The sequence below is a fragment of the Falco rusticolus genome, chromosome 1 (genome assembly GCF_015220075.1).
Source record: "Falco rusticolus isolate bFalRus1 chromosome 1, bFalRus1.pri, whole genome shotgun sequence".
NCBI lineage: Eukaryota > Metazoa > Chordata > Aves > Falconiformes > Falconidae > Falco > Falco rusticolus.
The window spans coordinates 115,902,061-116,046,239 of NC_051187.1; the positions used below are offsets into that span (position 1 = coordinate 115,902,061).

The 144,179-nt window shown below is 39.7% G+C and overlaps 1 protein-coding gene and 2 long non-coding RNA genes across 4 annotated transcripts; all 3 read left to right on the forward strand.

The window, feature by feature from the left end:
- Window positions 1-51,660: 51,660 nt before the first annotated feature.
- Window positions 51,661-58,440, forward strand: LOC119157058. Its single transcript, XR_005107361.1, has 3 exons — window positions 51,661-51,848; window positions 53,378-53,428; window positions 58,357-58,440. It is a non-coding gene; the product is annotated as an uncharacterized LOC119157058 (long non-coding RNA).
- Window positions 58,441-66,994: 8,554 nt separating this feature from the next.
- On the forward strand, window positions 66,995-89,103 carry LOC119152437. The gene is made up of 3 exons (XR_005105778.1): window positions 66,995-67,531; window positions 76,023-76,148; window positions 88,398-89,103. It is a non-coding gene; the product is annotated as an uncharacterized LOC119152437 (long non-coding RNA).
- Window positions 89,104-91,286: 2,183 nt separating this feature from the next.
- On the forward strand, window positions 91,287-100,832 carry PCDH18 (protocadherin 18). Of its 2 annotated transcripts, none has more exons than XM_037397736.1 (4): window positions 91,287-94,110; window positions 95,004-95,089; window positions 95,225-95,388; window positions 99,663-100,339. In XM_037397736.1, exons 1-4 carry the CDS (start codon window positions 91,606-91,608, stop codon window positions 100,337-100,339), a joined length of 3,432 nt encoding a protein of 1,143 aa, XP_037253633.1. In that variant the 5' UTR covers window positions 91,287-91,605. The 2 variants fall into 2 exon arrangements, with proteins under 2 accessions (XP_037253633.1, XP_037253623.1); XM_037397726.1 differs by having other exon boundaries at window positions 91,606-94,110; window positions 95,001-95,089; window positions 99,663-100,832.
- The last annotated feature ends 43,347 nt before the right edge of the window (window positions 100,833-144,179 follow it).

The window sequence follows — 144,179 nt, forward strand, 5'->3', positions numbered from 1 at the left end:
GTGGTTTATATTCTGAGAAGCTTTAGTATAGAAAAGGCTTCTGAGGCAGGACTGAGCTGTATGACTTTGGCTCGATTTTGGCAGAATTAACTTAAGTAAGGGTGAAAGCAAGTCTAGCTGTTTTATCTAAAAACCCACTCCCATAGGATCCTCCTGCATTGGTTCAGATGAGGATGTGGATTATTTTTCTAAATATCTCCAGGATTGAAACAGCCTGAGAGGTTAACCAGAAAGCTGTTGGTAGATGTAGAACAGAATCCAGGTCTCCTATCTGTCTTGTGTCTTAGCTCCCAAATCATCCTTTTAAGGAGAATTCCCAGGACCAGTCATGTTTTGTCATTTCTAAGCATTAAATTCACTGGTATTTTAATTTTTAAAGTTTCATAAAGCTGAAGAACCCTTTTCTTAAGCTCTCTAGATGCTCAGAGGCAAATTTCCTTTCTTTCTTTTTTTTCTTCTAACTAAGCCTCCCTTTAACTGGTGGTGGTGGTGGTGGGGGGGAATCACAAGAGAGGCTTTATGCTACTTTCCTGTTTTCCGACATGACAGATGCATTAGAAAGTGTAATGCACTCTAACAAACAAGGAAACTTTGCATATTGAATATAGCACATGAAATAATAAAAGAAGAACAGCTGCTGAGAAACAGAAAGGAAAAAAAAAAGAGATAAAAGTTAACTTGAGTTGTGTTTTATATGAAGAGCTTTGAATTCAGTGAGATTTAAAATTCAATGCCAAGTACATTTACAGACATCTGGGAAATCAGGTCACATACTCTTTGTTAAGTCTGCTACTACTGGTATAAAACAGGGCACACGGAAATGTAAGTCTGTCACAAGGGCACCCTTTTTCTTTCATAAAATGACAATTTTACAATTGCATTCATACAATGATTAATGTGACCTGTGATATCTGGAAGCAGGATAAAACCAGAAAGAGGTTATAATGGGATGCAAACTTTTCCAAAGTTTAAGGCTGTCTGGATCTACAAGTTCATGGAATATCATTTGTGCCAAATCTGTATTTGTTAATGAGTGGTAATGAAATTTTGTGCATCAGGACAGTAACTTATCACTGAAGGCATTAAGAAAGTACGTATATATCAATGCAGACTAAGTAACTGTTAATAATGATATGACTTAATGGGATATTGTTGTGCAATTGCAACTCATCTCAACTGTCAATGTATAGCTAAAGGAGAGAATGTATACAGCAAGTTGCCTTACATTCCCAGGTGTTTGTTTTATCTACTTTGTATTCGATGTTAGATTAGACTGACCTTGACCAGCAAAGTATCTGTTATTTGTCCATCCCCAAAAGCTTTGGGGGTAAGTTAATAGTGGGTTTGATCTCTTGCGTTGGGTGAAGCTTGGAGAATAAGGCAGTCAGTGCTCAGGAAAAGCGGGTGAAGCTGTATGCAGTGACCCTGATGCTGAGTGAGCTTTAATAGTTACATCTGCATACAAGGAGATGTCTGTTCCTAGTAGGTTAATGGGTAGCAGTTTAATCAAGATGATGTCTGCTGTGTCCTAAGCACAAATATACTAGGAGTAGTCTTATGGTTACAGCAGTAGTACTTGCGCTAGCTTGACACATGAGAAATAGGAAGAAAATAAAAATAGCACAATATACTTTATGCCTTTTTATTGCATTTTAGCTTTCCATCAACCACTCCTTTAAATATTTTCCTAGCTGCAAGTCCTCACATAGGCTTTAAGTTCCAGAATTGGAGATAAGTCCCCCCACCCTTCCATGGAGGAAGGCTGAGGGAAGTTGTTTTGATTTTAAATAACATTGATTTCAGCTCGTGTGAGATAGCAAAGTAATGCAAAATGAGACATGTTCTGTCAAAGTCTATGCTGAATTTTCAGAAATGTATGTAGTGCTCAGCAGGGCATGCTCCTCAGTAATATTTTCAATGCAACTGAGAAATGAAGCACACTGGTCATGCATGTCGCATTGCTTTCTTTGCTTGAAGTACACAGCAAAATTAATAAACCCCAAAGAAGATATCTGTTAAAAACCTAACATTCCTTGTAGGCTCTGGATGCTCCTCGAATGCTAATAAGCAGTTCCTCCCCTACATATTCCATTAATCCTTTCAGCCTCTCAGTAATTCTGCTGAAGGGGCCCAGCAGGTCTGGCCGCTTGCCTTTTTGTTTCAGACCCAGTACTGCAAATATCAGAGTACAGATTGCACAAATTTCAGCATATGTGCCTGGAGCCTGACAGAAGCAATTGGACTGAGGCAACAGCGGGCACTACACATCATGCAACATGTGTTGTTGAGGAAATCACATGTTGTGATTTCTTCCAAACCTAAAATGTTTAGCCCTGTTGGCTGTGAGGAAAAGCAAAAATACCTGTGTGTTGCCTGCCTGAGTCAACATGCACCCTGAAGCAGTAGTTCCAAGAAGGCATAAAGGCTGACCAAAGGTTGAAGGGCAGCAGTAGGGTAATTGCAATAATCTCTTTATTTTCTTTCTTTGAGTTGACTGACAGGGTGCGAGCAAGTGGGACTTCTCCTGAGGGTGACCTATTGGACATACTTGTAAGAATTCTGTGCAAAGTTAAGCTAAGCAGCCTTCGTTGCCTGGTGACATCAATAACTGGCATTTGCACTGATGTGGATAAGGATTGAAATGATATTTTCTTAACAGCGCTGGTATGAGACCACTAGCCATCTGTAGGAAGGTAGCAGTAACCAACTGGGGGGCTGATATAGTGGGAAATCGTCACAGAGTAATGTTGGGACACAAAATTACTTGTGTCACAGAGTAATGATGGGATCGAGGCGTATTATTGAATTTCCCTGCTAGTTTTTTCTCATCGAGTTGGTCTTTAATGGATTTCCCTGTTGCCCAACTTTTGGATATTAGACTGCTGCTGGTTCTAGCATTTGCCCTTTTAGCATGGGGATTTGTGCTCCCCAGCTGCCCTGACGAGCAAGGCAGAAGAGTAGGGCGGTTTCACTGCACCCGCAGACTCTTCTGCAGAGAGAAAATGCTCACCTGGCTGCGTGAAGTCTCCTCTCTCGACACCTCTGCCTTGCTGAAGTGGTGTAAAGAGGGTTGTACAGAAATGAGAATCTGCCTTTCCCTCTTTTCTTATTGAGGATGACTGATCTCTCTGCTGACTGCTCAAAGCATTTAATGTGGTGATGATGGGAAGGTGCACTCAATGCTATCAGAGAAATGTAGCTTGATAGCCTTCTAGCTGCGACAGGGCCTGATATCCTTTATTCATTTGCAGTGTGTGGTGTTTCAATCTCCCTGCTTTTTTCTTCCTATACTCATCTGGGCTAAGATTTTACATTCCCTCAAACAAAAGCTTAGGAGATGTTATTTGGGGTTGCTCTCTAGGCTGTACTGGATGCATACCAGTTTGTAGCACCTGATGAGACAGACCCCTATTTTAAAATAAACATCATACTACTTTCAGAGAGAGAGAGAGGAAAAGAAAAAGGAAAGAAACAGAAATCCTATCTAAGCTTCCAGTAATTTTAAGTGTTGAATTTCCCATCACATTTTCCTGGTGAAGATGAAAAGCCTTAAAAGAAAATCAGACTTTGTAATCAGATGATGATGCATGAAAGGATGTGTCTGGATAATGTGACAGATGATCCTAACCTTCATTAATGTGCTTTAATTGGATTAAGCTCTATGAAAGGCCTTTTCTTCTTTTTCAACACCTTCAGGGCTCTTGGCTACACAATGTGAATGTACAGAACATCCTGAAAAAGGGCACTCATCCAGCTTCATAGACATATGCTGTACATCCTGACACTAAGTTAACATAAACAGAGCTTATCTTCAATGACATGGCCCCTAGGGTGCCGGAGAGTGGTGGCCATCAAGTGATAATTGGGCAGTTACGAGATTTGTTGCAGCATTTGGAGCACTAAATCCCTTTACAACCGAATGGGTTGCTGCACCAGGGCTGGAAACTGTCAGCACAGATATCAGCTCTTCAAACTATTTTTAATAAAAGCACAGATTATAGATGATTGACAAAGGGACAGCCTTGCTGCTGCTGTTAATACTGAGAATGCTGTTCCCCATGTTGTCTCACAGTTTTCAATAGGACTACCTGGGGAGTAAGGTATTACTGAGCATAAGCCAAAGTGGCAGCCACGCTCGCGAAATGATGGACAGCAGCAGAAGGAACATATGTTTTGCCTTGCTGGACTGGGAACGTATTCTGCATCATTTTAGACTATTTTTGTGAATACAGTTTACTCGCGCAACTATTTCTCTGACCTCTGGCTCCAGGCTTACTCATTTTCCCTGCTTTAAAAGATTTAACACTGGCAAACTCATCATGTGGATTTGGATGCTGCATATGGGCAGTTAGTGGGGGGGCGGTGTGTGTGTGTGTGTGTGAAGATTAGAGAGAAATAACTAAAAGCAGCCATAAAAATAGGGGTGGAGTAGGAGATATGAGCACTGTGCTGGAAGAAAAGTCAAGGAGAGAAGCTTTCTAAACCAAGAAGTGTATTTCATGTCATATAAAATACAGCATCTCATGTTAGCCCGGTTTGCTGGTCATAGAATCTTTCTCTTAAATGGCACTTAGCCTCCAAAAGCACTAAATTACATGGCTAATTATAAGTCAGGGTGTATGGTGCTGGCTGTGGCGGTTGTACATTCAAGTTAGAGGTGCCATTGTATATGTGTATTTCTGAACGTCTGGTCTTTTAAACCTCAAAAAAGCAGGGGCAGCTGGTTTTGGGTATTCTTACAGTATATTGTCTTTATTTTCTAGAAAGATTTTTTTTCCCTAAATTTGTTTAACATACTGTATTTACAGTAATATTGAAACTACTACTTCATGGGAAGCTACCAACTGTATCACGGCTAGAATACTTTGTGCAAAGAATGTTCCCACAATATGTCTTTAGGGATGCATCTGGGGGAAAGCCAACAAATCTGAAATATTTCATATTGATTCATGACTCTCCAAATGTTATTTTAGTCTTCTAGATCACAGAATGTGGCACACTCAAGATTTATTTATTTTCCATATTTTAACAGTTGCTTGTCAAAGGTCTTTGTCCTATTTTTAAGACTACGTTTGCTGCTTCCTTTTTTGCCTTTTATTTATTCACATGATTCCAGAATACTTGATTTTTTACTTTGGGCATATTTTGACTCTTGATCTTTCCCTTAGTATTAACACATTATTTCTGTAACTTAAATGGGATTACAATCTTTGTGCTACTTTTGAAAGCTAGGTTTGGGTTTTATTTGTTGCTTGAAGTCCTTAGTGTGGATGGCAGTGAAGCCAAGCTAGGAACAGGTTTGTTCATCTTCATTCTTTAATGTGATTAAGTCTTCTGCGTTGTTCCCGGGTGTTCTGCAGCCTGTACAAGTTCGGGTTTTTACTGAAGGGGAGGGATATAGTGCTTAAAAGTAACAATCTGTTGGCGCCTAAACAACTCCCAATGCATAGCGTTTTGTCAAAGCACAGCATCATACCTCAGCCCCACTGAACGCTATGCCAGGCAGAAAGCCTAATACCGATTCAGGAGATAGTGCACAGAGTGAAATTACAGACACACAAGTAAACCTAAATTGAATATTTTATGTTTACTACCAAATCCCTTTCAAACAGTCACAGCTGCTTGACTGAGAAGAGGCTGTGTTCTGTTGCCACATTGTCTAAACTGGTATCTTTGTGTAGCCTTAATAATTCTGTGTAGTCTGCATGGTAGTATAGCTTTAGAACTGGAACTTTACACATAGTTGTTAAAAACCAAAAATAAAACCGTAAGCTGTCAACTCTGAGGTCCAGATGCCTGTTAGTCTAACTGTATAAATTGCTTAAAATTATTTAGGTGAGCATATTTATGTAGAGAATGTTCTGGCCACCCACATCCTATACCTAGATATGTAGTATGAGTAATTGCACAGAAAAAACACCCCTTTGAAACCAGAAGCTTTCATAAAGTGCTTGTATGCCATAACAAAGCTATAAAGAGCACAAATCCCATGGTTTTTTCTCTTCCTTTCTAGGTCACCTTTAGCTAACTTCATGTTGCTTTACTCGCTGACCTCTGAAATGGAGCAGTCATCCAATGACAGCCTGCTTCAGGCTAAAACCCTTTTCCTCTGCAAACTGCAATGTTTTCCATTAATAAACTCACTAAGGTCACACGTTAGTAACAAAAATACATGCATGTTTGTAGCAACCAGCAGTAGTGAAGAAGAGCTTTAGAAGAGCACACGCTATCAGCACATCAGAGCAGTGGCAGCACTGGTACATGCAACTACACCCTGCCAGAAATAGCAGGGGATGACAACTTGTTGGTGAATATTGGCTTATGTGCATCTAGTTTAGGTGAGCACTCTTCTCTGGGAGCACGGCCTGACCTTGCTCTGAGCACCCACATTCAGTATATCAGTGGCTTGGCTGAGTGCACTGATGTTGTTCCAAGGAAGCCCAAGCTCAGCTTGCCTACAAATCCCACCTGCCTTTGCAGCAGATACTGGAAGGTCACAGGTCACCTGCAACCCAATTTTCTCTCTTCTCCTCCTTCCTCAGTTTGTCTTTGCACATGCAAAATTTTTTGCCTTGCCATTTAGGTCTGTGTCCACCCAGTCTGGAAGATGAGGGTGGGTGTGCAAAGTGGTGTAGGAACCAAAGAAAAAATCTGACCAAGCATTTGTAATGGTGGCTGACCAGTTTGTAGGTTTATATAATGTGATGTCTGTTGTGGCACAGGCATAAAATTGGTAACCTAGCAGATCTTTAATTTGCATAGCTTAAGCTGCTTTATTGTTGGAGACTCCCCCGACTGTCTCCAACACCCAACACAGGAGGACAGTGGAGGCATGAAGACGTCCCCATTATCCCTGTTTGCAAACCAGTTCAAGCCTGATACAGTGTGAATGTTTAACCTGGTGCTGAATACAGTTGGTTTTTGGTGCTTTCGGATCCTGCGTTTTTTCATACTGATCACTTTGTTGCACTGTAGAGATTTGCTGAGTCTAAATTAGATGGAGGATCTCTGTAGTGTACTCCATTACAAAAACTGTAAAAAAGAAGTTGTATGTGTACAGTTAGGAAATGCCTTGCCTCTATTTTTCTTTAACTGAGCAGGTTAAAAGTCTTCATCTCCTTAAAACAAACAGGAGCAAATTCAAAGAGTGGCAATATATCTGAAGACGCCCTAGAATAAAGGCCCTTTTGGAAACCGTTGCATTTGTCCAGCAAAAACCTTTAAGAGCATTTAAGAGGAAGATTCCTGGTGCTGGTCCTCTGACGTACTGCTTTGGAAAGGAAAGGCAGGGAATGCAGGTGATACTTGCAAGCTTCAAAGCTCCCCGTCTCCCTTGAGAGACAGATAACAAATCATCCGAATTCTCTGCATCATTTTGGCCTCTCTGCTCCCTAGTTTGGAGCCAAACATATGGTGACTGGCTGCGGGCAACATCCTTCAAGCTGGCAGGACAGGAATGCTGGCTGTCAGCTCATCTGCCCCTTTCTTTCTGCTGCTTCTAAGGCGTGCCTATGTATCGCTCTTGTCCTGATATTTGAGTGGGCCCGGGTTTTTTTTTTTTTTATAGCTCCAACCAGGAAAGCCGTCGGGCACTCCAAAAAAAGCTATGAACCTGAGCCAAATGCGGACAAATTAAGGAGTGAGAGCAGAAGAGTTACATCTGCCAGGTCAAGCTGGGTGCAAAACGGCTTTGGAGCTGCTGAAATGGAAGAGGAATTTCACCATGTTGAACTTCTCATGAGAAAAAAGCCCGCTCTTCCATGTCCTCCTCCCGCGGCCTGTGTGAGTCAGCCCAAGTGGTATGCAGTTTACAGTATGCCTCTGGAGGGGAAAAAAAACCCCCAACAACCGGCCTGAGAATCCCAAGGAGATAAAGTTGCTTATTATAGACCCCTTGTACCACTAAGCTGTATTTTCTCCCCAGGGCAAAATGTTAACCAGTAGCAGTGGTCAGCATGAATAGCGATTTAAAAGCATTATTCTCTTTTCTGGAGAAAGACTTTGAAAAACTGACTTCATCAAAAATCCATTTCCTTTCAAGTATTTTACTACTACATTATTGATACCCTTTCTTTTTTAGAGTATCATTTACACATAAATATAATCCTTCCCTTTCTTCTTAATTAGTCTGTGCCAGCTCAGAGTCTCTTCTGAATGCTGGATACAATCTGTGGGAAGAGCAGGGCATGTAGATTATTTTTTTTTATTATTTTATTGGGGAAAATCAGAATGTGTACTTTAACTTGATGTGTGCTTCAACTCAATGCATGCTTAGGTTTGCAGACATGCCTGGTGCACGGCACATGTCCTTGCAGGATTTGGTCCGCTCACTTTATTAGCCTGGCACTGACTGAGCTTATTATCTTACCTTGAAGTTGCACTGGTGCAGGCTCATTTAAATAGGTTTATTGCTCACAGGAAGGTCAAGAGAGATCATTTGATAGTTACTGCTAATGGAATAGTCAACAACCAGCCAAATGTCATGCGTTTGATGCACTGTTAAGCCAGTGACAAGGTACCGAGTAGCCATGTAACAACTCTGTTAACCACTCAAACTGGGTAACATGGGCTTAGTTTGCAGCACTTTTTCCCTAAGGGCTGCTGTTCCTCAAGGCTGAAGAGAACTGAGAATCAGTGAATCGAAGCCATAAAATGAGATTGACTTTGTCTTCTCTTTTGTGTGACCTGTTTTGCTTCCCATGTGTCATGCATTTCTGCTAACATAAAGCTGGAAGCCAGATGCAAAATGGGATGCTATTTTTGCTGTTCCCCTGGGACAGTAATAATAGTTCTATGGAGCAAACGACAAGGGTTTTTGCTTTGCTGTTGTGGGAGTAGGCGTGGGCTGTATGTTCAATAGCGCGCATCCATGCAGGATCTTCCACAGGCTGTTACTTTCTCAGCTCCTGAGTACTTCTCTTCCCCCTTCTAACGCCATGCCAGCTACTGGAAGGATTATATAAAGCACATAGTGTTTTTTAAATCTTCTAAGAACTTTTTGAAAGTGTATCTCTGTTTCCCTGAAGAATCACAGAGAACCAAAATGAAGCAATGTGATGGGTGTAAGGGTTGGTGGAGTCAGGAGAGCAAAGCCAATGTAGAGTTTGAATTTATCTCTAGATAGAAAGGACCAGAATGTCGAGAGCCTCATGGAAAGATGCAGATGAAGATGACTGCAGAGGTGAATGTGCCCAAGTTTTTCTGGCAGAAGAAGAAGAAAAAATTCCATTCCATGTATTTCTTCTAAGCATATCTAATGCAATACACATTCTTCAGGTCAAAACTATAACCTTCACATAATTAATATAAGTATAGTCATATAAGGCTATTTTTGTTAAGCAAAAAGACCTCAGTTAAAAGCATTCTTTTTAAACATGCTATTTCTGGAGCAGACCATAGTTTTATACGCAGTAGTTCAGAAGTTTATGCTTGGTAGAATTATGGATTCATCTCACATGAAGCAGGATACAAGATGGCTGAAGGTACCTGAACCTCAGAATTAACTGAATCTTTGATTCTTTGTCCAAAAATGAACTTGCCTAATTAGACTCTTCTCTTCACAGAGATCATGTTTTTTCCTGGAAATTGCCATAATTCCATTAGTAGAGCTGAAACAATCTTCTAAGCAACTGCTGTCAGGTCAGTCTCTAAGGTATTTTATCTAAAGGTGTATAAAATAATCATTTAATGGATTTAAGATTACTAATAAAGACTGTTTAGCAGGTTCCCCTTTACTTGAACCAGCTTGAATTGCCCAGAATCTCTTAAGAAAAACAGATCTGTGTTTTCAAACTACTCTGAAATTACGTCCATATGCCTTGGGTAGGAAATTTCTGCAGACTGTTCCGATTTTTGTCCTAGGGTATACTGCAGCCTAAAAAAATTGAAGGCCAAATTACTTATTATCATTAGCGCTGGTAGACCTGTGCAGCTACCTTCAGGCTAGTTCACTGTCTCTACTAGCGGCTCTTTCAAGCCATGACGGCAGAATAAAGATCGTAGTAGTAGTAGGAATATTTCTGTTTGTGACTGGAGTGGGATGGCATCAAAGGAGGTCAATGAAGCAAATATCCCTAAAGGTAGATATAAAATAAACAAAGATTTGTTTTGGTATGTATATTTTTTAATAGAGGGAAGGATCCTTTAATATCACACATTTTGTGGTTGACTGTAAAACTTCTGCAGATCTTCTAAAGTAAGTCACTGTGGGCTACCTTAACTGATATCAGTCTTTGGACACTGTCTATGACCCAAGAAGTCAGGAACAGGCTGCAGCAGAGATACAGTCTACACCCTGTTTCCTGCTTTCTCCTCTACCAATAACACGATTTTGCTGTAAGTTGGCAGTGCTGTCCTGCCTGATAGCCACGGCTCACCTGCTTCTCCTCTTTGCTTTAACCACCCTTGCAAGGGAAAACTGACCCCTTTACGTTATCATCTCCCCTTTTTGCCACAGCTTTCTGTAAGGATGAGATAGGGATAGAAGAGGCAGTCTGAATCCTTTTACTTACCTTTACTCAGTCGCAACAGACAGTGGATGCAGTCTGTCTCCAAATCAGTGTTTCTCCCATGGCACAGCAACTTGTGTAAGCAAAACTCCTTGTCAAGTTACTCTTGAGATGAGTTTTGAAGGGAAGAATGTGCAAAACCAGTCAGTTCTAGAAAAAAAATGGTTTCCAGACAGGATTTTCCTCTGCAGACAATGAAGTAAACTGTGTCTCTGCCCCTTATGTATGTAATTGATTCAAGGTGGCCTGTCTTGGGTAAACACTGAGGGGGTGTATGAGGAATTAAAAATGGTGGTTAAGTGTGTGGAATTTACACGGTGAAAAGGAAAATCTGAACGTAAGCTTGAAAATACAGCATTCACAGCCAAAATGAGATTTTTTTTTTTTTTAAGAACAACATTGGAAATTATTGAGGCTTCAAGTAAATGCTTCAGCATCTTCCTTGTGTCTGTCGTCTTGCTGCACTAGCTTTGTGCAATGTTACATTCTTCCAGAAAAAGAAGAGCATAACAGCTGGTCCCAATTATCTTAACTACAGTGTGACTACACACATAATTGTCCCCCATTTCCATTTAATTCTATTGCTTAATGAATGAGTTATTAAAAAAAAAAAAAGGAAAAGAGAAAAGAAAGAAAAAACCAAAACTGTGGCGTTTGTACTGTGCTCAACCATTTGTTTCTGTTTACTCGCATCAGTGGAGTTCAGTTCACATGATCTCCTTGGTCAGAGGCCAGCGTATTTGATCAGAGGAGAGAGCTTTGCAGAATTAAACAGGCACAGCAGAAAAGACTTTATTTGATGCAGCATAACATAAAAAGTTCCTCCTGGAACTAAATGGCTTTTTTTTTTTTAGTAGTGCTACAAATGAAGACAACTGTACTAATAAGAATGCCTTTTTTATTTCAGAGAAGGGTAACTGAAAATGACCCAACGTTTTGGACCCAACTGACCTTTATCAAAGTCAAAGACTCCTGGCTACAGCGAGTTATTACAGCAAAACCTGTATGCTTTGTACTGTCCTTGATAAAGGTCACGTGAGACTAAATGCCAGACCTTTTCCATCTCTTCACCTTAAGTAAAAACACTACTTTATGTACTAAAGCTGTCTGGATTCATTTAGTGTTTTAAGGAATTATTTGAGTCTGGCATGCCCAGAGGAGTTTTGTACTAGTTTATAACAAATGAGATGCGGAGTTTGGAACAGGCAGCACCCTGGAGCACCTGCTTCGTGCATTAGAGAGTAACGTCAAGCTGTTTGTCTGCTGCTGTTTGGGACTCACCCTGCCCTTTTAGAAGTCAGGTGAGAACAAAGACGAAAGCTTGAGGAGAAAGTCAGGCACTCAGAAACTACAGGGAGTAGTGTGTCATTAACATATAGCCCGAGCTTTTTCAGGCTGTCCTCTGTTTTTACCAGAGGCCAGTTTCCTTTCACACGTGATGCTCACAGCGGCCCTGTGCAGGAGCCATTCCTCTCACCAGATGTGGTCTTCTCTGCCCAGTTGTCCTCGCTGTTTTTTTCTGAACTAAACTACAGGTTTCTTTGCAACAGAGCAGGAATAGACCATGCTTGGTTCTCTAGCCACTGTTTGTCAATAGCTGGGTTGGAGATTTTGGGGAAAAGCATGCATTGGAGTCAGTGAACATATTCCTGTGGCCTATTCTTTAACCCAATGCTCAAAATATTTTTTTTTGTTAATTTCTTATTGTTTACCTAAGTACAGATAGTGCACGTTATTTAGCATTATTGGTGGCTTTGGCCAGGCCACCTCAGCTCGTAAAGATGAATTGGTCACAGCCTCAGAAACTGCCAGGATCAGGGTAGTCTCTGTGAAGAACTGTGGAGATGGGACCTTGTCAGTGCGGGTACTGTAGCAGTCAAAGACTTCAAGCTTCACAATTTGGAAAAGCCTAGAAAATCTTTTGGGATAGCTCTTTGATGTACGAGTGCTTGGACCATAGCAGGGCCTTGAGGACCACATGAGGTTTGAGAAGGTAACAGAAGTATATGGTAAGGCTGGCCACCCCCAGGCAGGTAGATGAGAGGTGATGGTTTCCTGTGTGAGGTAAGACTTTCAGCTTCAGCTGAATGGCAGGGCAGGAAAACTGCAGCTATGGAAAGAACAGAGGAAAGACAAGAAAGGGTAAGTTCTTGTCTGGTTCCACGTTACAAATTTCTTGCAGCATTTTGCAGCCAGCATGAGGAAGGGAGAGAAGGCTTCATTTTGCTCTGGCCAGGCAAGTTCGTGGTAACAGCTATATTCATGCCAAAGGAAACTGATTTTTCTTGATGGCATCCCCAGTCAGCCCATCATTTCCTCCCTTTCCCTCTTTTCCCACTTGTTCCCTGACTAAGTCTGTTCTCAGGAGAGTTTCTGTTCAGGCTCGATTTGGCATGTAAGGTTAATGTGGTAATTATTTTGACCAAATGAGCATACTTAATCTAGATTTGCAAGATGTCAGGGTGTCTGTCTTATGCACTTCATTTCATCCGAGCCTGAACTTGGGATCATTTGCTACATGAGTTTAGGAATGCATCTGGCAGTTCTCTTATTCTGATGTGTGAAGTGAGTTCTCTGTTAAAATCTGTAACATAATTGTGAAATCTCCATGAATAAAATCTCTATGAACATAGTAATCTAGGAATATTAGTATTGATTTTGAATGTTGGTAGTAACTTGCTTTGAGAAATCATTTATTTTTGCCATCGTGTTTCATAGTTTCTTTTTTTTTCTAATGTGTCTATTTCTATCGTTCTCGATTACTGCCTAATTTTAAAAAACAGAATTAGTTCCTACATTGATAATTCTGCCTTCATTATTAAGTATTTTATAACTGAATTATCAAAGTTGGTTGTTACTAGTCTAATTCTGTTCCCATTTAATCAATGCTACTGACTGTTTTTGGCTACAGTCAGATTAGCATTAGATTGGTGCAAGCTGCATTTGATAATGCTATCCTGAAAGAATATTATATAGATTTATTATAGGGAATAAACAGAACTCCTGTTTGCTTCAAAGAAAGAAAGGGAGGATCACAGCACAGCGCAAGCCATTTGCTCAGATCCATCCCTTCTGTTGCTAAATAAGGCAAGCATTTAGCATAGGCTAATAGTACTCTCATGGCTTTACACTTTATTTGCATTCACCTCCCTTTAAGATACTGGTATATAGAATTGTTTAACGTCACAATATCTGATAAATCTCATGACTGTACAATACAACGGAAGAAACAAAGGTTACAGGAGCCTGGAATACCCATATTCTAGTATTTTGAGACAAGATAATCTGCAAGTAAACGGACTATTATTTAAACAGTATTTATGCTTGAAGAATATTCTGCTGTTTCTTGTAGAGGAACAACTGACCTATGTCTAGTTTGGCTATGTCAGCTAAGACAAGACGCTGATGTACTATCTCAGCAGATTATGTTAGCCAGATTGTGGGAAGCTTTTTTTTTTTTTTTTTTGTTAGAAAAAGCCCACCATACTATACAGGCTTCCTTTTTCCTCTTGGAACAGGATGTGCCTTCCTTCTTTTGCTCTCCATTTAATTCAGCCAGTCTGAGGAAAGCAGTGAGCTTTGTCACTCATCGGGGTGGAAATGTTGTTTGGGAATTGGGTGGAGATCCTCTAACCCGAGGCAGAGGCTGGCTGAACCGCTGTGAAAACATGTGTTAGGCTTTGTGAATATAGGAGGGTATCTTGTTGCATAAAACAGGTACATGGAAGCATTTTTTATGATATCAAAGGAAGCTACTATTTGACAAGTAACTTGCTCAAAAAAAACCCAACCAAAGCCCATTAAAAAAATGCCAAGAAAACCCAGAAAAGGTTATACAAAAGACCTTTGTGTGTCTCCCAGGGCAGCTCTGCATCAGAATGCTTCTGCTACTGAAAGTTCTTCTGTAATAACACAAGACAGTGGACATTGATTCTCCTTTAACTATGTGGTTACAAATGTTTTTAAGGCAATTAAAAAATGCCCAGCATTTTACTGTTTGCTTGCACTACTTCTGGCTGGCTGCCTAAAGTTCACAGGAACGTCTCAAATCCATGTTTAATAATCTCCTGGGTTGTCTGTTCCATATTTCAAAACACTAAAGCAGAAAGACTTCCAGAATTGTAAAGAACACAATCGGGTATCACTGTTTGCTTCCTACTTTAGAAATAGATCACTAATATAAACAATAGATTTTCAATTTACTGGTTTCAGATACGATATCAAAGATAGCTTTTCACTGTCATCAAGAAGCATATTCACAGAGCAGTTATATTTAATAATGATAAGAAAGCTAGTTTTTTCCGGGCATATGGTCTGCATTTTAAGGCAAAATGACAAACTTAGTTACACTTCTGGCTTTTTCAGAAGAACTTATTGGTGACCAGCTTTATTTCTACCAAACGTGCTATATTTTTGTTATTGATTTAAGTCAGTGCCATCAAGTAGTGCTGGATGCTTTTGGAAATTCCGCCTATCCTCCAGTGTAATCAAGAGTGTGACTTAAATTATATATTCATTTACTGTCTCATACTTTTGCAATAAGCTAATTGAGTAACTATTGTTGCACACCTATGCAGCTTGGTGTATTTTGATTCCCATAAGTATGGGCAACAACTTCAGAAGTCTGTCTTTTACTGTCTTTGTCCCATTCAAAAAATGAGACTTTTTCTCCTAATTCACTTGGGTATGTAATGAATCACCATTTCCCACGCCTCACTGCTCCCTATTTCAAGAATGCGATCCATTTGCTGAATCCATTTTGGATCCAACTATTTCTATTTTTCGGAAGCATTTTCATCTTGAACCTCAGTTCTTCACATAAATAAAACTAAATGACAAAATACTTCAAATGTTAAACTCAGGGAGGACAAGCCCTATTTGTGCTGTCTTAAAGTATAAAAGAATGGTTCATTAGCATCTGAAATCTTCAGTCATTTCTGAAGGTGATACCTTATTCAGCAAGTCTTTAAGACTGTCTGACTGGTGTTTTTATGCTGTGATCCAAAGTGCACTCAGCTACCCGGAGAGGCTCCTCTGTCCATCAGTGGGGTTTGGATGAGGACCAAAGAAGAACGTGTGGTCAGGTAGGAGGCTCTGCCAGAGTGGAACAAGGCTATAGTCTCCAGAACAGGATGAATTGGCCAGTCAGGTCTATAAAGATTTCTTTAACAATATTACTTTTGGCTGAGTTTCAGTCACTTCTTTCTTCCTTTTTTCATAATACTCATTTTGGCAGAGCTCAGAAAATTCTTGGCTCTCACAAAGATTTTTAAAGTGTCGCATTTAAAAAAGTTTTGAAACAATGAGCTGCCCCAGAAAAGATTAAGATCCTCCATTTTTCTTCAGACACATTTTCAAATTCTGAAATAATTAAACAGGGTGGAGGTCAGGAAATAAATAGCACTGCCAATAACAAGGAAAAGTATCTTCAGATAATAACGTGATCCTGTTCTAAAGAATGCTTGATATGATTTCTGCATTAAAGGGCATTTATTTCACTGCATTTTATTGCATTTCATCTCTTAAAAATATTTAGAAAAGAGTATGATTGAGAAGGTTAAAGCGGAGGGAATTTTTTGTAATTCAAACAACTTAAATTTCTGAAATATGTACAGGTGTAACATCATACCAAAAAGAAGAAAACCAATTTTTTTTTTAGATGTGCTTTAATATGTAGGGAACAGTGACAGTTTACGGCAAAGGAGGTCAGTGTAAGCATAGATCCTATTAGATTTTTACTGTGCTATTTTGTGTAGAAAACTTGCAGTCAGGTAATCCAGTGGAATATGGGGGAGAAAGAAATTCAGACTTTTCCAAAAATAGTGGATTTTTCGTTTTCTGCTGAAAACAACTGAAAAAAAGAATCTTCTTGAGATATTGACAGTACGGTTTGTCAAAGTAATAGCACATAAATGGACTCCACTTCTAGGCTGGGATTCAGTGTTTTTAAGCATGTGCTTAACTACATGCACATCAACAGCTTCTGCTAGACTTGTTAGTGCCATTCATATAATAATACTTAACAGCACACTAAGTTTTTGACTTTTGGAAGACAAAAACATTCATTCACATTTAATTTTTGGAAGTCCTTCTGCGCTTTTAAACCTCACAGAATCTTTAGACTTCAAAGATTGAGATTGTTATGAGCTGGTTCTCATTAATGAAGACTCAAATGCCTGTTCCTGAAAGTGTTATCTGCCGCTGTTATTAGGCACAGCGGTAATAGTTCTGTTGGTACTTTCAGCCAGTATCTAAGCCGGAGAAATATACTAAAAAAAAATCTGACATTAAAAAGGAAAGTTCATTATTAACTACCTATTTTTAATACTGGGCTGTGAGACAGACAGTGATTTTTATAAAAATGTACCTGTTATTTAAATGTATGGTCTGTGTATGAATAGGCCTTGACATACTAATAGGCTTTTAAAATGTATTATTCTACCATTCTTTACAAATGGAGTGACCAATTTCAAATGGTCCCTAAAGTGCTGTTCATTTGAATAGGTGCAAGAAATTAATTAAAAGTGCAAGGTAATAGATGGCTCAGATTTAATATGTTTCATTGGGTTTAAATTATCTAGAATGCCAAGAACCACAGAACTATCCTAGGAGTGTCAGTGCAACTTATTAATTTTTCTGAGCTACAGATAGGTGGGAAAACATATCTGTAAGATTACAGGCACTGTAGAAGATTTTTGTTTGGTTTCTTAAAAACTGTGATTCTTATCACCCTGTGGAGAAATAATAAGTTCCACAAAAATTATTTTCCTTCAGCACTCTAGTACTATCCAGTTATTGCTCCATAGCTTAGCAATAACTGCATTCAGGGATGTCAAAACATAAACCTCTGTTGCTCTTCAGAATCAAAGTTGCTCTATAAACATTGTCTTTGTGGTTTATTCAGATGATTCTCCTAATGAAAGGAAGAAATAAGAATGTTTTATTTCCCTTTGTAACCTTAAATTAGAATGAATAAATACCAAATCAGGGGGAAAATTAGGAAGTAGTATGTGTTTCTGAGTAAAAAGAACTGTGTGTCGTGTAACAGTATGGAATACAGAAGTACACTGGACATTTATTTGCAGGTGTAATTCCCAGTTTCTGTAATTGCAAGCTAATTTGTCCTAAGACTTTTTTCCCTACGTTCATCAAACTCCATCTTCAAGCAGGAGGATTATCTTCTGCAGCTGATAAAGGAATGTTGCTTCAGTACCATGCTGTTCTGTTCTAAGAAAACTTGTCTTATTCCTAACCTTACGTGTATCCATGGTCAGCAAATACCAGTTTTGGTGATCTGCTAACAGTGTGTCATACAGTAACTGTCTCTTTGTGATGTTTACCTGCATAGGGAATTTCCTGATGCCAAATGGCTATTCCTGAGCCTAGTACCTATGAATAAGCAAGATAAGAGCTTTTATTTAGTACTCACAGGTAGGTTCACCACCCAAACTGTCCTGTGGCCCTTACCTTTGTTAGATGGTAAGACATCTTACTGAAAAAGGTCTCTGTTTCAGTAAGTTCATCTTCAACATTTGTGACAAGAAATAGAGAGCATTGCAGGCAGGGTTGCGCCAATGTTTCATACATGATGTAAACACTTACCTGTTTTTGTAGAAATACCTTTCTTGAGGCAGCAGAACTACGTTTGGCTTTTTCTTAGCTTCCCTGAATTGGTGACTTGTTGATAGACATCTGTGTCTTTCTGTTATTTCTAACTGAAATATTCACAACATAAGCCAGGAACTATTACTAGTCCCTAACTGCACAACCTTATGGGTTTTACTATAGTATTTCATCCCTGTCCTATAACTTCACATCTCCTTTTGTCTTGTGTAATACTCCTCCTTGAACTTGCAGTGCATCATCTGTTTGCATCATCAGGAAGTTTGTTAACACACTTCTACTTTTTCTGTCAAGATGATTAGTGAAAATAATGCATAAGATTGTTCACAAGAGTGATGCTTGAAGAACCATATCAGAAACGTGCCTCTAGCCCCAGCTTTCAACACAACCTTTGTTATATCCACTTCACCCAGTTCCCTACTTATCTTACAATTCTTCTAACTATTCTGTATATTCTAAATCTGTACTTTCTCAGGTGCCATAGCGCTTAATTCTGCACTGAGATTCAATATTATCTCCTTTTTCTAGAAAATAAGTTCTATAAAAACTTCATCTGGCCAGTCAGTCTGTAATTTTGTAAAAAAATTTTTATACAATGCCCACATTTGATCATTGTCAGAACACATATTTTTGTAGTTGCATAATAAAATCATATTGGAATAAATCCACAAGATGAGTCAGCTGAAGGTCTGGCCAGAGTGGTAGGACAACTGTTTCTTAAAACTATGCAGGAGTATTTAATGCTTTCCAGAATTACATATTCCCAGTTGCATATAGATTAGTTTAAGAATAACAAGAAACTCATGGCATAGGTCAGAATACCTACAGCATGTTAAGTCAGTGAATTACAGGTGTCTTGTCTCTTTGATGGCAGTTTCTTTTCAACAGTGAAAAGTGACTTACACTGAGGTCCTCAAATTGACCAGCCAGTGGTCCAAAACATGTAATTTCTGAATGGGTTTCAGGCAGGAAAGTACGTATTTGCAACATTTCTGCTACTGAATGAAGAAGAAAGACAGGCCTGTGTCACTTGCTTGGAAATTGCTTGGTCCTGCTTCCAATGACAAAACTCCAATTGTCTTCAGCTGGGAGCAAGATTGAATTGTGTGATATTTTCAGTAGCAAATTTCTTTATGGTTTTCACAATTTCCTTCAGTTATAAATCTAAATCTTCCTCTGTTAGAAATACAGCTGTTCCTTTGCAAAGTCCAAACCAAAAAGAAAGTCTCCCATTTCTTGAATGAATTCTTCCATTTTATGAGCTGGTTCTCCTTCTTCAAAATCTGGGTATCTTTTGTTGGTCTTGGTATTCTGTAGAGGTGGGAAAGAAAGCTCCAAGAACAGTTAGTTACTACCCCCATGAAAAGCAAAACCCAGAGTGTGCCCTTTCTTTCTCAGTTTCCTGTTATTTCTCTGACAAGTTGCTGGAATGCAAGGAATTTGGCATTGTAGGAGGTCATACTGGAAGTTATCATCATATTCTTCAGGACAGCTCAAATCATTCCAGCTCTTCACAGTCTCTTTCTAGTCTACTAATGCTTCCTCAAAATCTGTGTGAAAAACAGTATCTGATCTGAAAGTGTCCTTCTGGGGACTGGAAAAACACTGCATGGAAGGTGAAGGCAAAGAAGGATCAAACCACATTTTTTATAAGTTCTATGTTTTATTCTCAGAGTCACATCATAAATAATAGCTTAACATCACATTGGGTGTAGATGTGAGATACAGTACACATTTGAGTTTTGTTCTTCAGGAAAGGTCTGGAATCAGGAACCAAATGTACAACAATTTTCAGGGATAATCATATACATTGGTAACGAAAACTATTGAGATGCCACTGGTTTGCTACATGTTGCTTACTGTTCATCTTTCTAAAGTAATTTGGTGGAAAAAAGATGGAGCATGACAGCCAGAGAGGTTGTGGAGTCTTTGTAAAGGTATTCAAAACCTGGACCAGGCCCAGGTCCAGCAGGTCCTGGTGACCTGCTCTAGCTGACCCTGCTTGAGCAGAAGTGTTGGACTAGAGGACCTGAGGAGCTCCCGTCCAGCTTCTATGACACGTTATTGGTAATGAGTAAGCATGACCCTTTCTTGCAAGAAGGCTGAATTTAAAAAAGCTATAGAACTGCTAAGCTTGTAACTTCTTTATCTGACCAATATCTAAGCTGTCACACCAGTGCATGTTGATTTCCAAAATCCGAATCTAAATCTGAGCTTGGTACTTTTTCCCAGTCTCTGTTGCATTGTTGGTATTTGAAAAATACTGTCATTTCTGATATTCCACAAGGTCAGAAAGCACACACTATTTAACGAGCCACCCAGGTTGGTGTGGACTTGAAAAAGCGCAGATTTGGATGCATGGGCTAACAGGTCCAGGTGCTGTTCTCTGCTCACCATGTGGTTAAGGGTGTGCTGTTATTAAATTGAGAGTTTTGGCAGGTCATTTGTCTCTCCTGAGAATGAAAGGTAGAAAAGAAGACACGGTGATTTGAGGCCTAACTGAAGCGGTGTCTAGTAAACATCACAGTTTTGGGGCTCAGGAACTGGACCAGAGGATAGGAAAGAATTGCAGGGTTAGTGAGCTGTAGATGAGGAAAAAATGAGATGGCATTTAAATTTACCAATCATTTCTGGAAAAAAACCAAACCTACAAACCAACGTGCAAAAGAAACCCAGAACAAAACCTTCATGTCTTGGTTCTGTTTGTTGGCATTTTTTTGCTTTCACTGTTTTTGTTTCAATACTTTTCTGAGAGCGCTTTATTTAGAATCACACCATTACAACGCAGTTCAGTATTTCTTTTTCTACTTAACCCACGTCTCCTTTTGCTCCAGCTATTTATTTCCTCGGTGGTATTTAGCTATCTTGGGGTGTAGTCAGGTACTGTGTGTTGAATGTTATCTGTCTCAACCTTAGTAAGAAAGAGTGGAATTTTGATCTGGAGGGAGAAGGGGGTTTTGGAACCAAGTCCTGTGGAATCAATCTCATAAGTGCTTTTGAATCCCAGCATGTCTGTCTTAAATAAAACTTCTACTGACTTCGACAGGAGTTTTCCTTTCATATGCACTGAGAAATGCCTTATACAATTCAGATCTGGTAAGTTAACTGCAGCCAAATACTATAATCTGATGTTAGAGGAAGCACTTGTATGCATCATATTCTTTTATACATGTTTATTGAATGTTTAATTTCATAAAAGAAGCAGAGACGACTACTGGGCTTTTTGATATACAATTTAAGCTCCAGGAGAGACTTCCACTTCTCTGAATCAGCTTCCGAAGAGAGACAGAAATATATTGAAGTGAGCAGGAGTGCAATAGGTAAAGCTTAATCAGATATTCAATCTCAGTTCCAGTTGCCCTGAGGATTCTAAGGGTTAAGATAGCTTCGAGAGATCATGTGAATGCATATGTTACGTGTCTATTTTACATTTGTGACATAGAGCCTACTGTATGGCTCAAGGAAATCAATTCACAGCTTTTAGTAAAGCGTCAATGGGACTGACAGGACTATGTGCAAATTAAGAGCGTGTAAGGTGTCTTCCCCTCTGTCCAGCAGTTGTTTACCTGGGACTCTGCCAGTGCTGACATGAAGCCTTGTTACTAAACGTGGTTTAAGCCTTGCATATTTACAGCAGAGAAAAATAGTGTGTTAGGACATTTCAATTTTCTGACAAGACACATTTTAATTAAGGGGATGAGATACATGAGTAAGTGACGATCGTATAGATTGCATGTTGAAAACTCAGCTATTTTTCCCTTAGCAGAGCTGTAGCACAGCTGTAAACAGTCTCAGTGGAAACACAAGTGGAAACCAGGGCACTTCTCAAGTAAGGTATCTCAGTTCAGCTTTTTTCCCCCTTCCCTGTGCCCAGCCTGTACTTTGACAGGTAACTAACTCTGACAAGCACGCTCCTGTGGTGTGGAAGTGCAGGTCTGAGATTTTGTGAGGGATTATACTTCACCATCTAAGTATTCAAGTCATTAAGGGAGGGAAATTGACTTTTGTTATCATTACCATTTTCCTTGCATTAATTCCTGTGAGTTTGCAGTAACACTGGCAATTCTTACATCATGCTGTGCTGAGAACAGGCAGCCTCCATGAACTAATCTCTCACTACCCACATGCGGCTCAGGAACTGCTCAACACTTCCCAGTTCAAAGCACCTTCAGGCTTCATTTCCACACTTCTTGAGTTCGGCTTGCTCTATAAGTGCCTAAGCGTGCTTTGACAGTAAGGCAGAATTTGCACTAATTGTCCTCTGGAGTGGTTTGAGGCTACGACATGAGAGGGTGAAAGCTGCAAGACAGACAGAAAACCTAGAAATAGCATTGGCTCTTGAGAAAAAGCAAGACGTGAAAGAAAAAAACACGAGTAGTGGCTCAAAGTGCATAGCAGGGCCCCACTGGCTGTATCTCTAAGTGAAACGGTGCGGAGTTTTACCTCAGCTTCCAGAAAAAGTGCACACCTGACCATAAGCTGCAAAGGTTTACAGAGGGGTGCAAATTAATTCTGAGCAAGTGAGCACCAGAATCAGGGAGGAGAATGAAATTAGCAAGCTGAGAAAAGCAGGTATGTCAGCATGGTAAGATGTCTGTCTTGCTCCCAGCATTCTGGCTCCTACTTTTCCATTTTTGATACGCACCTTGCTCCTTAGGTTTTAATTGAATTGCCAGTTACTGATGTATAGGAAAGCTTGCCTGGCCGTGATAGACTCACAGGGAGAAATTTTTTTTTTCCTTTGTTCTAGGGTCAATACATTTCCATAAGGAGGATTGGGCAGGCATCTGGTATTCACAGAAGTATTCCTCTTTAAATCTGGACTACTGTCATCTGAGAAACCTGCATGTTAGGAGAGGTTGGTTTAATAGTAAATTCTTTGTTTAATTAATAACAAGAACAAATAACACAATCTTCTTAGTCACTTGATAGACTTTACAGACCAGGCCTGTCCTTATCCCTGGAGTAAAATAATCTACTCCATTTGTAGTTCTGAGCTTTCTCCACAGGAAATTCATACATCAGGTTTCTTTGTAGAAGCCTTGTTAATAGACCTAACCAAGAATGCATTTCCCTTTACAATGTTTCAAGTCTGTCAAAAGGCCTTTCAGACTGTCAAGAGCTGTTTCTATTGTAAGTCTGTGTATGCTTTTCTTCAGTGAGGAATTCACATTTCAAACATATTTCTGAGAGGAACTAGGGGCTGTCTTATCCCAAGAGGTCAATGGGCAGATGTATCTATCTAGACCAAATTGCTTCTAAAGCTTACTTGGTGACAGAAAAGGAATGCCTTACTATTGAAAAGCTTTGAATGTCTTCACAACTGCCTCTTCAATAACCAGTCAGAATTGATGACTCTTTCAGACATTTGACTTTCCAGGAAAACGTCAGTATCTAAAATAAAATTATGGTACTTAGCCCTCAGCCCTATTCTTTCAGGAGAACACTGTATTTCCATTTCTTTAGTGTGGAAGAATTTGACATTTGCTGTATGGGTCTGATGACCCTTGCTTACTTGTATATGAATGTCTAAGGAGTGCAGAAACTCAAGAGTAGCCCAGCATAGAAAGGAATTCAGGACCGAAATTGTCAAAATAGATTTAGGTCTTTCTCAGTGCAATACTTCCCAGATATACACATCTTAGTTGCTGCTGATAATCAAGAAAAAAAAATAAAGAAACAAAGGAAAGGAAAGAAGCTTCCAAGAGGAACTGCTCTTACAAAGATAGGACTAATTAGTTTCATGGATTAAGTCTGTAAGCACAAACACTTTTCCATGGCTGGACACCTGATGGAATGGACTCTCCCTGCTTGCCTGTTTCTCGTTCCATATTTTTTCTCAGTTATGTTTGAAGTAGAAGGGTTGGTTTTTGTTATTTTCTTGTTAGAGATTTTTACACGCTTTGTTTGTGCTTTCAGAGGCTTTGAATGTCTTAAATTTGAAAGACTTTCAATTTAATTGTGTACTTTCTCTGTATTTAATGCCTTATGCCTCTCTCTACACACACACACACACACACACACACCCTTTCCTGTTCTTGCCTTCCTTCATCTGCTATCTGCTCTTCTGATTTCCTCCTTTCTTTTGCTTTTCTATTCTTAATTGCTGCTTTTGGAAAGCTGAAGTGAAAAAGGGGCTTAGTCATTCCACAGCAATAACAGACATCAACTGCAATGTCTCTGAACACCAACCAAGAGCTTATGGAAAGAATGCTTGCTTTCCTCTTTTCTTAAAACTGTGCTTTAAACAGTCTGAGAGTGCATCGTTGTGTTCTTAGGCAAAATGTCTTGAGGTGGTCAGGAAGTGCTGTTACAAGGCATTTTTAGGTCTCTGTAATGCAGTACCACAACACCAATTAGTGAATCTCAATGGAGACAATTGGACAAAATGCCACTTATGTGATCATTATAGGTTAATTTATGAAACTTCCATGATTCTAAAGTGTTTATGTAAATATATCTTTTCATTTTAAGTACCTAAAGTAATGTGGCAATGCTAGCAGAGAGCTAAAAGAGACCAATATTAATATTTGTGAGGTTGTCTTTGAGTCTTTTTTTTTTTTTTTTTTTTTTTTTCCCTTAGGAGCTGGAAATAGGTGAACTTCAGATTGGAGTTACACTGATCCTGTAGGATGATCAGTGCCTTCTGCCACAGAGTTCTTAGATTCCTCAGGCAAGCATTCATGGTTTTGCAGGAGTGACCACTAAATGAACATTTCCTTAGGCTAAGTTCAGCTTATGCTGGACTCTCATGATAAGTAACATGCTTAGCTTGAGGGGAAAGTGAGAGGAATGAGCTTGTTTGGATAAATTTTGCCATTTCACACCAACTTTAGCTCTTTCATGCTCTCCCTCCTGCTACTCCTTTACATGCTATCCGTATGTGCATTGACACATTCATGCTGGGAAGAAATGTTCATACATGTTGGGAAGGCTCTGTGTGTTCCTATGCATACTTTCTGCCTTTTCCAGTGCACATTTTCCTCTAGATGATAATCACATTTCATTTGAAGCAGTGGTGCAAAACTCCCAACGTTTTTGACATTGGTTGGAGCAGTTTCATGAGAAACATTTGGGAATGTTAAAATTCTCTGGGAGAATAATGAAAACCTTATAGAATGCTAAAAGCCTCAGTCATCTGTACCCTGACTACACAGTATTGTTATACTGTCTATCCAGAAAGGATAAACACACCTATTTGGAGAGAAGGAAAAAAATAGAACTGCACATTCTTAACCTAAAATCTTCATGTCATCATCTTGATTCAGCAATATGTTGGAAATTCTGATGCGTTTTCAACTGGGAAAGATTAACTGAAAATACTAATGGATACTTCCATGTTAAAATTTCTCCACTGTGTTTTAGTGAATGTGTACATTTCAAACTGCAATAGAAGTACAGGACATGGACATTATATCTTTGAATACACTGGGTATGGCATCTGTTGTAGACACAAAGCATAACAGGAGTTAGTGGAGAGAAAATAGCATCTTTATCTGCTGATGAAATTTTAACCTCCAAATTAAACACAAAGTAGGATGACTAAATCATGGATCTTCACTATGGAGTGTGGAACAGTAGAATCAGGAAGCCTGTTGTTTGGTTTGTTTTTTTTTTTTTCTCTTTTTTTATAGGAATTTGGTCAGTGGTGAATGACCTGAGCCTCTCTAAAAATGGATGGATAAAGTTAATTATTAGTAGAGAGGAGCTTGGCATAGAGGAAGGCAGAAGGACATCAGGAATCTCAGGCAAATTAAGATTATCTTTTAAAAAGCATCAGAATTTTGGAGTCTTATCCACATCAGACTGTTAGTTCATCTACCTTTACTCTTATTGCTTTACCACTTGACTTGGCAGTTATCCCAACATATAGCTTCTATGCTGGCACACATCAGTATTCAATCTTTTACTTCAAACAATGCAGGAATTATTTTACATCCTTTCCATGTGTTCCTTATTAGCATCTTGAAAGCAGAGGGACCGACCTCCCAGCATTTCCTGCTCAGAAAGCCTTCAGTTCTAAATGTCTAGAGAATATCGGAAAATATTTGTTTATAAACACATTTTTAGAACATAGCTGCATATTCTGAGCCAGGCTGGATGTGAAGGACATTTACAGTTGCCCATATAGCCAGAACTGGAATGTGAGTTGTTTGTTAAAGGAAGAAGGGTCTTGAAGAGCCAAATAAAAAGAGAACTGTAAGTTTGATAAAGTTTTGTTTAGTCAAAGTTCTAAATAAATTCCTGAAGGTTTTCTCTTGCTCTCAGCTACTTGACGCCTTTTGATCATTTACAGATGGCTTATGTGGGACTGTTATGAGATCCAAGAGCAAACCTTCTGCAGACTTCCAAGCCACTTCATGCTAATGCCTTACTACAACCCAGTCAATCCAAACAGTAAGTTATACATCAGATACTTCGAGACATTCTGCTACCATTTTGCAGAATGTAATTCTACTCTTTGGGGCCAGCAGATGAGGCTCAACTGGGAATATAGTGTTAGATGTGATTTGTGTGATGTCATTGCTCTGTAGATTAATAACTTAGAGTTAAGTTTGCGTGATACTTTGGCTTTATTTTGAACCGCAGATCTGCCATGCTTTAAAACTCACCATCTAACCTGAAATGCAGATCTCCACGCAGTTTTCAGTACAGCCAAGAAGTAAAGGGAAGATCATGCCTTTTTATTTAAAGATACTTCAACTGAGACAGGCAAAAAAAAAAAAATAGCTATAGAAAAATAGTTGAAATTTTAAAACTGGTGCATATACATTAAAGACAATTTGTCTGAATGTCAGTTGTGGGATCCTGTATTTGTCATCTTCTAATCATACCCAAGTGGACTAAAAAGGTTTGTTTAGATAACAGTCTTGGGAGTTTGTGTCATTTCTTTGTTATTATAAATGCTCAGTCACTCGTAGATGGCCTTGCTTTGGGAACTAAACCTGCTTTTTCAGGGAAGTAAAGATTGTTTTCCAAATCATGTAAAACACATCAGTTGGGCTATGTTTGCTGAGATTTTGCCTTTATAAAGATATTTGAATCTGGTTAGAATGGGGGCGGGGGGAAGGACTTTCAATTATTCTACTGTGCATAATTTTTATTACTACATCATCATCATCGTCACAACTACAAGAAAAACCTGGCTATGTTATGAGGAAAGATGTCATTATACATTGCTTTTGTATTCAAATATTAAAAGGATTGTTCTGTCTTTTCCCAGGGAATGGCTCTTCCTCATTCAAGAAAACACAACCTGGACAATAAGCATGTCCATAATTTTATGAGAAAGTGCCTAGATTTACCATTCCCACTTTATAATCAAAAATTAAAATGCATTGCCACTTTCCAGCTCAGTTTATGCTGCATTTTAATGATTGCATCCTAAAGATTTTTTTCTTCCCATCTTTTTAAAGAACTGCTGTGCTTTTTTATCAGATGATATTCAAAGTGGCACAATATTTAATTTTATAATTTTTCCCATTTAGAAATTATGACGATCTGAAATTTCTTCAGCTGCAGCTTTTTTCCTGTCTTATGTGGACATCCCAGTACTCAGCAGACAGTTGTAATCGGGGCTTCCAGCATAAATTATTTCATCCAGCCTGGCAAAAACACAGCTGAATATCAAAGGGATATTAACATTTCAGTTTGCCAAGAGTGGCAGATCCGATTCAAAGCTGGCCCAGAAGACTGCAAATAATGGCCTGTTAAAGAAAGGTGACAGATTATTTCATGCTGTGTTTCATGTGCAGTCTAAAAGCATGCTGTGAGACCTGGCTAAAGCTCTAAAGAGGAAAATACATCTTATGGCAATATTCAGCTAACAAAAAGAGAGATAGAGGGATGCATACAAATCTCAGTGCATTCCTTTAGTCCAAATTCATAGACTAGGGTAATAATTAGTAAGGATTTTTGCATCGTTTTTGGCTCACAAGTGGCTTGCAATCACATTGCAGGGCTGGGCAATATCTTCATTCACGCTTGCTGATTAAGTTCTGTGAATAATTTGTCTCTTCTTGCTTGTTCACAAGCATTTCACCAGTCACAAGGATTTGATACACAAGTCGTTTCCTTTGGAAACGCAGGTCACAGACTGTGTCTGCTCCCTTGCTGGATCAGAATGAAGGTTTGGATACAAATTTTTCTGATGATGGATTTAATACTTTCTTTCCATTTGAAGACACTTGCATTTCCCAACAGAACATGGTTCCGTCAATGTTTTTCTGGTCAGCTCTAGTGCTGAATCTCTGAAAAAATAATTAGCTAAAGGCAAACGCAAACCATATGTCTGTACCTGTCTCTATAAAATGACATGCATATACAAATATCCAGGAAGTACTGTAGATCATAGGGGCCCTATTTAGACTAAATAAAAAATGTTTTGGATCTCACCGTTCTTGGAAGGCAGTGCACTGGTCTAGTATGCTAGCCCAGACTATTAATGGAAAATATTTTTTTCCAGTGTGCTTGCCAAAACCCACACTTAGTGGAACTGTAGAGAGGAAACTCGAGAGTGGGTGATGCATGCTATTTCCTATCTTGAGTCTGCCTGTCTGCTCTTGCATCTCCAATAAATCTGAGCAGCAAAACTTTGTGCTGTAATAAACTCCTTACATCAGTCCTACAGGGGGATGGGGTAACTTGAGCAGGATCTTTGCAGTTCAAAAAGAAGTAAATGCGTCTTCTTGGTAATGGGAATCAGATTCCTCACTCTGAGTGGGAGGACTCTTTCCTTCAGTGCTTCCTGTGACTGATGCAATTTGTAACCTCCCCCTTGGAGCCCACTGCCAACTTCTTGTCCTGGTTTAGCTTTTCAAACTAAAAATGGGTGCATTCACTTGAGAAATGTGAACAGGGTTGCACATCATTAGCCAGGGTTCAAGGTGTCTTGGCTGCCACGGTTGGTGTAATTTTCAGTGTCATTCAATGCATGTTCACCGATGAGTGAATTTGCATAATAGTTTCTAATGATTTGCTTTGATCAAACCTCAGCAGCCCGTGGCCAAGACACTGGAAGATATGACTAGAGCAGATGAGATGCAGGTGAGAATGTGCCGGGTATTTAAAGCCATATGTGGAAAAGGTGTTAGCTACGTGATCACTGTAAGGGAAATTCAAGGTGTCTGGAAAGGCAGATTGGCACTGAGTAAGGGTGGTGCTAAACCTTCCTCATGCTTCCTCCTTCCTGTTATTTCTGTTGCCATTGATTGGCATTTCCTAGCGTGGTTCTCGCAGGAAGCAACGTCCATGAGTGAGAGCTGGTCCCCTTGCAGGCTGCCCACTGTAGTGGCCTCGGGCTACCAAGACAAGAAGTTACAAACCCTCTCTCTGCAGCACAGTGGAGTTCCAGTCAGTTGCACTGTGGTTACCAGCGAGAGGCTTGCCCAAGGCATAGGTATCAGCAGAGATAACAGGTACTCTGTGTACCTCAAGCAAGGAGAGAGAAGATGAAGGCAGCATGGTTCAGGGAACATAGCTGGCAGTGATCTCCTGGGTGCTGAACTGCAGCCACTGAAATTTTCAAGCATTAAGAGAGAACGAGTCAGATTTTCAAACGTGCTTGTATTTAGCAAGGTGTGAAGGGACACATTTGTCATTTATTGAAATAGTAGTCCTGGGGCGCTTTTTTTTAAAAGCAATTTTTTATTGAAGTGGTTATTGCAATAGCTAATCCTTTCAAAAGCATGTTTGTGAGCAGTTTTTTAGGTCACAGAATAGCTAATAATGAAAACATTTGAAAGAAAAAACACATTTTTCTTGCAATATTTTTCCATTATTGAAGCTGGACTATTTTCAAATGACTATGAGCAAAACAACAAACAGAAAAATGGAATAAACTGTACTTTACTTGAGAAGAGGATTGTCTATTCACAGGACAAGTAAGACCCCTGGATGCAATAGTTTTTCATGTGCATGGAAATCTGGTCTGGGAAAAAGTATTTAATGTTATTAATCTCTTAGAACTATTTTGATGATGTCTTTTTTTTAGCAGATTGTTTCATATAAATTGAGGGATTTTTTACTAACTCAGCAGTATCTGGGAATGAACTCATGAATACATTCTCACATCTGCCTACACTCATTGACGACAGTTTTCCAATGCCATAGACAAACAACACCTTTTTTCAGTGCTTTTTAGCTTCTGCTTTCTTTTTCTGAGCTTAAACTGAGTTCAAACAGCTACTGAAACATTTTCAGCTGGGAGAGAGGAAGCTATAATAGCATATATCATATGATGGGCTGAATATGCCATTCCCCTTCGAGTTGCAGGAGGAAGAACTTACAATAATAATTGTGGCAGTTTATGGTTATTAAAAGACACAGTCTTAGGGAGCTCTTGAGTGTGGGGAAGCAAATTCAGACGTGGTACTGAGAACGCAAGCTTTGTAATTCATTGCATATATGAGGTCCCAAAAAAAAAAAAAAAAAAAAAAAAAAAAGGTTGCAGTCAGTGGATAAATCGATATTCCTTTCCTCCACAGAGAGTAACAATTTTTGTGTCTTCACTTCAGAGAGATGATTATAGATATGGTAGGGGAATAGTTCCATCCTTCTGTGACCAGCAAATAACATTTCTTGTTTCTCCTTTGCAAGAGAGATCGGATTCTTTCTTTTGTCAAGTTTTGTTTTTTCCTCATTAATCCAGCAATTGCTTAGGAGAACAGTCTTCACAAGTGCTTTTCCATGAATCTGAAACGATGAAGAAAGATGTTCGTTAGGAAAATAAATATCTGAGCTGTAGACAGGAGTTTTATCATTGTCTGTTACATAGCACTTGATGCAATGGCACAGGATCAACCGAGAGGCACCTTTTGCTTTGCAGAGACATTCGGACTTATGCTTTACCATCAAAAGCAGCCATCAAAAGCTCAGCTTGCAGCAGATCCCAGGTGAGGTATAGACCTGGCAGTTGCAAAAACCATCTGCTAACTTACAAAGAGCTATTTTGCGGTTTGTTGTATTTAGACACTGGCTAATTCTGGGGACCCTGAAGTACCTTACGTCCACACAGGGATTCGCACCTAGCAAATACCCTAATATTTCAGGGGTATATTGTTCTGCTGTCCATCAATGTGGCAAGACAAGGGCCATGGTGGCACACTCTTTCCCAGTCTCTCTTGCTAGTCCTCCTCATGTGACTGGTGAAAGTAGTACATGTGTGATGTTTCTCCTCTCCCTTCTTCTCCCTGCCCCTTGCCCCAAGGTTGTGATGCAGGAGGAAATGATTTTCAGTGATTCTGAGTGAAATCAGATGTGGGAGCCCCTCAGTCACCTACGTAAAGCAACACAGTGCCGTGCTTACCAGAGTTATTTCTCAGTCTGTAACTGCGCTTAACCCAAGTGATTTGACTACGTGTGTCTGTAAGATTTGGACTTGCACAATAGGCCAGGTAATGAGCTAAATAAATTTTGCAGAGTATATTGGTATGTGCTCATGAGTCAAATTAAACGTAATGGGAGTTAGGCATGCATTTCATTAGGGGGACAGAGCCCCAGTTCTCAGGAGTGGTGTGCAGCTTGCCTGAAAAGTGAATGCATTTCTATGTACTGTTGTAAGAGGCTGCTTCAGAACAGAGTGTTGCCATAGCAATACAGAAAAAGTTTAAACAGCTAATACTTCCTACATAGTTGAATAGAGTGGGCTGAGTAGCAGAATCTGAGATCATCATCTTTAGCACAACCAAGTTGATTTAAATTGCATTTATTAGATGTTTTCTTATGTCACACTGGATACTCTACAAGACCTCAAAGTGCGACGCCAGTGTAACACATAATCTGGAGCAGCAGCACTCAAAGGCAGGCACATTTAAGTGGGCTGATGACAGCCGAGTACCACAACTTAAGATGATTCAAACCTTGATGAAGGACCAAGTATGACAGTAAGATGGTAGCCAAGTGATGTTGTGTCCATTTGGAAGAGATAAGAACTTTGATTATGACAGTCCCTTCTGCAGACACCGCTGTAAACTGCATATTATAGAAGGCTGGGAAAAAAGTATAAGGAAACTTGCCACTTTCTCTAAAGCACACACTGTATGACTCTCACTTCTTATTTTTTTTCTTGATTCGTTCTGTACCAGTCTTCTGCCACTGAAAACAGCCAGTATTGGATGCTTCCAGAAGCTAGCCAGAGCAAGGAGATGGTTCTCCCTTCTCTGGTACACCTGTCCAGGAGCTCACTTGTCAGGCAAACTGCGTAGTTGATGTGTTTATGAGCTGTTACGTGTTTGGGAGGGGGGGCATTTGGGGTTTTTTGATTATTTTTTTTTTGTGTTATTATCTAGCTGCTTAAAATCATGAGAGACTTTTACAGCTTGCTTTTTGATTGACTACCTTGAGTAGTTTTGTATTATCAACAAGCTTTGTCTTGCTATTATTAACCGAATTTTTTGATAATTTATGACTGTGTCGAACACTATAGGTCTCAGAACAGATCTTTGTAGGATTTGTGACAGAAAAGATGTTTTATCAGTCATGAAAATGGAATATTTAACCTGTTTCCTGTCTTTAAATAATGATTAATTCACAAGCAGATGCTCTCCTTTTTCCTTTCACATGGAGAAGCATGAATGTGGGGTCTTCTCTAAAGGGTTTTTAACTCTAAACTTTGACAAATTCCACTCAGTACTAAATCTGACATCGATTACTAGGGAACCTGGACATTTTCTATACCATTTTTTTCCCAGCTTGGGGAAATAAAATTGCTTGGTTCCTGAGGATAATAGTTTCTCCTTATGATTAAGAACTGTCACAGGTAGTCTATACCCAGATATCTCCCATCAGCGTGTCCAAAATAATCTGAATACTTAGGTCTGGCTTTTCTGAACCTTTGGCCTTGGTGACGTGTTCAGCTGCAGAGACATTACTCCAAGCACAGCAGAGTTAGTAGGCTCAAAAGTTTCACAACAAACACATTGTTCTGAAATAAGTTTGTTATGAAATCACACTGTCTTCAGTGCTGACAGAGGCTATTTCGTTTTTGCTGAATACTGTGCAAAGTAATGAATCCAGCTATGGACTTGCAAAGTTACATTATACAGTCACCCAAGGGGGTTCTCCTTGTCCTTGCTGTGCATACAGAAATGTGCAGTCTAGCAAGTAACTTGTATGTGGCTGCATATTTTATTTTTCCTCTAAACACTGTGCTGTCAAAACATATCTGTCCTGTCACGTGGAGGACCTGTGTATCAAGTTATAACTAAATCCCTTTGAATATGAATATGATGCCTTAATTACATTCTTTTTTAAGTTTGTATCTTTTTTCTTTTTTTTTTTGTTGTTTGTTTTAATTATCTTGATTGCTTTTGTTAGTGCATAATGTCTTACAGGCGCTGCCCACAACTTTAAGCGCAAAGAGGCTCATGGATACATGGATGCTTTCATAATCAGCAGCAGCTGTGTTCATTTGTAAGCTGACATGCTTGCATAGCTGGGCCTGATGGTTGGTGACTTTCAAGAGAAATTCAGTTGTTTTTATAAACCATGTATTTCTGCATCATCGTCTGTAAGCTATGGTATGTATTTCCTTGTCAATACTCACAATGGATCTGCACCTTATTCTTTTGGGTGTTATCCCTGTTTAATGTCACTGTCTTTAAAGCATTTCTAGTTTTTTAATTGTGGTTTCTGTTTGAGATAGTTTCATAAGAGACACATTACAGAAGTTGCATTTTAATGTATGAGCATCTTTGTCTTGATGATCCCCTGAATAGTGATAGTACAGAGACTGAGGAGGAAACAAGCTGTCAGCAGATGTGAAATTTTACAATGTGAATAGATTCAGTTCCCTGTCCTTGTTATATCTCTGGGATTGTCAGGAGCGAGATACTACAGAATTACTACAGTGAGATATACATAGATTAAAGGGTGTGTAAGAAGGAAATATACATCTGTCCCCACTTCTGATTTGAACCAAAAATCTAGAGGCAATTAGCTCTTGCTCCTCATCTTTATCATTCTGATGTCCTGTCAGCTGTATTTCCTCAAATGAATAAATAGTGCTTATACCCCCTCTGAATTTTAGAGACATTAGTGAAATCGGTGACATTGTCTCAGAGGATTAGGCAGCCCAAGTGCTTTGGCTTTCAATAAGGCAAAAAACCTTAGGGATACATATTCGCTACGAGATTAGCAGAGTCCTCTTTTCTTTTTTTTTTTTTTTTTTTTTTGTCTTGTTTTCCAGATTCCCACTCTCACACCAAGGTACGTGTCAGCAAGAAATAATAATATTGCCAGGTCTAGCTAGCTTGCCTTGATTCTGCTCCTGTTTGTGCTTTCTCCTGTTGTAATACTGAGGCATGTTGATATGGCAAGTATTAATAGTCCTCTAGTCACTTCCTGCAAGTCCTCCCTTCCCTGCTACATCCCCAGAAGGACAGCTTGGGGACTAATCAGAGAGCAGCTGAGCTTTACAACATGCAGGAGACGTCCTCAGAAATTTAGTGACATACCCTCAGGAGCGGCACAGCAGAACACAGAAGCACGGGGATGGCTTTAGAAAGTGTCTGTGAACATCTGCTGCTAAGCCAACCCAGATGCTTGGGCCCCAGTGTCAATTCTCCCAGTTTATGCTATAGTCCAGGCATGTCACAGATCTGCTTTGAGAAGGGGGCTCCAGTTCCTAAGTGATGTCAGGGTATTAGTAAATTTATGATCTCAGCCCACCAGCTTTTGCCCATATCTGGAAGAATCACTGTAGATGGATGAGCGAGGAAATACTATTTTAGGCAGAGAAAGCTACAAAATCACTGTATTGCTTCTGCTGTGTAAGTTCTATTTTCAAATTGTTATAAAACAGGGAAGCTAGGAACACTGATTTCTTATATAATATCTTATAAATTTCCTATTTCTGAAAGGTTGCATAGAAAATACTGCCGCTTGCAGACATATCCCATTAGAAAGTTTAACTGGAAATTACATGCAGTTCTATAAATCTCTGGTTGGTGTATCCCCCAGAATTTGGGCAGGTAATAGTGGTTTTGCTTCTTATTTATGAATCTTCCCATGAGAACTCAGATAGGAGAGATCCCTTCTAATAACACATTTGGCACAGTTCCGAAGAAGCAGATACCAGCAAAGCCTCGCTAAAAAATGAAAATAATATTTCGTCTTTCCCCAGAGCCCTACCACCATGGACAAAAACAGAGAGAAAAGAGTGCAGAATGGTATGGATGTGAAATGTGAGGGTCCTTCAGAAGGCACTCAAAAGAAATAAAAGAACACATTTATATTTTATAACATGTTCCCCAATCACCAAAGAAAAAGAATAAAATTAAGCAATTCCCTATAGACATTCTGTATGATAGCACTGCTTAAATAATTAAAACAGAAGACTTTTTGAAAAAACTCAGTGTTCAACTCCCTCCTTCCTTCTGAACGCATTACCCTGACTCACTGGGAGAACTCCGCATGAAGCGGTTCGATGGTATAGTAGCAGCTACATTTTTTTTTTGACGTCAGTTTCCTTGTTTCCTCTTTCTCTTATCACCCAGGATTTCACAAGATGATCTGACCGACCGCCTTTGAAAGTCACAGTCCCAGTAACATGGCATTTTCCAGAAGCACACAGACAGGCAGAAGGGAAGGCGAGTGAAAGATAGCAGGATTTCTTTACACAACTGCTCTTTTCTTATAGTTACGTTAGGTGATGTGGGAAACTGGGCACCTTAAGTATACAGCTGCTGCACGTGAGACTTTGGGCACTCAGACCCAATTACAAATAACAGCAACTGTGCATCTGATATGTCATTTTAGAAATGTATGCTCTCTACATGGGTCGGAGTTGAAAGGCCGGCAAAGCATACCAAAACTGCATCACCATAAGGAGAGGAAGGTGCTAGCATTTGCAGCTGTTGTGGTCACTTTGGGTTTACAGTTCGGGATCTCTGGCAAGTCAGAAACTTCATTTCTTAGAAGACCTATGAGAAAAATAGTCACTCCAAGTGTCAGAGAGAGATTGGTTAAGGGTAGAGGGTTGGTTTTTTTCTTTTCTTTTTGGTGTTACTTGATCCAGTGAGCATGGATAGGTAAATTTGGCAGTGAAAGTTTTTTCTGTGGTTGCTTTGTGAGACAGCTTGGGTGACTGTTTTTCCTTCACAAACAGAAGAGCTGTATCCAGTCAGAGCTTCACAAAGCACAGGTTGGTAGGAATACGCAGAGATTGAGTAAATAACCAGTGTTTTTTTGATCATTTCTAATCAAGTAATTATGACTTCACCAGAAAACAATAATCAGAAGAAAGTAGTAAACGTTCTAATACATACAAAGGAACTAATTTTCTCAGTGAAAACAAACAAATCCTGTTATGAATATAAACACCGTTTGGTCTTTGAACTTCCATGTTGGGAATGTTATTTCTCAGATTATATTTTAACCCTGGCTTCGCTGTAGAGCAAATGAGTAACTTCGGGATACATAGTCCCTTTTGTTATTTTGTGGGTGGGAAAGTAAACTTCCTTAATTTGAAGAGGTGAAGGAGTTACCTCCATAGCTCATTTTCTTTCTTAAAACAGTGCCTGATTAACTGGGAAGGCACCAAGTATCCTCATATGTTTTCTGTTAGGTTTTCTAAGTTACCGAAGAAGGAGCCTTGGGAGCTGATGTGGAATGTGAAGTGTAGACATTCATGCAGTTTCCCCATTATTTATACAATGCAAAATCCAGCATCACTGAAACAGACTAAACAGATTGCCACTCAGACCCCTTGCTACTTGCTCACTCAGCCCCAAATGGAAAACTATAATGAAGAGAAGCAGAATCATGTCTCCTTTCCCATGCTACCTGGAAAAAGCAGATGCTATCCTTTTTTCCTTTTCTTTCTTTGTGCTAGTTCGATTTTTCCACCTAAAGAATGTGACAATACATCTGAATTCCTTGTCACACCCAGCTAGAGTTCTCGGGATTTATTTTTCGTGTATTGGAAAACCCATATCTGGCCATAGGTTTCTAAAATAGCTTTTTGCCTTCCCACCAATATGCAAGTTATTATACTACCTTTAGCATATTGGAGAAACCATGGTAATGAAAATATGATTTAGTAGGGATTTTTCTAAAGCTTTTTTCGATGTGACCTTTGCTTAAACTTAGCCTCTCCTCTTTTCATCCCTTGAGAAAATTAAACATGATGCAGTGAGATAGAATTTGGTACAAAGTCGTTTGGTAACATTACCATCCAAAGTACTAGCTATTTTTAAGATCTATTATTGCATATTTCACTGCCTCTATCACTTTCCTCTACCTTGAGCTCCACAAGTCAGTCCTGATTATATCTGAAAATCACACACTGGAAATGCGATTCATCTGCTAAATGAACAAGGGAACAAGGGAACAAGGGAAGGGGAAGCCATAGGAAAAGTCACAGAACAAATACACTTTGCTGGGTTTTTTATTAAGGCTTTTCTTTGGTCACGTGGAAAACTAGGCACCTACATTCATATTATGGAGTAATGGGATTTGAGTGTGAATCTCCAGCGTCTTCTTGATGATGCTTGATGATGATGAATACTTGCACCCCCTGTTGCCTGAAGAAAACAGGATGCATCACGGTACAGTTGGCCCCAGCCCTGCCACGTGATCACTACAACTTTCCAAGACGGCTGGCAAGCCTCACAGCCCTGTCCGCGTTGCCTCCCTTTTAAATAATAGCCTTGCTCTTCAGAAAAGCTGCTCTTGCACAGGGATTTTTAGAAAAAGAAAACAGCTGCTGAAGACTTTGTATTTTCTCATAGTATTGATTACTTTGACCTTAGGAGTATCAGCATTTACGTCATATATGATAGTTTATTTCCCTTTGCTTATATGTTAGTAGTTGATTTTGTAGTTTGCTTTTCTTTATTAAGAGTCAGTGTTTCTCAAAACTTATTTTTAGCATGTAGCTCTTTCTAAAAGACTCAAGACAGACAAGATGCCGTCCGTGAAGCTCCCAATGCAAGTTACAATGTAAGCCAATGCAGTAGCTTCCAGGTTTTGGTTTTGCACATAAAATGGTCTCAGAGAGTTTAAGATTAGTAAGGAAAGTAGTAGTAAGAGGGGAATAAGGGAAGACAAGGGTGACAACATGTCTCTCTGGAGAATGTGTGAAGAGGCAAGCCAGTTATGTGGGTTTGGCATATTGAAGGTTTATATCATGGGACAGCAGCTCCCCTTCATAAATCACTGTGATGATACAGAAAACACACATCCTGTTCCTGAATCCAAGGAAGAAAAGCCTACATTTGTTTTTCTTCCCTAAGCATCTTTCCAGATACGTGTTCTCTGGCTGGCTACATAATAACTTGAAATGGACCCCAACTAATCTCAGTTTTCAAACATTTGTATTTGAATTTAGAAAACAGTAACCAAAACATAAATAATTATTAGATAAAGGTCAAAAAGGGATGAAAAGCAAAAGCCTCATAGAAGAAATATATTCAAACTCCTATATGCAGAAGCCAGAGCGGTGATAGTCCACCACTGCTAAGGTGGGTGGATGCCACTTTCAGGACCAGGCTCCTTGAAAACCACCTTTAAGGAGACAGTAGAAGAAGAGAGGAGGAAATGCTCTTCTGCAGGCTCATTATCACAAAGCAAGCCCATATATGAGGCTACTTTACTTCATTTCATCTTTTCTGCTTCTATCATGTCTGTATTTTTTATTTGGACTATATTTCTAGGAAGGAGAATAGAAATGATGAGCCCACGTACCTAGAACATCAGAAAGATTCTGCAAGCCAACAGAGAGGAAACAGTACCACATATTCAGCACTTCGTGAGGCTCTTCATGCTCCCCTTCTCCAAGATGCCAACTTTTCCCACTCTTGAGTATGACTTCATCCACTCTCTAACCTCTACTAGTCCTTTAGCCCTCTGGTCTGAAGCAAACCCACAGGATCATACTCAGTGCTTTTAAATCATGACACCTTGACTTAGGATGCAGGAATCCAGCACAGCCCTAAGGGGTTGATCCGATACCATCCTGCCAGGCTACACCACCTAGTTCCTGATTCAGCTTTAGCTTCCCGAATCATCCTCGGTATAGTATTTTGTGACAATATAAGCCTGAAGCCACAAAGGCTGGCTAAGGCCAGATCCTCCTCAGTGAGAAAAGTTTCCAAGTGATTTGATGACTTTTGCACTGAAGTGTCACTGAGGTAAATGGGTTGCCGTTTTCTTGGATTCACAGGGGTATGACGAGGGGATTTTTTTCCCTCTCTTCCTCTCTCGTTGGGTTTTTTTCTTTTTTTTCTTTTTTTTTCTTTTTTCTTTTTTTATTTTTTCTTTTTTCTTTTTTCTTTTTTCTTTTTTTCTTTTTTTCTTTTTTCTTTTTTCTTTTTTCTTTTTTCTTTTTTCTTTTTTCTTTTTTCTTTTTTCTTTTTTCTTTTTTCTTTTTTCTTTTTTCTTTTTTCTTTTTTCTTTTTTCTTTTTTCTTTTTTCTTCTTTCTTTTTTCTTCTTTCTTTTTTCTTTTTTCTTTTTTCTTCTTTCTTCTTTCTTTTTTCTTCTTTCTTCTTTCTTTTTTCTTTTTTCTTTTTTCTTTTTTCTTTTTTCTTTTTTTTTTCTTTTTTCTTTTTTTATTTTTTATTTTTTATTTTTTCTTTTTTATTTTTTATTTTTTCTTTTTTATTTTTTATTTTTTATTTTTTGTTTTTTTTTTTTTCTTTTTTCTTTTTTCTTTTTTCTTTTTTCTTTTTTCTTTTTTCTTTTTTCTTTTTTCTTTTTTCTTTTTTCTTTTTTCTTTTTTTCTTTTTTTCTTTTTTTCTTTTTTTCTTTTTTTCTTTTTTTCTTTTTTTCTTTTTTTCTTTTTTTCTTTTTTTTTGAAGAGATCAGGCATTCAGAGGTAAATGCTCTCCTTCTGGTTCTGTGAAGAGCTTTTACATTTCAGCGGTCATACCATTGTAATGAGTGAAACCAACAGACCATCTGGTCCTCTATTTGATCTCTGGTAATGGCCAGTACCAGATGCTTCAGAGGACAGAGCAGCAGCAGAATCCACAGCCGAATAACCAGCCAACAAGAGAAGGGTTTTTTCAGCTTCTGTCAATTAGTGGCTTATTTATGCCTTATAAAGTGGGCATTTTATATTTCTTGTACTTTTGTTATTCAGTAATCTTAATCTTATAATTGTTCAATAGTAATTTGGTTTTGGATTCTGGGAATACTGATAGTGGAAATATTTATCTTCTTCCACCTTTTTTAGGAGTTCATTTCACTTTTAGAGCTGACAATAGAGAAGATCACAGGATTTTATATTTTATGATGTGAAGGCAGTTTTCGACACAGCATGGTTATCCCAGATAAGTAAGCAGAAATGCAGTCAATTCATTATTTGTTCCAGTGACCATTCTGTTCTTCAGTTCAGACTTGTTGTTTCATCCTAGTTCACAGAAATTTGTTTTTGTACCGATTACAGTAGAAAGCGGAACAAATCTTAATAAATACTACAGCTGGATGTACAAGAGAACCCTGGTTTAGTGGGCCTTGCTTTCTTGAAGGTCAGACATAATAATATTGAACCCTACTTTGTAATTCAGGATTATTGAGTCCAGTTAGTACCTCAGAGCCCAAAAGCATTGTTGATCTCATCTGTGTCTAACTGCATGTTCCTGCAGCCTGTGTCACAGCAAAGCGCTACCTTCATTACTGCCTCCTGGAGGTATTGCTATATAAACTGTTATAATAATTTCTACTTTGCAGATTTTTGCATAAATAAATAGCGTCAAGCACAAAGTGGGTTTATTTCAGCCTGTTACTTCCAATGAATGTGTTACGATGCACTGTTTTTGGCCAGGCAGTGGGATGTTCTCAGTCAGTAATGTTTTGTATATTTTAACTTGCTATTTTTAGTTTTAATCATATCTCTTATCCTTTGTTTTCCCTTTCATGCCAGAATGGTGAATCTTTGTGTCTCGTAAAAGGAAATTTGATGCACTGTTTGTCTCAGACCTGAATGATTGAGTCAGAACTTTAGGCCAGAGTCTGTATTACACGCACGTGATGGAGAGTCAGAGTTGTGCAACTCCATCTTTCAAAGCAGGCTGTGTGTGAACAAGTGATCAGAAATGGGAACAATGGTGCACTGATCCTGGCTGGGATAGAGCTGATTTCATTCATAGCAGCTCTTACGGTGCTATATGTTAGATCTGCAACCAAAACTGTTTTGGTAACACACTGATGTTTTTAGCTATTGCTGAGCAGTGCTTCCAGAGCATCAAAGCCTTTTTTGCTTCTCACACCACCCCACCACTTAGTAGGCTGGGGGTGCACAAGGAGCTGAGAAGGGGACCCAGCCAGGACAGCTGACTCCCGCTGTCCCAAGGGATATGCCATACCATATGATGTTGTGCTCAGTAATAAAAGCTGGGGAAAAAGCAGCAAGGGGGGAATGTTTGGAGTTATTGGGGTCTGTCTTCCCAAGAAACCATTATGTGTAATGAAAGTGGCTGGACACCTGCCTGCTGATGGAAAGCAATGAATTAATTCCTTATTTTGCTTTGCTTGCACTGTAGCTTTTGCTTTCTCTGCTGAACTGTCTTCATCTTGACCCACAAGTTTCTTCCCTTTTGCCCTTCCCGTTCTGCTCCACCATCCCACCTCAGAGGAGTGGCTGTGGGAGCTTAGCTGCCTACCCAGCTTAAGCCCCAACAAATGCTCAAAAGTTCAGGTATCCTTCCAAAACAACTATTGACTTCCTTGGCTCGCTTTTATAAATGACTCAAGACTCCCGACTTCCAGAGGTCTTTCAGAGTCTGCTAATTTCTCAGATGTTTTGATCTGCTTTTCCTATCTTTGCGTGCTTTAAAATTTTCTCTTCTCATTTTGCTATTCAAAAATAGACCTAACAGTGAAAAGGAATTTTTTTTTTTTTTTTTTTTTTTTGGAAGAAGGTTATCTGAGAAAGGAAAGTTCACAAATCAGATCTGCCATCTAGCCAGAAGAGGACTGAAAAGAATTAATATATGGAAAAAGCATGCAGCAGAACATGATTTCACCTAAAGTGCAGAGAACCAGCACATTTATGACAGAATTGCTTTGCAGCTACCTCAGGGAACACAGTATAAAAAATAATCTTATGCACGGAAAGAGAAATAGTTGAAAAGACTGCACATTATTGAAAGCTAACTGCAGAGTCCTAAAGAGTAATTTTGTCAAGTGTATAGGAAAGCTAACAAAGTCAAATAGCTGTGAAGTTTCACCGCTGCTTCATGGCAGAGGCACGATTGATTTGGCTTCATATAGAATTGCACGTTTCAGTAGACCAAAAATTCATGTGTGCTATAGAAAATCACCAGCCTTTTGGACAGGCTTAATGCACAATATGCTATATGGGTATGAATGCAAATTTAGCAGGTTTGAGAGGCTTGTGGCATACAAGTGTAGGTACAGATCAGTTCTTAGATAATTAAGCATGCAAAGGCTACCTCTGATAGCCGAATTACAAGGTGGTAGCTAGGTACAGTTCTTTCAAACACTGCATAACATGGGCATTTCAGTGTATCAGTCATCTGGCAAAACTTTTCCAGATAACACAGAAATGCTAATGGAATTAGTTATTTTCCTCTCTGCTAAAGACAAACTTACCCTTGTTTTCAGCTCAGTTTTGTGAAAATGTATCACCAACTTTTACGAATCACTGCAAGTAGTAGAGGAGGGAAGAAATGAGTAAAAAAATAATCTCTTTCCAGTCTGAATATTTACTGTGGCTTGAAAAGACAATTGATTCTCACCATGATTAACTGCAAGAAATCCTAACACAGCAGAAAAGCCAATGACAAATTGGCACAGGGAGGGGAACTGAATGAAAGGAATAGGTTTTCAATATAAGCATAATCTAAAGCACGGCCTCAAGTCACCAGATGGCTCAAGGGATTAGCAATGCTATATGGTCTTTTCACCTTCCTCCTCTGTCCCCTCCCCTTCAAGCAACAGGTTTAAATGTTCAAGTAAGTAACATAAGCATCCAGACAGACACAGCCTAAAAGGTCTTTATCTACAAACAGGCAGCATGGTGAAAGTCATCACTATTTAGTAGCGTTATCTCTGTGAGAAGAATTATATGCTGGGGCTGTGTGAATATTTCTTTGTCGATGAAAAGAAAAAAATTTGATTGGGTTAAATTGAAATCATCTCTTTGAAAAGTTTTGGTTTATTTTCAGGCCCTTTCAAAGGACAGCATAATGTTTACGCTTGTTTTGTAATTTTTGTTAAAAAATGAAACAACCCACCATTCTGAAGTGAAAGCAGTGCAGTCTACAAACTGTTACAAATCTCACATTTGTTTACTCCAATTAGGAGGTGAGGGTTACACATAAGCCATAAATCTGTGAACATGCAGAGGGGACCTGATGTTTAATTTTCAGTACACAGAGGGCTCTGTCAGAGATGTTTTGCTGAAGTTTGCTTCTGGTCATATTATTTTCCTAGTGGAACACATGCACATACCATGAAAGTATGATCATGACTGTTAGAAAGTGAAAATCCTTTAGGAAATCTTACACTACTTAAGACAACTTTTTAAGTCACCATGAGGAAACATGGGGTAAAAAGTGTTGAGGAGTTATCTTTCCCCCTATATTTGTAGTGCTTGCTTAGTAGATAAATAAAGGTCTTTAATCCTCGTCATGAGGGCTATAGGCTATGTTTCAACAACATGAAAATCAATAACCAAAACCATCGATAGTATTCTACATTTAAATTAACAATACTTATTATAGTAAAAAAAGATACTAAAGGCTGGGAGGGGTGGTGCCCAGAGGTAAGGCAAAAAGCCACTGAAGCCTGTGTACAAATGTAACCCAGAATACTGTACCATTTATTCTTCTGTGCTGGTACTTCAATTAAAAAAATATATGCCTAGCTTGGATTTTCAGATGGTCATACTCTGCTAACTTTTAGCTATAGTCTTAAATTGCTCTCTCTTTTCTTCAGTACAAGTAATGTTTTAGCTTCTATGCAAGATAAATGCAGAAGAAGAAAAAAAAGCTAGTTGAGTTTAATGACCTGATTTTATGCTACAGCTTTGATAAGACTCTACTTTCCTCCTCTTACTTTACTTGCCTTCTGATGCCTATTTTTTTCAGGCAGTTGCAGCACAGTGCATGATTTATACTTCAGATGCTAAAATATTTATTTTCATATATGTTCAGGCAAGCTTGTAATGTTCTTTGTAAATATATTATTATATATATACCTTTCAAGTTAATATATTGGCCCCACTGACGTCACTGGCAAAACTTTTTTGGACTTGAACAGAGGGAAGGTTGCCTTCAAGGATATCATTGTGGTAAGGCTGTGATGCTCCTAGGGAACTCCTGTATTCAGATTAGATTCATATTGCCTGTGATTTCATTCTATGTTTTGTCTGACTTAGTACATGCTGTTATTCTCCTGAATGATGTGTCTCAAATAACAGTACTTATTCACCAGCTGTGCTGTGAGGTTTTGGGTACAACGGTAGATGTGAAGGACAAAATCTGAGAAGTACATCCATATTGACTGTATTAGCTCACAAACTAATATGGTTCAGTTTACGGCTTGGTGCTGTTCATTGCCCTCCTTCCTTACTTCCAATGATGTAGGCAGTGTGGTTGCAGATTACGGAGCAGACAAATGTTAGTTTGAAATGGGTGCAGACTGGCAAATCTCCACAGCCCTGGGGCTCATTGACAGTCCCTCCTTACTTAAACACTGTGTGCATTCCCTAGAGTCAAGGGGCTTCTCTTTTCTTGTACTGTATAGGAACATGAAGAACAAGAAAGGGGATTTCTCTGTCCTTTGCCCCTTTATATTTAGGCCACCCCATTTATATTTCTGTTAAAAACAGAAGAGAATGTTCAGCTTTAACAACACTCCCTGGTTCTGTCAGGACCTTCCATTAATTTATTGCTTTGTGCATAAAGAAATCATTAGATTAAATACCTTCATGGAAGAGAAGTTCAAAACAATATGACAGCCATCACTGACCGAGTTCAATACTCAACAGGCAAATTTTTGCTTAGATCCTCTTGCTTAAAGGGTCTTACCGTAAATCATGATAACTAATGAACCTAGAAGAATAAAATCAGGAAAATAAATAATGTAGCATAAACTAATCTTGAATACAGTTTGGCACCTGGAAACAGGGAGGTACAGACTGAACTGCATGTTCAACAAGATCTGCACAGCAAATCACCGAGCACTATACAAGTTCACGGTAATTCACCTGAGTGAGCCAGAGTTCATATCTCAGTAATCTTCTCCTGAGTGTCTTTTTTCAGATTTTTCACGTTCTGTCTCTAGCTAATTTTCTGTCATTTAATACCTTGTAAGTAGCAGACTATCTTGTTTTTTCTTTAACAACTTCGCTTTGTAGTCTCCTTTGGCACTTGCAGGATTTTTTCCGTATTATACGTGCAATGTATTGTGATAACATCATGTCACCTACAGCATGAATTTCAGCACACTTGCAGACTTAGCAGTTTTACGGTACAATTACTGTGATGGCTTTGGCAGACATGTGAGCCTGCATTTCTTATTCAGGCAAAACTTCTATAAGTTCATTGAATGCAGTTAATCAATGGAGACAAATCATGCTGACATTGAATTCACAAAGTTTGCTTCGTGTTTATATATTGCTACATGAGACTGGATCACACACTGGTACGCTGAGAGCTGTCAGCCATAGGCCTGGGGGGCTTTGAGCATCTTCTGCTTTCCCTGGTTATCAGGGGCTTCCTCTGACTCTCTGAAGGACATGCACAATTTTACTATCAGAGGAAGTTTCGATTCAAATAAAAATGTGGGGTTGGTCTGTTAGTCTCCGGCCATTTTTAACATTCCTTAAATATGTCGGTTGCTATGAAGTATCTGCTGTGCAAAGTCTGAAACTTGCAGAGCTGGTATCTAAACAGATAGAAATTTATTGTAGTCACAGTATTTCCACATGAATATTTATTGAAGTTCAGAATGTGAATCTATGGACGCTAAACATGGTTGTATATAAGGAAAAAGTGCTTTTTGGTAAAATGTACTTTCTGGTGCTTCCCTGAGTGCTGCAAAGTTGTTTCAAAAATATTTGAGCCATAACATTATTTTACAGGAAAAACTCCTTAAAAACATATGCAAATGAAAGACTAAATGCAAAATCCAGCCCTACGAGTTCAGTGTCGGTATCCTATGTGCTAGACTCATTTTGAGACCGGGTGGTGTGGGATGATTTTACAGTTGTTCTCAGGTTACAGTAAATTCCAAACCAGACTATAGAAACATGCAAACGTTATTGTTAGTCTGTCTTTTAGCTCCGGTCTCATCAAGTAAATTTGAAACTGCAGATTTCCAGCAGAAAAGCCTTTCAGACCGCTCGCCATTCAGGACCATGTGAGATAAAATGGAGGTGGGAGGACCACCCTTTTCAGAGGTGGGCGCAGGCCATGTAAACAGATGTGGCTGGGCTGAATGGGGCAGTCTGAATGGCGGCATTGTTCCTTGCCTTCCCGGCCTCCCTCCCTCCCTCCCAGCAGGGACCCGCCACAAGTCACACTCGCAGAGGAGAGCTTAAACTCTGCCTGTTACAATTTAAGAAACCCCAACTGCACTGAGGCTTTATTGAGTCTATCAAATATCATGAACGCCAGGTTACCTGCCCAGAGACGTTTCAGAGGCATTCCTGAGGAGCGTTTACAACGGGTTTTTTTTCCCAGTGTATGACAGGATTCATTTTAAAAAGATGCCATCGAACTGATTTCCAGTGAAACTTTTACATTTCTCAATTAATTGCAGTTTGTTTTTGAAACTAAGTCACTTTCAGTTGTTTGCGACTCATGATGAACCTATAAGTACTATCTTTAATATATACATAGATATGTAACACTGTTCAATAGCTTTACACTAAGTGCATTCCAAGAAGGGAGACTTGGGAGATACTATAAACATGTTATAAACAATTATATAAGCCATGCATTCAGTAAAATCTTCTAAACTAATTGTAGGGACATGATCCAACAGCACTGATAGAAGTTCATCTTGAAACTTCTATGCCACTGCCGAGTTACTATACACATGTCCATGGATTTATTTCATAGGGGACTGTTATTGTTGAATACTTTCAAAGGTCGCCTATACCAGCGTTTGGAAGGTTGCCCAGCTTCCTTTAAATAACCCCAGGGACACAGAGTTTTGTGATTTCTGAGGCCTTTCTGGGGAAGAAACAGCAATAGTAATGTGTTTCTAGTTTAACGGTTTAACTAGCGCTTCATTTTATGGAAATAAAGCAGCACCGTGTTCCCTATTTAAGTGCAGTAACAAAGTTATTCATAACATACGCGTGGTTACATTCTGCTGCACAACAGCGGTGGGTTTTCTCTCTCTTATTAATGATAAAACTTTGCAATAAATGTAGTTCAGATGTGTATATCCTATCATTTTGTTAACTTTGTGTGTAAAGGTTGTGAATGTATTTTGTAGACGTTTCTGTGGACTGAAGCATGGCAAACATTGCCAAGACAAAAAAAGAGGAAGCGAAACAGAAGGGAGAGGAGGACGAAGGAATGCATGCTTTGTAAGTGCCAGTCTGCATCTCTCTCATATTCAAAAATGAAGCGTAATTCTTCTGTAACAGCTCAATGTGGACACATGGTAATGCGTCTAGTGAATTTTCCAACCTCAGAGTCCTTTGTTTGTATCAACAGCAGCTTGAGAAACTTGAGAAAGCAAAATAAACCCAACAGTGTACTTTAAACAGTGTTTTCAGGGTTGCCCTGTAAGTGATCAGTTTGCACTTCTGCTGCAAATCTGCCACCACAGGCAATGTACAGGGGTGTGCACCAACCCCTTCTGTGGGGGATAGGACCTGCTTTTTTATTCTTAGGCACACTATTCAAGCCTGTTGTTTGGCTGTGGGTTGTTTTTTCTTTTAGTAGTATGATTCTATCTCAAAAGCAGTGATAGGGAGTAAATAAGGTGGCCTGATTTAATTTCTTGTTCTGCCACACACTCTGACTTTGTGTCTCATGACATTAATAGATCTAATAGGATTTTGGCGTGAAACCAAAGAGGGGGAGGGAGGAGGGGATGAGCTGCAGAGAGAGCTGCTGGTTTTCTCAACTCGAAAGTGATGTCAGGCCTATCAGCCTTCTCTTTAGTCCTCCCTGTCAGAGCTCGAGGCATTTCTCTATACATGAATGTGTCTCATACATTCATGAGGCTTTTTGACACCACAGCCCCTTTTGTTACAAGCTAGATCATGGCTCTGCCCTTCTCTCAGCTGCCATATGGTGCAGTGGAAAGAGGCTTTCATCAAAGAGAGAGCGGGAGTGAGGAACTGAGGCAGAGAGAAGAAAGAAATCGAACTGCGGCAGATGAAATTGATTTATTTTCAGAGCAAAAGGGGCAAGTGACTACAACTGGTGGAGAGAGGAAGGATGCCTTGGAATATAAAACCGTCTCCAGAGCAGGCGAGCAGGCTGTTCGGATGACAGCCGTGCTGTGCTCGTTCTCCAGGCACAGCGCTTGAAAATAAGCATACGCATTTTTGTTATCTTAGTAATGGTATCTGAGAAAGACTTATAGCCCCAATGCCTCAGCACCGGTCTGCAGCAGCTTCATTTCAGCTTGTGATTTTTTTATTTTTTTTTTGAGAACAACATCTCTCTGCCCTACCATGTGTGCATAACTGTCAAGTGTTAGTCTGACAATGTTAGAAGTGTCCAAAAAATATCTGTCTCCACCATAACATTTGGAGAAGGACTGTTTAAAGGAAAACATCAGATGATAAATTCTCTCTGTTCGAGTGCAAATCCACTAAAATCAATTGAGTTTAAACTTACAGGTCATTACTTTGTTTTACCAAGGTGACCTACTCTATTAAAAAAATAATATTAAAACCAAGTTAAATTTACTACTTGTTATTTTTGCTGCCTTATACTTCATGCAGCTTCAAAAGGAAGCCTGTGTGACATCTGCCTGCAGTCACTTTGACTCCCATATTTGGCGGCAAAATATTTCAACTTGGAGAAAAGGAAAATTTGACGTGTGAGTCTTAATTAACAGAGTATTCTTCTGGAGATTTTTTTAAATTTTGTGGCAAATTGGACTTTACTGTTGATGTCAACATGGATCAGAGAAATATGTATGAGGACAAACTTCTCAAAATTTAGGAAAAATTCTGATAAAACTGACTGAAATCACAATTCTTATTCCCAGCAAAATTATTAAATCTCTGTAACTATTTTCATACCTCCGTGGGACTGAAGTAAAGCATGCAGAATGCACAAGAAGGTCATCAACAATACTACTTAGAAATTTTGAAATGTTTTGGTTTAAATTCATGTGGAATGATTTTGCATCCCCCTGAACTGCTTTGTGAGACTTATGGGAATTTTAGTTGAAGGGACATGTGAGAGGGCTGTGGAGAGGAGAGAAACTTACCATTTCCACAGGAAGAGAGGGTGCACGGACAGAAGAGGCGATGAGAGGGATATGGCACAAGTTTGAAAAATTGGGATTGGCGTGGTAGCTAGGGAATCATTATTCACTGCTGCTCAATTAAAGCACTGGAAGACACCCAATACCAATTTTAAAATAAAAGTTTTGAAATGAGTCAAGGAAGCCCTTTCTTCACACTATGCATAATTAAACTGAAGTTGTCACTGCTGCAGAAAGTTCTGAAGGCCAAAAGCATAAATGGATTTAAACAGATTGAAATATTAATTTGAAGACGCATAAAGTTGATATTACGGTGCTTTGGGTGCAATCTGTAGCTCAGGATGTCCTAGAAATGGCACATTTTTGGGAGCTGACACAATACATCAGAAGCAGCAATTAATTTCTAATTTTCTTGTATCTTCTAACCTCCTCTGCTGACCACTGTAAAAACACAAATGTGTACTAAATGAATGTTTTATCTGCCCCATTATAATTATTCTTTTGTTCTTATAAAATATTTATTACTTACAGTATGCTGGGCTCTGTCCTTACTCCATTTATCCTGTCAGATACTGTTCATGTATTTACCTTTTTAGTTCATTTTTGAGCTTTACCTGGAGAGAAGACAGTGAGGATACATCAGACAAGGAAAGCTGGCTCGAAGGGGAATACTCCAGTCCACTTCCCATGGGACAGCACGCGATGCTCAAGTGGCTACTGAAAGAAGTTGAACTGACTGAAAACAAAATACTACTTCTGAAAAATCAACTGCTTGGCTTGGATTTGACCCGGATGATTTTTTTTATAACAGACAAATTAGTTTTGAATCAAAAAATTACAAACTTTGTTACCAGTAAAACTCATATATAGAGGTTGGATTTTCCATTTCCCAAAATTGACTAGTTAGGTTATTTACTGGTCATTGCAAGTGGCTTTCTCTAGCAGCACAAAACAGTAGCCAGGGTTACTGATCATCTAAAGATGATTCTCACCCTCACTTCTGAAAGAGCATTCCATATGTTTGGCTTGTTTCAACCTGGAGGTGGATCTTCCCTGTCAAGTTTTAGGACCATATGGTAGGACTGACAAAGGAGGAAAGCAGTCGAAGGAAGAATAGGAGGCAGAGCCCTTGGAAAACCCAGAAGCAGCAGAGAGGGCACTAGAGCAAAGCCGGATGACTGTGAGGGACAAGGGCTTCTGCTGTCAGTCCTCACTTGATTAAAGAGCTGCTCTCCCCCCAGATACATTTCTGTGCCCTTAGCTAATGCTGTCACTCAGGAGCTGATGTGACCGCTCTGTGTTTTCCATTTCTCCCAGAAAAGAATCAAGTCCCTTTCACATATACACAGCATGTGTGTTATATGGTCTAATCATAATGTTGTTCCCTGCTTGAGGGACGAACACGAGTCAGGGGACTTGCTGAAGTGTCCGTGGTTGGTGTTGGTAGGATCTCGCCATGCTAGCAGTGCCTAGTGAGGCATGGTCCTAGCTGTCTGCTTTCTCAGCCATCCCCCCCTCTTTCTCAGCTATCCCTCCCTCTGTCTTTGAGCATCCCCAGCTTCAGCAGCACAAGAGAAGTATCCCACTTGTAAAACGTCCCACACTGCGCAGCAGAGCCGTTGGGGCAGATCATATAGGTTCACCGAAACCCTGTAATATGTGCTGTAGTGAAACAGGATTGTCCTTTCACCCTGTTCCCTCATTAGAGGAGATGGAGAAATGCCAGTCTGAATTCCTTTGGCTTGGATTCAGCAATGCCTTTGAGTAAGAGTCAGCAAAGCTTGTTTTAAGTTAATGATTGTGCTACACACAGTCCTCATGGAGAACATGTGCAAGGGATCATGTTCCCCTTTTATGCGTATGTCAGCCCTTGAGAAAAGTAGAATGAGATGAATAAAACCACTTCATCAAGATTATTTCTGAGAACTTTCCACTGAGTCATCCAAGTTTCATATCTTTCAGAATTTAAATGATCTATATAGTTGTGTTTTGCCTTCTGCAAATAAATACATATGCAGATGAAGGAAGGAAAGGAAAATAATATTTTTGTGGATTGGTGGTGGTCACAAAAGAACTATTGTGTTAGTTGTTTGTTGTTGCATTTTTTCTCTTTATTTGTCCATGCTAGGAATAATTCATATTATGAAATGAAAAGACACTGCAACTGCTAATCGCCTTAAAAAATGCTGCTGCTTTTTGAAGAGAAAAGCAGCATTTGAGCTAAATTCTGACCCCGCATTATAAATCACTGTTAGTCACAAGCACATTTTTTCAGTATTCTCCTTCTCCAGCTGTTTTTACAGTAGGAAGAGAAGGACAAATTTACACAAAAAAACAGAGAGGTAAGCAATATTTTTATTTCTTGTTGTTGTTTGTTTTTGATTATCTTTTATTACTAAGAAAGGAAGAAATGTTCTGATGGGCCAGACCAGTGGCCCATCTATCACAGAACTCTCTTAGAAGTGCCATGGGGAAGGACACGTGAGCCTATGCTCTTCCAGTAGTCCAGTCCCCTCAGCTCCTTGACATGCAGAATTGGTTTACTAGCTGTTTTAGAACTAGGCAGGAATGTACCCCCTTTTCGTCCGTTTGATGACCTGTTGACCATGAGTTTGTCTAATCCTTAACCTGCTGATACCTCTAGAGAGGAAGCTGGAAATATAAATAACAACTAATGTGAAAGAGTACCTTCTTGTCATGTTTGAATCAGTGCTTTATAATGTAAAGGAAATTATTGAGTAAAACATACCATTTCAACAATTTTAAAATGTTTTATAGAATCACAGAATTTGACCAAACTGCTCTTGATTTACACATAAGATTTAAATGGACTGTAGCATAATTTGTGATATTGAGTTAGAAAAATTTAATTTTTAAAATACCACATTATAGCTATGAGTTTAATACCCTCAAGAATGCCAGGTATGATGAAACAATCTTAAAATGTAGTGTTCATAAGCTTAATTGAATAGAATTGAAGTATGTAGCACCTCACTGTATTTGCAGCAAACTGTTTACACAGTATTGTATGGTCAAGAACTTGACCCAAAGTGAAATGGAACATTTTTAACAAGGTCAAGCAAATTCTTTAACAATTTGATTTTCCGAAGTACTCAGTCTCAGTATAGATCAGAAGCATAAAAGCAAATTACAGTTCATTTTGTCAGATGTCTTTTTTTTCTGATAATTACTTTCCCAATATTCTGTTTGGGCTACCTAGTAAAACTTCCTTATGTTTAAAGGCAGAGAAGGAGCTAGCACTTCAAATGTAGGTAAAACATGTTAATGCAAAAAAAAACCCCGTTTCAGCAGCTCCCACAAGATTTTCAGTATGGCTTGCTTGTGAGTCCCTATTAGAAACCTGTGGTAATTGTATTGCATGTGGGTAGTTTTGCCTAGTTTTTCAAAAAGGAAGCTAAAGCATCAAAGATAGCTTGCTTCAGGTACCACTGCTACAGAGCATCTCTGAGGCCAGGGGATCTGAACCAGTGTTTAATACTGCATAAGGATATGACATCTGTCTTGATTTTCACTGAATACAGAGTTTTGGAAAATCATTTGACAGGATGTTAGACAAAAACTGCTTTACTCAGACATCTCGGTTCATGATTCTGGGTAGCACAGAAATGCCAAAAAGCATTGGTTTCCACTTGCTGTTATTCATGGTTTTGACAATGAAGACATCGTTATATCCCATTTATTGAAGTATCATAATCGGGTGCCTCATCATTTAGAAAAATTATGTCCTATCGATAACTGTAATGACAGTAAGATTTCATACGGCATATCTGTAGAAAGATAAGCTTATTTTATGTGTATACATAATCTATTTACAGCCTGTGGTAATTATTTTTATGCTTTTTTTTTTCAGGGGAAGTAGCTGACAGTGTTCATTGTACCTTGACTGTCCTGCAGCCTCCAGGTAGGTCCTTCCTATGGTTTGACAGTTGGAACTGTTCTTGACTCTTCCCTAGCATAAGTGGATTTTGGGAAGAAGGTTTCTCATTGATGATACTCATGGGAAAACCACTACTCAGAAGGGACTAGGCAATTACTGGTTTATCAGAGAAACCTTTGAAAGCTATGACTAATGGTACCGAAAGCTTACATTTTGAAACACATGTGTGAGAAAGCTGCAAGTTGGTTTTGTATACAAGATTTTATGGAGCACTTAATATAGCATCTATTAGTACATGTTCCTCTCTTCATTTTTAGCAGCATTAAATCAACAAGACTGCAGCAAATAGCTTAGACACTGTCTAACTAAACTAGTACAGTAATTTCCTGGGAGAGCAATATGCCAGAACTTGACACTAACTAATCATATGGTTTTCAGTGAAATGTCCTTTTCATTTCGTACCCAAAATTTTCAAAAGCAAGATGTAGCCACCTTACAGGTATAGCAAAAAATGCTTGAACTAGCACTTTTAAGAAATGATTGCTTGTATGTGCTGAGTAGAACTCTGCTTTCCAATTGTTTTAATTTAAAATATAGTTAATCTGTGTTAGTAAGGAAAACAGATCAATACAATTCAAGCTGAGTGCTTAAAAGGTTCTTAGGGATTCTTTCAACCCATGTGGGAAATAAAACATTCTTATGTAACAGTTGTTATTCCTCAGTTAGGGCATTACCAGAACTGAGTAATATAGGCTATACTTGGTATTAAAGCAGAAGAAATCAGTAGAAATCATGGTGCTCAAAAAGGGCTTAACATTCAGGGGGGAATAAGTCACTCTTAAAAAATTATTAATTTTTTGTAAGACACTGTGAAGAACTGACACTAAGATGGAACAGTTCTAGACAATCACTTTAAATCAAACATATTTCATACCATATGAAGAAAGTGGAACGATGTAGGCCCTGCATCTCCTCTGCACCCAAATCCCTGTGAGTCAAAGCCTTGACTGATGCTCTTTGTGGAGATTAGCCTTCAACAATCCAAGTTCAAAAGCCTGACACCTCATTTGATATTCTTATTCATTTTGTTCTTGTGTTTATATGTTATCTCACATCTAAAACTGATATTGCAAAGGCTTTCTTTTTCTATTGCTATGTTCTTTGCATCTTATATATTCTTTAGTGGTTTATGTTCTAGGAGATAGAAATGTGAACATAAAAGACGAATGTGGATGCTAAGAATTTCTGTTTTCACTTGTAGCATCAAAATCTTTTCAAGCAATTCAATAGTGGTGGACCCACAAACACATGGATGATGAATTACATATATACATGAGTGTACATATACTATTTCTACAGTGGACAACTTCAGAAGGTGTATTCGCTATCAATGTCTTAGAAGTTGTATCTGCTGTAAAATGTCAACCAGGTCACAACGGTCAAGATTTTCCAATGTTATTAGGTTAACCAATTGTTGTCAAGTTAACAAATCCTCATTAGAAATGGATATGCAGAAAGTTAGTTAATTTTTAAAGCTCTGAAGACTTACTGATTTCAATATGATAAAAGCATTCATAAATATTTACATTTCCAGAGATAACAGTACTCTAGGAAGAGCCATGTACTTTTTACCCTGTGAAGTAAAGAAAGTGGGAGCTGTGCTTTCCAGGCAATTTCTTTCACTGGAAATTCTGGTTTCTCAGCGCCTTTTGCTGAAAAGCAGCATTTTACTTAACTTAAGTTAAAAAACATTACTATGTACAAAATCCCATGACCATTGCAGTGCTGCAGTTAATTAAAAAAGAAAAAAAGATCAGATATGTGTTCCTTAGTTCTGGAAGTGTCCAGTGCTTTTACCCACAGAATTCTTCAAGGGAACTGGTACTGGTTTTGTCCATGGCATTGCGTATGCTGGGATATATGGTATCCCAAACTGTGTGGGCTGGGAAGGAAAAAAGTTGCCTGGGCTACCTTTCATGCTTAATGCCCAGTAAATGTTAATGTATTATATAACTATTTTGTGTCCAGTTTCATTAGTCATTCTGTTTTCTGCATCATATATCATTGATTTCTCATAAGCTAGAATTGTACTTTGCTCGGCAGCTAAAGGCTTGCTACTAGGGTTTTTTAACTTTCTGCCAGATGGTTTCTGCTGAATTCCAAAAAAACCCTCCCAACCCTGCATACAGGTTTAACCTTAAACACAAGTCTTCTCATTTTATAGCCAAGTTAAGCGCAGGTCAGTGGCATACATTTCTGCAGTCTTGACAGATGCAGTAGGTGATTCCTTAAACAAACACAAACCTAAGTTGAAGCAATATTTGCACAGATAGCTATCGAGTCAAACAAAATAAGCCCCCATTTCATTACTGAACACAGCGCAATAAGCACATCCAGCCTCTGAACAGAAACACATTTCTTCTGGTATTTCATCCCTAGAACATATTGAAGGATCCCCGTGGCCAAATAAAGTAAGTCGAAAAACCATGTGTAATGAGAAGCAGGATATTATCCTGTTCGTCACTTTTATGGGGTCACATGCCTTCTAATGTTAAAGCTGGATCATATAGCACTTCAGTCACACAATAAGTAAGTAAACACTGAATGGCCCCTCTTCCTGTCCCTGCTCCTTCCTCCCTGACCCTCAGCGGAACAGTGGAAAGAGCAAAAGAAAGGGAAAAAAGACAACTTAACATTTGCTAGGATTTAGCTTCTGGCAAGAGACATTATAAGGAATTCATTTCCTGGCACATAATTTACATGTCCAGTCCTGCCTCCCACTCCTTTTTTTTTCTCCCACCCTTCCCCCGTTCCCTCTCCAAGCTGTCTTCTCGCTCCGCAGTGTTTGCCGCAGCTTCCTGCCGTATGTTTGCTTTCTATTTTCATATCCATGGGAAAGGAATCTGCTCTAGCACGAGGCTGCTATTCTGCCTGTGCCTGTGCCGGCTGCTGCTGCCACCTTTAGCTTAGGCCACAGGTATTTGGACTTCATTAAGTGGTGGTGAAGCATCGAGCAAATGCCAGTCATTAACTTTTAGCAGAGTCAGCTGGAGAAGTCTCCTCTTCTCTTTGAGGTTTTTGCTTTCTGCTAGCAAGCTCCAGACAAAATAAAATAATTTTCAATTTTAAATATTTAATCTAAATCCTGTTTTAGGGGTTTATTTTGGGGAAAAGACAGTCATGTCCCTCTTGCTCATTAAAGGGCTCTCTGTTGTGTATCTTTGATGCTGCTTTGGGCAGCTCTGCTACTTTGATCCTCTTAGAAACAGGCTCATTACAACATCCACCTCGCAGAGTAACACTTCAAAGAGCTTTGCGAAGGACAAAGGGAGGAATTTAGAAACAGAGCCAAGTGGCTCCCAAGTATCTTGACTAAATTAACTTTGTATTAAGAGTTACTGGCCCAGTTGCAATTTTGAGGGGAGGAAACAAAGAAATAACTCTGCGTGCTTCTTTCACGCATTTTATATCAAATTAATAAATGCACTTGGAATCTTCTAGGACTCTCCGCCATAAGTTCTGCTAAACTAAGCAGACACCACAGTTGTCAAATCAAACTTAACAGTTGCTCTGGAGTTGTTAAAAAGGTGCAATGACGTTACTACTCGATTTATATGGTTCAGAGTGATAGAGCCAGCATTAATCAAGCAGTGAGATTAACATAGGAAACGGGCAGTTCTCAAAATCATTATTTCCAGAAATAGCTGTAGCCATGTACATTTTCAAGACTCTCAAATCTATCATAGCTGTAATGATTAGTATTATCAGTCATTCTCCAATCTAGTTTCATTACTTCTGACATGTTTGACTTAGGACTTCAGTTAGGAAGCCACTACAATTATAATATATTCTTTGTACCACGTGCTTTCAGAACAAATCACAGTGCTAGGTGCTGTACAAATACAAGCTGTGGAAGCAGCCTTGTCTCAGAGAAACTACAGCGCCCATTGGAGAGCTCAGCCAACCAACACGCTGAGTATCACACTCATGCTGCCTAACAGGAGTGGGCAAAGCAGTCTAGCCCTTGTGCATGACTATGAGCTTAGACTCATCTTACATTGCCATAATCCCTGCCATGAGAAGAGGTTTGGGGTTGTTTTTTTTTTCCTTTTGAAATACCAGATGACCCTCGTTTAAGTGGTAATGATTCTTGACATAAACTCTTTGCATGTGCTGTGATTCAAATGCAGATGTCACTTGCTCTAACCACTGGAACAGCCTTTGAAAACATATCTATTGGTTGCCCTCAAAGACGGTACAAGGACAAGACAAGTTCAATTGAAAGTTCTGATTTTATTATTTATTCTATTTATTCCACCTTTTGAACACCTTCACCAGCAGGTTTTCTGAACAACTCAGAGCATGATTTGTCTGAGTTCCCAGTAACATAATCTAATTCTGGCGATACTTAGTTAGGCTTGAGCCATTCTTAATTTAGAAAATTCTCCCTTAATAGCCGTGTTTTACAGTACCTAGCATTACAATGCAAATTGTGCATTCTACAGTGAAAGTATAGTAAGTGTGGAATAAACAGAGAAAACCCCACCATCAGGCTTGTACCTCTTAGGTGCCAGGACGGGAGGGTGCAGATGGCTGCCACTCATCAGGGCTACATCACATTCATTGTGTGATTTATTGCTCCACAAGAACTGCCATAGTCCCTTGTCTACACATACTTCTACTCTATCTTCCTAGCAATCCTTAAAATGCACTTATGTGTCTCTTTGAATCATTAACTTCGCTCTTGCAGAGGCTTTTCAGTGAATTTAATCAATAAGCTATGATGGGGAAAAGAGTGATAGAGCTGTATAAACTTCTGCTAATATACAAAATTTCTTTCAAAATAAAGAAAATCAGAATTTATATGTTTGGTCTACCCACATGTATTTCTTTCGGAAGTGTGCATTCAATGCTAATATAATTTCCATTTCTTCTTCATCTGGGTTCAACAGGACTCTCAGGATTTCCAGTCTGGTAAAGGAAAACAGCGAATGAAAACGTGACTTGGATTGATCCCTAATGTGACTAAATGTGAGGTAGGGTATTTGGGGGCCAACAATGAGGCTATTCATCGAGGTATTCATTCCACTTATTGAGGAAACTACTTCCCAGCCACTCCAGCCCATATCAGCCTACGAAACTGAAAGGTTCAGTGATCAATCGACTGCTTTAATTTTGTGAACAATTTGTTCTTTGCTGTTAAACTTGTTAAACTGGACATTAAGCATCACTACCATTTCACTGTGAATATGTCTGATAGTTGCAGCATTCTCCCCAGCAGCAACTCTCACTCCGGTTCCCATCTTCAACTTTATCGCTTAAATCTTTAATCTAAGGTTCTAAAGAAAATATTGACGTTCTGTATATTTCATTGGCAACCTGTATTGCAAATTGCACCTAACTCCATAAGCACTTCTTTCATACTTTCCGCTAGTCCTTCTGTCCATTATTTGATTTTCTTTTTTTTTTCCTCATAGGATTTCTTGCAAATAATCATGTGAGACAGCATCTATGTAGCTACATTCCATTCCTTATATCCTTCTTGTGGCAGTTAAAGTAATCACATAGTGATTGCTCTACTGAGATGTCTGTTCTTACAAGTAAATTCTGGAATATATTTAATCAGTCTGCTCTTTAAATTTTGTCTGTGAAACCCAAATACACTTTGCAAGAGTTATCTTAATTTTGTTAAATTCTGCTCAGCCCTGATTATCCAAAGGAGTGTCATTTTTTCTCCACCCAGCGCAATAGGTAGAAGATCCACTTGTTTACTTATCATTACTTAAAGTAAATAATTCTTTCAGAACTTTGGATTTCTCTGAGCCCCTTGAACCAGACAGAAGTTTCAGTTTCATTTCTTCCCAGTATGGCTGATACTTCCAGATGTCCTTAGGCTGGAATGATAGCTCACCCTAAAATTCTCCTCATCTATTTTAGAACTCCAGCAAGGAAATTAAAGTTCTTTTTGCATCATCTGATTTGATAACTGGGACAATATCCAGTGACAGATACATCACTAGCTAGTAAGAGACAGGGAGAAATCCTATCTATTTCATAAATAACAAAGATACCATAAAGAAGGCTGTGAGTCAGTCTCCACTGCTGGACTGCCCAGCCCTCCTGGAGATGACTCTAGGGTGGAGTTAGAGAGTTGCTGCTGTTTTGAGACTGTGGAGAGTCACTGCTGTCCTCCTGGATGTGCTACCTCAACATGATACTTCAATGTCCTTTCGTGTTTTTCTCATTAATGCAATCCACATTAAAATCAGTCTTGTTTCTGATCAATCACAGCCTTCCATTCAGAAGGTTGCTTAACAACTTTACGCTTCAGTGACGAGTCTGGAGAATCTGCCTGGTGTAGGTGGAACCCATACTAGAAGTTAGGAGCAGAGTGCAGGCACCTGTAGTTTTGCCTGTTTGTGTCTCTATGTTCATGCAGCTTAGGTCCTTGCATGCTGAGTAAACAAGAAAACCTTGATTTGTCCGTGTCAGTCTTGCTTTGAGCCTTGATTACTGCATTGTCTGGAAGATAAGGCATCTGTATAAAGAGATGAATATTCTTACTTCAAATAGAAGAAATATCTACCACATGCTGCACTGACCGTGGGATCAGGTCATCCCTTCAGGAGAATGGTCTTTAGGTAGAGTAGCAGTTCCGTGTTTCAACTCCACCTGATGTCCGAAGGAATTTCCCAAAGCAAAGACCAGGCTACAGTGCCACTTCCTAAAACTTCCCCACTTTTACCCTGTCACTGGCCAGAGAGGTTATGGGCACTGACAGCATGTCTCAACAGCAATATTTTCTCCACCAGTGTATCACTGACAGAGGCAAGTGGCCCAAGCGGAGATATTTCATAAAAGAGCCCTTTCATAAATGCAGTTATTCCTCACTATTTCATTCGCATTTCTATTGTCATGGGGATGCTATCAATATTGTGGTTTTGATATAGCAGGGCCCTAACACGGTGCTCGTTATGACCTTCTGTTATGTAGAGAGGTATTCCTTTCCCTGACTGTGCTAAACAAAGCTAGAAAGCTTGAGTAATTCTGAAATATTCTTCCACTCTTGAACTGACCTTTGTCATTTCTGTCTTGGGTATAAATCTGTGGTGTATCTTTTCGCAAGAAACTCAGAAGTGTTGGAACAGAATACTTGCTGACTGACAACTTGCCTTGATGAAATAAACTTTTGTAACGAAATTCCTGGCAAAAGCTCTTTTAGGGCAGTTGGAGGTTTACTGTCCTGTCTCGAAGGTGATTCTTTCAAAGTTAGCTCTTCCTCTAAATTTCTCACTATTTTTAACACAGTTGATCTTTAGCAATGAAATATTGGCTTCAATTCACAACTTAGCCTTTCTCAGTTCTTCCCCCCAAAGCAGACCCTACTCTATATTTCAGCTTCATTTTAATATCTGTTTCAGGCATAGCCTTATAGAGAAATAGACTGAATTTTACAAAGTTGAACATCCATGCCCAGAATATGAGGACACCCGGTTTTTACCCATCGCTGTGGTTGGCTCGTAATGTTTAAAAGCTCTTTTCCGTGTTCAAGCAAATAAGATTTTCCTTGGAAATATTAGGTCTTGCATTTCACTATCTATTCCTTTCTCTTACTTCATTTCACCATTTACTAAAGAAGATCCTGTTAGAACAAATCATACTGTGTTTTAAAACCTGCTTATCAGAAAGCTGAGTTTAGTGCTTGTACAGTTTTATTCTATCCTATTTTGAGCAATGTAGCAACCTCTGTAACAGATACGAAAGCAGCTAGTAGTGGCTTATATTGCATTATTAACAAATCCTTGATTTGCTGATAATCTTGATCACAGATGAATTTTTGAAAAAGTATGCTATTTGCAGCTGCTGTCCCTTGGACAACTTTTCTTCCCCTTCAGTCCCTCTTGTAAAGATGGGTAGATTCTTCAGATATAGCCACTTTAAGCACCCTTACCAGCACTATGAATACATCTAATTCATCGTGCGGTATCCTGGAAGGTCATCCTTCTACAACAGATAAATATATCTCTATTTTTAAGACAACTTATCATTTCCATATAAGGTGAAATCAAATCCTGACACATTTCTCAAAATTGTGATGTATCTCTGGGAAACTGTTGCTTTTGACACTTTTCAGTTCAAGTTTCTCTTTCAAAATCTTAAGTTTATCAACTTCTCTAATTTTCAAAATCTCAAAGGAATTCATAGAGATAAGAATGTATTCATGAACTTGGATTTCTTTCTTATGGGAATGTAGTTAATCTATTTGTTTAGCTTCTGAGGACCACCCCCACCCCCCCCCCCCCCCTTGTTTTTATCAGGGAAGCTAAGAAATCAGAGGCAACTGTAAAAAAAAAAAAAAAATGGAAAGGGATGACACAGTGAGACTGGAGGGAAGGGGATGTGCTAGGCTTTTTTCTGCCTTTAGCGACAGTTAATCTTCATTTTACCCCAAAACTACTACTCATATTTTCACAGGGAACTACATTCCCTTGTTCCTTTATGGCAGAAATAAAACCCAATGATCTGAGTTCTTTTCCAAGAAAAAGGTGAAAAGGTAATTTTTTTTTCTTTGATAAAATGTCATTCTAAAGGCCTCTAGATAAATAGCTATTATAAGCAACCTAATATTTCTTGCGTTGTGTACAGGCTAGTTTCCAAATGGACTAGATGATCACTGTACATCCCTTCCAACTGAACTATTCTATTCTAAAATATCTTGAGTTGATACCATACAACAGTATCTAGGTGCTTGTGTTATACATTTCTGTAGCATTAGCAGGTAAGTTCTTTTCCATTCTTACCTTTTATAGGTTTCCACAGTAGAAAGACTTTTTTTACTTGTCTTAACTGTACACATTTAATTGAAAAAGACTCTATTTTAAATACAACTTCTAATTTTTGAAAAAGTGTATTTTAACACTTATTGGTTTAAGAAGAAGCATATTGAAATATATATTTTTACTGACAACAAAGTCAAAATTAATCCTCTGGCAGGATGACATGTTTCACTTGCAAATGTATTCTGAACCTTCTGTAGGGATTTTTCTAAACTATTTACTGAAATTATCAATCATATTTCCTAATCTATGGATCATTTAAACATCTAAGGCAAATAAACCTAGATAGGTCCATAAAAATGCAATTTCAAAACTATATCTGCAACATGGGCTTATCAAGGTTATATATACTGAGTGAATGCTTAGCTTAGCTGGCTATTTTCTCAATACAGGAACGCAGGGAAGCATATTGTTGGCAATGTAAATCATGTGTATAAATATAGAATTCTCTAGTACTTAAAAATTAATTTTTGTCTGTGCATTCAAGACTTTTTTGTGTTCATACAGCTTGGGACAGGCAGCAAGCTGTTAACATGCTAAGGTACGTGAAATGGGATAGCTTACATCATCTGGGGTTACTGTGCTGTTTGCATGGCCATTAAGAGATGGATGAGATAGTTGAGGCTGATGAGGCAGTACCCTCTGTGGCTGGTCCTGCTGCCGCCTGTAAGACCTCTGGGCTCCTCTGACTGCTATGGGGTCAATCGCTGTGCCAGGCACTAGACAAAAAGTCAGACAACTTCTTTCTGCAAGATGAAAAATGAGATGGCAGAGTTCAGTGATTCAGGCAGTGGTCAAAGAGATTAATGTGACCAAACTGAGACACTAAACTGACCAGACATAATTCACAAACTAGTATTACTCCAGATAACATGACAAAGTGCTCTGGCCCAGGGAGATCTATTTTTGATGTACTGGCATCTGCACAAGAAAACTGGAATTAATAGTCACATAATTTGTTTCCCACTCCCACCCCTCTTAAATGATTGGACAGGGCTCATGGGAGAGCACAAGGGCTCAATGCCAAGGCTGATGAAAACTGACCCATTTCAGTTTGCATGTGACTGGCAAGATGAATTTTAGAGAAACTGTGGCAAAAAGCCTCATGTTTCCACTGATGAATGCTCCACAATTGATCTCTCAAGGACAGCAGATGGGAAACACAGCGAAGCTTTTATAACACAGCAAAACAGAGAGGGACATTTCCAAACCAAATAAATAAAAAGATGAAAGCATAACAAAGAGCACCTTTATACATGTGGGTAACAAAGGGCTACAAGCTCAGCTAGCAAAATGAAGCGCTTTTTTTTTCTATCTTTTTGGAATTGCCAGCACTGTTACTGGCCATACAGCAAACAGCACCTCACTACACACAAAGCAAATTCACACCTGATCTACAGAGTGACTGCAAGTACATCGCTGGAAGGAGACATGAGATTTTTCTATCAATGTAATGAAAGTGTGAGGTAAATGCTTTGCACTGGGTTTGAGGCATTGGTATACTCCTTTTTCTAACATTATGTGGAAAATAAATTGATCTCATCAGTGTTAAAGGTGTGATTTAGAGTTGTCCTGAGCGATGTGTGTCCAACCTTCTTCCAGCAGCTTCAGTCGCAAAACGAGTTAATTATTATTGCTGAAGGCTGGCCACAAGCTAATACACTGCCTACACAATTTCTGGACCGAAACTGTTGCTGAGGGAACAGATGTATCTTTTCTTGTCTGCATAAATCTGATACAAAGTAATTATATTGGGGTTTACATCAGCCTAGCTAAATTGGTTCATAATTTAAATCAATGGAAGATGCTAGAAGTGGCCTTCGGTTTCAGAAATGGCTTGTTCATGGCTGTGGAGCAGTAGCCTAGGTACGGAAGGCCACTGTACTTGTAAGTGACTGTTGTGAATTCAAGTCAGGTGAAAACAACACAGGAATGCTGTCCACAATTTGCTAAGACTCATTTGCACAAGGATAATAATAGTTTTCTGAAGTGGCACTGTGTTACTACTGTACTCTTTGCTGGCAGCCAAGAAATTGTTTGTTGTCCTTTCCCCCTCTCCCCCCCCTCCTGAAAAGCAGGAATGGTGGTTTCTGCCTGGGATTACTTGTCTTCTAGAAAAAATGGTGTCACCTTTCTCTCCTTAGCAGGTGCAGCTGCAAACATAGTTCCCTAACTGAACTCAGGTATTTTCCAGGCAAGGTGAAAGGTACATGGATGGTACGAGCTGGCAGTTTGCAGGTATTAGCAGGCAGTACCTGAAGTGGTTTCTGAGAGTCAGTTGTGAAACGCTCTGCAGGCGAGCGACTGCCCTGGATGGGTGTATGTATGCCTATGTGACGCTTTCTTCCTGGCAGGCCTCTTGTTCTGCCCACCTTTGTAGCTGCATTTGTGAGATGGGTTGTAATGTTCCGTTTCCCACCAGTTTAAGCACAGGATCGGCCCTGGACTGAACATGGCCGTACAGCTCCCAGGCAGCTCGCAGACAGGCTGAACTCAGGCTATTTTGGAGCCCCAGACAGCGCTCGCATGGGCCTGCAAAACTCTATATAGGATTTAACCTTCATTATGTCAAAAGGGCCTTTGAATATTCATTTCTTTTCAGAAATAATGGTTCTGAAAGTTCCCAGCATTGCCTGTACGGTAACATTTTGCTCCCGCTAGTCTCACCTTATAAAGATGAAGGTCAGGATCGAGTGGATGAGTTGATTATAGCACAATGTAAAGTCTACTGGCCTATTTTTACCCTTCGAAGAAGCTAGAACCCTCTATTCACATTTTATATTCATTTATGCCTATTTGCTAAGTAATTCTTTTCTTCTTCATCTTTCTAAACCCTGACACCTTAATCTTGCTGACATCTCACAATAGTTAATGAGAAACAGCTCCCTGTCTTTTCGACGCTTGCTTTCCCTCTCTTAACACTAAGGCCTGGGATGATAGTTTACTTTGCAAGACTTGAAAATGTTGTGTTGTACTTCTCTTTTGAAAAATACATATATATTAACAGAGCTCAAACCAAGAGCAATAATGACAGCCTTATAAACACCATTACTAGCTGAGGCACAAGTACAGACGCTCTCTTGAATATATTACCCAGGTATTATTTTCAGCTCCAGATCTGAAAGCAATTTCCATATTTTATAGACAAAAACATGACACCTATTGCTAGGAGAAGCACAACCTATCTAATATCTTTGGAAACACAATGCGTCTTCTAAATCACACTGTTTTGGGGATACCTATAAACTCCGTCATGAGGGTATTTCACTAATTCCAGTTCCTTTAAAGTCCATCATCTACTTAAGACATGGAAATACTTTTAACAGGCAAGACCTCTGGCTCTCCAGAGATGAAGTGCTCTGAGAAAACAAGCAATTAAACTCTGTTAAGCTGATGCTCAAGACCTAATTTAGTTAACATTGAAAGAAAAAAACAAAACCAACAAGGGGTTGAATTTGTTCTTGGTATAGTTTCAAAAATCTGAATAAGAAAATCCAGGTGGCTGAATAAACTGTAAACTACTGTTTATGCTATTAATGTGAAAGCAAGAATTAGTAAGTGGGTAGGCTGAACTCATGGGGCTTTCAGCAGGCAGCTGTGTGGGTCTCTTCCTCAGTTTCTCTCCATGTGCTGAAATCATGACAGGAGTATTAGGGGAATTATTGAGCCAGCTGCTGCTGAGCTGAAAAGATATTACCTGTACACCAGGTACACCTTGTCTTTTCATGCCAGGTGAACTCCTCCATGACTGAAATAAAGAATTTTTGCTAAAATAAATACTAATTCTACATGGGTCAAGGGATCTACTTTTTTTGAGCAGGGAAGATTGTTGGCTTATGCTGGTTTTCCATATACAAGAAAGATCATCTGCTTCTTCCAGACAGGAATCATACCCAATGATACCTATTCTTCTAGGGTGATATTCAGGCTGTGAATTCAACAGCCTTTCCATGCATAGCACTTTCTAAGTCCTCTTGAAACTTTGACAGTGTGCCAAGTCTACGTCTTTATAACACCAGCACCTATGGCAAACAGTAAATCTGTTCAGACTCAGGATCTGCACCAGTGAAACTCCTCCTTGATATTCTTCTGACCTCACAGCCTGCCAAAAGTAAGCCAGACCATTCAAAATTGCTTTAGATGGTTGCTTCTCAAGTTTGGATGGGAAATGTAATTTTTAATTCTTTTTTTTTTTTTTTTCTTTCTTTTCCCAGAAATTGATGGGAAGGGCTTTCTTGTTGATGACTGTTGTAGAAACTTTTTTTCTGAATCTAATATATTTATCTCACTGTCTCTTCTCTCTCGGTATTACAGTATTGGAAAACCTTTTCTTGGTGCACTGTTCTCACTTGCTTTGTCCACAAGATGTTTAGGCTGTCTGGAAATACACACCTTTTACATTGCCATTTAAAGCATTATCACTTACAAAAATTAGTTATCCAATAAAAGTCTGGTAGCTCCTTCTAAATTTAGCATGTTAGCTTTGCTAATCTAATAACTATTCTGTGCACTGTTTCACTTATCTGGAAGTCAGGGAGGAGAGGTGGTGGTGGAGACATGACCCTCCAGCATGGGTCTGGTAATAGAGGTGTTACATGAGTTAAGATGAAAAGATACAATATTTAGAATAAGATACTGAATAGTAACAATGGTCCTTTTGAAGATAAAGTACTCCTACTCTAATCCATTTTTGGTGGTGGGGTGTGTGTGTGGGGGGGTTTCAGACTGTTTGGTGTCTAAGTCATAAAGCATGCTGAAAGAACAAGAACCCAAGACACAGTAGAAGCTCTGCTAACCCACTGATGGCTAGTAGTTCACTGAATTTCATTGCAATTCAAAGTTGGACGGTGTATCACAGTGACCATCATGAGTCAATGATGGTTATAACTGGTAAAACTCATCTACCTTTAAGTTTGCTCATACAGATTAGATAACTTTCATGGCTCCATAATATATGTAAAATAAGTCCTTGGTAAGGATGAAACATGGACTGAATTGCTAGCATGCTAATATAGCTGACTTCAGAACAAAGTCCCATTGAATACTTCATTCATCTACCAAGAAATTATCCCAAACCTGGACCAGAACACAATGATCTGTGAGCTTCAAATTTGAGAAGATGTGCTGTAGATTAGGACTAACTCAAAGTCTCCTTAAAATTCTCTTCTGCTTTTACCTACAGGCTAACTCAATTCTTCTTCCCTCTGGCCAGAATGCATGTCAGCGAAGGAGAGATTTATTTCCAGAAACCATGCTGCCTTCAGCTATTTCAAATAGCTCTAAATTATGTGTAAGTATCTCATTTCTTATTGATATTTCTACTTTAATATTACTGAGTGTATAGGTCTGCACTACTCATTTGGGATTTTTTCCTGTAAATATCAATACTAAATTACTAACCCTGTTTGGGCACTTTCAAGACTATCAAGGATTAAGCAAGTATAAAAAGTTCCTGTTCTTTTCTCCTCCATCCTGGCTTATAACTTACTTGAATTTATAAAGGCTTGCAAACTTCAGATACTTTAAATGATCTGTCTGCTTTAGCATCGTCATCATAAAACCTTTTAACATTTCACCTTTGCATTTTTCAGGATGTGACCTTTAGCTTTCTTTGGAAGTACTAAAACAAGAATTAATTCTGCCTCTCCAACAATATCAAATTTCTCTGTCACCAGCATCCTACTTTCATTCCGTAACAGTCCTGTTAACATCTTTCTTGACAGTTTGCTTATTTACATACAGAATTTCAGTTTGGAGATGAGAGGACCTGGGAACAAATGCACATATGCATTCAAGGCCAACGGTATGAGGTACACATAGAGTGATGCTGATGAGCCATACTTGCAGTGCCCCTTGACTAATGTCTTGAATTTTTTTCATTTACATTTTTCCAATTAGCTGGGGACTTTCACTCTCCAATCTTCCTTTTCAACTGTAAGAAAAGAATAGAGCTAATACTGAACTAAATCTGAACATAATTCAGTGTTTGAATCTCTGCTTTATTCCTTGCATTAAAATTTGTTGGGCCAGGATTTAGAGTTTGGTAATGTTTGCAAGTTAAAAAAGGAGACATTACAAGTATCCCCTTTAATATAGCAGTTAATGAGACACGACTGCTCTTCTTCTAAAATCCACTTCTTTATTGCTAAATTCATCTTATCATTTCCTTTCTATATTATATCCTGATAAAAAAATCCCTAACATGATTTTTTCAAGGTTTTATTGTTGCCTTGTTCATTCTTTACATACCAATTGTCCAGGGAAAAAAAAAAAAAAAAAGCTGACCAGCTGACTACACAAATGAAAATGGAAAAAACCAACCCCTATATAAAAGTATTGTTAAAGAAAATACACTGCATAAAAGAGAAGTTCCTCATAACTTCTCCCTTATGCCACTTGCCCCTTCTTCCTGTCTCCAGAATCATCCTTTAATCCTACTTTTACATTTTTGTGAAATAAAAGCCTCAAAAGTTGCTGTAATATGGGAAAGTGTCAGCTCTAATAACACATCTGCTTGGGATACAGTAGTCTTACTTTTTCTTCAGAGGAATATAATCTAGTCTTTTATTAATAATGCAAGTTATCTTCAGAAAGAGATCCTAAGGAGAACTGAACTTTCTTCTCTCTTTTGAATTCACTTTGTTAAAAAAGGTAAATTCCAGGATTATGCCTGTCATCCAAATAATCAAAAAGCTCACTTTGTCTACTTCACTAAAATATCATCTGCAGCTGGATTTGCCTCCCCTCGTCTTATATAAATTTTATGTTTCTTACTCATGCATTATTCCTGTGGCCTGGACTGATTAATTTGTAGGTTTTGCTGTAATACTAAGGTTTTCTTGCACCAATTCTTTAAGAATCTTAGGGTTTTCCACTTGCTCCTATTTGAGCACATACAGTTCTGGGTGTATCCTTTCTGGATACCGCCATTTCTATTTTCCAGCTCCTTATTTGCATTAGCCATCCTGACTTTGTCCTTACATTTAAAGAATTTGCCCCCATTCAGCAGTCCACTGGAAAGGATCGGGGTTCTGACTTTGTACCTCACAGTGTAGACCAATAACATCTGCTTTCTGTCCTCCACTCATCAAATTATACAAAAATTAATCTAATTCTGTTATAGTATGAAAACTTACCAAAAGCACGTGCACGATTTAGGGGTCTTAATTTGTACTCTCATAACTGATGAAGCTGTCAGGCTTAGAGTTTTTTAAAGGTATGAAGTGTTTAAAGATTTAGCTGGACTGGTATTTTAGTTGTGTCTAGGTTCCTAACTCATTGATTTCAGTGTACTTTCAAAGTTTCCTGCTGTGATCATTCAGATTATTGGACGTTTAAGCATCTTACAAAAATCTTGCTTTTGAAAGCTGGCGTTTCAGAGTTTGCTAAGGGATTCCTGAAATTTCTACCAATTCTCCTTGGTTTAGTGAGAAATCACTGCACAGTAAAATTACTTCATTTCCCTATGCCAGGGAACCTAATTAATTCCCATTTCTTTTCAGAAACATTTTTAAAATAAATTGTTATTGATTCTATACTATCTATACTATTCTATAGTATCAGGTTTTACCTAAAAAAGTTTCTTTTTAAGTATGTCTTCCTGTGATCCATGCCTCTGTTCTGGATAATGAGTACAGTATTTGAAGATTTTTAAAAAATAAGCCTGTATACAGTTCATATCAAGGATATGCTGCCTGGCTGCATGTTATCAGGAAATCAGCCATCAAAGCAATAAATGATAGAAGGTATAGCACTGAAATTCTCAAAATAAAAAGAAGAAAATTTTACATTAAAATAAAGCTGCGACAAGGCCCGTGAACCAGAGAAAGGAGTAAGTGCCACAGTTTTGTTCTCTGTTCCCTCTCAGAGAAGTTAATTGTTTTTCATCTTTGGCAGAAAAAGTACTACTGAACTCGGGGAATGAGCTTAGTGACAGCCAAATGAATATTATGTACTGATAAATCAATATGAAAATGAATTACAGAAGTTCTTCCACAAGTATAATGCATCTTCCCTCTAAAGTCGTCTTTGAGTTTAAGCACTGCTGTTTATTAGGTCTTTCACCTGAAGAGGGGAGAGTGGCCATGTTTTCCCTGCTTTGTTCTGTGATTCTTTTACCTACATATTGACTGATGTCTGCACAGCGCGGATTTATGCAGACACTGCTTTCCTGGTGTTGGGATGGAGAGAATAGATTAGAATGTAATGGGATTTTGAAATCTTTATGAGATGGGAACTGGATTTGGTTTGGGTTTCTTCACAAATTCCTATTGGTGAAAGTTTTTGAGAATTGTGATTTACTTTCATTTGGTAAGCAGGTGAAATTAAAAAAAACACCTTCAAATATTGTGAGAAATGGGGCAGAACAGAAGGAGATTTACTCGATGACCTTGGTCTTCAGACAAATTTTCATTTAAAGTTTTGTTGAGAGAAACAGGTTCCAGTAAATGTCTTAATTTAGGTGAAACAGCATATTTTGCTAAAACTGTGATTAGTTGAAAACATCCTGGCCAGCTCTACCAGGAACACAGAAATTATACTACGTTGTTAGGCTTGTTTGCAGTCTGCTGACTTCAGTATGCTTTTATGTTGTCTAAGCATCTGCAGAAGAAGTGTGCTGCTGTTTCGAGCTCAGATCATCAGAAAAGCAAAGGAAGAAGCTGCAGCTTCTCATCAGGTCCTTTCTTTCCCTGTCCTGCCAGGTGGCTGGCTCTGTTCTGCTGCTTCCAGGGATTTTTCTCCCTCTTTCTTGTACTGCCAGCTGCTAGCTGATCCCCCTGCAGCATTTTTCCCAGCTTCTGATGCTGTCTGTTCACTGGTCTCAAATGTTGATCCTGGGACCCCATTCTGCTGGTCACCTGAAGCATCCAGACAGCTGCAATCCAGGCAGTGCTGCATGCTTCTCCAGCTCCACTCACCCCAGGGCTGTTTTCTTCCACGATGCACATTCTAGAGATGCCCAACGGCTCGGAGAACCCTTTCCTCTTTCCCATTCCTTCTCTTGTTTTGAGCTCAGTCACTGCTAATACCCAAGACTGCACCCACTGTTTCTTTCCAGCTGGCAAGGAATTTCTCCTTCTCTTCATCTGCTTGTATCCTGCTCCCAAAAGACACAACTGAGCTTAAAAGTGATAATTCAATCCACATGTCCAACAGAGGAAGGTAAACTAATAGCCAGAGTCTCTCAGTACATTTTTTGAAAATCACAGCACTTAGGGCTTTGAGTACCCTGAATATAGCCACAGTTTATCCCAGAAGCTTGCAGAAAACTGGTATTAGATGGTCCGGTGGGACCAAGGTATCATTTCTTCCCAAAGCTGCAGAAAAAAAGTATAGCATTTTCAACTGCGGTGCCTAATTTTGAACATTCAAAGCATTAAATATTTTGACAGCTGGAGGAGAAAACATGTCCTGGAAATGTCCAGGATTGTTATTCATAAAGTGATGCAATGAGTAGAAAATCTAGTTACTTTAATATATAAAAAAGAAAAACCTTGCATTTGCTGACAGAATCTAAATAACATCTTCGCTTGGAAAGGAAAAAGGGCAAGGGAAAGAAATCCTTTCTAGATGTTATTATGTAATGACAAATGCTCTGATAGCCTCTCTCTTGGACTGATCTGAATAACACTCGAGTCATACAAGATTCCCCCTGACTTTAAGGGTCTTTGGATGAGGCTCTTAACCATATATAGAAAAGATAGCTTGACATTTGCATGCAATAAATTACCCGCTCTTGACTTTACGCTGTTGCAATCTGAACCAACTTCCTTTACACACAAAGTGCTTGCACTGGCTGCTGGCACAAAGAGGTTGGTCTGTATAAGGTCCTGCTTCCTCCTCCCCATTCCAACACAAAAGGCAAATGAACAGGAGCGCAGGCCAGTTTTTATCTAGAAATTATTGTGAGAAACAAGAGTTATGCATTTGAGATACCTAGAAATAAATTTACTACAGCCAGCGGTCTAAGTAGAGTAAGTATAACACAGCCTCACAAGAGAGAGGTTGTTTAAACTTTGAGTGTCTGATGCTATGCCTTTGACTTACTTAACTGTGCTGCTTTGCTGAGTGGAAAATCTAGTTACTTGAATGTATAAAGAAAATGAAGACTTATATTTCATGACAGAATCTAAATAACATCTTATCTGTCCAAGTGAAAATCATGTCCATTACACTAGAATGGTTATGTACATCATCCTTCTAGTTTACATTGTTAGAGTGCTTTTACATCAAAGATGTCATTTTATCTTCCATCAGACATCCAGGGGTTTCTCGTGCAGCCTCTCTCTCCTGCTCTGCCCCCACTGCTCGTTGTTTTACTACCAGGTACTATGAAATTGTAGTATATAGCAGTATATTTTCCCAGCTGTTTTTCACAGGTTAGAGTAAAATATATTTATAACATGAGTAAATTCTTCATTTTATAACATATGACAGGCATTTCTTTATTCAGAGAACTGTCTGAACTTAGAGCAGCAAGTGTATTATTAGAAGTAAGATTTCACCATAAAAGCTTTAAATGGCGTCTTAAAGCTTTTTTAAATAGTGTGTTGTCTGTGGGGCTGTAAATCACTAGCCTGTTAGAGGTCAAAAGATTATACTTTAGAGAAATGTTTCATTCTTTATGAGGGAAACTGGTAAACCAAAGTTACCTAAATAAGCTGTCTGCCCTGAGACTTAGTCATGTGGCAAAACATATCCTTGCTGTCAAATGCAGAGATGCTAATATGAAGACCATATCTATTGTCTTCATGCGGTGCTCATGGATAGCAGCATTTTGTTTATTGTGACAAAGTGAGGCTGGTAGATCACACATATGCTCCTAACTCCTTATCCAAAAAGATCAGGAATTGACAGCAGACTACCTACTGTGGTGAGGTACATGTAAGAAGAAAGCACTTCTAAGAGTCAATAAACACCCACTCTACTCATTCAGAATTTCCTTGGTTTACATGTTTGACCTTGGAGTAAGTACAGCATTCCAATAATGTGACTTGAGTAGTATTATCTTTCTGTTTCTTATATGCATTATCCATCATTAGTTCCTCATAACGTAGGTTTATAGTAAAATTACCGGTGTACTTGCAGAAAAATGTGTATGAATGCATCTGTTTCAAAGAACTTGGTTGTGAAATAGCATTGCCAAGTGTAACGTGCGTAGGGTTATCAGTATGCTTCTATGTTAACCTCTAACAAAATCGTCATAAATTAACTTCCAGCATGGCAGCTTGGATCCTTGACTATCCAACGGCTTTGCCAGCCAGCAACACTTTAATTAGGATTTAAGAGTATGGAAACATAAGTGGCTGCAATTTGTAATGGAGAATTCCAGATGCTTTAAAAATGTCCTTTAAAAGCCCAGAACTGGGATGAATGTAAATGCCTGACTCTGGTGAGCATGTGGGCACATGAGTAGAAGGGACCCTTTCCTAGGCAAAACACGTGGGCATTAATTTATATTTTTAGTCTTTTTTCATACACTGTCGGCTTAATGCTGAAAGAAAGTTTTCATTATCTGAGTTGATAGCTAACAGTCAAAGTTGTTCTCTTGTCTCTGTATCTTTCGGTGACTGGGAAACTGATTTATAACAATACATGGATGCACTGAATTAGAAAAGACAGTTTTAGAGCAGTGACATGTTTCTTTTCCTACAGCGCACAGTCCACTGAGATGCGTCAAACAGGCTGTAGGAGAGCTGCATGCACTTGGAAGGGTTCTCCTGCCCACTCTTTTTTTCTTCCTTCCCTTTTCCACGTGTTCTTTTGCCTCCTCTGACTGCAGCCAGAGAACCGCTCTGCCAGCCAGAGGGCGAAGGGGAAGGGGTGAAGGGCTTACTCCGCGGTCAAAAAGGGCGCAGCAGCTGGTGAGCTGAAACCACAGAATGTTGGTCAGGGCTGGCGGGCACCTCTGGAGATCATCTAGTCCATCCCCCTGCTAAAGAAGGGTCACCTAGTGCAGGTTGCACAGAACTATGTTGAGGTGGGTTTTGAATGTCTTCAGAGAAATCCCAGCTCCTGAATCGAACTGAACCGATCAGCTCAGTGGCACAAACAGCTTTCGCTACTCTGCAGCTTGGCAGTTCAAGATCTTACCCAAATTTTACCCTAAAGCAACTACAACAGCCTGTAAAGGCTTTGAACTTGTACCCAGGCTTGCTTTTACTTCTGAGATTTCCAGGAAAGATTGGGTGATTTCTCAGGGATACTTAAGTGTCCTAAACTGTTCTTTATAAACCTAATGCCAGTTTTCCAGGCTGAGACCAGGTCATTTGCAAACTAGACTTTATATGCCATTTAATTATTGTATTTAATGACATTTCGGAGATGCTCTTTAATTGCACTAAGCTGTGTATGCCCTTTGAGCTGCAAATCTAGGATAATGTTCCTTTCCTACCAGGTTGTACCTACATGGAATAAGCACATCCTCTGTGGCTTTGGATACTAGACACATTCCTACCACTGAAACGTTTTTCCCAGCTCTTCCACTGTGCCCAGTATGCAAAAGGAAATTTCTTTCATACTTCTGTAAACTTTCAAATCCAATGAGCGATGTATACCTTTCTAGCTCAAATTTCTTTTATTTTTGCAAAACAGAGAAGAAATAACAAAGAAAAAATTCCTGTAAGATATCACGATATTCACAAGGTGAATCCAAACTGAATATAAAATGGCTGCTCCCTCTGGAAGGCCCTTATGGAGTACAGCTCAGTGTGCAAAAAGCACATTTGTGATGGTATACGTACATATATATGCACCATATGCCACATGCAGAAGTTTCTGACATAGACAAAATTGTTACGTTCAGGATAGATTTTGTCACAAATGTTCACCTGACTGGATGCATGAACTGAGCCTCTCCCCGAACAAATACAGGCACAGTGATGTCTAAGGAAATAGCCCTTGGCTCAGATCTGCCGTGGAGGCTCCACACTTTCATAGCCGTTTGGGAACTGTATGCTGTTGCTGGGGGCTGCTAAAAGAAAGTAAGATTCCTGAGCAAAATTTGGGCATAAATATTTGAAAAGAAAGATGGCAGCTTCTTCTGTTTGCTGATGACAAAATCGGAGTCCCTTTAGAAAAGAATGAAAAATTGCTTACAAGGCAAATATAATGTCATTGACTTCATTATAATTTACAAACCTTACCTTTTTAAAAATTAATTTAAATATAGCGCTGATTGTATATGTGCATGTATGCGTATACACATATTCATATATACATAACTACAAAAAGGGTAATCATAATGGGTTACCTTTCTGTTAGCAAACTTGCAAAATTGCAGAAAAAAAAAAAATAAGTGTGGGTTAGGTGAGGAAGAATATGCAGTATTCAGAAATAACGTTTATGTTCAGCCAAACAACTGTCTCGGGAGCTTTCATGAGTAAAATTGAAATTGTCAGGACACTCAATATAATGAATACAACTGAAATAATAATAACAACAACAATAATAACGATAACAATAATAATAACAGTAACAATGATAATGATAATAATTTTTATTATTACTGAGATTTGTTTTTATTTTCCCCAGTAATGAAAATAAATCACCATGAAATTTCACTGAGTTTCACTGAGAAGCTATTTCTAACATAACACAAAGAGTTAAGATCATTCTCAATGATTTACTGGAGAGGCTCCAACTTAATGTAACAACTTCAAACGCAATCAATTCCAGCAATGCATTTCAAGTCCTACTTTTTGTTCATATCTATTATATTTTTTTTATTTTCTCATAAAAATCTCTCCTTTTTTTTTTCCTTTTTTTTTTTTCTTCCCTAGGAAGTAAAATAAAGGTTGTCAAATCCAGAAGAAGTTCTCCACTCGCTGTGTGTTTTTCTCTGAGGAAATGACTGCTTTTTAATCTGCCATTCATCTCATCCACATAGGAACACAGTGGATTTTCAGGTCAGATACCTCTCTTACAAATCAATAAGGTGTCGTTGAAAAGTTGAGTTTGAAAAGTATGGTAAAAATATATGTATGTGACTTCGGTGTAAATGAGGTACTTACATGGGTACAATATTGAGAGACATTTGAATCCCTCTTTGCCACCAGAACCCAAGTGGGTTCTTGGCTGGGCTGCACAAGTGATGGAAATGAAGTCTTACTGAATTCACATTTTTGTCAAGGAGATGTGCAGGGTGTTTTTCTTTCAAGCAACTTATTCCTTGAGGTTAAATACATCCATGTACATAGAGAAATTGGGTCATACTCTGTTAGGTTTTTACAAAAATATAACTAGCAAAATCTGTACTTTCTAAAAGGCTATAGAAGTGCCACTGCAAGGCTGTGAGTACCTGGGCAGCATGAACAAGATTCAGCTGTGTTGTGGGAGTTAGTTTTGAATTATGATAATGAAAATGTTTTTTTTGGAATTGATCTAGAGTATAAATAATTGATTTTTCAAAAGTAAAGCTTTTATAAATGAAAGAAAAAAATCTCGTTTTAATTTTAAAAGGGATCAATTATTACAATTGAGCTACAAAGACTGAGCTAGTATTTAAGTAATGGGACTTTTCACAAGCAGATCACTCCAAAGACAAACATCAGGCTGGCCAAGAAGGCATTGGGCGCTTTGGGGATTTTTTTCCCTATGCAATATAAGCTTTATAAAACTACTGTCTATTGCCAACTTTAACCATTATGTGGACTAAAGAGATGGGAACTGGCTGTTGCTGCAGAAGCATTAAATGTCCTTCATTTCTCCTGGTCATTTGTACTGGTTTTGCTGCAGCCAGCTTGTGAGGCATTTTGGCATTAAGGCTATTTCTACACTGTGGCATTTGTTTCCATTTGGATCTAAACTTGCTCCAATTAAGGCTTGTTCCCTTGTTTTCTGCCACTCGTAAATGCAGTAATTCAAGAGTAGTTTAATGATATATGTGTATTTAAAAAACGCTAGCTACCAAGTCTGGTTATTTTATTTTTTTTTATGCCAATGTGTTATTCTGACAACATTTTCTGACAAAACCTAAACTCCATACTAAAGTATTTAAGCAGCTGTATTCCTATAAATACCTTAACTTCATGACTTTACTCATGCTTCCTGAGTTGAGGACCTGAAATGTCTCCCACTTGAAAGAGAAATTTTATTTGTATGCATATAATATACATATGTATACATATATGCACATATACCTATGGACATGTTTCGCTGCGCAAAGGAAAGATGAACCTTGATATATTCTACAAATATTTCTTATTTCATGGGCAGATCCCTGTACAAGAAATATGACGTGATTCGTGCGCTCGAACAGATTTCACCTTCAAGTAGTGTGGAATCTTTAATCTTTTTAAGAAGGATTTCATACTGCTAACAAAATGCTTTTCGACTGGGTAAACTCAGTTGCAAACTTTCCTTTCCTTTCCTTGCAATACTAATTGACAAAACAGCTTTCAAACAAATTATTTTCTTGACTTGTGGGCTCTTCCCAAATGTCTCACTGCTCAAACCTTGCTCTTTCCTTCTTCAGACTCCGGTAACTTGTATGGGAGTTAATGAGCCCCACGTGTCCTGGCTCCCAGCATATGGTCCTCTGCATCAGCAGAACCACCCTGCTCCTCTTTGCAGGGTCATGAAAAATGACATCCTTTCTCAGTACCCTTGTCAACTCCCTTTTTTTTTTTTTTTTTTCTTTTTGTGTGTGTGTGGTTGTTTTTTGGTTTTGTTTATACTCTGAGGACTATATTTGCCTGTCAACTGGCCTTGAAAAAGGTACACTGAATTCAGAACACAGCAAATTCCCTGTGTTGCTATAAAGACAGTAGGCAAAGCAGCGCTGCAGCACTCCATTCTAATCACTTCCTATGAAATATGATACCAAGATCAAGGGTTTAGACTCGATAAAGCCCTCTGCAGAAATCACCCATTTTACCAAAGGATCTGCACCCCTTTCTGCTACCAAACTACAAGGGAGAAAGTCCCAGGTGTGGCACCCACTTTGAATGGAAGTGGTTCTGTGGAACAGTCAAGAATCTATTTAATTTTAGAAACGTGTATGCATAAAAAACCCTCTTTTTAAGCTATCTCAGAAAACAAATCACAATGAGCAGTAGAGAAGCAGCAAAAGGAACTCATCTGATAAAGCAAAAAATAGAGTAAGGCATCTGATCAAATCCAGTGGTAATCACAGGGGGAAAAAAAACAACTCAGGTCTTGAGAACAAGACTGATATATAGATTTTTCATATGGATTTTCCATTTCAAGGTAGATGTCCATATCTAGCTATGTAGGCATTCTCTGTTACTGTCATAGTAATTGCTCGCAGCATTTCTGTGCCATAACGACCCTATAAGCCACGAAACAGGCTATGATTCACTGAAGTAATTTAGCAGAAGAGATTGGCTAAGGGAATGGTCAGTGGCTTTAATTAGTAATTTTTTGTACTCAAATGGATATTGGAAAATTCATGCTGGATGGAAAGAAAAGTCTAATTAATTGGGAAAGAAGTATTCCTTCTTGGGGACTCTTTAACCAGCACAAACCATAAGCCAAACGAATGAATGTAATCCTCTTTCTGTCTCAGTTTGATTAGTTACAGAAACAGATATCTTAAGGGTCATTTTCTTTGACTGTTAGATGATAACTGAGTGTATCAGACACTTCAGTATTAATTTCATAGAGCAGAAAGAACTGCTGAAAGAACTGACTCAACCATCATTTTTGAGAGCTCTCTCAGATCACACCGGTTGCAAAATATGTGCAGTGTACTTGCCTCATGTAGCATACAGCATTCAAAAGCCAGGCCCCATCAAGGAAAACACTTAGGACTGGGGATAACTTTAAGGCTGCCTGTTTGAAGGCTTGGATTTGTTTGTCAGTCCTGTACCACTGTAGTAAGTGGTAGAAATACTGTGAGAGCAATTTTGCATAACAACACAGAGTCAGTCTTAGAAATGGTATATGCCATGTAGTAAGGTAGACATACCAAGTGGGAGCCTGAGAACTGAAAACTACTATAAACTAGTATTTTTTTTTCAGTTTTCAACAAAAAGGAACCTATTAGGAGAATTTTTGTTAGGAAGGATAGGACAAAGATAACTTAATAGCACTTGTCTGTTAGCAAAGTCAGTCTGACTAAATAGGATTCATATGCAAATTTATATAGGTTTTTAGTTCAAGACCGAATTTTATTTTATTATATTTTTTTGCTCTTGGGTTAGTTAGATTCTTACTTTAAATATGCAGTGCATGCATTTGATTTAAAATACACCAGGCTTTCATGGTTTTACAATGTTAGGAAGAAAGCATATATAATAAAAACCATAAATGATAAAATTATTGTATTTTGCAAATAGATTTTACAGTATGTTGGTTGCCCTACAAAATACTAATGATGAGATGTCAGTGAAGTGCTCTCTTTCCACCTCTTCTCTCTCTCTCTATTTGTCTATACATACAATGACAAACTTAGTAATCTCCGTGGTGCTCAGCTCCATGAAACTCATTTCATAATTCTTCCATTGTGAAAGATCTATTAAAAAGTAAAGGTAACCATTCCTGTGTTGTGATTTTGGAACACCATAAATTAAACCTAGTCACAGCGATCAGGGCTAGTCCTTTTCAAAGGGAAGTAACTCTCAAGTGTCCTCATTCCATAAACGTGTGAACCATAAGACCATGGCTATACCTCAGTTGAGAACAGAGGTCAGTCATTTTGGTCTCATTTCCGCACGGGTGGGGCTGATACAGGTTTGGGGTTTTTTTTCCTTTTTTATTTCTGTACAAAGGCATACTCTTTCAGGTGGGTTATTGCTGTTACAGTGCAAACACCTCTTTTGTGTTTCAAGGAAATAAATTAATTTATAAAAACCGGAGGTCCCTTCAGTTACACTCGCTTATGGCAAATGAGATGTGAATGTGGCCCACATCAGGAGTCATATAGTGAAAGACAGTTATCTCCTTTTAATCATCTCCTCCTTTTAATCAGTTAATTCAATTAATGTTGAAAGCAGGGACCTGTGGTGCCCAGGCACTCCCTGGTGACAGCAGAATTTGGCTCAGTAGTAGATATTTTGGGAGGCGGGCTTTACAGAGGCATTCAAGTTGGTTAATATATAGAGTCCAGGTAAACCAAAACGACAGTGCTTCCTTCTGCAGCCTCCAGGGTTTCATCTCATTCCAGTTAACTGAAGGGTAGGAAAGAGATGGCCCTCTGCATGTGCCAAGGCCAGAGAGAGTCTGCTGAGCTCCCTTCATGGCACAAGCAAATCAAACCACCGAGAGCCAGCAGACACTAATGAACGGAAATGAAGTTTGAGGAGTAGTTACGAGAATAATGTCTGCTTGAAGTACTAGTTATGGGTCATAACCGTGTTGAATTACTAACGGATCGAATGCTTTTCGTGGTTGAATGCTATTTGACCTAGGTGGGTAACAGAAAGAGAATATGAACGGAACTTAGTTAAGAGAATATATAAACTATAACTTCCAAAACTAAACTCTTAAAATATTATTGGCTGCGGACGTGAGACAGCCATATGATCTAGGAGTTTCCTTTAAACTTGATCTGATTTCAGTGATACGCACTTTGGCTGAAATTAAACCATTAACTCATCTGTGCACTTAGGTATCCGAGTCAACAGACTTCATCCTTCTTATGCTCAGATCAGCAGAAACATTGGAGGTTATCTTCATTAGCTGTAAACAAAAGCTGCTGTTAAAGTCAGCTTAGGAAAAGGTTCTTTGGAATCCCTTAGTGAGCTGATGTGATTCCTAATGAAAATAGTGATTTAAGAAAAAGGTTTCCACAGTTGAAGAAGAAAGCACCCTGGTTTAGTTTCAAACCACAGCAGACCTGGGGAAATGCATGCAGTTCACTTTCATATACATGTGACAGGTTGCATATTGCTTAACTGGTTTAAAACCCGTGCAGGTGTTTTGTCTAAGTGATCATAAAACAAAGCTAACAACAAAAACCATCGAACTTGTCAAAACACTGAGGTTTTCTTAGTATGTGCTTTGTAGTTTTATCACTTGGTTTTATAGCTTTTAGAATTCAAGTGGCAAATTGTGACGGATTTTTATTGTTAGCTATTGAACCATTTCTTTACCCAGGTACTAATAAAAAAAATAAAAAAAAAAGAAAAAAAAGAAAAAAGATTTCAACTATGTTATAGGTGCTATATAAAGAAATCAGTGTTTAAACAAAACAGGATGTCTAGGAGAACAAATGATACTAAACACTGTCATGGAGCTTAGCTTGTGTAACACTTCATCCCACTCGCAATATACCAAATCCACTTAGACTCTGCCACTTATTTTTATCAAATTTTCCTTTTATCTGTATATTGAACTTCTTTAATGGAAATTATCCATATGCCATACTGTGTGTGCATGATTTATTCTGCATTTGCTTAATAGCTTCATTTTGTGATAGAAGTCTGTGGAAGGACAAAACAAAAGACCAATACCTTAATAGCACTGATGCCCTGAGAAAAGGCACCCATGAACAATTATACATACTTGAAAACTGCAAAAGCAGCTTATCGAGATTCATGACAAAGTTCTTTTACTGAACTTGTTTCTTTAAAAATGCAACATATGCATAAATATATATATGTGTGTGTGTATAGGTATAACCCCTAGAAGTTATTTAAATGAAAAATCAACACAGCTGTATTAGAAAGTAAGTGTGTCAATTTATGCTTTTAAATTCCAGTCACTGTAGTGTTACTATTTACTGAATTTATGAAAAAGAAATGCCAGCTGCCTCATTACAGCATGCTGAAGTGTTCCAGGATCTGACGTAGATATTTTGGACCACAGAATTAGGGAAGAAATGTGGGTGTACCCCTATTTATGTAGCCTGGTGAGAGAACGCATTCCAGGAAGTTAAGGTTATTTTGGAATAGTCCTGCATATTTATTTTACTTGATGTTTGATTGAAACAAAAATCTTTCTAAGGGATGAAAACTTTATTCAAATGGCTCCAGAAAAACACAGCATGTTTTTTTGCTGTATTTTCTATACACTTTATATCTTTTTGCTGGCCTTAAAAATGTTGAATTTTATAGTATGAAAGCAACAGAAGTCTTTTCATTTGAACTAATGGGTTTCTAATGAATTTTATGAATGCTGATATGTCCACAATGCATTTCATACAGTTAAGACATAATGCACTGCTTCTAAAATGGGTCTGCGTAAATTAACTTTGAAGGGTGTCTGTGCTAGTCTTTCACCCATTAATTGCATGATGTGAACACCCCCCTCCAGCAACTGATTTAAGAGCTCACCCCGGCTGATTCTGGCTGGTGGAAATTTGCCAAAATGATTACATCAACTTCCAACAAACCACATGTGCATGACAACAGTCAGCAAACAATTACTTAAAACCCTATAATATAATTTGTAATTTGACATAATAGACTCTTCTTTCAGGGTTCACATTTCCATGACAAAGCCAGGGGAATTGGGGCAGTTCTGCAAACAGGCGTGGGCTCTGGACCATCACTGCAGGAGACCCTTGTCCCTCCTCAGTGCTCCAGGCTTGCAGGACTGCCGTGCTGCCTGGAACCTGGGATTAAAACCGTGGCAGTCACCCTTGGGGGAAGCTCACTGAAACGCCACCATTTTCTTCTTTTTAGCCCTGAGCAATGACGATGCCCAGCTTACATTTTGTCTAACAAGACAGCGAGGGGGTTGAGGAAAATAAACCTACAGTAATGATTTATGGAAACAATAACACTTCCTTGAGTTTTAAAAACATCTGAAAGCAAATGTCATGCCCCTGCCTCCTCCCCAGCTCTATGTGATATTTTCCATCCTCCTGCGTTACAAAGACCTAGCAAAGGCTGAGTCTCAGCAAAGGCATGTTGTGGTAAATATATTTCTGCTTTAACATTTTCAAGAAAGTCACAAATTGCTATCTATGCAACATTTGAAAACTGCAAGATTATCACAGATTTGGGCCTTGAAGTCCTTCTGTTTTCTTTGTTCAAAGACAGAGATCCTTGACGTATGTTCAGGAGATAGATCAGTTTACATTCTCTCCCCCTTTCTCCTTTCCCTCCTCTCTGCTTTTAGCCAAGTGATTTATTTGGAAAATGTGCGACTTCTCTAATCTTCCATTTATGGGCTAAGGGTTCTTTGTAGCAATAAAAGGACGTAAGGCCAGCAAGGAGGAATTATGCAGCATCTATTGTAAGGAAATGTAAAATAATTGCAGTTTTATGTGGGGCGAGGACACTTAGAGGAATGTGAAGTCTTTATCTACAGATATGTGTCAGCATTCGGTTTAGGCTGTGGCTGCCAGAGGAAGATGTCAATGAACTACTTTCTGTGATACTATAAGGACCAAAAATCTCACTTTTCAGTCTGGTTCCCAAATTAATTCCAAGGTGGAAAATTGACTTTTTCCGTACATAATGAAAAAAAAAAAAACAAACGGGAAAAAAAAAAAAAAAAAGAAAGTGTGTTAGAACATTGCAAGTGGTTGAGGGTGTGGAAGGGCAATAGTAATGCTGTTTAATATCTCCTGAATCAGCAGAAAAAGGTTATAAGCCACTTGCAGGCAGCATACGCTAGCCTAAAAGCATGGAATGTGGTTTTCCAGGAATAAAGCGACTTAGAGAGGAAGAGAGCCATAGCTGTGAATGCTGAAAGTTTATCAGTGCTGCTGTATACAAGGCGGTTGATTTTAGGTTGTTAGTAGCTATTATGTCAATTTGTTCTTCCTTCCTCAAGTGTTTCTCTGTGTGATCTGTTTTCACATGCCCTTGGCCCGGACTCGGAGGCAGAAGAACCTGTAGGTTCAGATGAATGGTAATGAGCATTGTCAGAGAGGCAAGAAAATTGAGTCCCCTCTCTAGCTGCCGGGCAGAGAGCTGCAGGAGCTAATTGTGTCAATGATAATGAGACTGAGCAGGCAGCAGATGCTCACGTGCCTTTACAATCCAAATCCCACCAACAAATTCCTCCCACAGAAACTTTGAGGGACGTCTTGGCACCCTGGAGATGGTGATAGACCCGGTCTCAGCCACATGCCACCTGCTAGAGCCATTGTTTAAAAAAGAAGGAGGAAAAAAAAGCCTATTATGATAACAAAGTTGTTTGCTGTCTCTTGCAATGACTTTATGGCACCGGTTTTACCATACTGCAGCTATTGAAAAAAAAGAGAGGAACATCTGATTCTTTAAAGAGAAACATTTGTATTGAGCACTGTTAACAACTTACTTGGGAAGCCGGATGTTCAGTGTATGTTACATATTCTGCTGATAAACCATGCCTGCCTTTTTCCCATTACAGCTCCCACTGTGCCTGCTTCCTACAGCAGGTTTACATTTCCACATGTTTTCCCATGACATTGAAGCAGAGAGTATTTTTTTTTCTCTTCTTTTCCCAGAAAAATCAAGAATAAAAAAATGCAGATACCCATGTGGAGTGCTGCATAAATATTTACTGTAAAATAAAATAAACAACATATTTGGTCCTTATTCACAAAGCAGGCTGCATGGTGAATTGTGCCTGAGGTTTTGAAGATAGGAAGGCCATAAAGGAGACAGAAGACTGTCCCTTAATGACAGTCCTTTGTAACACAGGCTTGCCAAATGCTGCAGCAGGGAGAGATTCAGATCCTTCCAGGAAGCGTTTGCCCAAGAGCGTCTATTTCTAGAGAAATCTGACCAAGTGTCCTTTCTTGCCACAAGACTTTGTGTCCAGCTTTGCACTCCTGCAAGGTTCCCACTCTTCAAGACAATTTAAACTGACCCGGAAGCTGTTCAAAATCCTTCGGTGGATTGGGTTGGTTCCCATCAACCCCAGGGTCAGAAGAAGACAAAAGGGTCTTAAAAACTCTGGAGTTGCCTCTGGGCCCGCTGTGGCTGCACGCAGCCAAGCCCTGGCTCTGCTGGAGACGATGGACCCTTTCCCATCACGAGTGTCCGGCATCCTTATAGCATGCTGGTCGCAAGCAGCTGCTGGCAGTAGGTACACATGAGTGGATCTGCATCGTTTGGCTTAGGCTGTCAGTGGAAGATTGAACACATGCTTTGTCTGGCCTGAAGACACTTGAAACAGCAATTATGCTCCTTTTTTTAAACTCCCAGGGGCAACGGAGAAAGTTACAGTTCCATGAAAAGCTTAGGCCGACTGGTAATTTGACAAAGTATGTATTGCAGCCCTGACTAAATTCACATCTACACCAAACTTCAAACCCTTCCTTTACAGAAACCCCACTCCTTTTGAAGGAAAGAAGTGTCACAAATGCAGCTGCTCCTTCTGCTCTGTATAAAGTAAGAGAGGCCTTGAAAACATCATCACACGCTAGTTAGTGTGTTGCAGGGTACAAGAGCAAGACGTTTGTCAAAGCAGAATAGCACTGCTGTAAGGCACAGAAAGCCTTTCACATTTATTCATGTAAAGTATTTCAAATTCCAGTGCGTGCAGTATATTAATTTCTTAACATCTGGAGTAGAACCAGATGTGGGAAATCCAATGCAAGTACACCACCATGTAAGGCTGAAAACCAGTAAGCAGACCTCAGGCAAAGAGCACAGATGTTGCTAGCGCTCGAGTCTAAGTTTTTCCCCTATGGGGAAAAAGAGGTCTGGGGTCTCTGCACTGGCCACCAGTCCAGCCCCACGGTGGCTGCATTGTTAGGGGACAGGAGGTGACAGAGCATCTTTGTTCCTCAAGTTCCACTTTGCATGAACCGAAGGTTATAGCTACTGTACTCTGAGGCATCTGGCTCTCCTTGTTACTTGTGGTGACAGAGATGGACAGAAGGAAAAAAATGATGCACGAGGAAATGGGCAGTAGTATCTGTCATACACAACAGGACCTACAGCTGGGTTTCGGTGGCTGTGTGAGAAAGTGGAACAGGGCCACACAGTGTCACCCGTGTCAGCTTAGGTGTGGTGGGAAAGGTGTACCATGGTTCTGACAGGCGCCTTTTATCCCAAGCATGTGTAATATACACAGCCTCATTTTGCTGCAGTACATACATTATTCTTAAAGGCAATTTGGGGTAAACAGCTATCAAACAGAGATATTCTACTTCATGCTTTACAAGGAAATAACTACACGAAGTGATAAATTAATTAGAGTGATCAAACAATGGAATTTCCATTATATCTAGTACTGTATTAACTAATCCTCAAAATAATTCAGAAGCATCCAGTGTTACATTACAGGCATTTACTTTTAATAGAAATTTAGTAAACCGTAAGTCTCAGGCATGTGCATTTGGTAAAACTTTGAGAGATAAATGTTTTATTGGCTCAGAAAGAGACTGAATATCTAGGTACAGTACTTACCATGCATGGAACATATACGGGTTTAACTGGCTATTTATATACACAATGCTGCATTGCAAAACTGCCATGGAAATTTACTCATGTAGAAGAAAATCTGATCCCCTGCCCTTTGCCACGATGATTGATGATAATGTAAAATCTGATTTTGAACTCACTTATCAAAAAAAAATTTCTCACCCATCAGCAACTGTAGAGAATTTTGTGACTTGATGTATTTTAATGAATGATCAGATTATTATTTTTTTTTAATCAAGTTGGAAAAGTGAAAATATCGGAGCTCTGAACTAAATTCCTCTGTTTATTTCTGGGTCTGGGTAGGAAGAAGCCTTTGCTTCAGGGCTTCAACTGGCCATTTGTTGGGGCAGAAAGATACTTTTTCCTGATCCAGCTATTACCTTTACCGAGTGTTTCCTGGGTGTCTCTGAGGTGTCCTTTGAGACTGCTCGTGCCGGACACTGCACGTGCACAGAAGGGGCAGTGCTCTGACTGGGAATAGACCTTGGTAGGCAGGGTATCTTCAGCAGGATTCCTTTAAGGTACAGGTGTATGTGTATGTAGTATGTGTATATAAGGCATGGATTTTGTGGAGGTCAGGATTGATAGTATCATGTAGATATTTTTTTTTTCTTTTCTGATTTGCCTGCCAGGATCCCTGTCCCCATTTTAGATCACCAATTCTCTGCCTTTTTCAAGTGAACTAGGTAACTGATGCCTGATAGAGGTATGCTGTTTAGTATTTCACAGATTAAAATATACACCCTACCGACTGTATTGGGGCTTAATTAAGAAGACTGTGATACAGAGGTCGTATCTGTTAATCCAATGGCCCATTCTGCCTTGAATATTTCTTAAAGCAATCCAGCCTCTGATGCACCTCAGTTCTGAAAAAGGTATCGGGTGTAAGCACGACTGATAGTAGATTGGACAAATACAGTGTGAATTTGTGACGAGTTTTATAATACGGTCATCTGTGCAAAAAATCAGATCGAAACGTCAGCCTCCTTTCACCCACACCACGGAGCAGCATCGTCCTGACCTTTGGTCAGCCTATTTGTGGGTCCAAAAGTGGGGATAAAATGGCAACGCTGGTTTGCCTACAAGGCAACTCATTCACCCAGTTTGCACTCATGCTGCAACAGATGGAAATGTAAAGTACAAAGACCGGGGAGAGCTCTGTTTTACTTGGGGAAACAAGTTTGTTGAGGAGGGATGGAGGGAGAGGGGGGCAGAGAGGGAGCAAGAAAGAGAATATGAGGGAGAGAGAGAATAGGGAGAGAGGAAGCCCCCCAGTTTTGTCATGTGTTGTGATAGAAATATTCTTTTAAAATACACTTCTGACTTAGGAAGACTTGTCTTTCACATTCATTACGCAAGTGTCAAATCAAATTTTGTCTTGCTATGTCTTGTGCGCTGGAGCATAGTGCATATGACATTTTGTAACATAATGCAACATAAGGCAATAAATCACACTGAAAGTGAATAAAATCTCATTTTTGTGTGTGTGTGTGTGTGTGTGAGGAAAGGAATGAACCAACCGGCACTGTGCTAATTTCACTGTGCTTCTGTCATTGTTAAGAAAATTATTTTCTTTCTCCCCCATCCCTGTTGAGGGACTATTTCTCAAAATAGTTCTTCAAAGTAAAATTCTCTGTCACCGAAGTTTTGCATATATACTGCGCATCTAGGGGATCAGTAACTTTTAGAAGAAAATATATGCTTGAGAGCTCAATAAAACTCCTCAGAGAAACAAGACAGACTTTAAAGTATATCGACCACAGAAATGAACCTACTTTCAGCTAAGTGAAAAATTAATTAATCTGTTGCACAGCTGTGTTTTGTGAAGCAGTACTGTAGGCAAATGGAAGTGCTGTTTGGAGTCAGTTTGTTTTTCTTCCTCAGGTACATCACTGGAGAATTTGAACGCAACTTTTGAGAAGAACATTGTGCTGAATAGACCCATATTAGGTGGGAATAACCAAGATTACTCTCCAGGAGGCCAGCAGCACTCCACTCACGTGCCTAACAGCATTCACAATACCACGCTCCCCAAGAAGTGTCTGCTGGCTGCACGTGGGACTCTCCCTTTTCTTTGTAAGGGAAGTCTGCCATGTCAAAGGTGGACTGGAGTTTAACAGACTTTCAGACAAAACTCTTTCACTGGATATGGGAGGAATCAGCCTTGGCAGTGCTGTGGATGCTCAGAAGCGCCCTACAGAAGTATCGCTTCTAGAACCACCACGCGCTTAAATATTGCTGAGTCTAAACAAACAACCCTAAGATGTGATCCTCCTCACTTTTAGGTTCGAATGAGTGTCAGATGAAAAAAAAAAAAAAAAATAGGCAAGGCTTTTCATTACTTCAGTTCAGAATTCAGATAAGGACTATTGTGCCAATGACATTTTATCATCATTATAAGCGTAAATGGCTAGTTCCAAGGCAGTGTGGACTTAAATGATAGTATTATATATAACCTGACCAGTGAAGTTGCAAAATAAAAATGTATTTTTAAAAAGAGAAAAAAAGAAAAGAGGGCTCTAATTCCTATCTGTAGGTATCCTGCTATCTGTTAATACACAGAGTATGCCTCTGAGAAAGATGGATGTGATGAAGTGGAATTACTATTTGGAAGGTGATAAAAATTGCATTAAACAAATTCTGCATATCTAAATGTACTAAGCAGTTACTTTCAAGAACACGTTATCATTTAAGAGTATGTATAACATTTGGGGTTTTAAGTAGTGAAATTATTTTTACTATGAATTATTCATCTCCTGTACTCATCATATAAGGGGGCAGTGACTTCTTTTATCAACAAAATGCTTTTTATTGACACTAAGAACAGCATTTAATTGAACCTATTTCCCCAATTATCGTCAGAAAAGAGTTTACACTAGTGTTTTGGAAAAATGTTTTAGGAAGATTTATCAGAGCTGCAAAAAAAGCTGTCCATGAACTAATGGAATTAGATTATCTTTGAATTCTCTCCACCAGAACTTAGAATGGCCACTAATTCCTTTCTTTGCTCTTTTGGTGTTTGCGAAGAGGTTCACTAAAGCCTGAATTGATATAATTATTGGCTTGGATTGTTAGAGATTTAGGCCAGATGGCTATGGGTTTCTAAAGTCCCAGTTGCTTGTGTTAGCTTTTCTAGTTTGCCTATAGGGTTTGGGGATCAGCAATTTGAAAGGGCTGCAAACTTGTAAAACAGTATTATTCATGGGGGCAGAATGTTCATCAGCGTGACCCAGTACTAAATACATTTATTATGGGCATTTCTATTCTGCACAATTTGCCACACGGCGCTGGTTTGTGGAAAAAAAAGAAAAAGAAAAAGAAAAAAAAGAGACAATGGCTTATAAAATGCTTTTGAATGCTTAAAAAGAGGGAGAGTTCACGCTGAGCCTCCTCTGCTTTCTTTTTCAGCAAGAACCTTCTTAGTGACTTTGGCTGAGCTCTGCTGAGAGTAAGTAAATTGGGAAAAACAGAGATTTACTTTTCACATTTTTTGGACAGGCGGGGGGGAATATGAGAGAGAAAGGGGAGCAATAAAAGAGAGAGGGGAGCAATAAAAGAGAGCGATGGTATGATTATGGGCAGCGCCAATAAACAAATGGACAAAGTTAGCAGCAAAAGAAGGGAAAGCACGGCGAGGCAGTGGCTAAAATGCGAAACTTAAAAAGCAAAGGCAAGAAGGAGGAAACGTGAATCACATCCCAGGCAGGCCCGTCTGGAGGGAGACGGCGCATCGCCGGGAGCTCCCGTAAGGATCTGTGGCATTCCTGGTGCGCACAAAGCGCATCACCGACTCGGTCACAAGGCGATTTTCTTTTGTGCAAACGGGTTGCAGTGTAAACGTGAAAACAGTTCTCAGCAGTCGCAGGGAGGCAAGGAATGTGTCACTTCCCCAACACTTAATCTGCCTTGTGGCTTCTTTTTCTTTAAAACACTTGGCACGTAGAAGGTGCGCTTGGCACAAATCGTCACGGTGAAGCACGAAGTGCTTTTTCAACCAGGGCGAAAAAGATCCTCTGGAGAACCGCTGGAAGAGCCCCGTAAAATGAGCCCAGGCACACGCACGGAGGCAGGGGCACACACAGAAGACCCAGGCTGAGGCAAACGCAGCTGCGCCGAGGACAGAACCGCGGCGAGCGGGAGCCGGGGGAAGGGCAGGGGGGTGCGAAGTGTTCCGGACTTGGCGCGGAGGCGGGAGAGGTGCGGGGCAGCGGAGCGGGCTCCGCGGTGCTGAGCACGGCAGGTAATAGGTGCGGCAGCGCCAGCAGCCGCTGCTGAGGCACGGTGACAGGGACGTGTGTGTGTGTGTCCCCCGCCCCTTTACTAAGCCGGCGCGCCGAACAGAACCCGGTTAGTTAAGCAAGGGAACCTAAAAGTATGTCAATGAGGAGCGCGATCGCATTTTTTCGCGGCAGGAAGGGGAGGAATTAAACCCTCAAAAAGCCGCTCGAAAGTGCTGGGGGGAGGGGGGGCCTTGCACCGAGTTAAAGTTGCCCTTCAGCCGCTGCCCCCCCGCCTCGGCAGGGCGGGCAGGGCCGGCGGAGGAGGAGCCCCCCCCCCCCCCCAGCCCCTCCCGGCGCGCTGGGTGCGGGCGCCGCGGCGGCCCCGGCGGGCGGCGGGCTGATTGGCTGGGCCGGCGCGGCACATGCCGGGCCGGGGCTTTGTCTGGGGGGGGCTGGGGCGCGGTGGCGGCGGGTTTTAGGCTGGAGCCGCCGAGCGGGGCGGGCAGTCCGGCGGGGCGAGGGGCGGCGAGCGCAGCGCGGCGCGGCGGGAGCGGCGGAGCCCGGCGGCGGAGCCCGGTGGCGGCGGCGGCCCGGCTGGCGGCAGCGGGAGCGGGAGCGGAGCGCCCTGCCCTGGCCCCGCCAGCGGAGCGGCGAGTCCCATGAGCGGGCGCGGATTGCGTGCGGATGGTATCTGGATGTCCCGGCACGGTGTGTATATAACCAAGAAAAAAAAAAAAAGTTTTCTGATCTGGTGAGAGATTAACGCTCGGCTGGCTAGGAGAGGCGTTTTCAAGTTTGCACGGACCAGATGCGCGCTGGGGTTAAGGTACCGGAGGAAGTCGAAATAATTGCTTTGTAACTTGCTGGGAGAAATGAATTGCAGAAACTTACCAATGCACCGGCTCGGCAGTAAAATGCACTTTATATTCATTTTTGCACTGATGATAATATCTTTCAATAAGGCTGCGCTCGGCAGGAATTTGAAATACAGGATTTATGAGGAGCAGAGAGTTGGATCAGTAATTGCGAGACTGTCGGAGGATGTAGCTGATGTTTTATTAAAAATGCCTAACCCTTCCTCGGTTCGGTTTCGAGCCATGCAGAGGGGGAATTCTCCCTTGCTCGTAGTCCGCGAGGATAACGGAGAGATCAGCATAGGGGCTAAAATTGATCGGGAGCAACTCTGCCAGAAAAACTTAAACTGCTCCATCGAGTTTGATGTGATCACTCTGCCCACTGAACATCTGCAGCTTTTCCATGTTGAAGTTGAAGTGCTGGATATTAACGACAACTCTCCCCAGTTTTCCAGAGCTCTCATCCCGATCGAAATATCAGAGAGCGCAGCCGTAGGAACCCGGATCCCTTTGGACAGCGCTTTTGATCCAGATGTAGGGGATAACTCCCTTCACACTTACTCCCTTTCTACAAATGATTTTTTTAGCATTGAGGTGCGAACCAGGACCGATGGTGCTAAGTATGCGGAGCTGATTGTGGTCAGAGAGCTGGACCGGGAGTTGAAGTCAAGTTATGAACTCCAGCTCACTGCCTCAGATAAAGGGGTGCCTCAGAGATCCGGCTCATCCCTCCTGAAAATAAGCATTTCTGATTCTAATGACAACAGCCCGGTTTTCGAGCAGCAGTCCTATATAATCCAGCTCCTAGAAAACTCACCCATCGGGACTTTGCTCATAGACCTCAATGCCACTGACCCAGATGAGGGCGCTAACGGTAAAGTCGTGTACTCCTTCAGTAGTCATGTTTCTGCCAAAATTGTAGAGACTTTTAAGGTAGATTCAGAAAGAGGGCACCTGACCCTCCTGAAGCAAGTGGACTATGAAGCAACCAAATCCTATGAAATTGATGCTCAGGCTCAAGATTTGGGGCCGAATTCTATTCCAGCTCATTGCAAAATCATAATTAAAGTTGTGGATGTGAATGACAACAGACCTGAAATTAACTTAAACCTGATGTCCCCAGAGAAAGAAGAGATAGCCTACGTTTCTGAAGGGTCACCCTTGGACACTTTCGTGGCCCTGGTCAGAGTGCAAGACAAGGACTCTGGTATGAATGGAGAGATAGTTTGCAAGCTCCATGGACATGGCCACTTTAAACTCCAAAAGACTTATGAAAATAACTATTTAATCTTGACTAATGCCACTCTAGATAGGGAAAAGAGATCTGAATACAGCTTGACTGTAATAGCGGAGGACAAGGGAACGCCAAGTCTTTCCACAGTGAAACACTTTACTGTCCAAATCAGTGATGAAAATGACAACCCTCCCCGCTTCCAGACAAACAGATACGAAGTTGTTATCTTGGAAAATAACTCTCCGGGAGCGTACATCACGTCAGTCACAGCCACAGACCCAGATCTAGGTGACAACGGGCAGGTGACGTACACCATTTTGGAGAGCTATATTTTGGGAAGTTCTGTAACAACCTATGTGACCATCGATCCCTCCAATGGGGCGATCTATGCCCTGCGAACCTTTGACCATGAAGAAGTAAATCAAATTGCCTTTGTGGTTCAAGCTAGGGATGGAGGGAGTCAGCAGCTTGTTAGTAATACCACGGTTGTACTGACCGTCATCGACGAAAATGACAACGCTCCCGTCATTGTGGGGCCAGTGCTACGCAACAGCACAGCAGAAATCTCCATCCCTAAAGATGCTGGCATTGGCTTTCTTGTCACCAGGGTAAGGGCCACGGATAGAGACTCTGGTATGAACTCTGAGCTCAGCTGCTCCATAGCCGCTGACAAGGAAAACAGCATCTTTGTGATGGATCCCAAAACTTGTGACATCTCTATCAATGTGAGCATAGAATCAGTGCCAGCAAAACAATGGGAGTTTTTTGTGATAGTCCAGGATAAAGGCAGCCCTCAGCTTAGTACTAAAGCACTTCTGAAATGCACCGTTTTTGAGTATGTTTATTCATTTGCAAGCACAGAAGCAACTTTGGTGAGCCAGCCCTCCCTGGATGTCTCCATGATAACCATTATATCCTTAGGATCGATATGTGCTGTGTTGTTGGTCATTATGGTTATCTTTGCTACAAGATGTAATCGGGAGAAGAAGGACACCAGATCCTACAACTGTCGCGTGGCGGAGTCGACCTACCAGCACCACCCAAAACGACCCTCACGACAGATCCACAAAGGGGACATTACGTTAGTGCCAACAGTTAATGGCACTTTGCCCATCAGATCTCACCACAGAGCTTCTCCGTCGCCATCTCCGACCCTGGAAAGGGGACAGATGAGCAGCCGGCAGAGCCACCACAGCCACCAATCGCTGAACAGCCTGGTGACAATCTCCTCTAACCACGTGCCTGAAAACTTCTCGCTGGAACTCACCCACGCTACTCCGGCTGTTGAGGTAAGGTCCATACCATGGTGTACACACACGTTCACTCATGCGTTCCCTTGGGAGCATGGAGGTGCTCTGCGTGCAGCCTGGGAGAGCAGCAGGCAAGTGGGTCTCTGCCTAGTGAGAACGTGCTATGGATTTCTTTTTAGATGTCACAGCTTTGCAGTTTTACTCACAATATCAACTGAAGCCATTACCACGGGGAATAGGATTAAATCTGTTATTAGTAACGTTATTTCTGGGTTCTTCCCGGTAAGGTCGAAACAGTGGAGTGCAATTGACAGTACTCTGCTCTGGTTTAGTGCCCTTTCCTCCCTGCCTTCCCTTCCTTTTCCCTCTGTATGGCTCCGTTTAAGAAGTGCCCAAGTATTTCTACAGAGAAACGATGCAGGAAAGTCTTTCGTTAATGGGGATGGAGAACTAAAAGGTTAAACACAGACACAGTTTAAGTACAGCTATTGTAATATATGAGCGTAGCTTAAATGAGAGCTGCATCCTGGTAACTCTTTACATGCAGAGCGATGGCATTTTGTTTTGAACTAGGAGCCTGGAATGGTAAAGGGTTGGTTCTGATCTATTAAAACAAAACAAAACTCCGGCTCTGTTTAATTACTTGTTTAACTTGTTAATGAATTAATTATTATGAGTTCAGAGGCTAATGAACAGCAGTGCATTTCCTCATTGTACAAAGTCTTTAGATGTTTCCTGTGGCAGACGCTACAGTACAAAATAGTGTGTTGTACTGCATTATATATGTGCAGGAATTTGATTTAATTAAACTTTAAAGGAGAAAAAAATGCCAAACCTCCCTACAAACAAACCTGAGAAGTGAATTAGTGGTTTTACAACTAGAAACTTCATTTCATTTCATGGAATCAGTCTTTTCACCCTTTCTTTAGCAGGTTTCTCAGCTTCTCTCGATGCTCCACCAGGGCCAGTATCAACCAAGGCCAAGTTTTCGAGGAAACAAGTATTCCAGAAGCTACAGGTAAGGATCTGAACTGTTCTGCTACATATGCATGCATGTGTACCAGAAAATACAGACATGTCTCTTTAATCAAAAAGTGGAATATAAGGTACATGACATAATCTAATTCCACAATCGCCACAATTCTCTTTACAGGTATGCCCTACAAGATATGGATAAATTCAGCTTGAAAGACAGTGGCCGAGGTGACAGTGAAGCTGGAGACAGTGATTATGATTTGGGGAGAGAGTCTCCAATTGACAGACTTCTTGGGGAAGGATTCAGTGACCTTTTCCTTACAGATGGGAGAATTCCTGCAGGTGAGAGCACAATGGAAGCTGACCGGTTTATTTACAGTGCTGCCTGGCTGTCACTTTGATAAAGCTGCTACTAAGAAAGCAAAAGTTCTTTAGCTTTCAAGCCCTGTGTTTCCTTCCTTTTTACTCTGCTTCATGATAAATACTGAGCTGAAGCCTTCACATATCTAGCAAAATGAAACCTCACTCACAACTGAAGGTCAGCCTAGAGCAATGACTACATTTTTTTTCTGTTATTCATATCATCCTAAGCTGGCTCCAGATTCCCCCCAAAAGCACGATCTGCTCCATGTCCTTAGACTTCTAATGACTGGGTGGATGTTTTTGCAAAGCCAGGCAGTTGTGGTTTGTTAAAAATACACTGAACTATAATTTGGGAGATACATTTTCCACACAGGGTTTGATCCATAGGATACAAACTTCTGCCATTCAGAAATGAATTGTGAGGGTAGTCTAGAAATGTGGATGGAGAGGAAAGAAAAGTGTATTTTTCTCCTAGCGAAAAATGAACTTGAGTGGCAAGAGAAGGATCAAAATATATCCCAGAATTTAAATCTTTCGACCCTGATTTCTAGAAGAAAGAGCTTAAGAGGTACAATTCAGGGACAGAGGGCAGAAAAGGAAAAAGCTGGAAAAGGGCGAGTGAAGGGAAGATGGACATATACATCCATATTCATCTGTATGAAGTACCACTTTTAAATTTAAGCCCAGTTATAAGTTGAATAAAGGAGTCTATGGGAAATCATGCTAAGTACCGATATGAGGATTTTGTAATTACTTTAGTAATTATACAGCCACTGGTTGTACCCTAGGTCTTGTAATTATTTCACATCATACTTAGTTTTCTCAGTATAACCAACAGGGCTGGGTAATTTCAATATGGTTCACTGAACCAAGAGTGTAAACTTAAGAAGTTAAGTAAAATCACTTCATACGTGGGGCACATTGCTTTGTGGGGCAGTGCAGCATGTACTCCCTCCTAAAGCAACCCCCGTGTGTTGCCCAGGGCTGGAGGAGAGGAGATGCACTGCTGCAGCTCATTCTCTCTGCTGCCATGGAAAACACCAGTTTTCAATGACCCAAAAGTTCTCAAGTTATTACTATGCAGCTTATTGTTGTTACACACTGGCCTTGGTGTGTTTTACCCTGGGAAATATGCTGTTATGCTAGGCAAGAGTAAACCCCAAAAGTCTGATTTGTTCTTGTTACACATTTTTACTTTAAAAATTGCTTTGTGTATTTTGCTTCAGGCTAGGTCTTGTGTCACCTACCCAGCCATTCACCTGCCTCCTCTAACTAGTCTTCTACACTTAATGGTTCAAAACTGGAGGTCTTGAAAAGTTACTATTTTTTCCAAACCTTTAACCTAAATCTGGAGCCCTAATATATTTTTATCCTCATCTCCCCCAGCTCCTGCTACGTATTCCTCTGCCAGCTAGCACGAGGCATGTCTCATTCACTCCTGTGGTTAGCAAAGAGCCAGGGAGGGATCTGCTGGAGCTCTCAGTTGCCAGGAGAACTTCAAGTGCAATGATGTTTGCACTGGCATCCAGCCCCGCTGCTGCCAAGGCAGAGCTTGTCCCCTTCCCGGCGGGCAGCTGGGGGCTGCCAGCAGGCAGGGGGGGCTGCCCTCTTGGCTGGCTGAAGTGCCCGTGATTCGTGATTCGTTTTAAGCTGTTGCACTTGGGTCTCTAAACAGGAAGCCAACGGGTAGGATTTCCAAAAGCACCCGGCTAATCACATTCAAAGTGAGGAAAACTCCTGCTGAGTGCAGACAGAACTGGGTTGGGCTATCAAGACAGGCATTTAAGTTCACCCAGATGTCTGTTTGCCGCTACACGTGGTCTTAATCTATCAGATAAGTGTGATGAACCTGTTCAGATGAGACCTGAACTGATTGGCAATCCAAACAAATGAAAAGGAAAAGAAAACTTCCTACAGGTTTCCTGTTCTCCATTTTGAAAGGTTTCTGCATTGTCAGTCTGGACACAGACAAAATGCTGTGAGAAAGTTCTTCCAGTTTGTCCCTTTAAGGTGGAACTGGAAAGGAATGGTGTCAGTCCCCCAAAACTTCGAAAATGACATGAACAGAAAGGTCAATAACTACCCTTGAAAGACTTGTTTCTTTTTCTCTCTCACTTTAAATCTTCACCAATAAGCTTTACGTTCTGGCTAAAAGAAATAAAATGCTGTTGTGCATCTGGGTTTTTCTTTTATTTATTGCTGATTTAAGGATAGACTATGACACCGTTCAGTTTGCTCAGAGTATCTTTTGATCTTATGTTCAGGAATGTCAGAATTCATTATTTTATACCAAAACCAATCCTGACAACATCAGTAACAAAACTCACAATAAGGCAGTGCTCACTAGTAATGAAATACTAGACCATTGAAAGCCTCTCATTAATTTACAGGAGTCTTCTTAATTAGAAAAGTAATCCTCATCTTCTGGGATGAGTTGAGAGCTCGTCCAAGCACCATGGATCACTTCGCTATCTCTGCTCCTTTCTAACTCTTAGGCGTTTTCTGTAGAACAGGACAGGTGTGCTTTTCATAGGTGGGAGCAAAGCGCGTGAAGGCGTTTCAGTCGCTCATATCCAGACTTCAGCCACTGGTATTTTCTAGGTGTTGGTGTTTGCTTGCAGCTCCCTGGATCAGCAGGCCATCTGCAGTAGCTTGTGCGATATTCAGCCTGCAGCTAGAGCCTGTGTTCTTGAAGAAGTTCATACTCTTGCGTATGAACTCTCTCACTTTCACAGCGAAAGTTTATACTCGGAGAAAAGGAAAGGGCATTAGGAAAGGGAACAATATGAAAGGCTGCATAAAGCGCAGAGGTAAATACTGCTGACAGTATGAGAGTAGGACTTTGTCAGTCACTGGTACGTCCTAAGCTGAAATACGTTCTCTTTACACCACTGCAAAAAGATTTTTTGATAAACTGAGTGGATCCAGAGCCAGGTGGGAAATGTGATGAGAAATGAGGGAAATTTACAGGGCGTAACTGCAAACATTTCTTATGTATTCAGTATATAAAGGGAAAGAAGAAGAAACTATACTGTGTGGGCTAATCTAACTGTTGATTCACAGGGGATTAGTGCAAAAGTTTCTTACGGCTAGAACATGCATAATGCAAAGAGCTTGGCATTTCTGAAAACTTTATTCTGAAGTATGTGACTCCAGCTCAAGTCAGTGCTGCTGCAGCACCTAGGCCTTTTCCAGCAGGTCTGCCAGGTACCCAGGCAGTGCCCAGCCTGAGCCAAGGCTTTGAGTCCTACAGAATCAGTTCCCTTTGGAGAGGAAAATTTAGCCTCTCTCCTGGCACATCCGTCTTTGCACACCCAGACCTCTTCAGGTGTTTGCAGAGGACTCTTGCAGTGCCCCTCCATGGACCAGTTCAGACCAGCGTAGCTCCCAGGGGTGCAGTCACTTGCCCCATCATATTGTTTCTCCCTGAGAGACACCACTAAAACCAGGCAGCTGAAAGAGTGGCTCTGTTGTCTTCTGCTCTTCAGCCCTTCCGGATGCCCACCCTGTGGGTCAGAGGCCCCCTTGTGCCAGCGCCTGAGCCAGCACATTCCAGTTACCTGAGCTACAGAGCTGCAAGTGCATCTCAGGGTAACTCCAGTATAAACACTGGAGTCACACGGGGTGTGAATTAAACCCTAGGTGTTCTGATAACTGGCTAAAATTTAGGTGATTCAGCTAAAAAGGCAATATTCAACATACCCCTCGCTGTCTGATCAGAAGATGTGTTACTGAAGAGGGAGATCCCTCTGCACATGACAGTTCATTCTTCTTGATTTCCCCTGTCCGTTTATTCCCACTTTATTACACTTATATGCTTCTCTAATTGCATGTGGAAGACTTCAGTAAAACTTAAGTAAATGCTTGGAGGTAGAAACGCTTCTATTTATTTATTTAGTTAGTTAGTTATTTGAATGAAACAGCACTGTACAAAGGGAACAAATGGCTTTAAGTCACGAATACTTGTTTTCCACCTAGGATTTACATGTTTATCTGCAGCCCTAGTTAAGAGATTCCATTACTGTCATACATATTCTGCATTTATCGCTCCCATTTTTTGAGACCATTCGGCAATGTGAGTATATTTAGATCCAGACTATTTGTATTTGCCATTTCCTACACACAGGAGGTGAACCCAACCACCGGATTCTAAGATCTCTGGAGAAGTGGGGTCCCTGTGTTAGCCCCTGCCAATGCTCAGTGCTACCTGCAGCAGGAGGCGGGTGCTCACTCTCCTCTTTTCTCTCTTGCAGCGATGCGACTGTGCACGGAGGAGTGCAGGGTTCTGGGGCACTCTGACCAGTGCTGGATGCCACCGTTGCCCTCTCCCTCCTCTGACTACAGAAGTAACATGTTCATCCCTGGAGAGGAGTTCCAGTCACCCCAGCAGCAGCTGCAGCTGCAGCAGCAGCAGCAGCAGGGCCTTGAGGAAGATGCGCAGCCTGCTGACGCCAGTGAGAAAAAGAAGAGCTTTTCCACGTTTGGTAAAGACTGCCAGAGCAAGGAGGATTCAGGGGACACCTGTACCTCCTCTCTCCTTTCTGAAATGAGCAGTGTCTTCCAGCGCCTGCTGCCTCCCTCGCTAGATGCCTACGCGGAGTGCAATGAGATGGATCGCTCCAACTCGTTGGAGCGCAGGAAGGGACATTTGCCAGCCAAGACTGTAAATTATCCGCAGGGGGTGGCAGCCTGGGCAGCCAGCACACATTTCCAAAATCCTGCCAACAACGGGCCCACTATGGGGACTCACTCGAGCGCGCAGCCTTCCTCCAAGTGGCTGCCAGCCATGGAGGAGATCCCAGAGAATTACGAGGAAGATGATTTTGACAATGTGCTCAACCACCTCAGTGATGGTAAACACGAACTCATGGATGCCAGTGAGCTGGTGGCAGAAATTAACAAGCTGCTGCAAGATGTCCGGCAGAACTAATTGTTTCAAAAGCCTTTTTTTCCATATTTATGGAAAACTGGAAGGGGGGGGGGGGGGGCGAAAGAAAAGGACAAAAAACAGACTGAGAAGAACTGGCATTGCCAACTAGTTGCATTTATCATAAATGTGTCTGTGTATGTTGAATATTAAAATACTGTATTTTCATATGTACACAATGCAAGTGTGATTATCTTTATCTGTATTTTAAAAATACATTTGTACCTTATATTTATGTGTAATTTAACAAATAAATTTTATTTTTGTACACCCACAGCAAGCATGTTTTCCTAAATGTATATAGATGGTACCACCCTTGTCAAATTTACAGCATTCTTGCCACACGGGCATGTTAAAAAAAAAAAAAGAAAAAAAAGAAAAAAAGGAGGGATATTGCTTTCCCTTATTTCTTTTAAGTCTCAAATGTTACAAATACAAATGCAAACCACTGAAAAATTATGCAAATGTTAGTTTCAATAAATGATCCAACACCTTCTTGCAACGTTTCATTCTTGTAATAAAAGAGTTGTCAACTCCCATGAAACCTAAAATGTCCTTTTTCTTTTGATGCTTTTGGTCTATAGAGTCATTTTCCCATTTAATTAATGGGTTATTGCCGGCTGGGGTCTTCTTCTCTTTTACAGGTAGGTGTTTTCCCAAGTGAACAAATTGTGGAATTCCATGATGGGACTTCCAATGTTATTTCTGGAAAAAAAAAAAATAAATTTGCTGTTGTTATGCTGCAAAACCAGTTGAAGTGAGTGGTGTATACTTGAAAGACAGCAATAAAATCAGCTTTTCTGACCTCAAGCTGAATTCTCAATTTATGTAAATAAAAAATTGCGATTGACTGCTTTATCCTTGTAAATAACACCAAAATAAAAGGAATGTTGCATCTCCCAGGAAAGTGGCTGATTATAGCTATATTTTGCCTCTGTTGTAAGTGTGCGTATCCTGTATTTGCAAAGTAGTACAGAAATGCTTAATTTCCTAGGAAAGAGCTATCCTGCAGGTACATTGGCTCTCGCTGAATTCCATACTTCCACAGTGGTGCCATGCCTGTGCGTGCGTGTGTGCGTGCGTGTGTGTGTGTGTTGTAACTACTATTTCTCAGATAAAAGTCAGTGTGGTCCTTTTAGTTCCTTTTTTTTCAAAAGTATTTTTGGTTAGTCTGTCTTACACAGGGAGATTTTTGCAATACTGAACAAACCAATCTTACAGTTGAGAAACACGGGTAGGTTCTGGACTCCTGGTGTTCATTACAGGAGAGTGTTAAGTTATTAAGAGATGGCCAGAAAAACTGGTATTGTGGGCTCTCATTCAGATCTGCAGATGCATATTTGTCATAGAGTGTATTTTTTACCAGAAGTGTGAAAAACTGTTGAAATAATCCAAGTGAACCTGAGCAGAAGAACTGGCACATAACCTTTATTTTGGAGAATTGCACTTGTAAAGTACCCTATAGAATACTTGTTAATGGTAGATACAGAAAAATCCTGTTTAATGTTACCTTAAAAAAAAAAGGCAGAATTTCATTGCGTGTATAAGCTTTATTTGTTTGGTCTGTGTATAAGGAAACTTTAATCTCCTTATTGGTTTCCCAGTGCTGCAGGTGAACATTTGTAGACCTGTAGACATTTGTTGACACCTGAATAAAGGGGAGATTCTCACCTTATTTACATTTCAGGAGTTCCTAAATGTAGCCATGCTGGTTAGAAATACCAGGACCTCAGATTTCTAACCGAGTATCTGTATTAGCAGGTGGAACTATCAAAATGTCATTTTGTCAGCATGACTTACACATTTGAGGGAACTGGCTTATTAGCATTGGTACAAGAAGATCCTCTAAACATGGAGGTTCTGTTTCTGTTTTTGAGAGCTGTCACAGCACCTTTGAGTGCGAGTAAGATCTCAGTTTCATTGAGCTAATGTGTCTTACTGAAAGGAAGAAGTTATAACATTAACATCTCATTTATCAAATATTTGAAGACCTCTGTTTTTCCCCCTTCCACCCCACTAACAGGTTTTAATGGCCCCAGCCAGCCTCACCTGGGTCCCACCCTCCCACTTGCCCTCACCCCAAGGGCTCAGGAGCTCATTTAAGCTCAGCCTGGGGTATTCAGCTGTTGTATGAATGTTGGTCCCTACTCTTCCTCCTGGCTGGATCTGGGACTTTATGGCAGAGCCTCCAACTCTGCGTCCAGCTGTTGCTGGAAGGAGTCCTTGGATAGACCATCACCCTGGTTGTCTTGCTGCATTGGAGGCTGTTGATGGCACCTGGCTCAACCTGCTGCATTCAGGTACTGTAGGGTGGCACTTTGTCACTGAGGGTACTGCCTGTGTTGGGATTGCTCTCAGCTCCTGGTGTTTCTCCTGCCCCACTCCCTGCAGCAGCCCTGCTCTTGGTGCTCCCTGACAGTCCCACATGCCCCAGTTCATCCCAAGTCTTGCCCCTATCAGCCAGGGCAGGTTGACTGTGAAACCAGTTTAGATGCTGTAGCAACCCTACTGAGCCCTGAAATTCACAATGACACGGCTTCCTCCTTCGCTAGGTTGTTTCTGTCTCATTGCAGCCTCCCCTCCTTTCCGTTTCCCTCTTTGTCAGTATCCAGTTTTGGTCCTGTTCTCCAATCTCTTTCCCTCCGCCCTTTGCCCCCCATCTCATTCTCCTTCTCAGCTCTCTGAGTCTGCTTCCTTTAAGTCAGCCTTGTCCACAACCCTGCGCAGCCTATGGTTATACTTCTCTGTTTATTAAGTATGTGGTGTCCCAGTAGCATTGCCTATGACTGAAATTCCAAGTTTCTACCTCTTCAGCTGCATCTAGTTAATGCATTCCTCAAATCCTTTCTTGCCCCAATTTTTCCATGGGTAATTGTAAGCTCCACACCCCCTGCCTTTTACTGGGGACTGTATGGGGTGGTGGCAGGTTGATGTGCCCAGCTATTAAACCTGGAAATTATTTTAGTGTTCTATTGACATGGATCAAACGCTGTCTGTTAATGGAATCGGCAGCTGAGGATGAGATTCCCCCTCAAGTAGAGCAGATTCCTCCTTTGTAAATAAATGCAGATAGGTATTGCTTCTACTTCTAGAAGAGGCAATATTAGCCCTTCAGGCTCAGACTGGTTTGCGCTGTCTACAGACTTGCAGAGCAGCGTGATAAGCTCTATTTTTACAGTCCCATCATCCACTAGGGATTACCAACCTGTTTTAAATTTAAAATCCTTAAATCAGTTTATGCCCACTGGCCCATGTCACATGGATAGTCTCAATGATTTAAAGAGCCATTGTTTGCAGAAGGGGCTTTCTAGCAAAAATAGATTGCAATGAATTTCTCTGGTAGCACTAGGCATCCAAATATCATAAAATACATACGGTTTTCCTAGAGGGGATTTCTGTACCAACACACAGTAATAGCATTTGGTATGTGCATTGCTCAAGAATCTTATCATGTAAAGAGACCAGTTACAAGACCAGTCTCCAGGAGCAAAAATGTTTACTTAGATTATATCTGAAACACGTCAGAGTTTGAGCTGCATTTATTATTGATGGGAAGCTTGCTAAAAGATCTGTAGATTGTGGTAAATGAGGGGAAAATCTATCTTAATCTTCCTCTGTTTAGCGTTCCTGTTTTTCTCAGGCTTCCTTTATAAGTGAGAGAAATCTTATATATGTGTCTATGCGTGCCTGTGTGTACACACATACATAAAAACCCTAGCAGCAAATCTCTTCTGTGTCAAGGACAGGAAAAATTGCTATTACACAGATTTGGGGAGGGAAACAACAACAACAAAAAAACCCCCAAAACCTGACTCACAAAGCCTGAAACACTGCATTTGCTACATTTTAACAGCTAATAGTGGGTTTGAGGTTCATGCTGTAATTTAAGCACCAAACATGAGCATGATTATCATGTCCAGAACACTAGGGTGCTAGCACTTCTGTAAATGCTTGGCAGAGTTTTATCCTTGAAGACAAAAAGTTTTGCTTCTTGGTATCATAGCAGAAAGTAATGAAAATTGGCAAATACTAATTCCCAAAGTACTGGTTAATACTGTGTGTTGGGGGGATGTTATTGCTAGCATTGATTAAATTAGCATGACTTTTGAACAGATACAAAGCTCAATTAATGGATGCTCAGCTGTTACTTTTCTCCAGACTCCATGTACGCTTTCATTTTTAGTAATTTCTGAAATGGGTAAACTCAAAAATGCATTGAAATAATGATCGGAAACAGTGGGTTGTTTGACCACTTATTTAATTTGTGTTTAAAGTATTTCTGTAACCACTGCATTGCACTTTGCTAGTCGGTGTCCATTAGGGTAAACACGTTGAGAGGATGTGGAGGATGTGGCTGTCAATGTCTTTGCATTCTACACCCGGTTGTGTTTATAGTTACTTAGTGTAAGAACAGCGATAGAAAGCAAACAAAAGCTACCACAAAATATTTAACCTTTACAGTTTCCTATCTTTTTTTAATGAAAAATTGAAATTCATCGAAAATACCAGGAAACTTAATTTCCTCCTCTTCTCTGCAACCTGCAGAGACTGTCAGATGTTTCCAAAGATTAAAGACTTGAAAACCTTGATTGTCAGCTGCGTATATGAACCAAACTTTCCACACTGCAGCACCTGGACTAGGATAAGCAGCCTGCAATCTGTGTTTAAAAAAAATAATCTGAATTTGTGAAGAAAATCTGATGTGTAAACTTGCCTAGCAACATACTCTATAATGTAGCTTATATAAACAAAAAAAGGAAGCAATAATATTGTAACTTCAATCAATAAAAAAAACATTCATTACTAGCAACCCTGTCGCACTTTACATCCTCCAAGCTGTAAAACCATAAATGACTGAAGTTTTTAAATTTATATATCTATATATACTGGGATCATTTAACCCACTACTGAAAAAAGATCCTCTCTTTAGAGGCACACAGGAACATTTTAAACTGTACTATAAAAACTATTTACAACACAATTGGTAAATAATGCCTTGTTTAATTAAAACTCAAGGGAAACTCTGACAGAAAAGGGTAATAACCTAAGCTGAAATTCAACCAGTGCACGTATTCCTGCACCACTTAAGCAAGTGACACTGGGGGAAATACAGTGAAATGACCATGCAAACTGCTTTACAGCTTACAGGAAGTGTTTGAAGCATCACCATGTATTCAGTTTCATCACATGACTTCAGTTTAGTACAGAATCAAGAGAAGAAATCGCTACATAATGAACCAAGAGCAACCCTTATACATTACCTAGGTATTCCTTGGATGACTTTTGTCCTTGTAATGACCACAAATGAATGCCAGGTTAAGCTTCAGAAGTTCACAAAGTTACAGAAGAAAGCTACATGACTCGACTGGGACTTCACGTATTTTTGAAGAAAAATATTTTTGAGCATACTGAGGTTTAGACCTACAAAATCTCTTAAGTAACCGTAAGTTCATCTAGCATAACTATTATAATCTAAATACTAGATGTAGAATCTCAAAGCATGGATGTCTACTGGTTGATGGATTTGGTCTGTGAGCATTGCCAGTGACTCTTGACATATAGATGGCTGGCTGTATATGTTCCCATGTGAATACCATGGAATTGTCTATGTGTGGAAAATATTTGCACCTGGTTATACCAAAGTCTGTCAATGCCCAAGTGCTTAAATGAGGAGGCAGGGGCAAGCAATCCACTGCCTAACCCTTTTCAGGGCCTCTGTGTTGTGGAGGTTTGCCTAGTTGAACATCCAAGCAGGACCAGACTTCAGGGAAAATACAAGAAGAAAGTGCTGCTGGGAAGCATTTGTCTGCTGTTCTCGGTGGTCACCCCTCAACTCGCATTTCAGCCACAGAGAGAAAAGAAACAAGAATGTGTTTTAAATCTTAAACAAAGACAGCAGCTTCAATGGGAAAAATTGAAATTGTATGGCAGGCTAGTGGAAGCTTCCTGGGAAGAGAAAGGGAATTGAAGCTGGGGTTTCGTATAGCTCTGGTCATGATAAAAGTACCTACTATGCTTTCATATACTTGTATTTTGCAAGGAGGAATAGTCCTAAGCTCTTGTCCTGCAGATAGGATTGATTATGGTGAGGTTTTTTTAGAAAAAAAACTTTTAGCTTTAACTACTTATTTTTCCTTGAAGTTTTACCTTTAATCCAAGTCCAGTATGTTGCCCTCCTGTCATCTTCCTCAAACAGCCCCTGGGCATTTTTGCCTGTGCTGTTTGCTGCCAGTGTTGCTTGAACAAAGATGGTGTGGAACTGCTCAAGGAGTCGATCTGGCTGAAAACTAGGGTCTTCGCCACACAGGCATGCATGCTGCTGCCTGTGTGGGCCCCGGGCGTAGGGCTATAGTAGAGTATAGTGTAGTATAGTAGGCTGGTTGCAGGGGTGCTACGGACCAATGCACTTGGTCACTGAGGAACGTGTAACTGCTGTAGTTTGAATGTTGCTAAGAAAGCAGCTCTGAGAGCACAGAGTGCAGGGCAGGCTGCAGGGTCTGTTATGTGCTGACTGTTGGGGTGACGTACTCTGAAGTGGGTGCTTCGGGGCTGCTTTGCTGGTAACACACAGCCTCAGTGGTTCAGATATGGTTGTGGAAGATGACCTTTCCCCATAAAATGGAGGTTTAATCCATACTGCAGTCATCTGCTTTTCTTACTGACTGGTTCAGGTATGGTGTTCCGTGTCTAGTGCAGATTTCTTCCCCTGTATTGCACAGAAAGTGTGTGAGTACTATGGATCCTGCTATGTTAAAATGTGCATATGTTCTTTTGTGCATTTTGCCTTAAATTGCTATGAAAATTAGTGTGGGAGGAAGCCTACCTCCTATTTGTTTCATTCAAATAATTCCTTTGTTGTTTTTTCCCTTCTCTCATTGCTTTGGATACTAATACTCTTCATCTCACTGAAATGCTAGATTACTTTTTTTTTTTCTGGAGGGAGAAAAAGGATAAAATCTAGCTGCAGGGAATAAAGGGACAGGGAAGCTAATGCTGTCCCATGTAGTCTAGGAGAGCTCTCTGCATGTAAAGTCCACAGAGTTTTTACAGCAAATATGGATGTGCTAAATTATTCAGTGCAAAAATGGGATTTTTGAATTGCAATATTTACCTGTTTGGCAAGATTAGTTTCCAGCTGGTGAGACAGTGTCCTAGGGTCACTGTGGTGATATGAAGTAGAAACCATGAATTATGCCTTTAAAAGGGAGCGTTCCTGCTGCTGTGTGTGGAAAATGAGTCACATGGAACTGTGGCTGTAATAACTTGGTGTAACTTTGTGTCTTTATCTCTTTAAAAGATAAGACTTCAGCAATGATTATATTTAGATTTCAGAAGGAGAATTCAGACTATCCGATTACTGTTACATACAGAAAAAGTAGCTAAGATGAGGAAAATAAGCAAAGTCTAGATGAGAGAGGATTGTGTTTGTGTCTCCTTTTCATGGGCTCTGTCTGGTCTTGAAATAAAATGGTTGCTCTCTACACATAAACAGACCTGTTACATGTTTAAAAGTGCTTTGCTATAAAACATGGTTGAAATGGAAAGGGAAGCACGTGTGAGCCTGGTAGTCAGTTTTACATGTACAGATGGATCATGAACAGGCTCCTTCTATTTAATCCTGGATAGGGTAGTAAGAGAGACTGAATTCTGATGTCCTGGATTAAGCTAACTGCTAGAATCTTGTGGTCTAATGAGCTGAATGTACTACCTGTGTATGATAGTGTGTGGAAAAAATCCATTTCCAAATTAATATAGTACTGTGCAAGAAGAAAAGGAAAGGAACAGGTTAAAAAAAATTCCAATTTTCTTGTTAATCAGCCCTGTGCTGCTTCAAGTAATGCCTATTATCCACGATATTTTCAAACTGACAGGTAACCCGGTTGGCTTTTATACAAATGATGACAAACAACCGTGGCAGCTTAGTGTACCTCTGATAAAGAATGATGGGCATTTTTTATTCAAATAAAATGAAAACATAAGCTTGGTAAATTGGCAGGCTTGAGACCACCTGGGCTTATTTTGACCCATCTGGCTTTCTTAAAATATTAAGATAATCATGTCACCTAACTGAAAAGAACATGTTGATTTGTATCCAGACTAGAAAATGTTTGTGGAGAAGTGACCTATTTATCATCTTTTCAAAAAATCAGTGGGTGATATTAAAATACATTCTCAGGTTTGGATTTGGGTTTTTTTGTGGTGGAAGCTTATGTCTGCCCTGGCTCTATAGAGCGTCCTGCAACTTATACCTAAAATCTTTTAGAAAGACAATATAATTCAGACATTACCGTTTCAGTGCTGCAACAGATGGATGGTGTTTGCACTGCTTTAAGGAACCAACTTAGGCTATCATAATCATGCCTTATGATTTTATAAACCTGTGAAACAAAACCACAAGTGTAGATGTGTACATTGAAGCACAAACAAAATTCAGGTGTCTCTGGTTCTCACCTCCTGCAGCACTTGGAGCAGCAAAGCATATGCTGCACATGTTTGGAGTGCGTAACTTCACATGGGAAATAGCGAAGAGATTTATCACTGAAAACATTTGTAAACAACTGAAAACTCAGTAGCTTTCTGCCAGCGTGGGTGGACAGCAATAGCACATTCTGATGCTCTGTATTACTCAACACGGACTTCAGCGTCGTTCACAAAAGTCTATGGCAAAACACTCAGAATACACAGCAGTTCAGGTTAGCTGCGTGGAGTGACGGTGAAGTTTTGTTAGCATATGTAGTTCTGCATTTTTGCATGTATTAGTGTAAATTACCTCATTCCTTCATACCACAGGGAAACCCTTTATTGAAAAGGTATGCACATGTCATTGACTACAAACTTAAAATATAAGATTTAGGCAAAAAAGGAAAAAAAAGCATGTATTAAAAATGTGTCAGAAAGGAGCCAACAGGATTACTTGGCAATTAAACTGCAATGGAACTTCAGAAGTTAAAATATGAAGCATAGCCACTTGTATCCATGTAGACCTTACTCAAATGAAAACTGAAGGGCGGGGAGGGGAATTGTGTTCTTGAGTGCCTGTGCATGCTCTGGGGTTCTTCGATGGCTTAATTCCTGAGATTCTAGATGGAATTCGATCAATTCAAATGTAGAATGAGAATCTCTGTGGAATGCATTACTGTTCTGCAAGTAAATTTAGTGGGCTTTTAAAGATTGAAATATAAACAGATCCTGAAAGAAAAACACATTCGTAAACATGGGAGTTGCTACTCTTTTTGAGTTGGGCACAAACCTAGTGCAGGCACATAAGTTTTACTGAAAAGACCAAAGGTCAAATATGGCAAACCATTTGTGTAGGTTTTTGAGTGTTTGTAGTGTTTTCATCTACTTACAACCCATCTTTGGTATCATCACCTTGACTAACAACTTCTGAAAGACTGTTGTGTTTAAGAGTAAGTTCTCATTGGTAACGTTTAGTTCGAAATGAAACTGCAGCAGAATGGCCGGCCACGTATCATCCACGTTTGGTCAGCATGTGAAAGGATAAGGATGTTGTTTTCCTGAAACTCAAGGGAAGCCTCCCAAAAGGCACTGTTGCTATTTTAAAACGGAGCAAAACCACTTATTGTCCTTCAATTCTTATCCCAGATTTCCAAGAAAAAGGAAGGGTAGGGAGATGATCTGGAGGCTCCTTGGAGAGTAACAGGGCTCTGCCCTAACAGTGCTTCAGTACTGTGCAAACAGTTCAAATACCCCAGGGAAGGTATTGAGCCTGCCTGGGGGTGCTTAACTGGACATCAGATATGCCTTTCTGGATAAATCCACTGAGTCCAGCACAGCACCTGACCCAGAGGATTTATCCAGAAATTTGAGTGGTGAATCTTGCTGGGTGTCCGTTGCCTTACTGGGCGTGACCTGGCTGAGGACTGGGGCAGACTGTTAATGCAGTGCCGATTCACCGAGCCCCGCAGCTCTAGTATGGTCCATTTGAAGCTTGGCAAGGCGGGATGTCCGTCAGCACTAGCGAGAGGAGTCCGGATGTATTTGGTGCCTCATTCCAAGGACTGTTGGCTGCATGGGTGGCAGCCAAACATATGGGGACTCCTCAGGCTGGCGGGGTGAGAGCGGCTGGCTTTGCCAGCTCCTCCACCCACGGATGCAGTGGGTCTCCAGAGAAGGTTTGTGCACACTCCCTCATTTTCTCTTTGCTTGTTGGATGGATATCCAAAAAGATTTGTACCCTCTTTATGCCCTGGGGCTCTGACTGAGCTGGCCAGGTAGCAAATGGTGCTTCTGGAGAGAGCCCATCTTGTAACTCTGGGTGCGAAGAGTGGTCCGGGGAAAGGGAGGTCTGGCTTCTTTCTTGACAAAGTGCATTGTCCTCGGTAATGGTCTTTTTGACTGAGAGCAGCAACATTATTATTGTCTCTCTATGGAGTCAATAGGCAGTAAATGAAAGCCTGTCTGATCTCAGAAATGAAAATTGATTCCTTCAATTTGGAGACAGTTTGTGTGCTCTCCATCCCCCTTGGAACATGAACACACAGAAACCTCTGCCAAAATTAAGATGATGCTGCTGTGAGGGTATCGGAAACAGCTTATAAATATCAACGGGAGGCAAACACAAACAAACATGGGTGCAAAAGGGTAGTGTCAGCTCGGTCATGCTGGGGGCAAATCTGGAACAGGATGGGAATGTCACCCGGACAGAAGGTGCATGAGAAAATATTTCAGCCCTACTTTTTCTCTTGAGAATTGTTCTGCAGTATGTTCCCAGACAATTTACAGAAGAATTATTTACTGTACATTACATATGGTTGGAAGAGTGTCTTTGGGCAATTCAGTTAAATGTTGAGCGTGAGACTCATTGTACAAGACCAGTGAAACTAAATAACCTATGATAGATTACTTCTAAAGAGCATTAGCAGCAATGTTATATGTGTGGTAGTGTTGTGCAGTTTAATGGTATCTTCCCATAAAGCATTCTTTGAAGGAACAATAGCTGAAAGCAGAAATAACGGAGAGTAGGCAGAGGTATCTCTCCAGGTCCATAAAAATGCAAACATTTTTTTGTGAGGGTTGTTGGAGACAACATAATCATCCTTGCTTTTTTTACCTCAGTTTAGAATACTTATTTCAGTAGAGATTATTTAGAAGAAAGATTCCAGTTGCAGTGCAGTAGAATTGATTTGCCTGTCTTATTCCAACCTCCCTGCGATGGCTGTCTGGTCTTGATGCCCTGGGAGGGCTCCTAGCCCCTCCCAGTATTCCTCTCTATAGCTTTAGTAAATTACTCTGTGACCCATGAGGAGGTTTAATCACATTAATCACTCTCAGGTGAATGTAAAATAAGTAATTTCAATATTTAGAGAAATAGCTTGCTAATTAAGCTTACTAAATACTTACTTAAGCACAAGTTTCTGGAGTCTCCGAGAGCTCCAGTGTCTGTTAACATGCTATTTGCTACAGCCAGGGGTGGCTGCTCAGTTGAATCACTCAATATTTATGGTGGTTTAATCTGCTGGGCAAATAAACTAGAACTATATATTGTTAGGACTCAAATTTGTTTTATAACACAACATGAAGTTCAGTAAAATAGTTATATTCAATCAGTTTGACCGAGAGGACTATTCTTTCAATTATTTTTGTGTTTTCTTTGTTTTCCTGGTATTTTGAGGGGATCAATGTAGATTGTTAAATACAAAAAATAAAATCAGAAAGACTTACGTCCCAGATGAATTAAATGGGTTTGAGGACACACAAAAAATGGCTGAATGCAAGAGTGTTTAAAGAGGTTTTCATAAAGTGAATATCAGTACTCTGAGCTACTATGGATGTTTTCTTAACTTTACAAAAAGGATATGTATTTTTCCCAAATGCAATGACTTTAAAAGGCACTCAATTAGGGAACACAGTGGTTATTTAAATATGAGTGCATGGAGAAGGATGCTGCTCTGATTTAAAACAACAAAATCGGACTACTGACAAAAGTTGTGTTGTAAGAAAACCTCTCTAATCAGCCATTGCCAAGTATAACAGAAAATGCAGCACGTTCTTTGGTTGTGATGATCCTAACACCAGAGGATAAGCACATTTCTTACTTGTCCTTTCAGAAGGACTTACATAGGTAGCTCAGTGACTTCAAGTGACAGGTGGAAAAATAACAGCCAAACTGGAGAAAAAACAAGAATATTTGTAATATCATTCATTTCACAAACAATGAATAAAATTCACATCATTCTAGAGGGCTTTTCAGAATTATTCCCGGTTTTAGAGGTGAGAAAACTGATACGGGCATAGGCAAGTTCAAAGAACAACCGGAAACAAAAAGCAGATACTGATGTATGAACAGGCAGCCTTCTACTCCAAACCATACTCAACACAGGGTGATAAGTGCTTTCAACAATGAGCTGTCAGCCAGGAGATTAACTAGTTCTGGCATATTGATACAAACTTCTGTAGTACAAAGATGCAACAATATTTACAGAAAGGTAGCTCAGGCTAAGCAGTGTCACTGGTAATGGAAACTGCAGCAAGCATTCTCTTATGGCTTTCTGGAAAACCACAATTACTTTTTGCTCAAACTTAGCATATTAAGAAATTAATTTCGTATTGTCGGACTAGCATCTTCCAGAAAAAGATTGCCAGGTGCAGCATATCCCAGCAGTTTGAACTCCAGGGTGGACAAAACTTTTTTAAAAAAAATCTTTTCTGTAATAGGGCAGATCCGACTATACTAAACAAAAGAGTACCTTGGCATCTACAGGAATTTATTGCTGGAAAGCTGTCTTTTAGCTGATTTGTGGACAGGATAATCAATCTTTTTGCTGGGTAGTGAAAACGTTTAATCATTTAAGACAATGAGTATACTCTTAAAATAACTCTTAGTGTATCTGGGGTTTAGTTCCCTCCTTTTATCTATTCTCTGATGAGATGCAGTTGATAGAAAGTTTTCTGGTTCCTTAATTCAAAAAACTGGCATGTAAAAAGACCCATCTCCTGTCTATAACAGTAAATGTAAAGGTTGAGAGACAATGAGAAGGATGCGTCCTGGATCTAATGCAAGAAGAACATTAATATGTTAAATAAAATGGTACCTGGTTTATTGAGCATGAAATCTTATTTCCAAAACATTACAAATGAACAAGTGCATGCCTTCTTCCTGTGTCCACATCTGAGTTTGTTTATAAAGTGACTCCTTAACATGGAACATGATTATATGAAAAGTTTGGAGTAACAGCAGCTGGTTGTTTAAGAGAAGTGCTTAGAACCATTTTGGTCTCTTAACTCTGCACAGAGGATAACGCATCATGGAGCAGGAGCATGAGTAACAGCCTTAGCAACAGTCATTAGAAGAATTGGTTGGAGGCTGGGGGAACATTAGGGAGAAGGAAGTATCCCTACGGTATCTCCAGTAATGTTCTGTGTTAACGTAATTTTGTCTTCTCTGTGTGTGTTTGTTTAGCTGGAGGCTATCGGGAACTAAAGTGATGCGTAACAGAGATGTGTTTAACTGTAGGCTTTCAGTTCTGTTTAGGATTTCAGGACTTTCAAGAAAGTTTGATAAGAATCAGGAACTTATAGGAGTTGTAGGACTGCAAAAGACAACAAAAAGAATGATATAATCATTATATACATATATATATATGGGCAGAAATGGGGGACCTAAGTGAAAGAGCAGAGTATTTCTTTTAGTCCAGAAACTGGCAAGGAGCTCTGTGTAAGCAGCTCATTCAGTTCCTGCAAAGCATAACAGGATGGAAACTAGAGACAGAAAATACTTATTAGGTTATGCAGGCCGTTTTCCAGTGCTAACAGAGAGGGAAAGAAGTGGAAAGGACATCTCATGTCACCCTCATGTCCCCTCTGGCTATATTTGGAAATGATATGAATAAACTCTGGAGGGAGCCCCAGCCAGCCACTTCCAGCCAGAGGAAGCTTAGCATGTGAAATGGTGGGAGAGGGGCGGGGGGGGGGGGGGGCGGGTCTGGGGGATGCTTACAGAGCTGGGAATCTCCTTTACTTCATGACCTGGAGTGCTTTTGTTGAATGTATTGGCGTAGGAAGTGACCAAATGCTGCAATGACAATCTGGTTTGCTGTAAAAGCTATTCTCTCTTTGTGTTCACACAGCAAACCCTTCCCTTCTCCCTCCTCGTGTACTGCTCCCATGCTGGAGGTGTGCCTGCGGCCCCGACACCATTGCTGGTGGGCAGCAGGTGATGTGCCAAAGAGGGTACTTGACAGCAATTTGGAAATTTTGCAAATGAAAAATAAAAAAAATCATGGCACTTGAGCTTTTTTTGACCTGGCAGTCAGAAAATCGTAACAGTGATATCAAAGTTTTATTGCAAAAGGGGCAAAATCCTTCTGACTTGCCTTAAACGGTTGACAGCTAAAAAGAACAGAATTTTAAACTAAATGAGATCTGCCTCTCTCGCTCCCTTTGTTTGAGGTTCAGCTCTGTGCTCTTTATTCTGTTTTTGAAGCTAAATTCCTGTAACCATCACCACCAAAGCCAGGTCACATGAGTAGCAATTCAGGACTGAGTAATTTTGTGAGGTTTTTTTTAATCACCCAATTACAAGCGTAACTACGGCTGCCAGAAAAAGTTTTTAAATGTTTTCTTTTCTGGTTTGTGGCTTTTCTTCCTTTTTTTTTAACCCAGTGGAATTTTGTTCAAGTAGTTTATCTGGGCTTGATTATTTTTTTAATTGCATAATTTAAAATATGTTGGCAGATTACTCTGAAGCCACCTGACTGGGGTCTTGTTTTGTTTACTTTTTTGAAAGGACAGCTATACTTACACTCCCTTGCTTCTTGCTGAGGGTGTTTGCTAGTATGCCTTTTTAAAATGCAGTCCCAAGTAGAGTCCTACAGTTACTGTAAATAACATGTGCAGTATGCACACTTCAGTAGGAAAAAGAAAATTCCATCAAAAATATTAAATAATGCAAATTAGTCACCCTAGCATGTGAAGAATCTTGATGTGAACTAGCTATCAGCTTCAAATTTTAGTTTGTTTTGGTGAAAGAATTGTTCTGGCATCTTGAAGCGCAATGTGATGGGGGTGAAGGAAGCCAAACTGTGCTAGAGTCTTCTTTTACATAGCAAAGATAGTCTACTCTTCTCTCAGACTCTGGACTACAAATGTTTTTGCAATTGAAACCATACAATGTCTGCAAGATCTGAGAGTCACCAGTTTATGAGATATCGTGGGTTTGATCTTTGTGGTGTCTAAATGGCTATGTCCTTTGAAGTTATAGCAGCTGAGCAGATTTATATCAGCTAAAATATCTGGCCAAACTGATTAACTGATTATTACTGTGTTTTGGGGAAGGTTTGCCTTTGATCTTGGATCCTTTTGAATGAAAGGACAGCCTGGCACATTAATGTTTTTTACTTTACCAAGGGTTTCCTGTGTAAAGCTAGGGGAGATTCAAAAAGAGGCTTCTGTTGGTGGTGTGTAGAGTTACTTGTTGCTCACAATCTGATGAACAAATCCAGGGAAGCTCATGGTCACCTTCTAAACCACAGGAGATGAGTAGCTACAATCAGTCTTTCCCTTGAGAAGTGATGAGCAGAAGAGCAAGAATATAATAAAAACTGACAGTTTGAACTATATCAGATGTGAGACTGTTCTATCTCCTGGGAGTAAAAAAAAAAGAAACCCCCCCCACAACCCCCACACCAAAACAAAAAAAACCCAAAAAACCAAAAAAACCCAAAACAGAACAACCCCCCAAAAGAACAACTCAAGAAAATCCCACCCCACGATAAAACCCAAACAACAAAAAAATCCCACCTTTATATCCATAGAATACAACTGTTATTAAGAGTAATATGAACAGCCCAGTGGAAATCACTATTTAATATCTAGATCCGAATGTTCTGAAAAAATGAAATTTGTGTTGTGGGTTATCTTTTCTTACTTTGGCTCTAGCTGGGGCCACTGTAGGACTCTCCTAATGGGTATAGGAGAGAGAAGGTCTTGGGGAAAATAGGGAGTGGGCATAAATATTGTCATGTTCACACAGTGAAAGGCCATTAAAATAAATGCTTGTCAGCTGCTGCTTTTTATTTATCTTACTCTACATTTATATATTCCTTTACCATTTGGGAAATAAGGAGATGTTTCTTTAGCCTGTAAAACTAGAAATTCAACCAAATAAGTATTGTGGTTTCATTGAAGTTAAACACTCCATGAGTATTTAACTGTCAGTAACCAAATGTTGATTTAATTACTTCCTGCCAAATTATGAAAGGTTTAAATACCTGTTTTTTCTTCCAAAAGACTGAAAATGGTTTATTACACAGAAGTAGATAAAAGAAAAAAAAAAAATCAAAACACAAACCAAGATGGACTATGTGGCAGAGAAATGTCTAGATCTGAATCAGATTATTAGGAATGGTGGTGTACTGCTAGAAAGGCTGATACTCACCATAATATAAATTGGATAATGTTTTAAGTAAATGCAACATTAGCAGAAACTGGCAAACAAATTGGCAAAAATATGGGTAGTAAAATTTTTTATGCTTATTTTCATAGGCAGTGACACAACAAATCAGTTTCTCTTACTGAGAATGTATTCTGGTAGAGCTGAGAATAAAAGGTAAGAGAAGTGGCTTAGATGTACTTTTTTGTCAATTAGTGTTTGTTTATGTTCAGAAACATAAAAGTATGTAATAAAATTCAGTGACATACAGAAAGATTGTTTTTTCCTTTGAAAAAAGTCCATAGCCAAAATTTTCAAATCTGCTTTGAACTACAAAAGCCCTTGAAATTTTGTGATTTTTTTTACAAGTAGCAAATAAAAGGTTAGGCTTTACATTGTTTATATATTTTTCTGATAAAAACCTGTAAATTAAGCCAAGAATACTTCTATATTTCTAAACAAAATATGAAGTTAAGCAGGATAAAGAAAGATTATTTTTTTGTTGTTGTTGACTTTATAATAAATATCCCTGGAGCACTTCCTTTTTTCTGGCAAACAAAACACATTTTTATTTCATAATTAAATTATATTATGCTCTGTTCTACTATAAACTAAATGATCACAGAATCATAGAATGGTTTGGGTTGGAAGGGACCTTAAAGACCATCTAGTTCCAACCCCCTGCCATGGGCAGGGACACCTTCCACCAGCCCAGGTTGCTCCCAGCCCCGTCCAGCCTGGCCTTGAGCACTGCCAGGGATGGGGCAGCCTGTGCCAGTGCCTCACCACCCTCGTAGTGAAGGATTTTTTCTTAATATCTAATCTAAATGTACCCTCTTTCAGTTTAAATCCATTCCCCCTTGTCCTATTCCTCTGTGCCCTTGTAAAAAGCCCCTCTCCAGCTTGCTTGTAGGCCCCTTTTGGGTACTGGAAGGCTGCTACAAGGTCTTCCTGGAGCCTTCTGTCCTCCAGGCTGAACAACCCCAACTCTCTCAGCCTGTCTTCATGGGAGAGGTGCTTCAACCCTCTGATCATCTTTGTGGCCTTCCTCTGGACTGGCTCCAACAGGTCCATGTCCTTCTGGCGGGGGGGGGGGGGGGCAGAGCTGAACACAAGACTGCAGGTGGTGTCTCATGAGAGCAGAGCAGAGAGGGAGAAGCACCTTCCTTGACATGCTGGCCGTGCTGCTTTTGATGCAGCCCAGGATTTGCTTGGCTTTCTGGGCTGCAAGAGTCCATTGTTGGGTCATGTTGAGGTTCTTGTCTACCAACACCCCTGAGTCCTCCTCCTCAGGGCTGCTCTCAGTCCATTCTCCATCCAGCCAATATTGATACTGAAGGTTGCTCCAATCCATGTGGACCTTGCGCTTGGCCTTCTGGATGCCTTCATGAGGCTTGCAGGGGCTCACCTATCCAGCCTGCAAGGCCCCTCTGGATGGTATACCTTCCCTCCAGCGTGTCAACTGCACCGCTCAGCTTGGTGTTGGCAAACTGGCTGAGAGTGCGCTCAATCCCACTGTCCATGTTGCTGACAAAGATGCTGAACAGCACCACACCCGGTACAGATCCCTGATGAATTCAGCTCATCACTGCTCTCCACTTGGTCATCAACACCTTGACCACAACTCTGAGTGCGGTCACCCAGCCGATCCCTCATCCACCAAGTGCTCCACCCGTCAGATCCATATCTCCCCAGTTTTGAGGCAAGGATGTTGTGTGGGACAGTGTCAAAGCTTTGCACGAGTCCAGACAGATGATGGCAGTTGCTCTCCCTGACCTGCCAATGCTGTAACCCTGTTGTAGAAGGGCCACCAAATTTGTCAGGCACGATTTGCCCTTAGTGAAGCCATGTTGGCTGTCACCAGTCACCGCCTTATTTCCCATGAGCATTAGACTAGTCTCCAGGAGAGCCTGCTCCATGATCTTGCCAGGCACAGAGGTGACACTTATTGGCCTGTAGTTTCCTGGGTCTTCCTTTTCTCCCTTTTTAAAAATGGGGGTGGGGTGGGTTTTCCTCTTTTCCTGTCAGTGGTAACTTTATGAGACTGCCCTGACTCCTCAAATATGATGGACAGTGGCTTAGCTACTTCACCTGCAACTTTCCTCAGGACCTGTGGATGCATCTCATGAGGTCCCATGGACTTGTGCACTTTCAGGTTCCATAGGTGGTCTCAGACTTGATCTTCTCCTCCAGTGGGTGGTTCTTCATTCTCCCAGTTCCTGACTTTGCCTTCTGTGACTTGGGTGGTGTGGCTGGAGCACTTCCAGTGAAGACAGAGGCAAAAAAGTCACTGACTACATCACCCTTCTCCATGTCCTGGGTAACCAGGCCTCTTGTTCCCTTCTGGAGAGGGCCTGCATTTTCCCTAGTCTTCCTTTTATCACCGACAGACCTATAGAAACTTTTTTGTTGTCCTTGATTGTCCCTGGCTAGATTAAATTCTATCAAGGCTTTAGTTTTCCTAACCTGATCCCTGGCTGCTCAAACAATTTCTCTGTATTCCTCCCAGGCTACCTGTCCTTGCTTCCACCCCCTGTAGGCTTCCTTCTTGTGTTCGAGTTTGCCCAGGAGCCCCCTGTTTGCCCATGCAGGCCTTCTGGTGTTTTTGCCCAACATCCTCTTTGCTGGGTCACATCGGTGCTGAGATCAGAGGAGGTGATCCTTGGATTCTAACCATTTTTTTGGGCCCCTCTTCCCTCCAGGGATTTATCCCACGGTATTCTACCAAGCAGATCCCTGAAGAGGCCAAAGTCAACCCTCCTGAAGCCCAGGGTAGTGATCTTGCTGTGCTCCCTCCTTGCTGCCCTAGGGATCTTGAACTCCACCGTTTCATGGTCACTGCAGCCAAGGCTGCCCTTGAGCTTCACGTTCTCCACCAGCCCCTCCTTGTTGGTGAGAACAAGGTCCAGCATGGCACTGCTCCTCACTGGCTCCTCTATCCCTCGGAGAAGGGAGCTATCATCAGTGAATTCCAGGAACCTCCTGGACTGCTTATGCCCTGCTGTGCTGTTCCTCCAACAGATATTGGGGTGGTTGAAGTCCCCCATGAGACCAGGGCTTGTGAAAGTGAGGTTGCTCCTGTTTTCCTATAGAGGGCCTCACCTGCTTGGTCTTCCTGGTCAGGTGGCCTGTAGCAGACCCTGCTATAATGTCACTTGTCCCCACCCTCCATAAGCTCTTGGTCAGCTCCTCATTCATCCCCAGGCAGAGCTCCATGCACTCCAGCTGGTGATTGACTTGGAGGGCAAGTCCTCCTCTGCCCTGACTGCCCTTCCTAAAGAGCTTGTGTCCTTCCATCCCAACGCTCCAGTCACAGGAGCTGTTCCACCATGTCTCTGTGATGCCAGTAAGATCACAGTCCTGCAACAGTGTACACATCTCTAACTCTTACTTATTCCCCACACTATGTGCATTTGCATAAAAACATTTAAGGTGGGTCTCTGATGAAGCTGACACTGGCTGGAGTGGCTGGAATCCCTTTGTGCTGCCCTTCAGGTGCTCTCCTGCTGAACTGTGATCCCTCTCTAAGCTCTGGGCATCTCTTGCTGGCACTGACATCAAACTGGTAGGAGTGGGTTGGATTGAGGTTCCCCTCCCCCAGCAACTTTACTTTAAAGCCCTTTTCACCAGCTTGGCAAGCCTCTGACTGCAGATGCACTTCCCCTTTTCTGACAGGTGGACCCCAAGTTTCTCAAAATGGGTCCCATGATCTAAGTAGCCAAACCCCTGGCTACGGCACCAGTCTTATAATCATTTATTGACTGGCCATATTCTACTGGCCCTTTCAGACCCCCTCCCTTCGACTTGGAGGATTGATGAAGAAACTACTTGCACTCGAGAGTCCCTTACTGCTGCTCCCAGGGCTCTGTAATGGTTCTTGATACTGCTCAGACTGCTCTTGGCTATATCACTGGTGCCCACATGAAACAATAGCAGGGGATAACGGCCAGCGGGCTGTATGAGGCTTGTTAGGCTCTCGGTGACATCCCTGATACGAGCCCCCAGTAAGCAGTGCAGCTCTCTAGAGAACGTGTCAGGTCAACAGAGGGGTGTCCCCATACCTCTCACAAGAGTCACCTGTTGCCTTTTCTCAGTTGCTCTGGTTGTTCTACAGGAACCAGATCAGGCTCTAGTGTCTCTCCTGATGCGATGGGTCCTTAGTCTTCAGTGTGCAGAGTGGTGAAGCAGTCCTGCAGGGGCATCTCAGGCTTCAGGGGAAGTCACTTCCTCCTGCAGGTCCTTGCTGTTGCAAGCTTTCATTCTTCTGCATTTTTGGCCCCCTCCCTTCTGTGTGTGCTGTTGTGGGAGTTTTTGGCTGTTTGGCCATGGGCTCTGGGTCCACTGCAGACCATGCTTGGAACCAGCAATCTAGCTCCTTCTCAGCCTCCCCGATGTTACGCAGCTTCTCACCACCTCCTGCAGCTCAGCCACCTGCTGCAGGAGGTCCTCCCCTGGCACACCTTTTGCAGGCAGATCTACTGCCTGTCCCTGCCTCAAGAGAAAGGTCTAGGTGCTTCCTGCAGTCTGATGCTTCCACATGTAATGTTTTTAAAAATATACTTATTATATGGACTGTTACCTTACTTTTCACATTACAAAAAATTTATATGCTTTCTGACATAATGGCGGTATGCTCATGGCAGTAAGTTCTACTGCTTAATTATAGTTTGTTTAAGAGGAACAATTTTAGCAGTTTTGAGAGGCATTATATTATTTCAAAGACAATAAAACAGTTGATTTGCATTCTCTCAATATTAAAAATTGAAAGGTCAGCATTCATTAGGGAAGTGTGATCATAAATAAAAAAATTTATGCAAAAATAAATCATTGTTAATTGAATTATGAAAAAGATTGTTCTTTTATTCATATCTTGTTTAATCTTAATAGTGATAGTTTAAGTAACTAACCAAGTTGAGTTACTAATTTTTTTTTATTTTATGTCTTGTGTAATGCAGTCTTGTAACTTTTCAGTGTAGCATATAGGGACAAAATATAAAGATTATATCTAACAGGTAAAGACAGTTCAAAGTAACATTCAAAACAAGCTTTTCAATCGGGCTAGAACACGTTATACTGAGGGACTTAAATTCAAATCAGCTTTAGCACATTAGTCAGAAATTAAGTAGTAACTCGCTAATGTCAGTAACAGTAAGTAATAAGCCTAAGATCTTTATTGCAATGTTAATGCCAAACCTCTAAACCATTTGGGTTAGGACTGTACTTGGAGGAGCAACTCCATTTAATATATAAAGAACTTCAGGCAATTATTCTGGTAGTGATGATCCAATTGTAGTTTCTTATAACTTCTGTTTCAGCAAGGTATCGTGATTACTTGATCAGAAAGGGAGCTGAGGTTCTGACCATTTGAGGGTGTCAATGACCTGTTGACATTCTCCGTAAGTTCAAACTACAGTCTAGGCATAACCAAACACCACCTGCAAACTCTCTGCTACCCCTTCCATATTCATCAGTGTGTAAACAGATCCCTTGAAATGACACTAAAGGAATGTGAACTATAATTGATCTGTCTTTGTAAAGTCCTTTTAAAATTATTTTTGCTAATCTTCTATGTATTTTTAGACAGAGGTGGGAAAGCTGGTCTTACAACCTATCTAGATATTTAACAATCTTGAGCTACCAGGGAGGGCCCCATTGAAAAAAAACCCAAAAAACAGCCCCTGAAGACCTGAGAACCCCAGGGAAGAACATGCTACTCATCACTGTTTCCATCCTATATCTTCACAAATCAGCACTTAATACAGCGAGTTTGACGTGAATGTTAAACTGAAAACGAAGACCAGAGCTTCTGGGCTTGTGTGCCTATACATGTGGCTTAGATCCTCCCAATTCCTTAATGGAGTAGGAAGCAGACTAACACAGGTACACCCACATCTGTTTTTCATCAAAAGAAGGAAGATCTGGCCACAGCATGATCATGGTACTGTATTATATACCACCTATCACTTGAGACAGAGCCTCTTAAAAGTAGGCTGCCTGTCCATTTAAATATGCTTAAATCAAACACAGCATTTATAATCCGTTTAGAGACCTGAAAGCAATGGACATTAGAATTGATCTATGAGGCTTAAAAAGAAAAAAAGAAAAAAAAAAAAACAACCCAAAACCAGCCATCAAACATTATCTTCAGTAAGTAAATTTTTTCAACCCCTTTCCTCCTCCTCCTCTTCTCTCCATCTGACACTGTTTTCTTTCTGTGGTTTATCTGGTATTGGAGGAGCTGTTCAGTATTTGCGGTTTTTAGTGATTCCGACAATATCTGGGGACTAAATCTTTAGCTCGAAGCACTATTGTTTGTTATTTTTTGTATGCCAGCAGTGTCTAGATGTCCCACTGTGGACTGAAATCCTACTGTGAAAGGAGCCATACAAACACATGATAAAAATAAACTCTTGCCACATTGTGCCACTGGGTAGGAAACCGGTGGAAGCAGATTATCTTTGGACTGAGGGTAGTGAGGACAAAAACCAGCCATAGCTAGGACTGATGAGGGTTGCAACCCATCCATGCCCATTTACAGAAATCTTCAAGACTGAGGTTGAAGATTTATACTGAAATATTCCCCAGCTGATTTACAATTATGTAAATTTTTGTAATAATTTTTAAATTGTAATCAAAATGTAAATTGAACCCCCAGTTCACCCCAAATCATGCCCATATGTTGGCATTTGGTATATGTGAGTCAGACTTCATCCCTCTATGTTAGGTTATATGTGAAATTATTGGAGGTAACAAATGATGGAAAGATTTGACATTTTAATATGAGGTAGAAGAGAATCTGTCAGTACCAAAATTACTTGTGAGTAAGACAGAGTTCTAAGGGAAAGCAGAAAACTGAGTTTTGTCCAAGGCAGGCCAATTAGAAACAATTGGCCTGAAATTAAAAAATGAGAACGTTTGATTCTACTCCCACAAGTGATGTGTGTGTTGTTCAGAGCTAAGGGATTTGCTAACAGTGCATATCAAAAAAGTTTACCTATTTAAACATTTTCTTATGCCAAAAAATTCCCCTCTACTCGGGACAATGCAGCCACATGAAGGTTGATCTATAAACCAGATCCCAGTAATGCACTTCATTAGGAAAGTCATTGCAACTCTGTGGAAGATGAATGCAAATTAACATCGTTATATTATTTATTAATTACTGTTTATTTTATTAGATCTAGACTAACAGCTAGTGGACTCACAGCAAGAATGTTAAACAGGTGGTCGGGAACAGGGACTTGGTAAATTTGAATTGGACTTTATAATTCTTGTTAAATTTTGTTTAGGTGTTTTTTTTTCTGAAGAGACTGTTAATCAAATTGGAATTACCTTATGATCTAAACATCCAAAATATTATTTAGCATAGCAACTCTTCCAGAGAGAAAAGATAATGAATTTTCAGCTAACGACTGCAGTACCTAAACATATTTGCCATGATTAATGACTTGTATCATCTTTCTTCAAGCAAATTATTGGAAGCAGTTCATCTTCAAAAATTGCATAATCTGTGGCCCTGAAATGTTTGAGAAAATCTGCGTTTCAAGGCTCAGTACTGCAAATGTGTGGAATTTTAGTGGCATGGTATAGCTTCATTGGCATAAGAAATTATACTGAAATTAAGTTTGGTAGAAAGGCAACGTGAGTGCCAGTGCTAACATGCAATACCTAGGCCTTGAGTAGAAAATACATACTTTATAAGCACAATAATCTTACTATTTTAAATGGAATTATTACATGCATAAAGATAAAAATCAGAGTTTTAATTACTTGTGAGAAGCCCACAAATATATATTTTTGGTGAAAATATGGTGACTTTTATGTATTAGTTAAATTTCCTTCGTAATTTGTGAAGTTGTTTAGTGGCTCAAAACCCAAAAATGTGTAAAGATTTATAGAGACCGAGGACACCAGCCTACCTGAAAAAGGGATAGTGATCTCATTTCCTATGCATCTAAGTCATAACATGCCTTTTTCTTTTTCTTTTTTTTTTTAAAAGAGATGCAGTTTTCTGCCTAGAAAGAGCAGTATGAATGATCACAATCAAGCATAACTAATTTCTTAATTTATATGTAATCCATGAAAAGTTCTTAAAAAGTTGTCCTAAGTATATGCCAGCTGGGCATGGCTTTTTAAAATACATTTTTTAAGGAAAGAGAAAAGAATAAATTCCTTAGTAAAGCTGGTGAAAAACTGGCATTTGTGAGTGGTGAGGCACTAGACATGAATAACTCTGTGTGTGAAACTACAGGAGGGGAAGCACTTGCCTTTTCTTTTTTTCCTTGCCTGCTTTATGGCTTGTAAATGATAAATGAAATTTACTAGCAATGCCCTGCAGTAATATTTCAAATTATGTTACAGAATACACTGTAAAACGTCTTGAGTTACAGCAAAACCAGGGAAAAGGGCCCCTTTTTTTTCCCCCTTTCTGGAAAAGTGTGCTACAGTAGAACATTCCTCAACCACCACCTAAGTATTACAGGATGCGACAATGATTCAGCTTCAGCGTGCTCAAACATTTTGTTGAAATAACTTTAAAAATTATGCTCACTCTCAATGTTGAGACTTAGGAATTAAGTGAAGCTAAATCTTGGGATTAAAGTATGAACCTGGGTAGCTGCGGGTGCTCACTCTCAGCCCACAAAACAACCTCTACATGTGAGAAAGGTGCCCAAGCAGCACGGACCCCGTGGCACTGCCGTGTAAGCCTCTCTCCTAATAATATGCCCCCTTGCCCCAGCCCACGCTAGAAAATTTGCATTGACATGTTTTTATGACGTTTTATTTGTGGCTGTCATTGAACAATGAAAACCAAGACGAAAAAAGACATTAGCCTAAAATGGGGCCGCGGGTAGTGTCTACAGTGTCCTATAAGCCCTTTAAAACAGGATCCTTTTGTCGGCTCGGGTGAGTGGCGGCTCTTTAACATTCTGAACCTGCTGTGGCTGCTGGGGTAGTTTATCACCAGAGAATAGAAAAGGGCCCCTGGCATATCAGAAAAAAAAAAAAAAAAAAGATGAAAAAGTGGGGGAGGAAGAGAGGAAAGGCAGAGAAAGGCAAGTCCTCGGCGCACAGACAGTGCATTGTGTAAGCGGGGTTTAAAGAGCCTGCCGTTAGGTATATTTCATAATATGAAAAGACAGACCGATTTTGGCCCCCTCGCCTGGTGGGATCAGTGCTGTCAGTGCCATTTATTTTCAATCCCCCGTGATTTCTGTATCCCCACAACCCTTTTGCATAAAAATGAACCATAAAGGCAGTCAAAACACCTGCTTTACTGACAGGCCCGATTAAAGCTTTGATTTATCCTTCAAAGTGAGGGCTGATCTGCTGCTCCTGGGGCCTCGCGCTGGTGCGTAATTCATCGGGGGCTGAAGGTCCCCTTTCTGTGTCCCCCGCTTCAGCTGTGGGCGCCTTTTGTACCTGCTTGAGAGTTGCGCTAACTCGAGAACACCCACCCCAGCTGGAGGCCGGGATTTTTCGATCCCTACTGGCGCAAGTTTCTCGCTCCATCTTATTAAGTGACAGTAAATTACAGGGCTAATTGGGGAGGCCCCCAAACACAGGGCCGCGTGTTTCTGAGGAGCCAGTTCCACTCCCACTGTGGGCTCTGGGAAGTGGCTTCACCAGATGGGAAGGAATAGTGTCGCTCACTTCCACTTCATGCTTTCCCATCGCTAAAAACATTGACGCTCAACGTGGAAGTTTTATGTCGTGTGGGAACCCTTTATTCCTTTATGTTCAGGTTTTGTTCTGAGGTCTTAAACCTTCATTTCAGGGACCGCACTGACAGGGCTAGGCACAGTCATCGTCTCCCTGGGCTTATAAACAGCATAGCAAGTGGGAGCGAGACTTTCAACCTCTTTTGGGGGAGCAGGGGGAAAGGTTCAAAGCTTTATCACTGTAACTGCAAAAATAGATGTTTCTTAAACCTACTGGAAGGTTGAACAGGGTCGGATTTTCAAAAGAAAAAAAAATTGCGTAGTGGCTTGTGGGTGTTTGGAGTCAGTGAAAAAGTTTGGTGTGTTTTGTGTTTGTGTGTGTTGTTTTTTTTAAAGCCTAGCTTGTATCCTGCATCTATATTCCCCATCCCAACCTCACCAACCCCACCAACCCCCAGCTTTTAAGATATTTTGACGAAATTGACTTGTGAGTATGTTTGGCTTATATACCATCATTGATCCATTAAACCACTAAGCTATTAGAGAACCAAAGCAAAGAAAGCTGAGCAAATAATTCCCTGTGGATCAATGCTCAAAAATTTCCCCAAGTGAGGTTTTCTTAATTGGAAAGCACAGTTTCACTGGAACTAAAACATTCTGAGGTAAAAAATATCTGGGTATTGTTATTTATAAATAAAACAGGAACAAACAAGTTGATTACATTCATAGTCTTTGTTCTGAAACAATACTTGTTTTTGAAATGTTAAGTTAATGCATAATCTAACGTATTAAAATGTAAGGTGCTGATTCATTGTGATAAGAACAATGTTTCATTTGACCAGGTGCAACATTAAAAAAAAATCAGCAGAGACTGAAATTAAGCAAAATCCATAATAGCAGTTTCCTATTATTTCTTTATTGAAAAAAAATACTGCATTATTGGGAACTGGGCATTAATTTAAAAATAGCTTTAACTATATGTTCTTTAAATGGCGGAAACAATGCAAAATTTAGATTTGCAGCTGAGCTAACGCTTGGCATAAGTCTATAGTGCAAACAGTCCGACTCATTGCTTGAAGTGTAAAGTAACAATGTAGTTTACGTTCTAATGTGAACTTCAGCAGATCTAAGACATGGCACCACAAAGGCTACGGTGACGCCGCAGAAGTTGAGGGGACCTGGCTGCTTCCTGAATTCATGTTCAGGTGTGGGGTAGGCGTGAGCTTGTCCTTACCCTGGATGATCTGCTTGCATAAGAAGGATGCACATACAAGGGCAGTCAGGACCCAACCAGCCTCAGCAGAATGTTTGTAGCACACATGCTAAGAAGGCCTTGGGTTGCTTATTTAATCCTAAAAATCAGACTTGTGACATTTAGGTGTCTAGAAGTACAATTTAATCAACCTCAATGTAGAAAAAAAGTTGAGAACTTTCTTTGTAAAAGGAAAGACGCATCCTAGGTCTGCAATAACACGCAGATAGATGCTGGGTTATAATACAAAACCATTAGAGAACAAAACTGGCAGCAATTATTAATGTCAAAGAAATCCCATCTGGTGAGCAGTGGGAAGGTAAGGTTCTAAAACATCTGCTTATTCTTCAGCTATTTCCTCAGCCTTTCTCAGCCTTTGCCTGACTTGCTCTGTGCTATTTCCCTGTTTAGACTGGCATGTGGCTTACAACCCTATGCACAATAAACACAGTCTTTGCTTTTAAGGCAGGTGAAACTCTTACAGCTGATATACTTTTAAATACAGTAGAACTTCTTTAAGAAAATCTGAAAACATGCATGACAAAAATAAATTTCCTGCAGATCTGTGTTGACAGAAACACTGCTTTTTCTTGAAAAAACCCCACAGAGGTCAGAAATAGAGATAAGCAAATCTTGTTTTGTTTTTGCAAAGGAGATGTTTTGCATGCAAATGGTCAGTTCTGATATTTGCCCAGTGGATATGAGTTATTAGACTTGATGTTAGTTTTAGTTGCTGCTGGAAAGAAACCTTTCAGCCAGCTATGAGTAGCCAATGTGTGTTTAAACAAATGACATGGTACAAAATGCCGCCATTTTTTTTCCTTTTATACAGAGCATATAAGATTTTTTTTTTTACCTTTCCCTCATCCATAGAAGTGCCTGTCCCACACAACCCTTCTCATTGCTGGTTCTTTGTTTGTATTGCCTTCAAGCCATATTTTTCTTCACCCTCCAGGTGTGAAAATTCAGTACCCTCTGCCTGCTAAACTTCAATTTTCACCTACTTTCTATGTATAAAATATGAGCTATATATATATGCGACATAAGATACATACAAAGTACATGTGCATGTGTGCCTATTTATACTCTATAACACATTTAAGAATAGAAACCTTAAAAACATAACTTAGACTGTAAAACTCCCAAGTCTTCAGGAATGAGTGCCTCTTAAGAAGTTCAGAGATGTTTAAGGTATTGCAAAAACAAGCCTGTGAGAATGCCAGCTCCTCTTGTTCCTTGTATGTGGTGCACCACAGAAAATTGCACTGCATCCTATTAAAGTGTTTCTAATGGGAATAAAGAGAATTTATACAGGTTTAAACCTATTTCCAGTAGCCCTGTGTTGCTTTGCACTAGTATTGAGACATATGTCCTGAGGGAGACCTGAAGGAGCAGGGAGATGGAGCAGTGGATGATGAGAGGAGGGGAGAAATATAGTGGGAAACGGCTTAGGCAGGAATTCTCACTCCATAGTCTCAGTAAAACCAGTATTTAGGTAATTTAAGACAACTGTATCCAGAGCCTAAATTAGCTCTGACTTTTGAATTTTCAGCACCAGATGTGAAAGAGCTGAACAGCTTTACCAGCTTCTAAAGAGAAGGGGCATGAATGGCCTCTCAGGCATTGGCACGTTACTCTTCTCTAAATGGTTTTGTTGACACACACATCCTCTTTCTGGACAAAACTGACTGATAACCCAAAAGAACTTTATAAAATATCAGCCTTGGATTCAGATTTGTCTTTTTGCTTGGCCTTAATCACCATTGCCCAAAAATGTCTAGCCTCATCACAATCCTTATCTTTCTACCCAGTTTCTACCAGCAAGGTTTGGAATATTGCTCCCTGCTATACTATACCTGAAGTTAGAAGGGAACAGTCAGCCCCTGACTATACACTGTACAGCAGTGTAAATACTGTGTAACATAACTGGGTCTCAGTGACTCCACAGCCTTGTAAGAGATATTAGAGAAGTATGCAAAATACTAATTTGATTTTCAGTGTGTCAAGTAGAAAGAAATTTTGTGGATTATATAGGTACAGGACCAATAGTTCTGTATTGCTTCCTTGTTATGCTTTATCAAGCCTTTATTCAGAATGTTTTAAAGGATGTTTCTTTACTCATGCATTATACCTTGCGGGCTCTCACAATGGTGCTCTTTGTGAAGAAATATTAATGATTGCTACTAACAATATAGAAAAAAATTGATATAATGTAGGTCTTAGTAAACTATTTAAAACAAAATGAAGCAAAACCTTCAGAGGTAAATCTCCCAGTAATGGTTTGGCAACCCTGAAACAGATTTGCAGCCAAATCTCTTTAGCTTGAGGTAAGCACAGAAGGCGGCTCTCAGTGAAATGCTGGCGAATATCCACAGCTTAACTGTGATTGAAAAAAATACAAAAGAAAATAGAAAAGAAACCCATACCTGTTATTATAGATGACATATCAGTTTTAAGGTATTTTTCTGACAAAATGCTTAGTTATACTTTTTAGACTAAGTTTCTCTATATAAAGCAAAATTGCTTTCTTATACAAACCAGAGCAGCTTTATGAATTTTAAATCACTTACCCATAGCACATATAATGAACTTTGGATGTTAGATACAACTGGTTTGAATAAAATATTTACTTCTCTTTTTGGTCTTTAAAATGTTACTTAGTCTAAAAGGTATTTTAACAAATGCATAAAACATGTTCATCAAAATGCGAAATTAATAGAGTACTTATTTCTTTCCAGATACTTTTGTAATTGATTTTGCCGAGGGTAGTTTAGTTCAGATGCAATCTCTGTTTGTTCACTGAGGGCCTGTTCATTATATTTTATACAATTTCACTGTATTTTCTAGATCATGTATTTTTCATACTGTAAAATTTTAATTTTGGCCTTATTACCGAACACTTCTATTTACTACTATATGCAATATAGGCTCATAAGAAAAACGAGAAAAGGAACTTGCTGTAATAAAAGCAATTAGCTTGACCTCACAGAGATATGGCATTTTCCAGCTGTTAGAGCTAGACCTTGCACGCAAATCTCACGTTGCTCATAAACATTCAAAACCAAACCCTGGATACCACCCTGGAGTTTTGCTGTTGACTTCAGCAGCGCAAGGGTTTGCCTCTTGCTTGATGTCTTCATACTCGTACCATATACCGAGCTCCAGCTCTGTAGTGGGACCTAGCAGTCATGACCGCAACAGGACTTGTCATAACACAGCCCCAGGGAACAATCTCTCCTGTGAATAGAACCAGGAAAAACTCTGGCTAAATGTAAGCAGTTAGGGATGCTGTACCTGTTTGGAGAGGCAGACCTGGGAGTACAGCATGCCCAGAGAAATTTTATTTATCAAACATGTGGTGGTCTAGAAACAGGGGAAAAAGAAAGACACTGGTAACATACAGTACCTACCAGTGCATCTCTTAATCTAAAACAAAAAGATTGTTTTTATAAAGGAAAAATTAGCTAAAATAGCTAGAGAGGGTTCTTTACAAACATAAGCAGAAAACTTAAAAGCCCAGAAAGACTAATTTTTTCTCTTTTTGTATTTGAAATACTTTCCTGTTTAACAACTGTGCCACATAATCTGTGCAACAATAACCCAGAGGTCTGTTATAAAAAGGTTCATATATATGGCCAGAGTACACTACTCTCTTCCCAGGGATTTGGGTAGCTGCGAGTCAGTTACCTCAAGCACTGCCTGACTGGGTGCAGTAAGTGTGCTCTTGACAAGACCTCTCCTAGGACAGACACCACCAGAGAGAAAAAATTACTCCAACTATACATATGGAGTCTACCTTTTACTGGCAAATGAGCACATGTATCAAAATCTAAATTACTTTCTAGGATCAGATAGGCACTGGTTGCAAACAAAGGAACTGGTGAAAATCAGACTAACCATGGCAAAGCCTGACTTGATTAGAGTTTATCATTTAGCTTTGGTTTATTTAAAATGTTTCCCCTGCACACACAGAAGGAAATTTACCTCTAATATTTTTGCTTTTAGCATCTTGAGTTGATTTTACTGCTGAAAGCTTGCAGTCAAAAAGAGAAAAAAGAACGTTAGGAAATGACTCAGAGCAAGTTGCCCCTTGTCATGCCATGATTTGAGTCTACATGGCTCTAGTTTTAAAGCTTGAAGAGAATAGCAGCACATGTTCAATAATTTATGCTGTCTAATTAAACACTAATGACTGTGCCTAGATGAGTTTTGTTTTAAACAGAAGTGTCCCCTTAATGTTTTCTGTAACAACAAATTGTCAGAAAAGAAACTGTGTTTGTTTTCCCATTTGGTTCAGAACATGGCAATGGATTCAGTACAGGTTTCATCAATTCCTTTGATGGTTTTGTTCATGGTCTTGGGAGACCTGCCACCAAGATCTGGCTTTGTATGCACGTATCCTCAGTAAGGGGCATATGTTGAGGAAATTGATACTGTGCATTCTCACTGCCTACAAATAGCTGATCTTCCTCTACCGAGGATAGAAATGTATTTTGAGGTAATTTCTATGAATCAAAAGGTGTTTGAAAGCACACATCAAAGAAACCAGCACTTTAGGTTAGCTACATTTATATTTTGACATTTTATCTTCCTTATTACATACATCTACTTTTAATATCCAGCTGTGATATAAGTAAGCCACCTATGAATACTTCAGGCTAGTACATCTATACAATTCCATCTTATTGTCTGCACTCACTCTGCCTTTTGCTGGGGACCAGTCCAGATTCATAAACTTCATCAGGCTTGTTCATCTTTTAGATGGGGAATGCCTAATGAATGCTTATAATTAATTACACTGTTGATTACATAGGAGTGAATTGCCTGCCTCTTGTGAAGACTGGATTAAGGGGGAAGTAAGACCTAGTCCCTCCCAAAATACAAAGTAAAATACAGGCCTGGGGGATGTGCTGTAGTGAAAGCTGACCTTATGCAAGGATATGACAGCTGCATGTAGTGTTTAAGGGGCAGTCAGTCTGCTCTTGCAATCAAAGTTGTGTGCACAGTGTTGTCTGTTGTAGCTGCGTTTGCATATTGAATGTCCTCCTGCTCCCTCCAGAGACCATCACCCACAATTAGTCTGATAGCACTCCAGCATTAAGGAAGGAAGACCGGCTACAGGAATACCTCGGAGTAAATTTAAGCTTTCTGGAAGAACCACAGCTTAGTTTGGTATTTTTGTATAGACAACTGGTTTTTGGTCACACTAGATCTAGTTGTTTAAGAAGACAGTGATTGGAGACCACAGAAAGATTGTAATACTGCGGTGGCAGAAGCTGTGGCATAGCATAACAAAAGATCGCAGTACCAATTAGTTTCTTTGCACATGTTCAAAGGTTATTTCGTCAAAAAAGGGAATAACTTCTGTCTGGTGGAGCAATAGAAAAAGGTGTAAGATTAATTAGTTTCTATCACTGGAGGCAAAGGACAGGATGACATCTGTTACTGCATATAGCTCAAAGCCTTTTCCTGAGCTTTCATTCTCAGAATGGTAACCCTAATACAGGTAATACTACCTCTGAGTACAAAATACTTTTTTATTATTTTTTTCTGCCCTTTAGGATTCCTTCTTTATATTGCCCTGTATTTGCAAAGTACCTCAAATTTAAAATAAGACCCTTGAAGACAATGGGAAGTGATAGCCTATCTCAAGGGATTACTTAGCTGAGGTAGAACTTGTTTAAGGGTATGTATCCTGGCCATATCAAAGAAGATGAAGGAACTATTTGGGACATTTCCCCCTATTCTTTGAAGATGATTAGAAGGAAGAAAAAAAACCAAACCAAAACAAAACAAAAAACCCAAAGAAAAACCACAAAGAAAACCACAAAAGAAAACATTCCTTATAGCAAACATTTAGTTAGAAATGTAAGACTCTGGAAAGATGATTGTTTTTCTCAGATGCTCTGTTTAATATTATCAAGTCAAACTCAAGCAATTGTTTTCCACTTGTACTTAACTTTGAATAACACTATTTCTCTTTCTTACCTGAATAAAATGCTTGCACACTTGAGAATCTGCTTTTACTTTGAAGTTTTCAGTTGGACAAATAAGAGATATTATCTACTGCATAATACTAAAGTTGCATCTTACCAGCAAGAAATACAGTCTCCCTGTTGTAATAATTTCTCATGACAATATTTATTGCAACTTCCATCCAAATTTTTAAGCTCTAACATTACATTTCTTTTTGTACTTGCCTGTATCTTGCAACAGTTAATATATTCTTCATAACACGATGAAATCATTGAGTGAGTGGCAAGGCACAGAGTTCACTGGCGCAAGCTCTTGCATGTTGGGACATTTTGATGAGCAGCTCATGAGAACAGTCTACAGTTTACCTGCAATATGAAGCAGGTGACATGAATTTGGCACAGCACTGAGTTATCCTGTTCAAACTTCTTGGATCAGCTTGTGACGCTATGCAAAATGTACCTAAAATACGGGGGTTTCGGCACAAATTTGGCACTTGTTTCTAGGAACAGGGGTACAAAAAAACCCCCCAAACCAAACAAAAAAACCCTCACAAAAAACAGCACCCCTCTCCCAAAAAAGGATGTGCGTGTATTTTTGTCCCATGTTATTAGGATCAAAAAATACTTATAAAAATAAAACTATTCCTCTAAAAATAGATTTTTGAAAAAAAGAGCAGTATGTTCGTTTTGACATTGTCAGCTTCTAGCTCTACAGTGATGGGTGGATATGTGTCAACTCAGAGGATATTTTTCCAGTAACACAGTGTTCTGAATAAGTTATTCATGAACACACGAGCAATAAGCAAGTTCCATTAGCTTCCCTTTTGATTGAGAAAACAACTGCAACAAGTTCTCCTTTAACTTCCTATTCCAAACACTGTCAGACTAACCACAAATTTGAACTTTCTGTCCGTGGTAAATCCCAAACCAAATCTGACATGATTTAAACTTTTTAGTTAACAAACACTGTTATTGGGGAAATGAAAAAAAACAAGGAAGAGTAAAAGAGATGATGCCACATGTTTTGCAAAAGAGATCCTGAGGCATTGCGACATCTTTGTAGTTTCTTTTTTCCTGTTTTTGTTTTTCATTTGTTTTTTTGGTTTTTTGTTTGTTTTCAGTTTTGTTTGTTTGTTTGTTTGTTTTTCAGTAGGGCTGGCATCTGCTGATTTGCTTAAGAAATTCCTTTCAAAGGATGAGGAAAGCAGAAACGTAGTAACAGTTAGTAGGTGACTAGAAGGTGGCTAAACAAAGCGCAGTAGATAGCAGATTTAGAGTCAACATCTTCAGAAGTCCCAGAGGATGGGGATTCATGCTAAGCAGACTCACTCTGCTTCCACCCTTAAGGGCTGCTGTAAGGATGGAATACTGAAACAATTTATTTTCTAACTTAACTCTCCAGTATAAGCTTTCATAGCCAGCAGGCGAGGAAGCAACCTTTGAGAAACATTTCTGGTCTTTTTCCTATCCACTAGTAATGGAAAATAAATGTCATTGATGGAAGCCTAGTTTATTTCAGAAAGGGGGATTCTGTTCCTCGCTACAAATAAGTATACAGATCACATTGCACAACAAATATATGTTTATTTTAATTTTTTTCTTTCTGTATTCATTATTTTAAACAGAATGAGGCATCAGTCTAACAGGCCTAAGTGGAATAAAAATTATACTTTCAAAACTATTTGTTTCCCCCATCTTTTCCCCTGCACAGGAAACTTATTATGTGGCTTAATTAGAAACATATTTCTGGGATGGCAATGTACAAGACATAATGTTAACCAGCTGAGCAAAAGAGACAGACTTCTTTGGAAACCTACTATCTGATGAAACAACAAAGGTTTGGGAATGAATTATTCAAGACCATACTCAAACTATTCAGGAACCCTGATATGGGGCTTTAAAAAAACAAGCCTGGAATCTGTTTTGTGAATTTCTCCAACTTGAATCTCTTGAGCTTTGATGAGCTCCCTACATGGGACTTAGAGAGAAACACAGTTTTATGATCTTGAGAATGGGAGGAAGGGGATATTATCATTAATGATGTGCCAGCATTTCCACCACTAATTCATATCTACATGGAGGGCTGTATCACAGTTACATTGATTCTGCATGGATGCATCTACCGTGAAAACTAAATTTGATTTATACACTATCTATCCTTTGATCCAAGCATATAAGAGAGTAACCGTGCCTGGACATTCTTTGTGACAAGAAAAATACTCTTGTGTGGGTGTGGGTGTGCACATGTGCAGATGTGTCTGATTTTTCAATGAAAAATTCCAGGTTTCTATGAAAAGCAAATATTTTCTGTGGAAAACGTTTTGTCAAAAATACTTTTTGTAATGAAAAAAAAAAAAAAAAAGAGGAAAGAGATAGATATAAAAAATATACTATTAGATTTATAAATGATCCACGTAACCAAGCCATTCAGAGTTCTGGTATGATCAGCTGAACTCACTCTATTTCCACACAGACACACTTGAAAGCGAACATACTTACAAGGTCCAGTTTATAATGAATATTTATCACTCAGCTGTGGACCACAGACAAAAGAATTGACTCTGAAGTTTTGTTTTCTCCATCATTTGTATTGCTATGGATTAATAATTGTTTCACACAAGTCAATAGTTATTTTATGACAACATCATATTAAAAGTATGTAATCACAATTTAGAAACTTTATATCAATCACTTGAACTGGTTTTACTGCAGCAACATGCCAGGAAGTTGAATAATTAAAGCCATATTTGATTTTAGTTGTTACCTACATTTTAAAAACACCTCTAATGTCATTTCAAGACCAGCATAATCACCCCTGTAATAAGTAACTCAGCTTTCCTCTCAAAACAAGGAACATTGCTGCATACAGAGATATTGTGTGCCAGCAGTGGTATTACCAATTCAAAAATTATTTGCTTTTAAACCTTGTGAAGTGTAAAATCTTCAAAAATTCCAAGTATTTTCTTGTTATATTAGTCTGAGTTTATGGCAAAATGGAATTGTCAATACACAAAACCAAGACACAAAAACTTAAATGGGACTGAGAACCATCTAATCTGAACCGAACTGGGTTTAAGCCAATTTAAATCACTTCAGGCAAAGCACCTCATGAGGCACCTACTGCTGAAGAGCAATATGAGCTCCAGTTCTAACATCAAGTTTCATCATCTTTTTCTGCCTTTCTAGGGTACAAGGATAAAATCACTGTTAAAATAACTGTTTTGGGATGTTAACAGCCAAGTAAATTTGGGTCACGATCAGCTCAGAAGTGGCTGAGAGGCAATTACGGCCATGTTTCTCTGATACAACTCAATCTCTTCATCATTTGAGTGGTCTCAATTGCATTGCCATAGTTACTGCCTTCCCCTCACTGTATTGCTTACATACGTTCATGCTGGGGTCGATCTTATATCTTCTGTTAAGCTCTTCTTGTATATGTATATGTATACCTTTAGACACCATGTAATGTAGTTTTGTAACAGTAATGTATGCTTTTTTTTTTAATTAGCATTTGGTGTCAAAAGAGCAGTGATTGTTTTCAGCTGTTAAAAGAACCAAAATGATCAGACCACTTGTAAATGTGTTGATTTAATACATTGGTGAGCCTAATCTAAAGCTCAGTGGTATACAGTAACTCCTTCCATAAACAAGGCTGTAGTACAGAGGTATTTCGGCATTTTGTGATGTCTTCTACACTGATTCAACTACTATTGACAAAAAGAGGCCCGAGTGACTTAGAAGTCTCTGTCCTACAGAAAGTCAGTGTGATCTGAGCTCTTCCATCTCTTCTGAAAATGAGACATACTCGTCTAACCCACTCAGGCACTGCAGAAAGCATTTTATGTCTACTAATTTCACAGACAATTTCATGGAAATGATAATCAGGTAGTGAAAACTTAATTACAAAATGTATGCTTTCATGTTAGAAAAAACTTATACTGAATTAAGTCTGTTGTTACTGGAAAATAATGCAGAAATTTCATTAAAATGGCTTGGCTTTTGATTAAAAGAGAGGATCAACAGTGTTCTAACTTGGGGCATTTGAAACACATGCAGACATTTGACCCAGCTACTAATAGATACGGTAGCATTTACAATTGAATACTTGATTGTGTTGAGGTTGTAAATGTTGAACACAGCACATCAAAAACATTGAAAATTTTCAGTTTTGCAATTCTAAAACTAATTTGCATCTTTAAAACCAATATTATAAACATCGACTGGACGAACATTATTTTCCTCTGTCAGTTAAAACCATTTTCCCCTTTTTCCCAAGTGTGAATCACTTCAACAAATAACAAAAAAATAGTTTACTAATTTATAGGAAAATTTAGTTATAAAACATACTGTGAATACATTTTGTCGGTTCAACATTTAATTTTCTAAGTTAGAATCATAGTGAAATATGCATGAAGGTTTTGTTTTTATTTTGCTTTTTGGGGGGATTTTTGGTTTGTTTTGTCACTGGAGATGAAGAAATGAGAATTTCTGCTTATTTGCTATTCTGATTTTGAGACTGTAATAGTCATGATAGTTTATCATAGCTTGTGAAAAGTACTAGTAGTTTTTTCATGAAATTTGTATTAGAGTAGATTTAGCCTGAAGGCAACTTCAACTCCTATAGCTGGTTTAAGTACCCTGGGAACATCTCCTTCAGGGGATGTGTGTGAGATAGGCATGGAATTACAAAAATGAGTTATGGAGCTTTGACTGGGGAAGTTCATACTGTGAAAGAAATCTGCATTGAAAAGCAAGCTGTATATGTGAAGGAGGAAATTCTCTATGTAAAAAAAGTGCAATTTAAAAAAAAAAAAAAAAAAAAGAAAAACCCAACAAATTTAAGAATCCAGATTAGGAAAGGTTCTTTTTAAAAACAGAATCCTGAGAAATTGTAGACTGAGAAGGAAAAGTAACTGCTGCTAAATCCTGCCAGAAGGTCCTATTTCCCCACTTTTGCTCTTGTTCTTGTTACTGCTTTTGTAATAATCTGTCTCACGTTATATAAACTCAAGCAGTTCACAGCAAGTTTTCAAATCTATAGCATATGAGGCCCCATTATTATAAAGCACAGTGCATTCACAGTGTACGTATTCATGGAGACTAGGTTTGAGTGCATTGTGTCAAATCTTGAATGATCCATGCCACATCACAATCCATTTAATAAGTATTTTTATTTACATAACAAAATTGATTTGGCTACAGAAATGATATTAAAGCATGACATTCATGACAATGGATGAATTTCTGCTCATTTAATTTCTCTGTGGTACCAAATAATCTAACAGTATAGTCACTAGATCGAACGGTGCGCTCCGGAACTGCCTCTGCTATGACCATCTTTACAAACATCCTCCAGTGCAAGCAAGCCACAAGACTTACTACTGACTAAACAAGGATGTCTGGAAGCAGGAAAATCTGCCATCAGCTTTTCCCTATATATAATCTTTCAAGGTATTTTAAATGGCACCCTCCATACTCTATAGTTAGAGAAAAAAACAGCCTAAATTGTTGCATGTCAAATTGAGATTCAGCCTTAGAGGGCTCTTTCTTATTGCATCACGTGGCAGTTCATGCATCCTGTTTTCAAATCGGAGGTGGCCATACGTCTTGTTTCACCTTCTTGTTTCTACCTGACCTGCATTGGTTGCTGAGCAGTGAGACCCGTGGACTTCGGTTAGAAATACAGCAAAAGGAAGGGTTACACTTTATGGTCTGCGCTTTCCACAGCTTAAATACTACATGGGGTACAACCAAATAAGTTTTACAATTTTTATTTTAATTTTGTGTAATCAAATGTTGTATCAGAATTCCCACAGTATTTCTCCAAATGGTTCTCCTCAATTAGTGAAATGAATTTACTGATTTTCTGGAGAGCAAAAATATAAAAAAAAAAGAAAAAAGAAAAAAGAAAGAACCAAAACCAAGTGACAACTAACTAACTAAATAAGGCCAGTCTGAGATACACATCTTTGCTTGATGGATATCAAATAATAGGAAGAATTTATGCTTGGAATGACAGTTATTAAAATTTACACCTCATTAAAGAAATTATCAACACAGCAGTGATAATCTCTGCAATCTATATTGTTCTACTCTGTGCAGTGAAATATTGTAACAAATAATGAAGGGAAGTTGATATATCAATAGGTTTTTGTTTCAAGTTGCACCTGTGTTATCCTGTGTCATCCCCAAGTTATCCTGGCCCAATATAATAAGACTGAACTGGAGGGATTTCCTAAAATAGGGATTTAACATTAATTTAACTATGATCTCTGCAACTGATAAAAAGGTCATTGCTAACTGCAAGTCAACAGAATGAATTTACAGTAGAGATGCAAAAGTCCTGTGAACTAACCTGGAAGTGTCTTAGCAGAAGAATAAGACATCAGGTTTAAGCAAAACGTTGCCCCTGTAGCAAAACAAGAACAAAGCATACCCCAGGATATGGCACTTGCCTTTCTGTCCTGGGCTGTTTAGAAAGAGAGAAAACAGGTTTGTCACCCTTTACACCAGGGCGCTCTACCTGGGTCCTATGTGCCCCAAGTAAACATCCCGAAACTTTTCTTTGTGTCCAAGGAATAAAGCACTGCCTCATGATATGGCAGTGCTATGGAAGAGCCTCTGAATCCTCCCTCCAAGAAGCTTCATGTAAATCTGAGCCCAGGGTACTATGATTTAGCCTAAACTCTGAGCTTTTAATACGTAGTGGACCTGGTGGCATCGGGAAAAAATGCAATGTCATATTCATCCACTGTGCATTGATAGAAACTGATAGGCATGCATTAGTCTTGACAGCAAGCAGTGAATAACTAAAAGCTGTGTACAAAAATGTTGAATCCTTCCCATAGATTAAATAGATACTGTGCATAGATTGATAGGTACATAGATTTTCTTTTTGGGGAACAAAAAAAAAGTGGCTTATCCAAGAATCGTATGTGGGATGAATTGCTGACAGAAGCCTGTTTAAAGCAAAAAAACCCCAACAACCAAACAACAAAAAAACCAAACCCCAACACACAACTCTGAAAGTTCCCATGTTTGTACATGTCAAATCCTGACATCTTTCCCTTGAAAGGTTGGTTCATTTTATAATACATCTATGCACAATGTCTCTGTGCTTTTAGGAATACTGATTAGACATCTGAGAGTTAAAACAATGGCTTTTGCAATGGGACTGCAAATATTTTTCAGATTATTTTTCTCTGTGAGACAGAAGGATAAGTTAATTCTATGAAAGAAAACTAAGTCAGGTATAGAAACAAACTGAAATTTTGATTTTATAAAGACAAATTCTGACCTGAGTCAAATCAGTACATGAGAGAACTTGATGGTTGTGAAGTGCTGGCTTCCTCCCTGGTACAGCGGAATCTGCAGGGAGAGGAGGCAGTTCTCCTGTGGTGGTGCTGAGCAGTAGCTGTGCAAATTTGATCCTATTCTTCTGCTGTCTTCTCCTTTTGAAGAACATTGTGGAAAGCACACCACCCTTGAACCTGAAGGCTGCTTCTCTTCAGAAACAACCAGAAATTACTTTTCCTTGCTCCAGTTGTGTACTTTGAATTGATGACATAAGGTTTTTTCTCACTTTTAATAGCTTTATGTTTGGTTTCTTACAGATACCTTTTCTGACCTTGGACCCTTTGTCCTCTCACTATAAATAGCTGGCAAAGTCACTCTAAACTGAAATGAGGGTAGGTGCTAACATGTCCCCGTATTACTTCACGTAGCTGATTGTGTAAGGGGCACAAGCCTGCTGGGAGATCAAAATGTAGCCTCATACTCCTAGTAGTATATCCTCAAAGGAAATGTGCTAACTCAGCTTCCCTACTGATACCCCCATAACTAAAATTAAAAGGAAGAACAGGACAAGGGTATATATAACAAGTATAGGGAAGTCATAAGAGGCTGTATGTATGTATACAGCAAGCTCCTGATCTGTCTGCAGAATTGTGTGCACCAGTGACCTGCAGTGCTTGGTCCCAGGCTCTGGATGCGGGGTGGTGCTCTGCCAGCATCCTTGGGACCGCATCCCTTCTGTTCTGAGAGGGGAGGGAGCACCAAGTGGCAGAGCAAATGTGCCACATTCACGTGGCACAGTGAACATGCCGTGTGGCAACAATGCTCCTGAAAGCTCCTTGGGAACTTTCTACCTCCTCTGTGTGCAGATGGACACTGTGGGTCTGATCTATGGAGTGGAAAGAACATAACATACAGCAATCTGCAAACCATCTGTGGGACATTTGCTTATGGTCCACAAGGAGCTAACTGGTTACATGATACCACTGCTTCTCTTTGTTTCGAACTTGGAAAAACAAAAGGAATGAAAGGAATAAATAATGTAAAGGATAAAGCTGGACAGGCAACCAAAAACATAAACACATGCTGCACTACAATACTTGGAAACATCCTCATTTAGCATATTGCTGCATATTTTTATGCATTGTGGATGTGGCCCATAATATATGTAGCCATAGATAATTTTATTTCCTGGATATGGTGTTGTAGGGGCCGTGACATTGCCACACTGTTACAGTTCCCAAGTGTTTGAAGCAGTATCTATAGGTTTGACAAGCATGTGAATACATCATGTCAAATAAACGGGTTTACGCCAGCAACAGGCCTGCAGCTTGCCTGTAGCAATAGGTATGTTCCTCTCAGGAGGCTGGAATTTTGGGAAGGGATGCTTCCTCTCTGAAAAGATCTCCTGGGTAAGACATAGCCTGGATTATTTCAGTTAAGAGCTATGTCTCCAAGGTACAACTGAGATGAAGAGATAGTCGTACCAAAACAGCCTCCATCAATAACTCTGGTTTACAGGATGCACATCTTTAATTTAATTGTACGTTTTAAATTGAGTTTGTATTTGTAATTACAGCTCTACATCTTAATAGAGATGTTTAGGATAACAATTTTCTTTCCTGAAGATAGACCTCTAAACTATGCAAAAGACAGTACCCTTATTAATTTGCCAATGAAGAATGTGTAATGAAAGGTAGTTAGCATTTCTATTTAGTTATTATTTGTTCATCTTGAGGTCTAATCTAGCCCCCAAAGCTGCTACAGAACTTTCTTTCTTTTATGTTTTTTTTTGTTTGCATTCAATTAGACATGTATGACAGCTAAAATTCGTAAGAAAAACATTCTTTAAAATTAAATCCATGTTTTACTTCAGATTTGACAGAAATAAAAATTATATCAAGACTCAGATTAATATTTTAATTGTATTATTGTGTTTAACTAAAACCGTGTCATCTTTTTTAGTTCTCCAGAGCTAAGGAGGTTAATATTTTGTGGGTTATCCTGTTTTATGAATTACGCTGTCTAATAAGGGTCTAGGATATACAGTTATACCTAGTTTTGGAGCATGAAGTGGTGTTTGAAATGTCTGAAGTAGTGTTTGAATTCCATGACACTTTGAATGGGCAAAAGAGGTGGCTAATTGTCATCCTCATTAGAAGTAACTTTTAATCTAAAAAAGTATATCATATTGCCAAGCTGAACCATTGCCTTCAGAGACGGACGTGAGAAATGGGATTTGTACTGAAACCCCTAACTATGCAGTTTGTTACGGGTTGTACTGCTAATATTTTCAAGTATATGGAAATAATTTTTTTTAAAATGAAATCACCCAAACGGAACCAGATTTAACCATATCTGCCATTTCAAGGTCTCATTGCATTTTCTAGATTCCACTGTGACTTAAGAAGAATCAGTGCTGAAATTGGTCATGATGAACTTTGCAACACAGTAATGAAAACAAGTTGTTTCTGGATTTACAAACAGCCCTTAGTTGTATTATGTCACCTCAAAACCTTTACTCCTATGATCATTTCTCATAACGTATAAAAGCTGGAACAAGTTATCTCTAATAAAAATATAGGAATTTATTTATTTAATAGGTCTATCTTAGGAATTTATACATGTATAAGGTGTTGTAAATACAGCATTGATTATCTTTTTTTGAAGAATTAAGTAGTACAATACATGATTTTTCAGATATGATATAGTCTGATAGGAGGGCATTGTTTTGTTTTAGGGGTTTTTTTTTCCACCCAGTCTTCTGACTTGTTGCTTTTTTGCTTTGGATTTTGAACATGCTGTTTCTGAAAAGATTGACAGGTAACTCTACTGGTGCTTATTTTCGGTTAAAAGCTAAGACCAAGAATACCGGTTTGCTCAGCTTAGATTTTTCCAGACACACCACGTGTCATGAAACTTCACACCAAACTTACAGTTGTGAGTGTCAGGGCCCAAGAGGCACTAATAGGTGTTACTGGCCCTGACCAGCCTCACCTGGGACTCCCACCCATGCCCCTGGCCATTGGCCTGGGAACCTATTTAACCTCTTTCCCTGAGTTGCTCTCTGGTTTTCCTGCACTTTGGCTCTGCTTTGTTTTCTTGCCCTTGCTCATTGCTTGCTGGAGGGTTGGTGGGAGCTGCTACCACCTGGCTTCCCTAGGAACTGCTCTGTGCTTGTGGCTACCTGAAGGCAGGTAGGTGCTTTCCTCACTGTTTTATTGGGGGTCTTGGTTGCCACTGCCTGCCTACAAAAAATGCCTGGCTT

Coding starts and splice junctions, on each gene's coding strand:
- PCDH18 (XM_037397726.1), top strand. CDS start 91,606: ATGAATTGCAGAAACTTACCAATGCACCGGCTCGGCAGTAAAATGCAC. Junction 94,111..95,000: donor ACGCTACTCCGGCTGTTGAG/GTAAGGTCCATA, acceptor CCCTTTCTTTAG/CAGGTTTCTCAGCTTCTCTC. Junction 95,389..99,662: donor AGATGGGAGAATTCCTGCAG/GTGAGAGCACAA, acceptor TCTCTCTTGCAG/CGATGCGACTGTGCACGGAG.